Raw genomic sequence first — 144,179 nt, 5'->3', positions numbered from 1 at the left:
GCCATTCCAATTGAGTGACTTGTTATTCTGCTGAAACCAACATTTCAAGAAAAAATGTTGGGTTGAATTTTACAGTTCTCTCCCACTGGTGGGATCTTCCAATCTCGTCAATATTAATTGAGTTGTGGATGGCTCATCACATTTTCCAGCTCCACCCCTGCCACAACGGTACCATAAAATCCTGCCCGTTATCTCATAGAGACACAAAAAAAACAAATAATTGAGAGCTGAATTCCTGATCCAAACAGTTGACACTAACATTAATATTTCACCCCCACAAAAACACACTGGTCCTTGCCCCTTCCCCACCATCCCTTCCTCCCCCTCCCACACTCTACCACCCCACAAGCTCACTGGAACTGCTCAAAATGACCAAGGGAACATGAAGCAGAGAAAAATCTACCAATCCTGCAGCCCCACTGCCATCGGTGGGGCTGTACCAGATCCAATCATCAGTCACCATGGCAACTGCAACGCCCAGTGTCTACGCTCATTTCCACAATCTCAACCGCATAGAAATACAAGCAGAAGGTGGGAGCAGAAATAGACAGCAAGATTCCTTAAGTACATGAGGAAAATCCCTTCCTATCATCTGATAGTACCGGGGCAAGGAGAGACAATTTTAAGATTTTGTGAAAGATGCAGGGGGGGGTATGAATGGTAATGAACTGGAACTCACTGCCCTCAAGGATGGTGAATACAGAGACAATCAATGATTTCAAAAGGAAACTGGATAGACATTTGAAGGGAATAATAGACTGAGGGACAGACAGACTGACTGGATTGCTCCTCAAGGAGCAAGCATGTACTCAATGGGCGAATGGCCTCCCTTGTGCTGTAAATTGCTCTTTATGGCTTTAATCTTCATTTAGAACTACCCCTCCTAGGGCATCATCACTGAAAGTGAGAAGGTGTGGGGTCACTGCACTGGCTAAAACTCACCATCTTGTTTCAGCTCCTACTGGAAATATGTATATGCCATGTGCAAACTCTGTCATGAGTAATCAGGACCCAGTCTTTCACTAAAAGACTTAAAGACTTGTTCCAGCTTTGTGATTTCAGCATTATGCAAGCAATTGATTCATAGCTGTACCAGTTTACGATGTAGTGAGACACGGAGGATTAAAATGCCAATATCCAATAATTAAGATGGAAAATTGACAGCTCACATCCCAACAACTCCAGGAGCCAAATTGTTCTGATAATCTCTTTGCCATGTTGTCACTCACAAGGCTTGAGTGCTCCTTACCTTTAATTAATATGGCAAAATATTTCTTATATAGAAATACCTTGAAAAATCAATAAAAATAACATGTTTGAATTGACTGTTAAGACAGAGTTTTGAATTCCTGATGTTAAATGGTCCTGCTGTTCAACATGTGGAGCCGATTCCCAATTTGTACATGGCCACTTGAAATTATAATATCACAAAATGCTCTCAGGTTAAGTAAACCCACAGTTCACACAAACAGGTCCTACAGAACAGCAGAGACCTGGGTATAAGGCTACTCACCAGTTCCTGAGTTGAAGTGTGAAAGCCTGGCATACACCATTGTGAGCAGACTTTGTGGTCTTTTCCCAGTGTCCCCTTTGCAGAAAAGCAGGGGCATTGTCCCCAGGGTCTTGGTAAGTATTTACCCCCTCAGTGTATACTGAGGAAAACATAGATATTCTTATTTAAATTGTGTAAATTGGCTGCTGCTGTTTCCTGCATTACAACAGTGACTACATCCCAGAAAATACCTGATTGGTTGTAAAGCACTTTGGGATGTCCTGAAATTGTGAAAGGTTCTAAATAGCAACAATAACGCCTTATTTTTATGTGGCACCTGTACAGCATAAAACATTTCAAGGAGTTCCATAAGAGCATTATAAAACAAAAGTATGACCCCATGAGTCACTTAGAGAGATGTTGGGTAGGTGATCACAAGATGGGTTTTAATAAGTGTCTGAATGGAGGAAAGACAGGTGGAGAGGTTTAGAGAGGGAATTCCAGAGCTTGGGACAAAGAAATGAAAACGCCAAAGGTGGAGTGATTATGATCAGGAATGCTGGCTCAGAGTTAGGAATGCTGCCCACTGAAGCACGAGATACTTGGATGATAATAGCAATAGAGTTGGATTAGTTGAAGAAAGGATAACAAGAGAAGCACAGAAACCTCAAAGGGTAGAGTGGAGATCATAAAGTTAGGGAGAAGCAAGGCCATTGGAGGGAGTTGAAAACAAAGAGAATTGGTAAAAACAAGACTCTGCTTAACCGGGAACCAGTGTAAGTCAGCAAGCGCAGGGCTGATAGGTAAACAGGACTTTGTGTGTTGAAATATGGGCGGCAGAGTTTTGGATGACCTCAGGGTAACAAAGTAAAATGTGGGAGAGCAGCCAGGGATGCACTGAAATAAGCAAGTCGGTAAATGCAATCACCTTCTTCCATCTGCCTGAATTCTTCCTCAGCATTCCAATACAGTCTGCCCTAGATTGTGATAATCAATCAGAAAAGCAGCAAGATAAAATCTCTGTAAAATGCCAAATAGAATTCCCAATACATTCTGATTACTTTCATGTAAATTTTTTGCACCATTAGTGAGCTTGATTAAAGTTCAATCAAACATACATCAATAACATATGACAGCCATTCATTTGTTAAAAGTTAGATCAGCCATTTTATTCCATTGACTTTAAAGCAGAGGTTATATCTATAGACCAGTGAAAGCTTAACACTGGGATCCTTCTGTGCACAGATTCAGCAGTGGTGCACGAACCTGCAACATGTACTCAGTGGAGTTCAATGAACCAACGACTTTCATTTACAAACACCGAACTGCTTTAGCTGATGCTTTCATAGGATTTACTAGTAATTAATTTTCCATGAAGATATTGCACTGACACAAGCCACCAACCTGTGGTTGGCATAGAGCCCAGCCTGCCCTCTACTAACTACCCATCTCTCTATTGGTTGAGCATCTCTATCTCGATATCTCATTTTCAGTCTACCTTACCTGTACAATGTGAACCAGGTCACCCTACTTTTCCCTCTCCTGAGAAAAGATCCAAGAAAGTCACTCAGGTTAGGAATTTTCACTCACTCTCTGCTAATCCCTCAAGTGAAGAGGACACTAGACACAGAGTACAGCCCATGGCAAGATTCTGTGCATGGAGTCATTTAACTGTTGCACTGCAGCTAACATAGATTCTGGCTGACTAGGAAAGGCTTCTGATCACACCTGCCATCAGATGCATTGAAAAAATTTACTGATTGATAACTGATCTGTAGGACATCTAATGAACACATCTTCCATGGCCATCAGGTCCTGGTGTGGGACTCGAGCCCACAGTCTCCTGCCTCAGAGTTAGGGATGCTGCCCACTGAGGCACAAGATACTTGAATGATAATTGCAATAGAGTTGGATTAGTTGGGGAAAGGGTAACAAATAAAACATGTATCAGCTGAACACTCCTATTTACTGAAGTATAATCCCACTGCCTTCAGTACCTTGTCAATTGGCCACCATAATGTGGCCATAAGACTGTAGGGAATGGTGAACAGCAATACCAGCCAAGCCTCCATGTCTCCAGCAGGCTCACTTCCCCATGCCACACTCAGTCAAAAATTCCACTGTCCTTCAAAAATTGTTCCATTTAGCCTAAATTTTCTAATCTGATTTTTCATCAGCAAGCACACTTGGCTGACTGTTGTCAAGCCATCTGATTTCTGGCTACCAGTGGCTGTAATTGGAATCCAACAAGAAATCCCAAACAGAGATCTTCTTACTCTCTGAATCCACCAATTTCCTTTGTTTTCTTGCAGCCTAACACTAAATTGTCACCACATTTTGAAATAGATTCTGAAGCATTTTGTTGAAGTCTTAACTTTGGATCTCTATTTTTTTTCCAAGTCGATATATTTTTTATTGGCCAATTCTTGTGCCAATTCAGGCACAAGAATTGAATTTACCTCACCTTGTTTAAATTCAGAATCACCAGAAATTCGTCATTTTCCTGCCACACCAGAATTATGTTTTGGTGGGTGGACCCTTGACCGACCTTCCTGACCCCACCACCAATGGAGGTCCTTTAGTGGACAATCAATGGCCACTTAATGACTTCATTTCACCACTGATCTGTCCTCATACACACACATATGACCAGCTTGTCAGCTCCCAGGGAAGAGGTTGGGGGGGGGTGGTGGGGTCACTCGATCTAAGACACTCAGTGCCCGATTGAGTGAATCAATATTGGAAGGGTGAGGACTGTTGAGAGCCAGCCTTTTACTCTTGATGCTGAACCTTGTCCCTATTCCACTATCCCCACAACTAAATTCATAGAATCATAGAATTCCGAGAGTGCAGAAGCAGGCCATTTGGCCCATTGAGTGTGCACCAAACACAATCCCACCCAGGCCTTATCCCTGTAAACCCCACATATTTACCATTGCTAGTCCGCTGACACTAATGGGCAATTTAACTTGGACAATCAACCTAACCCACACATCTTCGGAGTGTGGGAAGAAGCCAGAGCACCCAGAGAAAACCCACACAGACACGGAGAGAACAAGCAAACCCCCCACAGTTACTCGAGGCCAGAATCGAACCTGGATCCCTGATGTTGTGAGACAGCAGTGCTAACCACTGTGCCACTGTATTTATCAATCCTAGGACTCTGGGATCTCTCATTACAATCTCTTCTACGATGGTACTGAGTACAAGAGGTGAAGGCCTCTGATTTTTCCAGCAACTTGATGGGTGAGACTTACATCCCTGGGGTCTTGATCCCAGAGAAGGCCTTTCTGGCTTCACCATTGCCAGACTCGCTCATGGTTCAGTAATCTTCCCAAAGCTAGGCAGCACGAGAGGTCACTTGCAAGCTCTGCAGCAAGACTCCAGGTGCCTCAATAAGATTACGGCGACATCTCTAAGAATAATTGACGTTCTTGCCTCACTAGCCAAGAATAAGGATACTTTACCTTTAAGTAGAAAACTTCTGTAATTTATTGCACGCTGATTCACTTCAACACAAGAGAATCTATTGACTTAGCATCAGATTTATCCATTGGAGCACTATTTTCCAGACTAGTGTGCATCCTTACAAATGCTATTGTTTTGCTTTTTAATTTCCAGTGTTCAGCCTTCACATGTCCTTTTTAATGATCAAGATAGGATATTGGTCCCGCTTCCCTGATCATTCATGCCTGGCGATTAGACCCAGCATTCACCTCACTTCCCCTCCAAATATTGGACCCCTCCACCCCAATAATCAGTGCCGGCAACCCTCCCCCACCGAACTTCAAACTACTTCCACTCAAATAGCCATCTTTAGCATCCCTATCTCCCATGTCTGCTCCTGGTCACCACCACGATAAATGAATTCTGTTCCACCTCTTACCACCACCCTCCCCCCGTCACCCCACAATGAGGCTCCCACTGCAGCCTGCCCTTAGCACTGCCTCAGCACAAGTTGACACTGCCATTTCAGCGCAATGCCCATGCCCCCCACTCCCCCACTGGGGGTTATATTTACCTTTACATCCTCCAGGGGATCCCAACAACAAGTTCATGTCTGGGTGAACCTATTGTAAACTGTGCTGGTGTGCTGACATGTCAGCACAGTTTGAAAATATGATGGGGACTCAATATCTGGTGTGAGGTCTTTAATCATATGGTAATGTATTAAAATACATGCAAATCAGCTTCTCACCTATTATGGACATGAACTTGATTACGTCTCTGACGAGATTCGCAACTTTAGGGATCCACCGGATGTTGCGCCCCTGCCGCTGATCCATACGTTGAACGAGGGCTCAAAATTCCTCCCAAAGACTTTCCCTGTCTACTTAAGATTTTTTCACTTCCCTTTTTGTCTCTCACTCTAGTTCTTCTTTTCTCTTTCAGAAATTCTCAGTTGAGTGTTTTCATTTTCTTTCTTTCTTGAAATTAAGTTGTTTAATTTGTAATTGAAGTCCAGCTAAATTGCTTAAGTGCTCTCCAGATCAACCTTTTCCCCCTCAAGGTTCGAATACCTAGCCAATACCTCAAAAATGTCAGCTTATTTAACCTCTGCTTTCAAGTTGATCTCTGATTTCTCTACCACAGACTTTGATATAAGCTCCTCTCTTACTAATGTCATTCTCTTACTAATGTCTCTTATTGATATCATTCTTTTAACAGTACTATGCAACCCCCTTTTCCTTTTGCCCTAGCCTTCCTACATGACAAATATCCTTGGATATTCAGTTCCTAATCTTGGTTGCCCTGTAGCCATGTCTCTGTAAAGCAATTAGCCCATACCCATTTACTACAATCTGTGCTTTTATATCACCCGTCTTGTTGTGAATGCTGTGCAAATTCAGGTAGAGTGCCCTTAATTTTGCCTTTTTATCATTTTTGGCTGGTCTCCAACATTCTACCCTTTGTAACCCTGTGGCATCCCAAACTCTGCTGCCAATATCTTAACTCACCAAGTCAGATTCCCCTATCACCTCTGTGCTTGTTGACCAACATTGGCTCTTGACCAACAGCATTTTGATTTTAACATTTTCATTGTTGTTTTCAAATCCCTGCATTGACCTCACCCCTCACCATCTCTGTCATCCCCTCCAGCCCCCTCAGATTTCTGTTCTTTTCTAATTCTAACCTCTTGGACACTCCCAGTTGGAATTGCTCCACTATTGGTGGCTGTTACTTGAGCCCCAAGCAGTGGAATTTCCTTCTTCTACCTCTCTATCTCCATAATTCTCCACCTCTACAGCTCTCTATCCCTCCACCTCTTGTTAGGGACCAGATCAGAATCTCCAATCTATGTTATGATGTTAGCCTGGACCCTAACTTTTACTTTTGAGTGAGCATAAGGTATTTCGTTCCAAGCATAATTCAAATGACCCACTAGGAAGCTTCTATCAAAATAAATTTTATTTAAAAACACAGTTAGGATATAACAAAAACAATTAGCATAACTTATCAATTTAAATACTTAAATATGACAAGCTATGATTCTTAACATCTAGCTATCACCATAGTTACAACTGTAAGCAGTATAGATATAAATCCCTTCTGCAGAACCAGTTTGCACCAAAAACCAATATTCTCAGATTGATGGTTAGATTTCCAGCCATTTTAACACCTCTGGACGGAGGTCTGGACAGGCACTCTCATACAGCAGGATCTCAGAGAAAGATTCACTCCCAAACAGCAGAACATCCAACAATGAGACTTATTTCCTGGCAGACTCCAGTCTCCTTTTTCCCAGAGAGGAGAAAAAGAGGCACTGCTCTCTACCAACTCCAAGCAGCATCTAAACTTGAGTTCTCTCCAAATCCCTAGGGAAAATCACAAACATCAGCAGACCAGCATTAGTTCAAATTAAAACAAATATTCTAACAATTAGAAGCAATTATGCTGCTGCAGTAACAATAGAGGATGCCAGTTATAGACCCAATGGCACCAGTTAGAAGAAAATGTCAAAAAAAATCCTGCACAAGATACATGACTCAAATATATTTCTTAAACACACAGTATCGCCACACTCTCCAACTCTCTACCTCCTTATTTCTTCACCTCTCCATCTCTTCCCCTCCACCTCAGCACATCTCCTTCTCTACACCTCTCAATGTCCTTATTTCTACATTTCTTGACCTCTCCAGTTCTCTATCTCTCCCCCTCTATATGGAGGGGGGGTGGATTAACTAACACTCTCCACCTCCATATCCCTTCACCGGCTGCAAAATAGGCGAGAGGGAAACTCAGTGCTCCAGACATTCAAAATAGATTCAGTGATGTGGCGAGGTGGAATAGTCCTTCAATTGACTGTGTACCTAGTTAGTCTTTTTGCTTTGGACATTGAGAACTTTTGTATCTTATTGTCATGGTGTCAGTTTTCAGATCTGCTCAGACTCAGGTGGTTATCAATTCAAATCCCACTCAAGAATACTATACAAAGAACAACACTGCACGGGAAACAGGCCCTTAGGCCCAACAAGCCCACACCGCCATTTTAACATTGTGAGTGCCCTCTTCTAACTATGACCTTTGTCTACCCCTATTGGACTCCACAATAAAGGAATTATAACCAGATTGAGGGACTACTTAGGCTGACATTCCCAATGCGGTATTGAATCCAAATTGGGGGTAGAGTAATACAGATGAGCTGTTGGGCCAAGGCTGCCCTCTCAAATACCCAGCTGCAAATGTTTTGTGGGATCTTGCTGTACAGAAATTCCCTCCCATGTCTCCATTATAGGGGAACTGCACTTCAAAAGGAGTTCATTGGCTGCAAAGCACTTTGGGACATCCTGAGGTTGTGAGAGGTACTACATCAATGCAATTCTTTATTTTTCTCTGAACAGCTCCAGACACCTATTTATATTAATGCTATTAACATCCAACTTTGCTTTGGTGATGACTCAAAATATGCTGCTTGACTAGAATCTGTCATTTGCCTCGGTGTGGCTGCTGGGGTTTAGGCTGACATCTTCCTGCTTCTGTTGCTCCTGGTTTCACATACATTATGAAATAGGCAGGCATTCAGCAATACAGGGCCAAAATTTCCCAATTTCTAACAACAATTAACAGCCTGCTAGAACATATAAACAGGATCCTATGTTCTGTTACTGTGTGCAAGCACCATGAACATTTCAAACAACATTTTCAGTATCTGTACCTTTATTTATTTAAATCAGGATTTTCATTTGCACGAGACATCAACATGTTGGTAGCACTTCACCTCTGAATCCGAAGTCTATTGGGGTCAAGTCCCAATCCAGAGGTTTAAGCACCTAATCTAGGCTGACATTCCCAGTGTAGGACTGTCAGAGGGGCAACAATCAGCTAATATTAAATTAAGCTGTGTCTACCCTCACAGGTAAACATAAAGAAAGCCCTGTAGCATTATTCTCAGAACAAGAGTTCTCCCTAGGCCAATGGCACTGAAAAAAAAGAGCCATGTTTGACTTGAAAAGTTAACTCTCTCCACAGATGCTGCCAGACCTGCTGAGTTTTTCCAGAACTTTGTTTCCATTACCTTTTTCCTTCCATGGGATAATGGTGTGGCTGCAAGGCCAGGATTTGTTGTCCATCCCTAATTGCCCTTGAACTAGATGGCATATTACAACATATCATGGATAGTTAAGAGTCAACCACACTGCTGTGGGTCTGGAGTCACATGTAGGCCAGACCAGGCGTGGACTGTAGGTTTCCTTTCCTAAAGGACATTAGTGAGCTAGATAGGATTTTACAACAATTGACAATGGTCCTATGATCAATATTACTGAGACTAGCTTTCAATTTAAAGTGTTTTAAATTGAATTAGAATTCCACCAACTGCTGTGATGGGATTTGAACCCATATCCTCAGAGCATTAGCCTGGGATTACCAGTTCAGTAACATGATTACTATGCCACCATCTCCCCCATCGCTAAAACAAGATGGAGGTTTCAGTTGAGGGATAACTACACAGCTAGGAGTGTTATTTTTCAGATGCAGCTGTGAAAGATGTGTTCATGTTGCATCTTTCACAACTCCATCTGAAACATAAGTGAACATGAGTTCTCCTTTCTTTGTATTTTTATCTTGTGTCTTAACTGTTTACCAACAATATGTAAACTGTTACCCTGCCTGATTGAAAAGTGTACTTGGAGAGGGGGAGGAGATGCAGGATGAAAGGCAAATTAAGTAAAGACCAACCTTGCTGAATTTCCCTCCAACATCCATCATTCACAAACATTCACAGGAACAAAGCTGGGACTGTGGGACGGGATTGCAAATTGCCTCTGAATGCAAACCTATAAAGATTGAAGTTGGGAAAATATTTGCATGAGCAGTACAGAGTTCACCTTGACTTTCAGCCACGTCAGCAATTTTCATGCTGAGGAACAGGGAGCATCATTTAGCAGAAGGTTCTTTGATCTACTGCAGTTTTGCTGCATTGGGCTCCCAGCCCGAGTTAATTTTTTTAACCTATCAGTATGCTTGCAGCCTTCAATCACATACTCAATTTTTCAATCTGTTAGCAATCTAAAGACCTGTGTCAAATATTCCTGTCCTCCTGGTTCTTGCCTCCTCCCTCTTATCCAAATACTGCAGCTGAACCCACTGCAGGTCAGTTCGGCTGGTTACTGCTCAGATACTTTAAACAGTCACTATAGTAACACAAGAGGAGCAGCCAGTGGCTTGTACAGACAAGTGGGGCTTGGAGGCACTAATAGAATAGTGCAGGGAAATGCTTGACCTCAAGACATCAATAAATGTCAGAGTTCCCCATTGCATCTTAACTGAAGTTGGCTCTACTTATGCACATTTTATATTATTTACAGTAAATTGTCCTACAACACCAGGTTAAAGTCCAACAGGTTTATTTGATAGCACGAGCTTCTGGAGCACTGCCCCTTCATCAGGTGAGTGCAGGATTTGCTTCACAAACAAGGCGTATATAGACACAAACTCAATCACATGATAATGGTTGGAATGCGATTCTTAACAGGTAATCAAGGCTTTACAGGTGCAGACAATGTGAGTGGAGAGAGGATTAAGCACAGGTTAAAGAGGTGTCAATTGTCTCCAGCCAGGACAATTAGTGAGATTTTGCGAGCCCAGGCAAGCCGTGGGGGTTACAGGTAGTGTGACATGTCCCCAAGATCCCAGTTGAGGCTGTCCTCTTGTGTGTGGAACTTGGCTATCAGTTTCTGCTCAGCGACTCTGCACTGTCATGTGTCATGAAGGCCGCTTTGGAGAATGCTTACCCAAAGATCAGAGGCTGAATGCTTTTGACTGCTGAAATGTTCCCCGACAGGAAGGGAATTCTCCTGCATGGTGATTGTCGAGCAGTGTCCATTCACCCGTTGTCGTAGCTTCTGCATGGTCTCACCAATGTACCATGCCTTGGGACATCCTTTCCTGCAGTGCATCAGGTAGACAATGTTGGCCAAGTCACAAGGGTATGTACCGTGTACCTGGTGGATGGTGTTCTCACATGAGATGATGGCATCCATGTTGATGATCTGGCACATCTTGCAGAGGTTTCTGTGGTTAGGTTGTGTGGTATCGTCATCACTGTTCTCTTGAAGGCTGGGTAGTTTGCTGTATACAATGGTCAGTTTGAGGTTACATGGCTGTTTGAAGGCAAGTAGTGGGGGTGTGGGAATGGCCTCGGCGAGATGTTCATCTTCATCAATGACATGCTCCACTCTGGGGAAATACTGGACAACGAAAGGTATTCTGTCTGCTGTGACCCGTGTTTGTCTTCTGAGGAGGTCTGTTCGGTTTTTCACTGTGGTGCATCCAACTGTCAATCGATGAGTTGAACATCATATCCTGTCCTGATGAGAGTGCCTTTCAGTGTCTGTCACGATCCTCCTCATCTAAGCAGATCCTGTGTATACAGAGAGCTTATCCATTGGGAATGGCTTCTTTTACATGTTTTGGGTGAAAGCTGGAGAAGTGGAGCATCGTGAGGTTATCCGTGGATTTGTAGTACAGTGGAGCGCTGAGGTGACTTTCCTTGATAACAATGCATGTGTTTAAGAATACAACCAGTTCTGGAGAGTAATCCATGGTGAGTCTGGTGGGATGAATTTGATGTCATCGTGTAGTTGTTTCAGTGATTGTTCGCCATGAGTCCAAAGGAAGAAAATGTCGTCAATGTATCTAGTGCATAGGGTTATTATTTAATAATACAGCCTAGAAGGAGGCCATCTGGCCCTCTAAATTTGTGTCAGCTCTTTGAAAGAGCTAACTACACTTTTTCCATGTTTACAATTAGCTCCTTTACAAGAATTTATCAAAATCCCCCTTGAAAATTACCATTGTATCTGCTTCCACTAAACATTTAAGCAATGTACTCAGTGACAACAGCCCACTGTGTAAAAGAAAACTCTCCACATCGCTCCTCTGCTTCTTTGTCAATTATTTTCATTCCTCACAGGACAAGTATTGCTTGTATAGTCTTTGGGAAGGTGGGGTTAATATTTGGTGATGCGCATCCTGCACATTCCTCACATTCTTTTTCTCCATCCAAATCAACAAGTTGCACTGATCTAAGTTGTTAATAAAGAGCAGGCTAAGATGTTCACTGGAGGCCAGGGAAGATACTGGGAAAAAAACTGATGAATTCAGAACAAAGGATTGGATAGGATTTGACAGAAGAAAATGGGAGAGAAGACATAGATCTTAGAAACATCAAGAATCAATTACCTGGCCAGATGCTGAGGTAACAAGGTCATTAGACACATCTTTTTACGGAAAACTTTGGAGATGTGTGTCAAGTAATTTCAATTACTATAACTTCAAAAACTAAACATATCGACCAGTTAACATAAAATATGTAGGTAGAGAGGACACAGGTCCATTAGTAAGGGTACGGAAGAAAAGAACCTAGGTGAAAAGACTTGACTATCCACTAAAGTATTCAAATTTATACCAGATTTTATCACATCTCTCAGAAATATCTCCAACGGTCTCACCTACAACACATTTACAACTCATAAAACACACACACATGATGATATGTATACAACATCTTTACAACTTTACATATGACACATACACAATACACAACATACAGCGCATATACAACTCAACGACAGCCCATGCATAACTCAGATACAGCTCATACACAACTTAGAGACAACTCAGCTACAACACATGGACAACCTATGTGCAACTTAACTACAACTCACAACTCATATACGCCTCAGATAGTACACATAACGAAAATATAGTATAAATGCAACATGTATACAATGCATGTACAAATCAACTCACACATGACTCAGATACAACACTTATAAATCACATTAAAAATTCATTCATGGGACATGGGCATCGCTGGCTGGCCAGCATTTATTGCCCATCACTAGTTGCCCTTGAGAAAGTGATGATGAGTCGCCTTCTTGAATTGCTGCCGTCCCTGTGGTGTGGGTTGACCCACGATGATGTTCGGGAGGCAATGCCAGGACTTTGAACCAGTGATTGCGAAGGAAGGGCGATATATTTCCAAGTCAGGATGGCTTGGAGGGGAATTTGCAGGTGGTGGTACTCCCATGTATCTGCTGCCCTTGCCCTTCTAGATGGAAGTGGTCATGGGTTTGGAAAGTGCTGTTTAAAGGACCTTTGCCGAATCACTGCAGTGCGTCTTGTAGCTAGTACACACTGCTGCTACTGAGCATTGGTAGTGGAGGAAGTGGAGTTTGTAGATGTGGTGCCATCAAACAGGCTGCTTTGTCCTGGATGGTGTCAAGCGTCTTGTTGTTGGAGCTTCACACATCTAAGCAAGTAGGGAGTATTCCATCACACTCCTGACTTGGGTCTTGTAGATGGTGAATAGACTTTGGGGAGTCAGAAGATGAGTTACTCGCCACAGTATTCCTAGCCTCTGACCTGCTTTTGTAGCCAGTGTGTTTATGTGGTGAGTCCAGTTGAATTTCTGTTCAATGATAACCCCAAGGATGTTGACAGTAGGGGATTAAGTGAGGTAATACCATTGAATGTCAAGGGCGGTGATTAGAGTGTCTCTGGCATTTGTGTGGTGCGAATGTTACTTGTTATTTGGCAGGCCAAGCTTGGCCATTGTCCAGATTTTCCTGCATTTGAACATGGACTGCTTCAGTATCTGAGGTGACCTAAGTGGTGCTGAACATTGTGCAATCATTGGCGAACATCCCCACTTCTGAGCTTATAAAGGAAAATCACTGATGAAGCAGCTGAAGATGATTGGATATAGGACCTACCCTGATGGACTCCTGTAGAGATGTCCTGGAGCTGAGATAACTGATCTTCCACTACCACAACCAGCTTCCTATGTACCAAATATGACTCCAACCAGCGGAGAGTTTGCCCCCTGATACCCACTGATTCCAGTTTTGCTAGGGCTCCTCGATGCCACACTCAATTGTGTGGGGCCTGGATGTCAAGGGCTGCCACTCTCACCTCATCTCTGGAATTCAGCTCTTTGGCTCATGTTTGAACTAAGGCTGTGAAGATGTCAGGAGCTGAAAGATCCAGGTGAAACCCAAACTAGGTGTCACTGAGCAGGTACTGCTTGATAGCACTATTGATGAACTCTTCCATCACTTTACTGATGATCGAGAGTAGACTGATTGGGCGGTAATTGGCCAGGTTGGATTTGTCCTGCTTTTTCTGTGCAGGACGTACATGGGCAATCTTCCACATTGTCAGGTAGATGCCAGTGTTGTAGCTGTACTGGAAGATCTTAGCTAGGGGAGTGGCAAGTTCTTCAGTACTATTACCAGAATGTTATCAGGGCCCATTGGCTTTGCAGCACCCAGTGCCTCCACCCGTTTCTTGATCTTGTGTGGAGTGAATTGAATTGGCTGGAAACTGACACCTGAGATGTAGGGAACCACTGGAGGAGGCTGAGATGGATCATCTACTTGGTACTTCTAGCTGAAGATTGCTGCAAATTCTTTAGCCTCATCTTTTGCACTGATAAGCTGGGTTCCTCCATCATAGAGGATGGGGGTATCTGTCGAGCCTCCTCCTCCAGTGAGTTGTTTAATTGTCCACCATCATTCACGACTGGATGTGGTAGGACTGCAGAGCTCAGATCTGATCCATTGGTTGTGGGATCGCTTAGCTGTGTCTATCACTTGTTGTTTATGCTGTTTGGCATGTAAATAGTCCTGTTTGGTAGCTTCACCAGGTTGACACTTATTTTTAAGTATGCCTAGTGTTGCTCCTGGCTTGTCCTCCTGCACTCTTCATTGAACCAGGCTTGATGGTAATGGTTGAGTGCAGGACCATGGGGTTGCAGATTGTGCTGGAGTACAGTTCCATTGCTGTTGATGGCCTCATAGATGCCCAGCCTCGAGTTGCTAGATCTGTTCAAAGTGTGTCCCATTTAGCACAGTGATAGTGCAACACAACACAATGACAGTTATTCTCAAGGTGAAGGTGGGACTTTGTCTACACAAGGACTGTGCGGTGGTCACTCTTACTGATACTGTCATGGACAGATGCATCTGCAGCTGGCAGATTGGTAAGGATGAGGTCAAGTATGTTTTTTCCTCTTGTTGATTTCTTTACCGTCTGATGCAGGCCCAGTCTCGTGGTCATATCCTTTAGGACCCAACCAGCTCGATTGTAATACTGCCGAGCCACTCTTGATGGTGGACATTGAAATCTCCCACCCAGAGTACATTTTGTGCCCTTGTAACCCTTCGTGCTTCCTCCAAGTTTTGTTCAACATGGAGGAATACTGATTCATCAGCCAAAAGAAGACCAGTAAGTAAGCAGTAACCAGAAATGTGGGAACCAGTAAGAAGTTTCCTTACCCATGAGACTTCATGGGGTCCAAAGTTGATGTTAAGGACTCCTAGGGCAACGCCCACCCGACTGTATACCACTGTGCCGCCAACTCTGCTGGGTCAGTCCTGCTGGTGAGACAGGACACATCCATGGATGGTAATGGTGTTGTCGGGGGTGTTATCTGTAAGGTATGATTCTGTGACAATGACGATGTTGGGCTGTTGCTTGACTAGTTTGTGAGATAACTCCCCCAGGTGTTAGTAGGGAGGACTTTGCAGGTCAACAGGGCTATTTATTTTGCCATTGTCTTTTCGGTGCTTGGGTCAATCCATCCAGTTTCATTTCTTTGTTGAAACTCTATAGCAATTGGTAGAACTGAATGGCTTGCTATACCATTTTAGAGGGCAGTTGAGAGTCAATTACATTGCTGTGGCTTTGGAGTCACATGTTGGCCAGGCCAGGTAAGGATGGCAGATTTCCTTCCCTAAAGGACATTAGTGAACCAGATGGGTTATTTCAACAATCAACTATGGTTTCATGGTTATCACTGAACTTTTAATTTTAGTTTTTTTTAAATCAAATTCAAATTCCACCAGCTGCCATGGTGGGATTCAAACCTTGATTCCCAGAACGTTAGCTGAGTTTCTGGATCAATAGTCTAGTGATAATACCACTAGGTCACTGTCTTCCCTTGACATATACAACACATATATAACTCAGGTACAATACATATAGAACACCTGTACAAGAACTATACATCATATATGCAACACATATACAACTCAGATAGACACAGATACAATCATGTACAACACATATACAACTCAAACAACTCATATACAAGTCAGAAACACGCAATATACAATTCAGACACAACATACGTACAACATATATATAACTCATCCTTAATTTAAGTGCAACATATATATATCCTTAGACAATCATAGCACATATACAACTCATACAACCCGGATGCAACACATATACAACTTACACAATTCATAGAGAATACAATATGGAAGTTCTTGTTAACCAGACAAATGCAGAATTCATTTTGCACAAAGCAAAATTCCCTAAAATAGCACAGAGAAGAATGGGTCTTCACGTTGATCTTGGTCGGGGATGAACTATTGATCATGCCACCAGCAGAGCCCCCTGCTTTTTTTTATTTCAGGGATGTCTCCACAAATTCTGAGATTCTATTTGAGAGCTGCACTCATTGGAGAATCGGGATGCAATGACGCCTTCTCTCCCACCTATACTTCATGTGAGCATGGCTTCTTTTGGGAGTGTGGAAAACAGATTTACATCAAAGATGCCATGGAATTTAGTAACTAGAACAGGCAGAATTAGACCGCAATTGAACATTTTGTTAGAAGTGTGATTCCTCAGACAATGCAGCACTGACTCAGCACAGCAGCCAATTCTCAACCTTTAGATTATCTAAATGGCATAAACCATAACCAGCTTAAGTGTGCATGCTGGCATCCAGCAATCATTGCAAAACTTTCATCGGCCAGGTTCTCAAAGTGTTGGGGATAGTCACCATGGGTGAGATCATATTTGGAACATAGCATAAAACTTGGGAAAATCCGATTGGATTAATTATATTTAAAAAGCTTTTCCAATGAAGATAAATTAGGAGCATAATCCAGTCAAATGCTGTGAGTAATGGGAAGGTTATTTAATTTTTTTGTTTATTTATTAGTGTCACAAGTAGGCTTACATTAACATTGCAATGAAGTTACTGTGAAACTCCCCTAGTCACCACACTCCGCCGCCTGTTTGGGTACAAGGAGGGAGAATTTAGCATGGCGAAAACACCTAACCAGCACAAATGTTGGACTGCGAGAGGAAACTGGAGCACTCGGAGGAAACACATGTAGGAACTGGGAGAACATGCAGACTGCACACCGACAGTGACCCAAGGCAGGAATTGAACTCGGGTCCCTGGCGCTGTGAGGTAGTAGTGCTAACCATTGTGCCACCCCACTGAGAGTAGAGCTGAAGAATGGGGTGGGAGGGAGGGGGGTGTATTTTCCAATCAGTGAAAACAAATTTAAGTAAATAACAATACCATCATTAAAACATCAATAGGAAAGCATAACTCTGAATCTAACATTAACAGCTTCAAGCAAGACAAGGTGAGAAGCATCTCCATGCAAGTGGTGGATACATAAAATAAACTGTCCATAGGTTAGCAATGAACTTTTCCAGAAATTAAATAGATTGAGGAATTGGGGTCCTGTGAAATTCTACATTGAATCTTCTATTTCCTTGGTTATTGGAAAAATACAACAAAGGAAATATAAGAGAGGAAATAAAACAGACATTGTAGCTTTTCACTTGATTTGAGCAAAGGACATGGGAGGGGAAATGTTCCTAAATCTTCCTGGGTGGGTTGGATAACGTTCATTGCCAACGGTCTGTATTTGACAGTCAATTGACTTCTTTTTCCATCCATTCACTGTCCCACATTCTAGACACAGTCCTTTTAAGGACTGCTGCCTGATTAGATTCCCTGCAGCCAATCAGAAGCTGCCCTGCACTGCAGGAAATGCCAGAGCAACAGATGATAAAAAATATAGTGAGCTGGATTTGTAATGTCCAGTAAGACCAATGGTGCCCATGGTTAGAGTAAACCACAGGCCGCACACAACCCTAGTGACACTTCAGGTAGCCTCACAAAAGGCGGTTTTTAAAAGTTTTGCATCTGGTAAGGAAAAGTCAGAGAAGAGCAATTAGATTAGGTAGCATTTGATGACAGGCAGGTCCAGACATAGACCCCATGACAAAATGGTCTCTTTCTATGCAATAAACACATTTGACCTCCAGGACTACCATGTCGTCCAAATTAAAGCCCAAGGTTTCAGTGCAATGGCTACTGAGTCCAATATTTGAGCCAGGGGACCCTCTGAAATGGAAGCCTATGACTGTGCACTAACATTGGCAGGCCTCAGAAAACAGGTGCAAATGACTGGCTCATCCCAAGGCCACATTTTCACACAAGACTCATATGGTCTGCCTTGAAAAAGTAGATCAGTTTGAGTTTCAGACCAAAGATCCCTGTGAAAGAGTGAAAGGCAGAAAACATGAAGAAAGGCAAGTGCAATATAATTTGGCCTGGTAGTATTTAATATTTCTTTACTTGCTCCCCAGAGGAGGCAATGAATGAAATATTGACCATGGAAAATGATGAGCTGGGAATAATTATTGGAACAGAGGCAGTGCAGTTCCTGACCTCACTTCAATCCACTCCTATTGACAACCTGTCATCTCTTGGCCTTGTAAACAAGGATTCTTTATTTTCTAAACATTTTGATTATGCAGGCTCCCACACAAAGCAAATCATATATTAGCTTACCAGGTGTAGTACAGCCTAACTCCTTTACTTCTAATTGCTGATCTCAGCATCTTGGATTTCCTGATCTCAGATGCACATCCTTACTCTGTCCCACTGCAAACCTCCCCCCGCCAGCCACCCAGCCATCCTTCACCAGCCAGAAAGAAGAAACAAAGGTCGGGTGAAACTAACCAGAAATTAGAATGCAGCAGAACAAATGCTGATTCACACCCTGTGCAATTTTTCACCTTTCTTTCCTGGACCTGTCACCCACTGGTTTAATAGTTTACATATGTTAGGTATGATCCAACAACATTAATGCAATTTACCAGCATAATCAATATGCATCGCTACATTGAGAACAGGAGGAGGCCACTCTGCCTCTCCGAAATAGTTCATCATTGTGTCAGATCATGGCTGATTTGTACCTTAATTTAATTTTCCTGCTTTTGCTCCATATCCTTTGGATAGCCTCACTGAATTCAGTTCTAAAATATTACAGTTCAGCAGGGGTGAAATGGTGAGTGGCAGAAGTGTAAAATTGGGCACCATGGTAGTGGCACTACACGTACCACCTACCCTCCCCTGTGCTTCACTACTAGTGGCTGGGAGCGGGGGTACTGTGCAATTGTGCAGATTGTTCACTTGTGGGCCAATTGCTAATTAACGGCCAGGTAAGGGTCTCCTCCCATCACTGTTGGAATTTTTAACTGTGACGGGTGAGGCCAGCACCAAGTACCTAGCCCACTGAATGGAGCCTGGTAGTCTGGTAACTGGGCTGGGATGGGTGCCTCCTATTCTAGTCTCCCATGCCTAAAGGCATTCTCTCCCCTCTCCACCCCAGCCCCATATTCCACTCGCTGGTTCCTGGTAGCCTGGCCCAGATCTGCCACTCCAGCCTAGTCTTACCGCAAAGTCCAGGCTCCATCGTAGCTAAATCCCACTGGGGTTGCCTAGTGTCACCGCAGCTCCCATAGGCATTGCTAGGACCACAGAGCTGTCAGCTATTTTATTGGCTGTAGCATGGCTATGGGGCAAGCTGATCAAATAGAGATGGTCTTACCCTCCCTCCACACCCCTGGGGTTGGGGCCCTCATGTTCAGTTTGAAATTCAGCACCAAATGTTCCACAACATCTGTGTTTTGCTGCAGAGAACTCCAGGTTTGCAGTCTCCTGTGATTACATGCCTCCCTATTTCACTCCTGAACAGCCTGGCTCTAAGTTTCAGAATTAGTCTTCTTTCCTAGCTTTCCTCACTGAGGAGATTGTTTTCCTTTTTCACTCCATCAAATCCTTTTGATGCTTTAAATGCCTATGTCAGATTAACCCTCCCTCTTATAGCTAAGGGAATTCAGTCCATTATGCAATCTGCCCTGATTGTTTAACCCTCTGAAGTCTAGGAGTCATTCTGGTGAATCTACATCTCACCCCTTCCCTTTTCAATATATTCTTCCAGGGTTGTAGTGCCTAGAAGTGAAAGCAATATTTTAAATGTGCTGTGACCATTCCTTTCAAATCTAAAGCTATTTCTTTTCACCTCCATAACATTTTGACTTCACCCTGTCTCAGCTGAAACCATGACCTTGGTACATCTAGACTCAACCAATCCAACACACTCCAACCATATTCTAGCCTCTGTCAACTTGAGGTCATCCAAATTCTGCTAAATTCACAGCAAGTTCTGTTCTCTTCTCATTCTTGTATTTGCTAACTGACTCTATTGACTCCCAGTCAGGCAACATCCTGATTTTAAAATTCTCATTCTTGTTTTCAAATTACTCCTTGGCCTCATCTTCCCTATCTCAGTAATCTTCTCCAGCCCCACAATCCACCAAGACTCTCTATAATTCTGGACACGTACATTCAGTTAAAATGACTTTACCATTGGCAGCTGTGCCTTTGGAACCCTGGGCCCCAAGCTTTGGAAATCTCTTTCCAAACCTCTCGAGCTTCTTTCCTACTTGAAAACACTTCTTACAACCTACCCCTTTGACCAAGCTTTTGGTCATCTGACCTAATATCCCCATGTGATCTGGTGTTTTACTTTGCTTTGTTCTTTTAAACCTTTTGATTGCTCTTTGTAACTGTCTACGAGTTTTCAACAATTTCCATATATGACTTCCCAATTATATTGTTCTACCATGTGTCTGGTACCATTTCAAAAATAGCTCCAATTCATTTTTCCTGAGTTCAAAGTGGATGACCTCACACTTTCCTACTTTGATTCCTATCTGCAGTTTTATCCATTTATTTACTCTGCCTATCTCCCTTCACAATTTACAACTCTCATCTGCACTACTTACTGTTCCTCCTAACATGGCATCATCTATAAATTTACATATACAACTTCCTATTTATCCAAGTTTAATCATTAATGGGCATCTACTGCTGTTAAACCCTGAGCTATTAAAATGAAAAACCTTTGAAGGAACGCTGTCTGAAATCTACCAGGAAAATGTGCACTTTCTAGGCTAAAAATTCAACAAGGCCACATTGCAGACTGCAAGTTGCTGTATATGTTCCACAGAATGCCACTTTGTAGCATGCTTGTGAAACACTGAAATACACAAGGCTTAATCCTGTGGACCAAAGACTGCTGCATGTGTTAAGGGTTCAACTTTTTTTATTGGTAGCAATAATTGGTAAGCTTGCATATTCAACATGCAGAAAAATCTTTAACCTTTCCAGTCAATGGAATTTCGATGGAACTGGTAAAACTTAGAGATATAACACAATCTCACAAATGCAAAATTACAGGTTCAGGTGGGGGGGGGGGGAAACTGGACAAGGGAACAAAATGGAGTGTCAGAAAGGAGAAAATCTGTTCTGTGAGAAAAGACTAGATTGGAGGAATGGGTGTGCAATCACCTTGCACCCGATAAAGGCGATGCAGACAGAAAACAAATGTCCTGCAAGTCATCAGGATTACAATGCACAGTCAGAGCCAAACACACTGTTAACTGACTGCAAAGCAAGGGGCCCAGACTCATGCATGGCTCTCACAAGTGACTAGCACCAGTTAAAGCAGTTTCATCTCTTAATGGGGGTGTGCATTCTGGCTGCAAAAGAAAAATGCTTCTGACAAGGTACATCACTGGAGTAGCAGGCCAGACAGACAATTCCTAGGTTCTCCGATGTGGTGCTGGAGGCTACAATGCTGGAGGTTGAAAGGACAAGAGTGGTCTTGTTATTACAGGGGTCCAGAGACTCGCCAGGCACACAGTGCCAAGATAAGTAATCATAAATATCAATCCAAGGAGACAGGTCTCGGGATTCTGGATGTGGTGCCACAAGATATTCAATGACTTCACATGAATGGTTAAGATCAGTGAATGCATCTTCAAATGCCATCTCCTATCCACCTCACCATCTCAAGGTAACATCATTAGCCATCTGCAATTGCTAACAAATGCCGAACTTTCATATGCTTCACTCCATTCTCACACACATCAATGCTGCAAGCCTCATATCCACATCTTGTAACTTCCATATTTCCAGCTATTCAGATAAGGTAGGCATATCACCCGAACACATTTTAACACAATCACTGACACGCATCCCTCCCCTGCAAGGTAACACAGCGCAGAATGCAGCAGAGCACAGAACCAATGGAGCCCCTTTGAAGAGATGGTATTGCGAATAATTGGTGCGGCTGTGACTGAGGCTTTTGCAGTTTGTGTCACCGAGAAAATCCAGTGGAATGGTGTTTCCTGCATCTTGACAAATCCTATGTCTCCCACATCCCACAATTTGGTATGAGATATAAGTTGTAGAGTGTGTGACCATGAAATTATTGCATTCAGCCAAACCTGTTACCGCACCCTACATCACTCATTGCAGTCCCATCCTTTGTCACTGCTCCTGCAGACCCACCCACCATTATTCCCATTGCAGACCGATCCACCATTATTCCCATTGCAGTCCCACCCTCCATTACACCCATTGCTGCTCCATCCTCTGACTTTTGCATTACAGTCCCACTCTCCACTACTCCCAAGGGAGTCCCAGGCTCCCCACTGCAGTTCCACCCTCCGACACCCCCACAGCAGTGCCACCAAGGAGGATGTAAATGATTAAGGGCAGCACGGTAGCACAGTGGCAAGCACAGCTGCTTTACAGCTCCAGGAACCTGGGTTCGATTCCCAGGTTGGGTCACTGCCTGTGTGGAGTTTGCACATTCTCCCCATGTCTGCATGGGTTTCCTCCAGGTGCTTCACAGTCCAAAGATGTGTGGGTTAGGTTGATTGGCTATGCTAAATTGACGTTGGTGTCAGGGAGTTAGTAGGGTAAATAAGGTAGGTTATGGAAGTAGAGACTGGTGGGATTGTGGTCGGTGCAGATTCGATGGGCCAAATGGCCTCCTTCTGGACTGTAGGGATTCTACAATTCTAGGTCCCAATTCTGTGACTCCACCAGCGCTTTTGCTGATGCCTGCCAGCCAGCCAAGATATCTGTCATCCAGGTATCTGCCACCCAAGCATCCCCTACCCAGGTATCTGCCATCCAGCTGTTATTAAGATCAATACCAGAAGTGCAATAGATCCCAACCCTGTGTTCTTTATTTCATATCATACTCACTGGTGCATCTGCGACAGCCATTGGGCATATACCATTTCTACCCAATCCTCAAACACCACAATAGACTTTCTAATGGCAATTCTCTTGTACAATGAAGGAAGAAGATGATCAAAGGGATACCAGGCAGGTACTCTGGACCAGTGATAATGCACTACCTCAGCATTAACCCCCCAGCCACCTATACAAACTAAAGTGCAGAAACCTCCAACAGTCAGAGAAACAATGGTCTATCAACAGTCCCAACAATGCCACCAGCCAATAGGTCCCAATAATTTTAGCATTTCTTTCTCCTGAATATGCCAAGGTGCCATTGGCCCCATAATTCACATTAGTCAACTGGTTATCTATAGATGCGTAAAGGAAGTGAATGATGTCTAGTTTGTTCAATCACACAATATCATCCCAGTCCCCATGGACATCTAACAACAAGGTAAGAATACTTTGCAATTTTGCCAAAAGCAGTTTCCAAAGCTGCAGGGAGTCACTGAATGCATTATTGTGAGCCAAGTATGGTCCAGAGCACAATACTAAAATCTACATGCATCAAAAAGGTTTCTAGTCTTTCTAAATGTTTAGTTCATTTGCAACCATCGGAACAACTTTCCGCATGCCAATTCCTACTCCCTGGGCAGCTGCCATGACGTGGACATTAAGGCACTCCAGGTGACAGTTATTAGATTTACAAAAGCAAGTTTCAAAGTGACTATACTTGGAGTTATAGTCCAGGATACCTGGGTGGTTTCCCAGGACCCAGCCATGTATATCTGAAATGAATTCGTCATCCAACAGCATAATCAGTCTGACAATCTGGAACGCGCTGCCTGGGAGAGTGGTAAAGGTGAGTTGCCTCACATCCTTTAAAAAGTATCTGGATGAACACTTGGCTCATCATAATATTCAGGGCTATGGGCCAAATGCTGGCAGATGGGATTAGATGAGAGTTTAGGTGTTTCTAATATGTTGGTGCAGGCTTCATGGGCCAAAGGGCCTCTATGATTCGATGATAATCACCGGCTCGTCACGTGCATGTCCAAGCAAACCTTCTGATCCATGAACAGATCTTGGGCACTCGGCAACATAGCAGTAGCGAAGGTTTCAAGGATTATGATAATGTTTTGACTTACAGGAGAAAGTTCTGTGATGAGATGTCATCATAGCAGGAAGGACCCAAAAAAGAACAAAGGAACTCCAAGAGTTAAAAAAACAAACATTCTTACTTGCACAACATTCTTTCAAAATCCTCAGAACATCCCTGAACGCTTTACAGCCAATTTAATCTTTCTGATATATCCTCACTTTTGTAATGTGAAAACGTGGCAGCCAATTTACATCCAGCAACTTCCACTAACAACAATGAGATAATAATCAGTTCTGGTGATGCTGGTTGAAGGATCAATACTAGTCTTCAATCCTCTATAAACTGTCGCTGTGTCAAAATCCTGGAGTTCCCTCCCTAACAGAACTGAGAGTGTACCTACACCTCAGGACTGCAGCAGCACAAGAAGGCAGCTCACCACCACCTTCTCAAGAGCATTTAGGGATGAGTAATGAACATTGGCCTCGCCAGCAATGTACACATCCCATAAACTAATAAGTTAACTGATCTCTTACATCCACCTGAGAGAGCCAGTGAGGCATTTGTTTAAATTCTTATCAAAAGGCATCACCTCCAACAGTACAGAACCCCTTCAATTATGCATCGACCTGGTAAGCACAAATCTCTGGAGTGAAGTTTAAATTCAAGAATTTCTGCCTCAGAGATGAGAGTGTTACCAAACTCCATGATGAGCAGATGCTGAGCTACCAACTTGCGTTTGTGGGCAATTTCTGGAAGGTCTAATTCACTAGGTTCATACAGAAGGAGCTCCAGAATTACAGCTTTCCTCATTCTTGTTCCCTGTTTTCTTCTAAACTTGTTCCCTCCTCACTTGTTCAGTCTTTCATCCAGTACTCTCTCCTGTGACTTGAAATAATTTATTTCTCCTAGTCGATCTTGATGTGTCCTAATTTATTCCCTGTCATTTCCTATACATGATGTGTGTCTCGTGCCATCTAATCTCCTACTTTTTAATCAATGCCAACTCAGTGGGAGCTGGTTGGCTGTTCAATCTCACACTTGGGTTGGCATTGGTCCTCTCACACTTTCTCCAGGAGATATCTCTGCTACCCATAGGAATAACCTAATGTGCCATTCAATTAGATCTTGGCTGATAATTCCATCCATCTGCCTTTGTTCCATAACCCTTATCCCTTTCCTTAACAAAGGTCTATCGATTTTCAGTTGATTCCCACCCAGTTCTGCGGGAGACAGATTTTCAACACTTTTTGTCGGAATGACTGCTTCCTGACTTCAGTTGCGAATGGTCCAGTCGTGTAATTCCACATTATTGATGGAGTTCAATCCGAGTTTACAATACTGCTTGGATCTCCTCTCTTCCTGACTCAGAAATGGTTATTTGAAGCTTCGGGGTGTGTGGTTGGGCAGCGCAGAGTTGCATTTCCCTGAGAGATCTTTTTCTCAGTTGTGCTCCTGTTTTTGGCTACAGATAAACTTCAGGTTGTTTTCCACAGTGAACTGCAGGTCTGCAAATTGGTTGAATACCATTGCACGACCCTCTAGAAATAAATAATTGTGCTTGCAACAAAAAAAATCTTTCAACACCTTTGTTTACTAATTACTAAAATATTGGGAAATGGGGGAGAAAATGCTGTATGACAGTCAGGAATTATCCAGTGGCATAAGGAAGAGTGTGTTTCAGAATTGGTGTGGGAACACAACTCTGGACATGCTGTTGAGCAATAGTGGGAGTGAATGTATTATGAGGCCAGAGGCTGGAGGTCATGTGATGACCCCCCCAGTAATATGGCTGACCAGAGCTGGTGACCTTACATTGAACAGACATGGTTAGTGGATTCTATTACACTAAGTGAAGTACTTCACACACTCCTAAAACACACTATGAATTGCTGGTGCTCAGAAAGCAACATTTTTTGGTATATAGGCATGAATCCAAGAATTTGCCATCCGTCGGTAGCTCTGAGCTCTTCCCCTGCTCAGTTTGCGGTCAGAGGAACATGACCTCATTCGTTAGTGTTCATCAGGCAGAATTTTATAGCCTTTCCCAACAGTGGGATCTTCCAGTCCCACCAAAGTCAATGGAGTTTTGAATGGCTTGCCACATTTTCCTGCCTGACCTCTGCTGTGACAGGAATGGAAAATTCTGCCCCATATTTAATTTGTTGACATTTTCCCAAATCTGCAGGAGCAAACTTACTTGACCAAGTGCCCACAGTAGGTGTCGTGATCTGCAACATGGTCAGTTCCATGAGGAGTGGAGTGGTGGAGGTGATGGCATCCACTGCTGGCCCCTGGTGGCCAGTTCAATATATAAAAGGCACAAGTGTTACAATGGAATGGCCAAGACATTCATTATAACAACCTGTGTTGGGGACAGATGATATTTGTGATTAACAGTATACCTGCGTGTATAAGTGATTCTGGATAGGTAGAATAAACAAATGTTGATACTGGGTGCCTGCCTCCAAACTCACAATACTACCCTGCATGACCCTTACTAATTGTCTCTACACCGTCCAACTCAACTCACTGCACTCCTTAATATACTCCCTGTATAATCCCACTCTTCCCCTCACTCCCTGCACCATTTAATATTGCATATAGTCCAAGCCCACTTTCACCCTCACTCCCCACACCAATTAATATCACACCCTGTCTAATCCCACTCTCCCACTCCCTCCCCTCCCTTTGATATCCCACCCAATTTAATCTCACTCTCCCCTCACTCCCCACATCTTTAATATCCCATACAGTTTAAACCCAGCCTTCCTCTCACTCCCTGCACACTATAATCTCACCATCTATAATTCCACTGTCCCGTTCACTCCCCACATCCTTCGGTATCCCACCCAGTCTACTGTCACTCTCCCCCTTCCCCTAATTCCCCACAGCCTTTAATATCCCACTGAGTCTAATATCACTCTACCCCTTACTCCCCACACCCATTAATAACCCACAAAATCCAATCCCACTCTCCCCCTTACTCTCCAGGTCCATTACTATCCCTCCCAGTCTAATCTCATTCTCCCTCTCCCCCTCAGTCCCCATGCCCTTTAGTATCCCAGCCAAATTGCAGTAACATGGCCCCTTTAAGATCCTTTGCGGACCCACATTATTGGCTGGACTCTGTGGCAGGATGCCGAGCCAATCAGGAATGAGGGATATCCTGGGATGTAAATATCAAACACAGATGCACTCAGCTGTCTCCCTCTGCCACAGATAGTATCATCACCATCTACACCACAAGTAGCATTGGCATTATACTTGCTAGAGACATTGCCGGTCTCAGCAACTCATAAAAGACCGGAGCAAGAGGAACCCTGTGCTATCAGAAGTTAAGAGGATAGCGTTACAAGGTTTGCACTATGACAAGTCAGAGCAGATCAGATTCTACGTACAGTATAGGATGGAGATAGTATGTGTTATTGTGGGGGGCTTGTGTTATAGTGCCACCGCTGGGGCAATGGCATTTACTACAGGAGTTGCCTGATGTAAGCCCAAAAGCTATGTCTGGTGGCTGGGCATCAACTAAGAGATGAAAGAATGGTCAGCCAGCGCCCGAGTTGTGAAATCCAGCATCACTGCCACCATCAAATATGCATCCATGGGAGTGGCGGGTCAGCAGTGGCAGCAATTGCACATAGACTTTGCAGGACCATTCATAGGATATATGTTCCTCATCCTGGTTGATGCACATTCAAAGTAGCCAGATGTCCAGTTAATGAAGTCTACAATGGCCATAGCCACCATTTACAAGTTGTGGCAGATTTTGGCCATTCCTGAAGCCTCAATGTCTGATAACGACACAACATTTACAGTTGAGGAGTTTCAAATATTTGTCTAGTTAAATGGCATACACCACATTTGGTCAACCCTTTACCAACCAATCTTGAATGGCTTAGCAGAACAAACTTTACAAACGTTTAAAGATTCTATGAAAAAGCAAGTCCAGGAGCCATTGCCTTTGTGCTTGGTAAGTTTTTTGTTGTCATATTATACTTCACTGAATCCCACCACAGGGGTTATACCAACTGAATTATTACTGAAGTGTCTCCTACAAACTCATTTAGATTTGATATTTCCAGATTTGTCAGGGAGGGTGGAGGGTAGGCAAGCCTCCCCAGAAAGATCACCATGACAAGAAAAAAAAAGGGTAAACACAGTAAGAAGTCTCACAACACCAGGTTAAAGTCCAACATGTTTATTTGGTAGCAAAATCCACTAGCTTTTGGAGCGCTCATGCTCCTTCATCAGGTGAGTGGTACTTCTGTTTACAAACAGGGCATATAAAGGCACAAACTCAATTTACAAAATAATGGTTGGAATGCGAGTCTTTACAGGTAATCAAGTTTTAACTTGGTATTGTGAGACGTCTTACTGTGTTTACCTCAGTCCAATGCTAGCGTCTCCATATCAAGAAAAAAGGGAACAGAGTGTTCCAGGTTGATGATGTAGTTATGGCTAGAAACTTTGGTGGTGAACCAAGTTTAGTGAAAAGAAGAATTGTAGAAAGAATGGGACTAATCTCATATGTCTTAGGTCATTGTGTGAAAAACACGTGGATCATTTGAGGAAAAATATTAGGCCTCATCCAGGGGACCAACATGTGTGTCCTGCAATGGACTTGCATATGCCAGCCACTGATCCAGAGATACTCCGGCCTTTGTGGAGCTAGGCAGTCTGTGGCTTCTGAAGCTGAGGGAGAAGCTACTAGGGAAAATGTCAACTCTGGATTCATGAGTTTGCCTTTTGCATCTGTTGGCCCAGATTTTTTGCTTGCTGAAGGATGCAATGTTGAGTTGTGACATTCTGAAAGAGTGCAGAAACCTCCAGACTGCTTGACTTTGTGAATGGACCCTCCTTTGGTGTCCCACTTGTGATATTGTGCTTTTATGCTTATGCATAATGATGTTTCCTTTTTGTTTTCATTCAAAGGTGGACTCAAGAGTTGGGGGAGGGAGATGGGTGATCCTTTGTGGGTCACATGATCAAGCTGGACTATCTGAAGCAGAGCACAGGAAGCTGAGACATTTGGGAGCAAACATGTGCATCCTGAGACAGTTGGAGCCAGGGAGGGGAGGAGAGTAGACCTGTGTATTTGTTCAGTCAGCCCCTTATCTTGTATATATGTTATATACAACGAGCCACAACAAGTTGCCTCTCAATCTATTGCACAAACTATTCTTTTTCCTACTCGCTGCACGTACATTGTTATATTCTATTTTAAGCAAAAATTTAATTTCTTGTCTCAAAATTGATAGATTTTTTCAGTAATAATTTGTTACAGAGAACTGCACATTCTAACCAATTCTGCATAGAAGTATGGCAGTGACTCCTTTAATGCCTTTCAAACTCTGAAAATCTAATCGCTTCTCTTATGGACCAGTGGATACAATATTTATCTATCCAACCTTTCACATTCTTGATGATCTCTATCAATTTAGCCACCAGTCATCTTACGATGCATTTCTTACCTTCACTGTTACAACCTCTCAATTTTGGTATTCCCGAGTCAATCTCTGCTGCTTCTTTTCCACTGCTTTTGACTCATCTGCTACTGGAATTATCGAAAACCAAGGAAAGTAATAATGCAAAGTACCATCTCTTCAATCTGAACTCAATCCCCCTGTCTAAATTTTGTCACTTATTTTCTTGCCAACTTCTTTGAAGATAGAAAGTAATCAGAAGATCTAAAAGAATAAACAAAGGAAACTGATGGTCAGCCTCTGCCATTGATCTGAATGAATTTATATTTCTATGCATTGCACAAGCTGTAATTTTGTTTTACTGTTAAACTTTAGGGACTTCTATTCAACACTGGCAAAGTCTGACTGTTACTTCCCAGCAGCTTGAATTATTTGGATATTTTTTGATGGACAAGAGACTTCAGAAAAGTGAAAACACTAAAGAAACTGCAGCCATCATCCTTAAAGCAGCCGGTGCAGACTTGGTGGGCCAAATAGAATCCCGACAGTGCAGATAGAAGCTGTGAAAACGAGGACCGTGTTTTGATTGAGTAAATAAGGAGAAACTGTTTCCAGTGGCAGAAATGTCACTAACCTGTGATCACCGAAGGTGGGGGGGCGGTGGATTCTCTGGCCTCCCCTTGGGGTGCTTCTCGTCATGGGAAGAACTGTGTCGTTCGCCAGCGGCTAATCTTCTGGTCCTGCCACAATCAATGGGATCAGAAGATCCCACCAGTATGAACAGCTGGAAAATTCTAGCCAGAGTTAAGATAATGGGAAAATTCACCTGAATAAAAAGGAAAAATGTTTTTTTTAAAACCACAAAGAAATGTTTATTTTAACCTAAGAAATAATAAAATCCTTGAAAGGGCTATATATAATAAATCTGCCCTGCTGCCAGGAGGACTTGTCAACTTATTCATTAATGAGCTGTACAGATGGCTGAAGGCAACAAATGCAGAAATCTAAAATCTGAACTTAGAGTTAAAATAGTTGGAGGAGTAGCAGATGACACTGTCTCAGACAAGCTGCAAGTGGAGAAAGATGTAACACTCGCGGAAACTATCCAGATTGTTAGGCAGTCTGAACCCCGTATGCAGCACAAGTCCATTTTGAGTGCATAAAGTAAACCATTGTACAGTTAGTGAAACAGCACAGAAACAGAGACTATCCAGGCCAAGGAAAGCAATACCCTAACCAACCAGTGGAGCAACCCATGTCAGGTTTGTGAAACAAAGTGCCTCCATTAGGTGAGGTCAATGCCCTGCAATTTCAGCCCAATGCTTTCAATGCAATAGATTTGGACACTTTAACAAGCCATGCAAGGCCAAAACATCTGGATGCACAGAAGACCCAAAGATGATTCACGAGGTCAAGACTGCATGCCAAGAGGGCCTGTTTATTGAGCGAGGTCAAATATCCTGGATTTTTGTTTTGGAATGGCCATCTTACAAAATTTAAGTTGGATGCAGGAACCAGTATTATAGTCCTATTGCTTAAAGAACCAGGGCTGAGGGACCTCTGGCTTCAAACAGGTCCCAGAGGAATCAACTTCTGGTTAAAGACATGATTCTGGAACCAATGAAGTTTGGCAGCAAACAAATGTTAAAGCTGATCGACATTATCCATAACCAGTTTTTCTCTCTCCTGAGCAGAGATGTCTGTGTAGCCCTGAATCTCCTCAAAGCTGTCATGATGTGGAGATGCCGGCGTTGGACTGGGGTAAACACATTCACCTGACAAAGGGGCAAACCCTGAAAGCTTGTGAGTTTACTATCAAATAAATTGGTTGGACTTAAACCTGGTGTTGTCAGACTTCTTACTGTGTTCTCCTCAAAGCAGCAGAAGATATCAAGGCAACCATTGTTGCTAATTATACAGAACTGTATGTTCCTGAGAGGTCAAACAAGAAAGTGCATCCTGACTCGGACTGTAGTTTGAAATGCTTTCTCTCTTTGCAGAACCAGTTTGTTCATTTTTATTATAGGTACTGGAAAGCCCTCATTGGTCATACCAGCCAATCACTCAAATAGTTACAATGATGTCTCCAGTGGAAAATAGACAAGACAGCAATCAACAACCAGAAGAATCTCAACTTCGACTGCAGCAACGGTTGCTAAGGTTAGAACCGTAGAATCCCTACAGTGCAGGAGGCCATTCGGCCTATCGTGTCTGCACCAATTCTGCAAAAGAGCAAGGGAAACACCCAACTATTATCACAGCTGCAAAATCCACAAAGAACTGTTTAATCACAAGGAATGGGAAAAGAGGATGAAAAGATACTCAGATGCCAGAACTACCTCCAAATCAACAATTTACCTGGAACAATAGAGCATCCCAGTCCTTCAACAGTACTGTGAATGTGTTATGAAGGGTTATAAGGCCTTCAAACCACTTGAACCTATGAACTCAGAGCCTTAAAGGAGAAAGTCCATAATAATAATGTGGTAATAAATACATGAGTTAAACTAGAATAACTTGAAATATATTGGATATAGACTTGAAGGAAGGTGCAGTGTAAGGGTCTGGCACAAACAGAGTTGATGTGGGATTGAGTACAGTACTGCCCACACAGTGATCTAAGGGAACACATGACCCACACCTAGGAGTCAGTCTAGACTTGCACAGAGCACAAGCTTGAACCCTGTAGCGTATATCTGTATCCAGTTTTTGTAATTAATAAATACAGGAAGATAACCTACTTAAAACTACAAACACTTCATTAAGACCTACTGAACAGTATTTAACGCTCAACAACATATACCAAGATCAAAGGGTCCTCTTTAAATATGCAGATAAGTTCCTGGTAGTGTAATCAGGAGTGTAACTTTAACCCAAGGCCTAAGCAAAGCAACAGTACGAAGCCGCACAACACCAGGTTAAAGTCCAACAGGGGATTTATTTGGTAGCACTAGCTACTAGCTTTCGGAGCACTGCTCCTTCATCAGTAAGTGGGAGTTCTGTTCACAAACAGGGCATATAAAGACACAAACTCAATTTACAAAATAATGACTGGAATGCGAGTCTTTATAGATAATCAAGTCTTAAAGATACAGACAATGTGAGTGGAGAGAGGGTTAAGCGCAGGTTAAAGAGATGTGTCTTGTCTCCAGATAGGACAGTTAGTGAGATTCTGCAAGCCCAGGCAAGTTGTGGGGGTTACAGATAGTGTGACATGAACCTACGATCCCGGTTGAGGCCATCCTCACATTTGTGGAACTTGGCTATCAGTCTCTGCTCAGTGACTCTGCGCTGTCGTGTGTCGTGAAGACTGCTTTTGGAGAACACTTACCCGAAGATCAGAGGCCAAATGCCCGTGGCCACTGAAGTGTTCGCCAACAGGAAGAGAACAGTCTTGCCTGGTGATTATCAAGATGTTCATTCATCCGTTGTCATAGCATCTGCATGGTCTCCCCAATGTATCATGCCTTTCCTGCAGCGTATCAGGTAGACAATGTTGGCCGAGTTGCAAGAGTATGTCTGGCGTACCTGGTGGATGTTGTTCTCAAGTGTGATGATGGTATCCATGTCAATGATCCGACATGTCTTGCAGAGGTTGCTGTGACAGTTGTGTGGTGTCGTGATCACTGTTCCCCTGAAGGCTGGGTAGTTTGCTGTGGACAATGGTCTGTTTGAGGTTGTGCGGTTGTTTGAAGGCAAGAAGTGGGGGTGTGGGGATGGCCTTGGTGAGATGTTCATCTTCATCAATGATACGTTGAAAGCACCGGAGAAGATGTCATAGCTTCTCCACTCCGGGGAAGTACTGGACAACGAAGGGTACTCTGTCCATCGTGTCCCGTGTTTCCCTTCTGAGGCGGTTTTTCACTGTGGCGCGTTGGAACTGTCAATTGATTAGTCCAGTACCATATCCTGCTCTTATGAGGGCATCTTTCGGCATCTGGAGGTGTCTGTTGCGATCCTTCTCATCTGAGCAGATCCTGTGTATATGGAGGGCTTGTCCGTAGGGATGGCTTCTTTAACGTGTTCAGGGTGAAAGCTGGAGAAGTGGAGCATCATGAGGTTCTCCACGGGCTTGCGGTACAGTGAGGTGCTGAGGTGACCATCCATAATGGAGATGCGTGTGTCCAAGAATGTAACTGATTCCGGAGAGTAGTCCGTGGTGAGTCTGATGGTGGGATGGAACTTGCTGATGTCATCATATAGTTTGTGATTGTTCCCCACGAGTCCAAAGGAAGAAAATGTCATCGACATATCTAGTGTATAGCATCAGTTGAAGACCCTGTGCAGTGAAGAGATCTTGTTTGAACCTGTGCATGAAGATGTTAGAACAAAGAACAACCCAGCACGGGAAACAGGCCCTTCGGCCCAATGAGCCCGCGCTGCCGCATCACCCTACACCTATTCTACCCTGCATGTCTACGAATGGAACCCTACTCAGTTAGATTCAGAGAAGAAATAGTGTCAATTTGGTAAAAACCGATTAGCCTAAGAGCACATCTTGGGGTGTGGGAGGAAACCGGAGCGCCCGGAGGAAACCCACGCAACCACAGGGAGAATGCGCAAACTCCCACAGACACAGGCCCAAATCCATGTATCTGCACAGCTAGCAGTGCTAGTCACCGAGCTGTTGCGGCGCCCGTCTACCGGTCCAGGATCAAGCACACACACCAACATGAAGTACTAGGCCACTCCTGGACTTCCAAGAGCAGCCCACGCACGACCCGCCGTGTGCATGCCTCTCGCTTGACACGAGGTGGACCTCCACCTGTGGAATAAAGACAAAAATATTAATCTTACAGCCTGCCCTTCCGGTGTCTCCCGAGGTTTAACCCTATTTAACAGCCTCTACCATATCCCTCCATTCTCGTTTCACTCATGTGCCTATCTAACTGCATCTTAAACGAGTCCAACGTTCCTGCCTCCACCACCCTCCTCGGTAGCGCGTTCCAGACCCCCACAACTCTCTGCGTAAAGAACCTTCCTCTCACTTCCAAATTATACCTCTCCCCCCTCACCCTTAAATGATGACCTCTCGTGTTCGTACCCAGTCTAGGGAGCAGTCTCTCGCTATTAACTCTATCTATTCCCTTCAGTATCATATACCTCTATCATGTCCCCTCTCAATCTCCGTCTTTCCAAGGAGAATAGTCCCAGTTTCTTCAATCTCTCCTCGTAACCCAGCCCCTCCATGCCAGGCAACATCCTGGTAAACCTCCTCTGCACCCTTTCCAGAGACTCCACGTCCTTCCGGTAGTAAGGTGACCAGAACTGGACGCAGTACTCCAAATGCGGTCTAACCAATGTCCTGTACAACTGAAGCATTAGACGGCAGCTTTTATACTCTATACCCCTTCCTATAAAGGCTAACATCCCATAAGCCTTCCTAACAACCTTCTCCACTTGTGACGCAACCTTCATGGATTTGTGAACCTGCACTCCCAGGTCCCTCTGTATGTCTATACTCCTAATCGGCCTACCTTTTATCACATAGCTCCTCTCTGCATTATTCCGTCCAAAATGCATCACCTCGCATTTGTCAGGATTAAATGCCATCTGCCACCTAACTGCCCACTGCACCAACCTATCTATATCCTGTTGTATCACCTGACAATCCAGTTCCGTACCCGCCAACCCTGCCATCTTGGTGTCATCAGCAAACTTGCTGATCACACCACCTACGCCCTCTTCCAAGTCATTTATGTAGACTACAAAGAGGAGAGGTCCCAGTACTGAGCCCTGGTATACTGAGGTGCAAATTTGGCCCCCATGGCTGTTCTGTGTGTCTGGATGGGGAACTGGTTGTTGAAGGTGAAGACATTGTGGTCCAACATGAGGCAGATGAGTTGTAAAATTGCATCTAGAGATTGGCAGTTGTCGGCATTGAGTACTGAGGCAGTTGCAGCAATGCCATTGTCATAGGGGATGCTGGTGTAGAGAGTCGAGACATCCATTGTGATGAGGGGTGCTCCTGGTTCAACTGCTCCACGTGTGCTGAGTTTCCGTAGGAAGTCCATGGTGTCACGACAAAAGCTGCGGGTTCTGCAGCAGGCGACGGTGCAGAGGGACCTCGGAGTCCTTGTGCATGAGTCGCAAAAACCCAGCCTGCAGGTGCAGCAGGTGGTCAGGAAGGCGAATGGGATGCTGGCCTTCATAGCGAGGGGGATTGAATATAAAAGTAGGGAGGTCTTGCTGCAGCTGTATAGGGCATTGGTGAGGCCGCAGCTGGAGTACTGTGTGCAGTTTTGGGCGCCGCACCTGCGCAAGGATATTTTGGCCTTGGAGGGAGTGCAGAGGAGGTTTACTAGGCTGATACCGGAGTTGAGGGGGTTGAGCTATGAGGAGAGGCTGAATAAACTAGGCTTGTACTCGTTAGAGTTTAGAAGAATGAGGGGAGATCTCATTGAGACGTATAAGATGATGAATGGGATGGATAGGATAGAGGTGGAAAGACTCTTCCCGCTCAAAAAAGACAGTAGGACTAGGGGGCACAGCCTCAAGATAAAGGGGGGGCAGTTCAGAACGGAGTTGAGGAGGAACTTCTTCACTCAAAGGGTGGTGAATCTCTGGAATTCTCTGCCCGTTGAAGTGGTGGAGGCTGCCTCGCTAAATATTTTTAAGAAGCGGGTTGATGGGTTTTTGATAAGAGAGGGGATTAAGGGTTATGGGGAGAGGGCGGGAAAGTGGAACTGAGCCACGACAGATCAGCCATGATCTTATTGAATGGCGGGGCAGGCTCGAAGGGCCAGATGGCCTACTCCTGCTCCTATTTCTTATGTTCTTATGTTCTTATGTTCTTATGTTCTTTGTACAATGGGTTTCAGGATGTCCCCGATGTAGATGGAGAAGTTCTTGCACAGGGTCCCATTGCCCAATACGATGGGACAGCTGGGTGTGTTTGCCTTGTGTATCTTCGGGTGACAGTAGAGATCTCCAACGCGGGGAGTATGTGGGATGAGAGCATGGAGGGTGCTCTGAAGGTCCGGATCAAAGGTCTTGATCAGTCTATTGAGTCGACGGGTGTGTTCTTTGGTCGGATCTGCAGGTAACTGTCTGTAGTGTTATTTGTTGTTCAGCTGTCGGTACACTTCTTTGCATTAATCTGTTCTGCTCAGTATGACGATGGCCCCTCCTTTGTCTGCTGGTTTGATGACAACTTTGCAGTTGGCCTTGGGAGAGAAGATGGTGCTGCTTTGTGCTTGGGGCTGTCCTGAGTGCAGCTGATGAATCTGATGTTGACACACCTCCTGACGGCTTGGGCATACATGTCAAGTCGAGGGCAGCAGCCTTCTGGAGGAGTCCAGTTTGACTCTTTCCTCTTTGATTGCTGCAATGCAGATCTCTGCTGGCTGTTCCGGTTCATTGGCTGTCTCATTGTGTTTGCTGTTGGCCTCTTTGGGTTTGTGGAAGAACTCCCACAGCCCCATTCGCCTGATGAATTCCTCGGTGTCTGCTGAGACTGATGGGGTCTATTTTAGTGGCGGGACAGAAATTGAGCCCACGATTGAGAACTTCAATTTCATCTGGTTGAAGTATGTGGTCCGACAATGAACTTCCCTGCAGTGATACTGTTTTCTACTGTAGTACACAGCGAAAAACCACAGCGACCTCCTCAGAAGACAACACAGGACACAGCGGACAGAGTACCCTTCATCGTCCAGTACTTCCCCACAGCGAAGAAGCTACAACATCTTCTCCGGAGCTTTCAACGTGTCATTGATGAAGATGAACACCTCACCATCCCCACATCTCCACTTCTTGCCTTCAAACAACTGCATAATCTCAAACAGACCATTGTCCACAGCAAACTACCCAGCCTTCATGAGAACAGTGACCATGACACCACACAACCCTGCCACAGCAGTCTCTGCAAGATGTGCCAGATCATCGACACGGATGCCATCATCTCAAATGAGAACAACATCCACCAGGTACACGATACATACACTTGCAACTTGGCCAATGTTGTCTACCTGACTCGCTGCAGGAAAGGATATCCTGAGCACAATACATTGGGGAGATCATGCAGACACTACAACAATGGATGAATGAACATCTCTCGACAATCACCAGGCAAGATTGTTCTCTTCCTATTGGGGAACACTTCAGCGGTCACAGGCATTTGGCCTCTGATCTTTGGGTAAGCGTTCTCCAAGGTGGAATGCATGACAACACGACAACACAGAGAGGCTGAGCAGAGACTGATAGCCAAGTTCCGCAAACATGAGGATGGCCTCAACCGGGATCTTGGGTTCATGTCATACTATCTGTAACCCCCATGACTTGCCCAGGCTTGCAAAATCTCACTGCCCTGTCCTGTCTGGAGACAATACACATCTCTTTAACCTATGCTTAACCCTCTCTCCACTCACATTGTCTTTACCTTTAAGATTTGATTACCTGTAAAGATGTGCATTTCAACCATTATTTTGTAAATTGAGTTTGTGTCTTTATGTGCCCTGTTTGTGAACAGAACTCCCACTCACCTGATGAAGGAGCAGCGCACCAAAAGCTAGTGATTTGTGCCTCCAAAGAAACCTGTTGGACTTTAACCTGGTGTTGTGAGCCTTGTTACTGTGTTTACCCCAGTCCAATGCCAACATCTCTACATCAAAGCAGCAAGTGACAGCTTTCCCAACGGAAAAACATCTGTCAGGAAAAGCAGTCAGGGCTAGATGAGGACCAGTAAAATAGGCTTTGCATTTTATTTGAGGTTCCTTGTGACCAAGAAGAGCAGGTATGCAGCCCATAAGCAAATTGTTAGGTTTTTCCTGACTGCGCCTTCTCCTCCATCCCTGACTGAGATTCTACACAGTAAGAAGTCTCACAACACCAGGTTAACTTTAACCTGGTGTTGTGAGACTTCTTACTGTGCTTACCCCAGTCCAACTCCAGCATCTCCAATCAGAGATTCTACACCAAGGCATTTACCCAGTTGTGCCAGGGACCATATCCCTGGGCTCTGACAGAGATCATCAGTTGCTTAACATTATCTTGCCTAGGAAGAAGTTGCCAAGTGGCATGAAAGAAAAACACCAAATTGTGTCCAGAAATATTGCAATTTAAACAAGACTAAATGAATTTTTAAAAATGGGCTTATGAGCCAAAGTATGGTTGAGGATGTAAAGTCAGTCACTTGCTGAATTACTAGGGATGATCCTCTGAGATAGGATGGAACCATCCTATCTCCAAAGGTAATTCTAAATTATGCAGAGACTAATTGCAATCTCTGGTGGAGATAATGGGACAAAATGGGAGGTGAGTATTATCTGCTTTTGCTTTTCAGGATAAGACGCTTAGGGGTGTTGGGGGGTGGGGGGGGGGGTGCGGAGCAGGTGTATGTGTGTCCTACATATCTCTTTCTCCCTGACTGTTGAAGTAAGCCAAGTCAGCAAAGACCGCAGTTGACTGGAAGCGTAGAAGCTTCTTCACTAAACTGCAAAACATCTGAATCTCAGAACTGACTATTCACCTGTTGAAGTCATCACCATTGGAATCTTGAATCGCAATGGCCACAATGCTTAATCATCTACTCCTCACAAGTCAAGGACTGTTTTGTATATTTTTTCAAAACTTACTTTGGACTTAAATCTCACTTCTAATCTGCATGAATACATAGGCATGTGTTTTACCATTTTCTTGCCTTTAGTAGCTCAAACTTCCTCTATTTTTAAGAAATCCTGGTTAAACTGATTCCTTTTAAACCATAAATATTGAGACTGGGAAAAGTTATCTGCAAAGGGAGGGATCCTTTTATTAGATTAATCTTATTGCAACCAGGAGAAGGGGTTGAATAAAGAAAGGGCCAGTTCATCCTTCCACACCCGAGGCATTTTTTTTATTCATTCATTTGTAGGGCATGGGCATCGCTGGCTGGCCAACATTTAATGCCCACCCCTAGTTGCCCTTGAAACTGAGTGGCTTGCAATAGGCCACTTCAAAGGACAGTTGAGAATCAACCACATTGACTCCAGCCCCTCAGCACGTGTAAGCCAGACCTGGTAAGAACAGCAAAATTCCTTCCCTAAAAGGACATTAATGAACAAGATGGATTTTTCTGACAATTTGCAATGGTTTCATGGTCATCAGTAGATATTTAATTCCAGATTTTTTAAAAAATGAATTCAAATTCCACCAACCACCCATGGCAGAATTCAAACCCAGGTCCCAGGACACTAGCTGAGTTCCTGGATTAATAGTCTAGCAATAATACCACTAGGCCATCACATAAGAATTGGGAGGTAACCCAGCCAGGTGGCATCAAATTGTGGGATTAACTCAGGTTAACAGATTTGGGGAACTTCACCTGGGGACTAATCATAACAATACTCCCGCCTGGAAGTTAAAATCAAATTTTAAATGTCCCAAGAGAACTTAAATTCACAGGGGTAATTTTGTCCAAATCAATGTTAGAGTCAAGAAATATAAATCCAATATATTCATGAAAAATAGTTTCAGAAATGTTTAACTTCAACTCAATACAAATATTCATTTGTTCTAAATGAAAGTGTATTATTATAATGAGATCATTTATAGATGTTCCTTTGCTTCAGTGTCATTGGCGGATGAACATTAGCATTTATAATTTGGAGATATTTCCGTACTGATGTATGTGATAACGTACCGATGAGATAAACAACTTGATTCGGAGCATTCTGGAGAAGGGGGTTGAGATAGAGTTTTGTAAGCAAATATAAAGTTGTTTTGAAATTATAAAGGTAAGGTTGCCACTATCCTAGAGGCTGCTTTCCCCCTCAAACCTCAGGATCACCACACCTCAGGCAAGGAGCAAAATTGAGAAGACAGGGCCTTCATGAATAACCTCTGCCAATATGGGACTTGAACATTTGCTGTTAGTGTCACTCTGCATCACAAACCAACTGTTCAGCCAACTTGAGCTAACCAACTAAACATATTGGCCAGGATCCTCCTGGAAAAATTCAGCGGACAGCCCTAAGTGAGGTTGTCAGTCACGAGTCTCCCGAGTGCTTTCTTTCAAGCTCAATCAGCTCAGTGTCGGAAATTGGCGTGGAGCTGATTATCATAAGGAAACTTGAATTTCCATATGATTAGGGTGAACCAGGATGACATTCACCGTGACCGCTAGCATCTCCACCCCCCCCACCCCGTCCCTCGCAATCCCCCACATCCCCACTGGGAGTGGTTCCCTCCAGCAGGATTTAAAACTGCTCCCCACCATTGGGAAGGCCAACAATCAGGGAGTTTGCTAGGGAGGCCAGCGATCAGAGTCCAGCATATCGGGAGGCCTGCATTGAGGGGGCAGCGGGGTCCAGTGTGCATGAGCTGATCTCTGCACTGACAGATCGGCGCATGCATAGTGACCCACTTGGTGCTATGCTGCTGGCCTCTCTGGCAGGAATAGGCCGCGTCCCCTACTTCCCAGAAAGAATCACACTGAGGCACTCTGCAAAGCACAGTGTCAACGATTTGTTCTGGTAAGCCTGTCCAAAAAATGGGTGGGAAATACTCCTGTTTTCCCGCCCATTGGGCACTTAGTTTTGTTTTGAGAGAATCCTGGCCATTATGCTTTAAGGAAAGCATAATGGAAGTTTACAAAATGTTGAGAGGAATAGATAGGGTGGACTCTCAGAGGCTATTTCCCCGGGTTGAAATGGTTGCTACGAGAGGACAGATTTAAGGTGCAAGGAGGGAAGTTCAGAAGTGATGTTAGGGGTAAGTTTTTCACTCAGAGGGTGGTGAGTGAATGGAATCGGCTGCCGTCAGTGGTGGTGGAGGCGAACTCGCTGGGGTCTTTTAAAAGACTTCTGGATGAGTATATGGGGTTTAATGAGATTGAGGGTTATAGATAGGTCTGTAGGTTGGTAGGTGTTGATGTGATCGGCGCAACTCGTGGGCCGAAGGGCCTGTTTGTGCTGTAGTGTTCTATGTTCTATGTTCTATGAAACTAAAATAAGAACATTGCTCAATTCAGTTCAAGGTTGATCCTGGACTGTTTTTCAATTTTTTAAAAAATGTTTGTTCATGGAATGTGACCTTCACTGACTAAATCAGCAGTTATCACCCATCCCTAGTTGGCCTTAAAGTGGTGGCAAGCTACCTTCCTGACAGCTGCAGTACATGAAGTATAGGTACAGGTCCTGCTGTCACGCAGGGAGTTTTGACCCCATGACAGTGAAGGAACGGCAGCAATATAGTTCCAAGTCAGGATGGTGAGTGACTTAGAGGCAAACTTGCAAATGCTGGTGTTCTCATGTATCTGCTGCCCACGTCCTTCTAGATGCTTTTAATCGTGGATTTGGAAGATGCTGCCTAGTACAACTAGGACATGGAAATTTTAGTTCTGTTGATGACGGTGACAAATACAGCAATTTAATGAGGTAATTGAAAGTGCAATGATATTGCAAACAGCAAGGGACCTGTTGCTAATTTCATATATTCCACCAAGGGCTGTGGGACCACAATTGATGGGATTTACCTTTGGGGAGCGGAGAGCACCGGACCTGAGAGAGACAGACGCTCTTCTGGGAGCGGAGGATAAAGGGAGTGCGAGGCTTGAGGACCTGCGGAAGGAGGACACTCTCTGACAGCGCAGGATAAAAAGAATATGAGGCTCCGGGACCTGTGGAGGTGCAGCCACCAAACTGCGAACTCAGTTTGAAAAATCTGAGTGACGTCACAAAAAAGTGGTAAGCTGGTTGTTTGCTGTGTAACTGATATTAGGGATCATCTTTACATAGCTGAAACTTAAATAACTTAACAAGGTAACAAATAGGGAACAAAGCCAGGAGGATAAAGAAGAAATAAAAGGTGAATCTAAGAGCAAAACTACATGGTTAAAAGATTGAAAGAAAGAACGGAGTGCAAGTTTACATTTCCTAAAGATACACAGGCCATTCTAGGTTGGACCTTATGCAATGAGAGAGGATTAATTAGCAACCTGGTGGTGCTAGATCCTTTGGGGAAGAGAGTTAAGTCTGGGACTACAGTCCTGAATTTAGGGAAAGCTAACTTTGATGGTATGAGATGTGCATTGGATTGGATAAGCTGGCAAAGGATACTTAAGTGGTATAGTGGGTAGGCAATGGCAGACATCTCAAGAAGACATGGAGGAACTTCAACAACTGTACACCCCTCTCTGGCATAAGAGTAAAACAGGAAAGATGGCTCAACCATGGCTAACAAGGGAAATCAGGGATTGAGTTAAAGCCAAAAAAGGGGCACATACATTAGCCAGAAAAAGCAGCCAACCTGAGGCTTGAGAGAAATGTAAAATCCAGCAAAGGTTTAATTCAGAAGGGGAAAATAGAATATAGGATTAAGCTTGCAAAAAACATAAAAATTGACTGTTAAAACTTCTATAGGTGTGTGAAGAGAAAAAGACTGGTGAAGACTAACTTAGGTCCCTCACAGTTAGAATCAGATGAATTCATAATGGGCAATAAAGAGATCGCAGACCAGCTGAACAAATACTTTATATCTGTCTTCACTAAGGACACAAATAACCTTCCAGAAATACTAGGGGGCAGAGGATCTAGAATGAAGGAGGAACTGAAGGAAATCCTTATTAGAGAAGAAATTATACTGGGGAAATTGCTGGGTTTAAAACCCGACAAGTCCCCATGGCCTAATGGTCTGCATCCCAGAGTACTTAGGGGAGTTACCCAAGAAATAGTGGATGCATTGGTGATCATTTTCCAGCATTCTATAGACTCTGGAAGAGTTCCAATGGATAATGTAACCCCACTTTAAAAAGGGGGGCGAGAAAACGGGGAACTTTTGTGTCAGCAGTGGCTGTCGGAATGAGCAATTGCCCCTAGCTCCATTCCCCCACTTTCTCCCCATAACCCTGCATATTTTTGCTTTTCAGATAATAGTCAAAGTCCTTTTGAATGCTTCAGTTGTTGCTGCTTGCGCCAAATTCTCAGGGAACGCATTCAAACTATTCGTTCTATAAAAATGTTCTTCTTCATATCACTTTTGCTTATTTTACTAATTACTTTAAACCTGTGCCTGATACCAGTGGTGGGAAATGCTGGAGTCAATTATCAAGCATGTAATAACTGAGCATTTGGAAAGTGGTGACACGATTGGTCTAAGTCAGCATGGATTCACGAAAGGGAAATCGTGTTTGACAAATCTGGAATTTTTTGAGGATGTGACCAGCAGAGTGGATAAAAGTGAACCAGTGATGTTCTGTATCTGGATTTTCAAAAGACTTTTGGCAAGGTCCCACACAAGATATTATTGAGGAAAATTAAAGCTCATGGTATTAGGGGGTAAGTAGATAGAGAACTGGTTAGCAGACAGACAGCAGAGAGTGGGAATAAATGGTTCCTTTTCAGAGTGGCAGGCAGTGACTAGTGGGGTACCGCAGGGTTCAGTGCTGGGACCCCAACTATTCACAATATACATTAGTGATTTGGACAAAGAAATTGAATGCAATATCTCCAAATTTCCAGATAGCTGAGTGGCAGTGTGTGCTGTGAGGAGGATGCTAAGAGGTTGCAGGGTGACTTGGACAGGCTGGTTGAGTGGACAAATACAATACAATATGAATAAATATGAGGTTATCCTTTGGTGGAAAAAAACAGGAAGGAAGTTCATTATCTGAATGGTAGTTTAGGAAAAGAAGAAGTGCAACATGACCTGGGTGTCATGGTGGAACAGTTGCTGAAGATTGGCATGCAGATATAGCGGGCAGTGAGGAAAGCTAAAGCTTGCTAGCCTTCATAGCAAGAAGATTTGAATAGGAGTAAGGATGCCTTGTTGCAGCCCTGGTGAGGCTACACCTTGAATATTGTGTGTAGTTTTGATCTCCTAATCTGAGGAAGGGCATTCTTGCTATTGAGGGACTTCAGCAAACGTTCATTGGACTGATTCCCAGAGTGGCAGGACTGATAGATGCAGAAAGACTGGATTAACTGGGCTTGTACTCACTGGAACTTAGAAGAGTGAGGGGGAATATCAGAAATATATGAAGTCCTGGTGGGGTAGATGTGGGAAGAATGTCCCCAATGTTGGGGAAGTCCAGAACTAGGGGCACAGTCTAAGAATAAGGGGTGAGCTATTCAGGACAGAGATGAGGAAAAACTTCAGAAAGTTGTGAACCTGTGAAATTCTCTACCACAGAAAGCTGTTGGAGCCAGTTTTTTTAGAAAGGGGGCTGGATCCCTTGTGGCTAAAGAGATCAAAGGATATGGGGAGAAAGTGGAAATGGGATACTGAAAGTGCATGATCAGCCATGATCATATTGAATGGTGGTGCAGGCTCAAAGGGCCAAATGGCCAATTCCTGCACCTATTTTCGATGTTTCTATGGAATTTAACCCGCTGTTTGGGAGCAGGTACAGTTGGTTAGATACTTAATACTACTTTTGGTTATAATGGTTAAGGTATCATTCTGTGATTCATTGCTTGTAAGAAATATATTCAATAATAACAAAGAGCGGAGAAGAAGGACCCTAGTTGATATTGTTTGATAGTAAAACTTAAATGGCTAATACATGGCATGAGAGCTCCAAACGGTGGTCTGCTCTTCTTTTTCTATGTGGAAGACCCAGAAGATTTCCCATGTGGGACCAGCACATGTGCAGGAAGTGTCTCCAGCTGCAGCTCCTAAAAGCCTGAGTTTCAGAGCTGGAATGGAGTCAGTGGACACTGTGGAGTATCTGTGAGGTGGAAAGTGTCGTGTGTAGCACATGTAGTGAAGTGGTCACACTGCAGGCTCAGGCTCCACTGGCAGGAAGGGAATGGGTGACAACCAGAAAGACCAAGAGGACTAGGCAAAAAGTGCAGGAATCTCCTGTGGCCATTCTCCTACAAAACAGATATACCATTTTGGATATTGTTGGGGAGAATGGCCTCTCAGGAGATAACAGAAGCTGCCAAATTCATAGGACCAAAGAGGAGGAGCAAAAGACATAGAAATGAAATAGTCATAGGAAATTTAATTGTGAGGGGGATAGAATGTGTTTCTGTAGCCACAAAAGAGACTCCAGGATGGTATGTTGCCTCTCTGATCCTAGGAGTCGAGAATGTCTCAGAATGGTTGCAGGACGTTTTGAAGGGAGCAGGTGAACAGCTAGTTGTTGTGGTACACATTAGTTAAAATGACGTAGGTTTAAAAAAAAAGAATGAGGTCCTAAAAGCAGAATATAGAGAGCTAGGAAGTAAACTGAAAAGTGGGACTTCAAAGGTAGTGATCTCAGGATTACTATCAATGCTATGTGCTAGTCAGAGTAGAAACAACAGGATATATAGGATGAATACATGGCTGAAAAGATTGTGTGAGGAGGGGGGTTTCAGGTTTCTAGGGCATTTGGACCAGTTATGGGGGAGGTAGGAGCTGTACAAACTGAACAGGTTACATCTGGTCAGGACCAGGGGACTGATTTTTTTTGGGAGGGGCACAAGGGTACTTGCTAGAGTGGTTAGGGATAATTTAAAACAATACGGCAGTAGAATGGGAACCTATGTAAAGATTCAGAGCAGGAGCAATCAAGAACAGGAAGAAAAGAATAAAAAAGACAGAATAAGGAAAGTGATAGCAGAATAATCAAGGGCCTGAATCAGATAAGGACTCAGTGAAAAAACGTAGGAGTGGAACAAGGAACAATAAAAGGACTAGCCTCAAGGTTTTGTTCCTGAATGCTCTGAGCATTCGAAACAAAATGCATGTATTAGTTACATAGATGTAAAGGAATATGATATAGTTGGCATTATGGAGACATGGTTCCAAGGTGACCGAGGATGGGAACTAAACATTGAGAGCTACTCACTGTTTAGAAAGGGCAGACAGAAAGGAAAAGGTAGAGGATTGGCATTATGGGCAGCACAGTAACACAGTGGTTAGCACTGCTGCTTCGCAGCTCCAGGGACCTGGGTTCGAATCCTGGCTTGGGTCACTGTCTGTTTGACGTTTACACATTCTCCCTGTGTCTGCGTGGGTTTCCTCCAGGTGCTCCAGTTTCCTCCCACAGTCCAAAGATGTGCGGGCTAAGTTGATTGGCCATTCTAAATTGCCCCTTTATGTCCCGGGATGTATAGGTTAGAGGGATTGGTGGGTAAATACTTAGGGATATGGGGATAGGGCCTGGCTGGGATTGTGGTTGGTGCAGATTCGACGGGCTGAATGGCCTCTTTCTGCACTGTAGGATTCTTTGAGTCTATGTTTCTATTTTGATTAAAGAAGATATTGATACGATGTTGACGGATGATATGACGGATGATATGACATCTGTATGGGTCTCATTAAGAAATACCAAGGGGCAAAAAACATTATTGGGGTGGTATATAAACCACCAAACTGTAGTGGTAATATTGGGAATAGCATTAGACAGAAAATCAGGGATGCAAGTGATAAAAGAATGTCTATGATTAGGGGTGACTTTAATCTGCATATAAATTGGGTAAGTCAAATTCGTCACAGTAAAATAAAAGAGAAACTTCTGGAGTGAATAAGGGATGGTTTTCTGGACTAATACATTATGGAACCAATAAGGGAACAAGCCATCTTAGACTGGGTACTAAACAATGAGAAAGGATTAGTTGACAGTCTAGTTGTACAAAAACCTTGGGGTTTTAATATGATAGAGTTCTTTATCAAGGTGCATAGTGATGTAATTGATTCTGAGACTAGAATCCTGAATCTCAATAAAGGTAACTATGATGATATGAGGCATGAGTTGACAATGGTGGACTGGGAAACATTACTGAAAGGAAGGACAATGGACAGGCAATGGTGGGCATTCAAGAAACGAATAGGTTACATCCACAAGTTGTTTATTCCTATTTAGCACAAGAATGGAAACAGAACTGTGGCTAAACCATGGCTTACAGATAAATTAGAGATGGTATTAGATTCAAAGAAACATACAAATTGGCAAGTAAAAGCAATAGACCTGAGGATTGGAAGCAATTCAAAATTCAGCAAAGGTGGGAAAATAGTTGAGGCCAAAGCAGTGTGAGATTTCAAGAAATTAGATATAGCTCTTGGAGCTAAAGGGATCAAGGGATATAAGAGGAAGACAGGATCAGGACATTGAATTTGAAGATCAGCTTTCGATTGGATTATTATCACATGTATTAGTATACTCTGAAAAACATTGTTTCTTATGCGCTTATACAAAGAATACCATTCATAGAGAAGGAAACAAGAGAGTGCAGAATGTAGTGTTACAGTCAAAGCTAGGGTGTAGAGAAAGATCAACTTAATGCAAGATAGGTTCCATTCAAAAGTCTGAAGAAGCTGTTCTTGAGTCGGTTGGTACGTGACCTAAGACTTCTGTACCTTTTTCCCACGAAGATAATCATGGGAAAAAGCACAGCAGCACAGTGGTTAGCACTGCTTCTTCACAGTCCAGGGTCCTGGGTTCGATTCCCGGCTCGGGTCACTGTCTGTGTGGAGTTTGCACATTCTCCTTGTGTCTGCGTGGGTTTCCTCCGAGTACTCCGGTTTCCTCCCACAGACCAAAGATGTGCAGGTTAGGTTGATTGGCCATGCTAAGAAATTGCCCCTTAGTGTGCAGGGATGTGTAGGTTAGAGGGATTAGTGGGTATAATATGTAGGGATATGGGGATAGGGCCTGGGTGGGATTGTGTTTGGTGCAGACTCGATGGGCCAAAGGCCTCTTTCTGCACTGTAGGGTTCTATGAAATCTATTCTATAATGAATGGTAAAGCAAGCTCGTAGGGATGAATGGCCTACTTCAGCTTCTATTTTCTACGTATGTTCCTATTCATGAAAACAATGCCATTTAATTATAACACAAGGAAACAAGGCATGTCCTCTGGTGGGGGAACAGTAAATGGAATCATTTGGCCAATTATTCACGCTACTCCGCATTGGGCACCTCACAAAAATTCTGAGTCAACTTCCAGCAACTTACTTAACTCCAGCGCAGCCCTTTATTGGGGCATCTTCCACACCTAATTACACCTGGATAGAAACTTAGATGAAAGGGTAAAAGCCCACACTGGAGCACACTAAGGCCACAAAGAGCAAGAGAGAGTGTCAGGTGAAGAGTTAACCAAGAACTTGGGTTTGTGGATTTTCGGAGGGAAGCAAAACTGCGGGAGGTCAGGGGCAGAATTTACCACACTGGTTACTCCTGCACATAAAATACAAGGGGTGATCAGCCCACCACCTTCTTGCCCACTTCTGAACTGTCCCCCCAGAATACAGAGGTGGGTAGACACTATAATCCTCAGTTCATTCACCACATATAAATAATTAAGTTTGTTAACAAGGCAGTTGACACCAATTGTGTTGGAAAATCATTTTTTGAGCCAGGAGGATGATGTGTGGTGGCAAACAGCAGGATAATGGCCATCAGTACTGTTTTATTGAAGTGCAAAAAAAAGCAACATACAATACCATTAATAAGAACATAAGAAATAGGAGCAGGAGTAGGCCATCTAGCCCTTCGAGCCTGCCCCGCCATTCAATAAGATCATGGCTGATCTGTTGTGGCTCAGTTCCACTTTCCCGCCCTCTCCCCATAACCCTTAATCCCCTCTCTTATCAAGAACCCATCAACCCGCTTCTTAAAAATATTTAGCGAGGCAGCCTCCACCACTTCAACGGGCAGAGAATTCCAGAGATTCACCACCCTTTGAGTGAAGAAGTTCCTCCTCAACTCCGTTCTAAACCGCCTCCCCTTTATCTTGAGGCTGTGCCCCCTAGTCCTACTGTCTTTTTTGAGCGGGAAGAGTCTCTCCACCTCTATCCTATCCATCCCATTCATCATCTTATACGTCTCAATGAGATCTCCCCTCATTCTTCTAAACTCTAACGAGTACAAGCCTAGTTTATTCAGCCTCTCCTCATAGCTCAATCCCCTCAACTCCGGTATCAGCCTAGTAAACCTCCTCTGCACTCCCTCCAGGGCCAAAATATCCTTGCGCAGGTGCGGCGCCCAAAACTGCACACAGTACTCCAGCTGCGGTCTCACCAATGCCCTATACAGCTGCAGCAAGACCTCCCTACTTTTATATTCAATCCCCCTCGCTATGAAGGCCAGCATCCCATTCGCCTTCCTGACCACCTGCTGCACCTGCAAGCTGGGTTTTTGCGACTCATGCACAAGGACCCCGAGGTCCCTCTGCACCGTCGCCTGCTGCAGTTTTTCGCCACGTAAGTAATAGTCCTTCCTACCATTCTTCCTACCAAAGTGGACCACCTCACACTTGCCAACATTAAATTCCATTTGCCATTTCCTGGCCCATTCGCCCAGCCTCTCTAGATCCTTCTGCAGACTCTCCACACCCTCCGCACAATTTGCCTTTCCCCCAATCTTGGTGTCATCAGCAAATTTCGACACCCTGCACTCGGTTCCCTCCTCCAGATCATCTATATAAATGGTAAATAGCTGAGGCCCCAGCACCGACCCCTGGGGCACCCCACTAGTCACCAACCGCCAATCCGAATAGCACCCATTGACCCCCACTCTCTGCCTCCTACTTGACAACCAATCCTCTATCCACGCTAACACCCTACCCCCAACTCCATGTCCCCTGACCTTCTGCAATAACCTCTTGTGAGGTACCTTGTCAAACGCCTTCTGAAAATCCAGAAAGACCACATCCACCGGCTCTCCTCTATCCACTGCCCTAGACACATCCTCATAGAACTCCAGTAAATTTGTCAGACACGACTTCCCTTTAATGAAACCGTGTTGCGTCCGCCCTATCAAGCAATTCCCTTCAAGATGCCTCGCAATATCCTCCTTAATGACGGATTCTAACATTTTACCTACCACAGACGTTAAACTAACCGGCCTATAATTCCCCGCCTTTTGCCTGGCACCCTTCTTAAACAACGGCGTAACATTAGCCGTTTTCCAATCTTCCGGCACTTCCCCGGAATCCAGCGACGTCTGGAAAATAACCACCAAGGCATCCACTATAACCTCCGCCATTTCTTTCAGAACCCTCGGATGCATTCCATCCGGTCCTGGGGACTTGTCTACAATCAGCCCCTCCAGTCTGTCGAGCACCACCTCTCTAGTAACAGTAATGTCATTAAGACCCTCCATTCCTACCACCTTTCCATCTCTAACACCCGGCAAATTATTCACGTCCTCCTCCGTGAAGACAGAAACAAAAAAGTTATTCAAGACCTTAGCCATATCCCCATCCCCTACCACTAGCTCCCCTTTCTCATCCTCTAAAGGACCAACATTCACCCTAGCCAGCCTCTTCCTTTTTATATATTTATAAAAACTCTTGCTATCCTTTTTTATATTAAGTGCTAGCCCAGCCTCATAGCTTCTCCTACCCTCCTTTATCAACTTCTTTGTCAATCTTTGTTGACATTTAAACCTTTCCCAATCCTCTTCTCGCCCACTGCTCTTAGCTACTCTAAATTCCTCCGCTTTTAATTTAACACTTTCCTTCACCTCCTTCGTTATCCACGGCTTATTACCTCTCTTCCTACAGTCCTTTTTAACCATCGGAATAAATTTCTGCTGAGCACCAAGAAAGATCTCCTTAAAGATCCTCCATTGCTCCTCAACAGACCTACCTTCCAACGCACTCCCCCAGTCCACATTTGCCAATTCTTCTCTCATCCTACCATACTCCCCTCTATTCAAACAAAGGACGCGTGTCCGGGAACCCACTTTCTCCTCCTCCATCTGCACCAGAAACTCCACCATACAATGATCACTCTCTCCAAGAGGATCCTTCACCGCAAGGTCCCTAATTCTACCCGCCTCATTACATAGCACCAGATCCAAGATAGCTCGCTCCCTCGTCGGCTCCAACACACACTGTTCAAGGAAATTATCCCGGCAGCATTCCAAGAACTCCTCCTCGAGCCCACCTCGTCCAACATGGGTCGACCAATCAATATGCAGATTGAAATCTCCCATAACTACTGCCGTCCCATTCCTGCACGCCGCACTTATTTGCATGTTAACAGCCCGCCCCACCTCCAGATCATTATTCGGGGGCCTATAGACGACACCCACCAGCGTCTTCCTCCCTTTGCTGTTCCTAATCTCCACCCACAACGATTCCACGTTCTGCTCTTTGGCTCCGATATCATCCCTTGCTACCACCTTGATACTATCCTTAATCAGCAGAGCTACGCCACCCCCTCTTTCCTCCTGCCTATCCTTCCTAAACACTTGATAGCCCTGTACATTCATCTCCCAGTCCCTGTCACCTTGCAGCCACGTCTCTGTAATGGCCACCAGATCGTATCCATTTGTGTCGATCTGCGCCACCAGCTCATCCACTTTATTCCGAATGCTTCATGCATTCAGATAAAGCGCTTTCATCCCAGCCTTCACCTGGACCCTATTTGCCGTAACGCCACCAATTGGGACATCCTCGGCCTCTTCCCTTACCTGTACCCTATCCTTAACTTTAGACCTCGTAGCGTCACCTACCCTCGCACCCTCCCCCCCCCCTAATTAGTTTAAAGCCCTGTCTACAGTCCTCTTTACTCGATTCGCCAACACTCTGGTCCCAGCACGATTCAGACCAACCCCATCCCGCCCGAACAAGTCCCACCTACCCCAATACTGGTGCCAATGCCCCATAAATTCGAACCCATTCCTCCCACACCAATCCCTGAGCCACCCATTCACTTCCTTTATCCTGTCAACCCTACGCCCGTCTGCACTCAGTTCAGGCAGTAGCCCAGAGACGACCACCTTGTCGGTTCTACTTTTTAATTCCATTCCCAGCTTCTCATACTCCCTCCCCAGATCCTCAGTCCGCACTTTGCCTACGTCGCCGGCACCCACATGTACTACAACGACCGGGTTCTCACCCTCCCCCTCCAGGTTCCTCTGCAGCCCAGCTGCAACATCCTGTACCCGAGCACCAGGCAGACAACACACCCTTCTGTGCACTTTGTCACTGTGACAAAGGACAGTGTCAATACTCTTCACCCCACTATCTCCAATCACTACTACGTTCCTTTTCCCCTTCTCTTTGCCTATGTCCTGCTGCATCACTGTACCGTGTGCAGTTTGCTCACCAACCTCACCTGCCTCGTCCTCTTCCAGACTGGAAGCAAGAACCTCAAACCTGTTATGCAGATTAAGAGGCTGAGGCCTCCGCTCCTCACCCCCCTTCCTCCTCCTCCCAGCAGCCCCCTTTTGTCCCTGACCCTTAGATTTAGCCAGTCTAGGGGCACCCTCTCTCCCCCTGATGAGCCTCAGTGTCTGTAGCTCAGAGGCCAGCTCATCTACCTTGAGCTGGAGCTCCTCCAGCAACCTGCACTTACTGCAGACATGGTCACTGGGAAGGACCCTGGGGTCCGCCAGTTCCCACATCATACAGAAACCACACATCACATGCCCCTCCATTATTCACTGTAATTTTTTATGGGGAAAAAAATTTTTTCCTTGTTTCTTGCTGTAGTAGTTTTGAAAAATTTTTTTTCCTTGTTTTTTTTTCAAACAAACTCACCTGGCCTTTTTCCCGTCAAGCCCTTTTTGATATTAAGCCCTATTAACTCACTCTGCTTCCCACTCACTCCGCTGCCCGCTGTCTACACCAGGCCTCCTTTTAAACCTGGCGCTGATTTAAAGCAGGCTGGTCCACAAATGCCTTTTCACCACACCCTCAGAATTCTTAAAGCAGTAAATACAATAAATAAATGCTTTAAACAGTTCTACAAAGAGTAAAGTGCTTTAAACTTATTTTAAACAGGTTTTTAACAGGTAAAATCTTAGCTCTCTCTCTCTCAGCTCCAGCAAACAATGGAAGGCTTCACCGTGTGGCCCCTTGATAATTAAAGCAGGCTGGTCCACAAATGCCTTTTCACCACACCCTCAGAATTCTTAAAGCAGTAAATACAATAAATAAATGCTTTAAACAATTAATATTGTCTCAAAGCATCAAAACAATATAAAACAGCAGCATAATAATCAAAAACAGCAACATTGATACAAATTTTAATTTCTGGTTAGATTGTTCCTTGTCAGAATAAAACATTAAAACGCCCTGTTAAGTTGAAATATTTTACAATTTCTAAATTCCTATAAATATGAAATAACTTAAAATATAATATGTTAAATTATAAAAAGTTGCTAAAGCAGCTTCCCACTTACTCCCATTCACAGAATCACCAGCAGGCCAACTCTCTCCCTTTTGCTGCTTGCCTGTCTGATGTAAAAATGGGGACCTTCAATGTTTCAGAACTGTATAGAACACTCGTGGATCTAATTAGCACATTTTATCCTTTCTCTCTCTCTCTGGAAAAACGCATAAACAATTGTGAGGAGCCAGGGACCAAGACAAGTTAGAGATCAAGGTCATAAAAATTGCACTCTTTGCACTGAAGTCACTAGACTCTAAAACATTCCTAAACCAATAGCAGAAAGCCTTCTGGTGTACTCCAGTGACCTCTAGCTAGGAAGACAAACAGGAAGGTGGTAACCACCCTGACATCCTGGCTATCTGTCCTGTATCCATTGGAAGGGTTTGAACAGGTGATTGGCACTGGGTAAGCTACCAGCCCCTAGAACGAATTAATGGGTTCTTGTCAGGTCACTGCCTCATCAGGCAAGGTACTTGGAAACAATTGACATTAATTTAAAATGCTGTGAGTTTCTATGCTGAACAAAGATAAACATAAAGCTATGGGGTGACAATATGATGTTAAGTCTAAATTAAATGTACTTTTACAACTGTGAGGTGAAGATGCCGGCATTGGACCGGGGTGGTCATGGTCCTTCATCAGGGGAGTGATTCCAAATTAACCTGATGGACTTTAACTTGGTGTTGTGAGACTTCTTACTTTTACAACTGTGAAAAGGCACCACAGTTTATTCTCAAAATATAAAGATCAGCCTTGAAGAGGTTTTGCAGAAATCTAACATGAATTTTTCAAAACATTTGTACCAGAGATAAAGAAGAACAGTTAAAAATCAAATTAAAGACACATTTTAGGGACTGTTCCTTCCAAATTTGGTTAAGAAACAAATATTGGAAAGAAGAAACACAAGCTGAATAGGAAGGATTCTGCTTCTTTCCAACAGTTATTTTGTTGTAGTTGTCTTTTGAGGCAGCTGATGTCCTTTTTAACTCTGTTCTCAGAATCCTGTCGTACCAAAAGAACCTTGGGTGAGAAACATTTTACAAAAGGTTAGAAATGAATCGAAATTTGGGCAAAGTTGAACAAAAGGTTTATTTTAAAAGCAGAGTTTAAAATTGAGTTTGTTTTTTTTAATTGGGGAAATTCTTAAAAATTACATAAAGTGACGCAACTGCTGCCACATCTTCTCTCCGGAGTACTGAGACAGGCCTTTCCGGGAGAAAGTTCTGGAACACCAAGACAGGCCTTCCCAGGAGAAATTTCTTGAACTCTGAGACAGGTCTTTCCAGAAAATTGTTCCGGAGCACTAAGACAGGCCTTTCTGGGAGAAAATTCTGCAACATCGAGACAGGCCTTTCAAGGAAATTGTTCTGGAGCACTGTGACGGGCCTTTCCAGGAGAAAGTTCTGGAGCACTAAGACGGGCCTTTTGAGGAGAAAGTTCCAGATCACTGAAATGGGTCTTTCTGAGACACCTAACCCCTTGACTCCATCTTGTTTCAAGATAAATTGTCCATTTTCCATTCTGTTTTTTTTAAATAAAGTGTCCACCTTTTCATACATTCCTGTGTATAACTACATGGGCATGATAGTTTTTAACTCACTACTTATGATTCATGTACAAGGACACCGTCTTTACTGCAGCTTTTAGTAGCCTCTGTTCAGTTAAATAATATTCTGCTTTGGTTTTGCTTCCCAAAGTGGATAAGCTCACATTTACCCACATTATACTCCATCCTTCAAATTTTTGCCATTCACTTAACCTATTAGTGTCCTTGTGTCATCTCCTTGTATCATCCTCACAACTTACTTTCCTACCTATCTTTATATTATCAGCACATTTGTCTACACAACATTGAGTCCCTTCATTTAAGTCATCAATATATATTGTAAATACTTGAGGCTCCAGCACTGATCCCTGTGACACACCAGTCACTTTGAAAATGAAAACTTAGCTTGACTCTCTGTTTCCTGTTATTTAGCCAATCTCTATCCATGCCAATATAGTATTCCCAAAACTCCACCATCACTATGAGTTCTTACCTTGTGTAGTAACTTTTTATGTGGTATTTTATCAGATATCTTTTGGAAATCCGAATATACCACAACATTTGGTTTGCCATTATTCACCCTGCATCGTACATTCTGAAAGAACTCTAATATATTTATCATACCTGATTTCGTTGTCACAAAACCTTGTTGACTCTTTTATATTATGAATTTATATTATGAATTTTCTAAGTACTCTACTTCCTTAATAAAAGATTCTAGTATTTTCTCCAATAATAGATGTTAGGCTAAATGGCCAACAATTCCCTCCTTTCTTTAATAGAGGGTTGGGAGTGATTCTCTCAGCCCGCTGTGCTGCTCTAGCAGTGCATCAGGCCGGGAGACATCAGCAGAGGCCTTTCAGCTGGCTTCCCGCTGGGCAACATGGCCTCCACATGTCTCCGGCTCCATGTTTTTTGGAGTCATTAGCTCCACACCAGAAAGCAGCGCAGAGCAAATTACAATATTTAAATCTGAATTTAAATATCATTAGTGGGCTGAGGACTGAAGTCTCCGGGCCCACTAGTATCTCCCCTACCACTGGGGGTAGTTCACTCCAGCGGAATTTACACCTGCTCGCCACTAACAGGGAACAGGTGGCTGACCCTACTGGAGGGAACAGAGACCATGGAGGCGCCCCCAGGAGGTTGGGAGTAAGGGGGTACTTCCTAGGATGTGCCAGCCTCCCCCCAGACACTGCCCATGCAGCAAACTAGCAATGCTTCAGGGGCACCTTGGCACTCCCCACGAGGCATTGGGCAGTATAGGGGCCTACAGGGTGAGTGGGGCCAAAAGGGGGCTGAGGAGGCTCACTGGGGTAGGGAGGCCCCGCAGCCACTCTGCATACAGATTGGTGGCAGAGGGAGGGAAAGCGGTGATCGGGCTGACCCATCTGGGTGGGGGATGGGGCTGGTGTTGCCAGGAGCAGGGGGAGTTAGCAAGATCAGGGCTGAGAGGAGGGAGGAGGCCAGCAATCAGTGAGTGAGGTGGCCTGAAGGCCAGTAATGGGGAGGCTGGCAGTGTGGGCACTCTGCAGTGCCCAATGTGTGTGAGATTCATTCTGAAAATTATAGAATCAAACAATCCTTACAGTGCAGCAGGAGGCCTTTCAGCCCATCAAGGCTGCACTGATAATAATTCCACCCAGGCCCTGCCCCCATAGCGCCACACATTTACCCTGCTAATCCCCCTGACACTAAGGAGAAATTTAACACAGCCAATCCATTTAACCTGTATATCGTTGGACTGTGGGAAAAAATCGGAGCACCCGGAGAAAACCCACGCAGACACTAAGAATGTGCAGACTTCACACACACAGTGACCCAAGTCTGATGCTGTGAGACAAAATCACCCAAAAACAAAATCAGTGCAAGTTATTCCAGTTTTCACAAGATTTTGGCACTTACAATTTTTTGGGAGAATCACCCCCATTATATTTGAGGTTTTCCATTCCACTGTGACATTTTCAAAATCTGGGGAGCTTTGGAAGATTACATCCAATGCATCAATTATCGCCATAGCCACCTCTTCCAAGACCCAAAGATGCAGGCCATCAATTCCAGGGACTCATAATCTACAGTCCCATTAGCTTTCCTATTACATTTTCTCTACTGATTATCACGGTTTTACTTTCCTCCCTCTCTTTTACCTCTCGGTATTTTTTCTGTCTTCTACAGCAAAGAAAGATGGAAATCGTTAATTCAAAGTCAGTCTGCCATTTCCTTTTTTTCCTGTTGAAAATACTTGTCAAACCATTTACTGTTGTTACTCACAAGTGGAAGAATCAATCCAGACCTGTCTGTTAGATTTAAGCTGGTTTATTGTAAGACACTATCCCAGTGCTACTAACCTGCAAGAAGTTCTCCCCGCAGTGTTCCAGCTGTCTCATTTATAAGATAATCATTGTCACATGTTTAACTAACAATTCTCTTCACTATCACTGGGTCAAATTCTTGAAATTCCCTCCCTAACAGCACTGTGGGTATATCTACAACACAGAGACTGCATCGGTTCAGGAAGGCAGCTCATCATCACCTTTTAAAAGGCAACAAGGGATGGACAATAAATGCTGGCCAACCAGCAACACCCACATCCTGTAAATGAATAATTAAAAATGTGATAATGTTATAAGTATGTAACAGATTCTTAGTTCTGAGTTTGAAACTCCTCCCTAGCTTAAAGAGCAAAACTAAAGCCACGATAATAATCACAGCAAAATCCTATATCTGCTGGAAATCTGAAAAAAAACAGAAAATGCCGGAGAAATTCAACAAGTCAGCTGCATCTATGAAAATAGAAACAGAGTTAACAATTTGAATCCAATAAGACTGTTCTTCAGAACGAAATAAAACTGCAATACTTGAGATTCAACCCCCTACTTGCAGTCTGGTGGCATCATTCACTGATTAGTTGTTGATTTCAAGACTTGACTCCAAAATCCTTGTTCCCACTACTCCCCTCATTTTCCCACGACTCTCCATCACACCCCCCCCCCACTCCCCTCACACCCCCACCACTCTCTCTCCACACCCCCCCCCCCCACTCCCCTCACCCCCACCACTCTCCTCACTCAGGTTACATGCTCCCCCGTGTGGATATTATGGGCTGTTCAAATTCAGTATGAATTTTCTCCAGTTTGAACATTCTTTCCCTTGACTGGCTCATTTTGTCTACTTGACACAAAGTCAAATAAATGTGAAGTTGACTAGAAAGCTGAGAGCAAAATGAGATGTGAAAGAATGCTCAGCTATATTTGCCCAGTGAGGACAGAATGTGATGCTGCTCAGAAACAACTCCACTCCCCACCACCCCCCCCCCCCCCCCCCACTTACAAATCATGATACATTCTGCTGACAAATGGAGATTGACAGACAGGCTAGTGCGCAGGCAAAAAGCAACAGTGTTCAGTGGAAGGGGGAGAGCAAACAGTCCCGGTATGTCAATATGACTTTGGAAGGAATTATATTGAACTCACCCTGAAACCGAGTGTGAGCATCATGGTGTGTGATTACCCTGTATCTGTGTAAAGAAAGGAGACAGGAAGCTGGTTTCACACTGCAGGCTAATTGTAATGCTCATGGTGTGCAGGCCAGAAGTGAATGCTGAATAGGCTGCACGCTTCAGCAGACCATCCAGATGTGTGCAAGGTGAGCAGCACTGAAAGGAAAGGGCCCTTTCGACAACTGGAGCAGCTTAAAGGAGAGTGCAAGACCTGGGAGAAGCTACAGAAATGGTAGAACAAATCAGAAATTGTACCCCAAGGTTGTTGGACATCGTTCTGGATGCCTTGAACGAGAGAAGCCCTCCTTTCTCCAGGAACCCAGGAGGCTCCACAAACACAAACTGAGAAGGCAGTGGAACCAGGTAGTTGTGGTGGTCAATGCAAGCCTGCCCCAAGGACCTGACTGCAGTGACACAGGAAATTCAATTACCTCACATGAGTAGTCGAGGTCAGTGAATGCATCCTCAAATATCATATCCAACCCCAACCTCGCAGACTGACCCAGTCATCACACCTCCTCCACTCAACCACCAACAATCTCTAACCATAACTCAGAACTTAAGCCTTGTGCTTCACCTCACTATCACACAGTTAGCACTGCAATAGCAGTTAGCACTGTAAGATGGCAAGGTAGCACAGTGGTTAGCATTGCTGCCTCACAGTGCCAGGGATCTGGGTTTGATTCCCAGCTTGGGTCACTGTCTGTGTGGAGTTTGCACATTCTCCTCATGTCTGCATGGGTTTACTCTGGGTGCTCCAGTTTTCTCCCACAGTTCAAAGATGTGTGGATTAGGTGGATTGGCCATGCTAAATTGTCCCTTAGTGTCAGCAGGACTAGCTAGGGTTAATGCATGGGGTTATGGGGATAGGGCTCGGGTGGGATTGTGGTCAGTGCAGACTTGATGGGCTGAATGGCCTCCTGCATTGTAGGATCCTATGATAAGTCTCACACTCAAAGAACAAAGAACAACACAGCACGGGAAACAGGCCCTTCGGCCCAACGAGCCCGTGCCGCCATTTTAACATTGTGCTTTTCCTCTTCCACCCTTGACCCATGTCTATGCTTGTGGCACCCACATTGGAAACCAGATTGAGGGGAGAATAATTTAGGGACAATTTGTTACACCAATCAGCCTAAGAGCACACCTTTGGGGTGTGGGAGGAAACCGGAGCACCCGGAGGAAACCCATGCAACCACAGGGAGAATGCGCAAACTCCCACAGTTACTGGCCCAAATCCATGTATCTGCACAGCAAACAGTAATAGTCGCTGAGCTGTCATGGTGCCCATCTGCTGGTCCAGTTTAAGCGTACACAAACGATGCAAAGTACTAGGCTACTCTCAAAACATCCAGGAGCAGCCCACGCACGACCCACCACGTGTATGCCCCTCATTAGACAACAAGGTGGACCGACGCACCTGTGGAATAAAAGAGAAAAACATCAACACATGTAACAGTTGATTTCCAGGAACGTCCCGAGGCTCTGATCCTTATTTAAAACAGTCTCCTATATCCTTCCATCCCTATTTCGCTCATGTGTCTATCTAAGTAAACCTTAAACAAGTCCAGCGTGCCTGCCTCCACCACCTTACTTGGCAGTGCATTCCATACCTCCACAACCCTCTGTGTGAAAAACCTCCCTCTAGCATCCAAATTACATCTTGCACACACTGCCATCTATTTAACTGTAGCAGGCACATCATGCAAACACATCGCATCACACTCAATGGCACACTTCCCTCTTGCAGGACAATGTGGCTCATGATAGGCAGCAGCACCAGGTGACCAGTGAAGGATTGACTCAGCTACATCACCTCATCATCATGAGAGTAAACAAAACTGCCATCACTGAGAGCAGGGCTTAACCATTGAGTATTGATGGTGTAATAAAAGCAAAATATTGTGGATACTGGATATCTGAAATAAAACAGAAAAATATTAGAACAACTCAGCCACTCTGGCAGCATCTGTGGAGAGAGACACAAAGTTATGGTTATGAGTCTGAATGACTCTTCCTCAGAGCTGAGGAGAGGTACAAATGTGATGGATTACATATTTGGAGAGGGGGCTGGAGAAGGTGGAGCGGATAGGTCAAAACAATGGAGAGTTTGACAGAGATGCCATGGATGCAAGGCAAAGGATGTGTTAATGGTAGTGTTAAGACTAAAGGCTAATAGTGGCATAAAAGTAAGACAGCAGAATGTGTTAATAGCAGAACAAGAGGGAGGAGATGGGTATAAAACACCAAAATGGAGGTGAGAGTTCATGGTTTTAAGTTGTTGAACTTGAGTCTAGAAGTATGTATAGTGCTGTATCAGAAGATGAGGTGATGTTAATCCAGTTTGCATTCAGTTTCACTAAATGAAAATGTGGGCACAGAAGTAAGATGTTGAGTTAAAATGGCAGCAGGAAGGTTGGAGTGATGCTTCCAGAAGGAGTAAAGGCATTCAATTATTATCCATTTGTTTTTATTAGCACCTTCTTTAGTCTTTAACACTGCCATTAACACTTCATTTGTCTGTTACCATGACATCTTTATATATCTCGGCTCCAACCTGTCCCTGAAAATATGTTCCTTTCTGGCCCACTCTATCGATCATTATGATTCATAAGTTGTAAATGGTGCATTGGGATGGACTGGTGGTACAGTGGGGAGAATCTCAGCACTTGTGCCAGAAGATCTCGGTTTGAATCCCACCCCGACGCTTGATGGCCAAGGAAGGAGCATTCATAATGTGGACAAACGGGTTGGTTGTCAGCCTATAAAATCTTCCAAAACACACATCAATAGTGGGCACTAAGATTGGGAGAGATTTCCGGTCAGCCATGTGATGGAAAGGAAATTTGAGCCTCCACCATCACTATCCACAGCTCCAGGCAATGACACACATGAGAGTGAATGTTGCCACAGCACCTCAGACACTTTGAGGAGGTTGGGCTGCTGAACAGCTGGTTTGAATCAGATTGGTGCCCACCATTCAGGGTTCGATCCCCGTTCCAGCCGAGCTGGATTAGGTGCTGGCCTCCTTGTCCAACCCTTCGTGGAGACTGTGGCACTATGGATCAGACCTACCCTTGGGCAAAGAATTCAAAGAGAAGAAATGTTGTAAACATCGCAACTCTTCTTTCCCACCCACGTCAGCCCAATGCTGCCTTTGTGCTTTCATAAATTGAAGAACTGCCAAGTGGTGTGAATGGCTGAGGGCCTTGAGGAGGAACAAACTGAGGAGGAAGATGCAGCATAACTGGTGTGCGCGCCATAACCATTAAATGGGAAGGGAGTGGCATTGTGCTATTGTCACGGGACTAGTAATCCAGAGATCCAGGATAATGCTCTGAGGACCTGGGTTTAAATCCCACCATAGCAGATGGTGAAATTTGAATTCAATAAATAAGGAATTAAAAGTTTAATGATGACCATGGAACTATTGTCAATTGTCGTAAAAATCCAACTAGTTCACCAATGTACTTTAGGGAAGGAAATCTACCTGGTCTGGCCTGCATGTGACTCCAGAGCCTTAGCAATGTGGTTGACTCTCAAATATCCTCTGAAATGGGTATAGTAAGCCATTCAGTTCAAGGACGATTAGGGATAGGCTGTAAATGCTGGCCCAGCCAGTGAGCCCACACCCCATGAATTAATTTTAAAAAACTCAATCACAGTTCAGATCCTGGGTGAACGATTCAGATCCTGGAAATATCAAAATGGACCTGCACGGGGGGAAAATCATCTAGCATGAAGGGGGGTGGAGTCTGGAGGGTTAAGGGAGATTGTGCCGGTGTCAAATCTCTGGAGGGTAAGGTCGTACATCAATTCAGCTGCAGAGGACTGAGAAGAAGACTTGATTAGAATGTAAATGGGAAAAGACTGATGGCCACGCACAGAGAGATGAATTGACAGAGCTGCCAGAGATACTGTTGTCACTCTAAGGGTGTCTGAGTCCAAATTGGCACATGGCATTGTGAAGAGCTTACAGCACTTCTTTTCCTGTATGGATGTGGTGGCCAAGACCGTGAGGACTTGAAGCCAGCCATGATTCAGTGTCTGAAGGCCTCAGGTCTCAGATTGCAATGCAGCCAGTCAATGTCTAGATGCTCAGAGTGAGATTATGAAATCTCAGCTTGTTGCCAGACAAGCCCAGCTCGTTGCCCTCTTGGCTGCAGACAACAGTGTTAAAAGCGGGTTTTTATCGTTTCATGGAATGTACGTGTCACCGGCAAGACCAACATTTGTTGAACATTCCTCTTTATCATTGAACTGAATGGCTTCCTCGATCATTTCAGAGGGCAGTTAATCATTGAATACATTGCTGTGGGTCTGGAGTTACATAAGGCGAGACCAGGTAAGGACAGCCGATTTCCTCCCTTAAAGCACATTAGTGAACCAGATGATTTTTTTTTCAAAAAAATCAATAATAGTTGTCATGGTCACCATTACTGAGACTAATTTTATAATCCAGATTTATTTAAATTCAACCACTGTGGGATTTGAACTCACGTTTCCAGAGCGTTAGTCTGTGCCTCTGGAATGTTAAGTTAGTTAAATGACTATTTCACATTGTCAGAGCTGTCGAGCAATGTGTCCTCCAATAAATTACTCACACCGCTGAGGTTTCGCTCCAGGAGATTGCCAGTGGCTCCATGGAGCAGGAACCCGCTGCCCTCTCTCAGGATGACAGCATTTGTTCTCTCATGCTTGCCACTTTGCCAATACCTTTACTGTTGCCTCTTAGCCAGACAGCACAGACTACATTAGCTCCCAAGCCAATCCTAACCGGGCCTTCTAAATGCAGAGCTTTTTGAGGTTGTCCTACAAGACCACCTGCAGTATCTCCCACTGAAGATCAACAGTCTCCCACCACTTGTCCTGCACAGAACAGGAATGTTCAGACAGGTAAAGACACTCACAAGACAGGAGCTAAAAGGCAATCCACAAAGGTGATTAGCTGAATGTTGTCCATAATTTTGGATACTTTGTTGAAGAAAGTTAGTACGGATTTGTAGTGATTTTGTTTTAGGATTGTGGCTGAGGACACTAAGCGAGGGACTACTGAACCATAAGGTTCTGAGTTTTATTTACAATCTGCTCATAGGCTGCCGGCCAGAATATTGGAACGCCAGCTACCTCCACCATTGCACCTCCTCTTTTGATGATGCTCAGCGCTTGCTTGAAGTAAGACCATGTCCAGATAATAGCTGGAATGTGAAGAGTATAACAAACCCCCACAAGTTCGTCCCTTCAGTGCCCTGATTGCTTGTTCATAAGAACATAAGAAATAGGAGCAGGAGTAGGCCATCCAGCCCTTCGAGCCTGCCCCGCCATTCAATAAGATCATGGCACCCACATGTACCACAACGACCGGATTCTCACCCTCCCACTCCAGGTTCCGCTGCAGCCCAGATGCGACATTCCGTACCCCAATCACTACTACGTTCCTTTTCACCTTCTCTTTGCCTATGTCCTGCTGCATCACTGTACCGTGTGCAGTTTGCTCACCAATGTTTGTTCAATGACATCCCTGTGGCAGAATGGCTCTCACTATTAGCAATACTATTACGTGTGGTTAGGTTATGGAGTGGGTCCTCAGCCAGGTGTAAAGTGGGTAGTCTTTGTCACCAAGCAGCTGAAAGATTGAGGGGACAGCGAGCGGACTGATGCAAATATAAATGCTGCATCATGACTGCTCCTAGGATAGTGAGCATTTACCAGTATGCTTCACTGGGCATGACTACGCAATAACTGTTTATTATGTGGCAGCCTCCATAGGCTCAGTGCACCTCACCATTAAGATGCTGTAAAGTCAAGTTATGTTTGTAGTCAGAGGCATCTTACGCCAGAGGAGTCATGCTATCCTGGCAAAGCCAAGTGCCCACTGCTCCTAGTTCTGTCTGTTCAGAGAGGAGACAATAGAATCTCCTCCTCTGCTGTAATGGGCCTCTATCATCTCCTGGATGCACTGATGGAAGGTGAACTGCACAACGTTCACTGTGTAAGCTGGTCCGACCTTGTCCAGTTCACTTGCAAAAGTAAAATTCAGGCCCATGGCCAGCTTCATGGGCACTGGCAGTGCCCTCCTGGCACAGCTGAGCACTGCAGATCACTGCACTTCCAAGAAACTCTGTGACCACCCCCGGGGGTTATTACAGCCACTAAACAAACACACTGCCCCAGGCTTAGTGGGATGTGAGTGAAGAACAGTTTGAAGATTCTATAGGCAAGATGCCTTTGCTGTTTCTCCTCCTCTTTCTTCCACAAACAGATTAATTGTTGCCTCTGCTCCATCTCCCTCTGATGCTGCAGCCTACGGACTCTGCTATTGAACCCCTCCCCCGTCTCCCCGTGACTAGGAGTAAAATGGTCCATTTAGAGCCTATAACAACTATAGCAGCAGCAGCAGTAAATCCCCATAGACTTCACTGAATATTACCAATGTCTCAAAATCCACAACTCAAATGGAGACATGAATCAGCAACAAACCTGCAAATTGTTGGGGATCCTTTTCAATGTTGCAGGGGTCCCTCACACTGCTAAACACATGCCCGTGTTAAAAAATGAGTGTTAGGGGCAAGGTCAACAATTAATGTGCCCTCAAATCAGCATTAAACTCCACACAAAATGCGCAAGTCTTACAGCATGGAAGGAGACCCTTCAGCCCATTATTTCTGCACTGGCAATCAAGCACCTATCATTCTAATCCTATTTTCCAGCACTTGGTTGTCTGCCTTGTATGCTATGGCATTTCAAGTACTCATCTAAATGGTTCCTAAATGCTGTGAATGTTCCTGCCTTTACCATCCTCTCAGACAGTGAGTTCCAGATTCTTACCACCATCTGGGTGAAGAAGGTTTTTCTCAAATCCCTTCTAAATCTCCTGCCCCTTACCATAAATCCAAGCTCCCTGGTCATTGACCCCTCTACTAAGGGAAAAAGCTTCTTCCTATCTAACTTATCTATGGCCCTCATCATTTTTTACACACATAATTTTGCATGTTTTCACTGCATAAATGCACCTCAACATGGCATTCAACGTGAGTGAAACCTGAAATGGGCAGACATGTTGGGTGGTGACGCTTTTCCAGTGCTTGCAGTGCCAAAACATCAATATCCATCTGAATACACATTTTGCTAGCTTGCACCAAAGCCTCAGCTTGCATATATGGGTCTTCATTCATTGTTTTCAAAAGAAGTTGCTAAAATGTTGTTTGTGAAATGTGTCACATGTCACATCCAGCCTAGACTCCAAACAGAGCTCGCCCACAGGGTGAGCCACAGCTCAGCAGATTGGGAACCGGTCAACTCCCCACCGAGAACTGGAATAATAAAAGTAAAATACCACGGGTGCTTGAATAAAATAAAAACAGAAGTGTTGGAAAATCTCTTCTGGCAGCAACCGTGCAGAGAGAAAGAGAGTTAATGGTTCGAATCGAATGTAATTCTTCTTCAGAGCTGGAGAGAGAGAGAGAATGTGCACGATAGGTTTAATGTTACTAATAGAAGGGGCAGGAACAAGCGAAGCAAATGGGAAGGTCAGGGCTAGGCTAAAAGTTAAAAATGTGGAGTTTTAGGAAACATTCCTAAAACATTTCTAATAGGGAAATGGAAAACAATGACGGTGAGCAGGGTGAAAGAGACAAATGGGAATCTTGCCAGACAGCAGAGCAAAACTTCTTCAAGATAGGCATTCCTGGCAGTGAATTAAACACTCAAATAAAAGCAGCAGTTCAGGCAGCACCTGTGCAGAGAGAAGCAGAGCTAACGGTTGGAGTCCAGGAGAGAATTGAGAAGCAGACAGTCTGTGCACACTGAAACAGGATGGACTGTGTGTGAGAGCAGCACCTTTCTGAAAGGGCGGTCGAGGGGACTACAATTCCCAGCTCATTGCTACTGAAGGCAGAGCGGCCTCTGCAGGCCTGGGCTAGGACTGCGGCTCCGAAGAGATAAAAAGCCTGCGCCCAGGCGGAGGTACTCAGCATTTCAAAGAGGGACCTTAACACGGGCAGTGTGGGGACAGGATGGCTAACAAACAGCAACCACCTTACCTGAATCTAGCTGAACTCACCGCCTCCCAGTTCCTGGAAATCTGGAAACATTATGATGCAGATGGTAAGTTCTATATACATATGTTAAAAAATTAAAAATGCATTAAAAAACTATTGTATTCTAATATTTATTTGGGAAATTAGGGAAAACGGGAGCACTTTAATATTGTCTAGCTTCTCCATATCTCACAGCCCTCCTATGATTGAAGGGCAATCTATGTGTTAGCTTAGAGAGTAAAGAGTTTAATTTCGATGTGAGTGCGTTTAGGAAACAGATTGCTGCGGTGCGGCGTCTCGAACCCCTATCTCCAACAGCCCAACAATGAGTGAGTAGATATAACGGGCTTGTGCTACCTGCCCAGCAATTGGCTGTTTGATTTAAAAATGTAATAACACTTCAATAACGAGACTGCTATTTTGTTTTTTTAAAAACAATAAGTTTAGAGTAACTTTGCAAGTGTGTTTTGCCTCACTGGAGTTGTTGAGATGGGAGGGTTCTGAACCCAAGGTGGGAAGAGAGACGGGCTGCTACCAAGACATTGAGGGGTGCTTGACTGTACTTTGAGTTGTAGATCCTTCATTTCAGCAAGTTATTGTCAGGGGTGAATCGGTTTTCCAGAGGGTGGGGGTGTAAATTCTACGTTGCTGTCGAGGTCTCTGGAATTGTGGAGATGTCAAAGAACCTTTGTACCCAGGGTGTAACCATTCTGCGGCGGGCTTTAATATTAAAAGGCTAAATCGAGCTTCTGACGTGGCCGCTTTCGGGACCCCCAGTTGTTTGGATATGTTGGGGATTGCTTGGCTAACCGCACATTGTTTGCTTGTCTCACCTTCAGGTAACGGTTACATTGAAGGGAAAGAATTGGAAAACTTCATCCGGGAGCTACAGCGAGTGAGGAGAGGAACTGGTGTGGTGAGCAAAGCTACTCAGAGTTACTGGGAGGAGGGGTAATCCCGGAGCTGGAAATATTTAACAGATCCATCCGCACAGCAGCTCCCTCTCTGAAAGATGAGACTGAGGGAGGCCGGCTGAGACATCCAAATAAACCTGATGCTGATTAGACTGAGGGACAGGACACTCTGCTTTCTGACGCAGAGAAGAATCTGAGTGATGGGCTGACGCAGGGAGAGGTTGTGGTAATTAGAAACTTGAGGCAGCGGGACAGACACACAAGAATGGATAGAGCTGGAAATGCAGATAGAGCACTCAGGTAGGGAGAGAAACTGGGCTAAAGAACGCAAGCAAGGAGGGATGGGACAGAGCTAGATTGAGACACGGACAGGGAAAAGCCCATACAGGAAGAAAAATGAATAATGTTTGGAATTGTAAAGAGAAACAGAGAATATGGACGGAGAGGAACAGACCGACAGAGGGAAATAAATTCAAACAAGAGATAGAAAGAGAGAAGGCAAAACGTGGAAAGAGGGAGATATAGTGACAGAAAGACAGAACCGAGATACTGAGAGGGAGATTGACCGATAGTGAGTGAGAAAACAGACACAGAGAGACACCTGAACAGCAGAGAGAAAAACATATAGAGACAGGCTGTGAAGTGGAAAGTGAGAGAATCGGTGAAAAGGACAGAGGGAGAGAGAGGCATCCCAGCAGATTGATAAATAGATAGTTAGAGACAGAGATTGAGACTGTCAGAGAGGGAGGGTTAGCCACATTGAGAAAAAGGAAGATACTGACCTCTAGCCAGCTTCTTCAGAAATCGATGAGATTTGATGTGAAAGAATCTTGTTGTGACAGCAGATATTAATAAAAATCTAAAACAAAAATGGATAATGGGAGAAATGAGAGATACAAATTAACAATGGATTTATTGATGTGTTGAGGAAAAGGTCATTCAGAACTCCCGACTAGAGCAGCTGCAGTTATTGCTGTTTGGGTGTTGGGGGAAGGTTGGGGGTGGGGAGAGATGGAGCTCCTAAACACATACACATCCATTCAATGGTGAGGAATATTTCACATATCAGATTCCGAGGGGGCTGGATAGAGTGGATATTCATGTTTCCTCATGTGAGGGAAAATAGAACCCCCTGACATATTTTAAGAATTCAGAGAATTTTTTTTTCTCAGGTGGCCATTACAGTTTGGAATTTTCTTCCCTAGAAGGTAGTGGAGGCAGTGTCTTTAAATATATTCAAGGCTGAGATAGAAAAGTTTTGATCAGACAAGGGAGTCGAGGATTATGAGGCACAGACAGGAAAATGGAGTTGAGATCATAACCAGACCAGCCATGACCTTAGCGAATGGTGGAACAGTCTCAAAGAGCCCAATGGTCTACTCCTGCTCCTAATTCATTATCCTATAAGTACGTAAGCACGATTCACCCCACGATCAAAAGACTCTACCCCAGCAGGAGAGCTCCACCTCCTTGGTCACCAGGTCCCATCCTCCTCAATTAGCCAGATGAATCCACTCAGTCTGCAGGCTCACCTGCTTCCTCTCCATCTGGACTGGTGCTCAGTGGATTACCCAGATAAAATGAAACTAAGTTTCAAAATCATTCTCAAATTGACTAATAGTAACAGAATCTCTGCAAGTTGCCCTGGTGGCTCAGTTGGTAAAAACTTGTTTCCGCTGGTGGTTGAATTGGCCTCAGTGTGCCTGAACTGTGCTGGGGATTAGGGTTGGAGAGGTGGGGGGGGGGGGGGGGGGGGCATCTCAGGGCATAAATCATTCAATCTAGTGACACACCTGTCAGAAATGGAGTGTGCTTGTGTTTCAATGCACTCCATGGCTGAATGGCCACCAGCATTCAATGCCTGAGTTGAAATGGGAGGAACAATGATTAGGAAAGATATGGAAGGATCAGAGTCAACATATATGGCCAGTTTTACCTAACAGTGTCAAAAGGAAAGTTCCAAGCTTCTCAGATTCTTTCCACTCAATTATCCCAGATTTTTCACCTGTTCCAGGAGATCTGGGCTTGTGTGGGGGGCAAGGGATGGTGCAGAGAGTGTGCACTCCCTAAATTTGTACATCCAGTTCTGTGGAACCAGCTGAATGGAGCAGATGGCCTTTTCCTGTTTTTTATCACTTGTACGTTTCACATTCCCCTACAAAAAATATTGTGTACTCAGAAGACAGATCCTGGCCACAACCTTCCATCCTTAGCCACCAACTCCAGCCTTTTACGGAACAGCTGTCTGATTTTGAACCAGACAGTTCACAATCCGTTGACATATTTGACACCACGCTCTGTACTTCTGACTTCATATTTGTGCCATTGCTGAGAGGCCGCCTATTTCCATGTCCGTAACATCACCAGACTTTACCTCTGTGTCATCTCATCTGCTGCTGCTCCCACCCTTTGTACAGAGAAGTATTTCCTACCTTCCTCCTCAATGCCTTGACTTTGGTATTGTTTGATCTCCTCTCAATCTAATCTCTGGAGCACTGGTAGCATTCTGGTGAATCTGCACTGCACTCTGGCCAATGACTATATCTTTTCTACATAATGTATGTATTTAGGTCGGCACGGTAGCACAGTGGTTAGCACCGCTGTTTCACAGCTCCAGGGGTCTAGGTTTGAATCCTGGCTTGGGTCACTATCTGTGTGGAGTTTGCACATTCTCCTTGTGCCTGCGTGGGTTTCCTCCAGGTGTTTCGGTTTCCTCCAAAGATGTGTGGGTTAGGTTGATTTGCCATGCTAAATTGACCATAGATGCATAGGTTAGAGAGAATTAGCGGGTAAAATACGTACGGATTGTGGGTAGGGCCTGGGTGGGATTGTGGTCGGTGCAGACTCAATGGGCTGAAGGGCCTCTTACTTTACTGTAGGATTTCTATGATTCTATGGTTTAACAGGGGTGTTGTATTTTTGTTAGCAACAATCAAAGCCTTGAACTCAAGCCATTATTCTGTCCTCTATTCTGCCCCTTTGTTTTCTGCAGAACATCTTTCTTGCCTCTTGATTTAACCATTCCAGTGCACTCCTAGCCAGTCTCCTACATTCTACCCTCTGTAAACCTGAGGTTCCCCAAATTCTATTGCCGATGTCCCAATTCACACCAGATCACTATTCATTCATCACCTCTGTGTTCACTAACCTACACTGATACCCTGTCAAGCAACATTTTGATTTTAAATTTCTTGTCCTTATTTTCAGATCCCTCCAGAGTCTCTCCCCTCCCTAGCTCTGCAATCTCCTCCAGCCCAATGTCCTCCAAGATATCTGCATTCGTCCAAATCGGGTTTCTTGATTTTAATCACTCCATTGTTAGTGACCATGTCTTCAGTTGCCATGGCCTAATGCTGTGCAATTCCCTCTCTAAGCCTCTATACCTCTCTGCCCTCTTTTAAGACAGCCTTAAACCTACATCTCATCAAGGGTTTTGATCAGCTGCCCTAATATCTCCTTGACAAATTTTGATTTGTAATAGTGCCCCTGTCCATTTTGTACATTAAAGATTCTGGGAGCGATTCTCCTAAAAAAAAGTTCTAAGTGCTGAATTCACAGGAAAACTAGTGTAAATCATGATTGTTTTTTCAGTGGGAGCTCGGAATTGAATCTCCCACACTCCGTGCAATGCAAAGGTCACAATCGGGAATATCATTAAAAGCTTATGGGGCGGGGCCTATTCACGCCGGAGTCTGACAGTTCTGGAACTCTGCGCATGCGCAGTGGCCCAGAACTAACAGCCTGCACTTTGCTGGCCAGCTCAATCATTGGCTAGTACAGGATCCCAGCAGTGCTGCCCCTCCACCCTGCCCCATGGCCCGATTGCAGCCCCCACAAGCATTCCTGGACCCCTTCCCGTCCCGGAGCACCCCAAACTCCAGACCCCACCCCCCCCCCCGCCCAAACAGGAGGCTGACACCCCTGGGAGGCAGACCCCTCCACAGGAGGCAGACCTCCATGGCAGACCACTGTCCCAAGCCTGTCCCCATCACTGGCCTCCCTCTAGTCTCAACTGATCCCAATGCAAAGTGGCAGCGGGACTCCCCCACACTCTCCAATGGCAGCCCCTCGCCCCACTCCTAGCTGGCCATGCCCCTTGGCATTGCCCAATGCCAGGTGGTGCCAGTACCAAGGTATCACTGGGCATGGGCATTTTATCTCTTGGGCAGTCTGGGGGCACAGGCTGGCACTGCCATGATGCTCATGCCCGGGCGCTCAACTCCCCATCACCCTACCCACCGGACGGGTTCACCCCCATCACCAAACCTCCTGGGGCCCCAATTGTCCCCCTTCACTCCAGCGGAATCCCCAAAAGTGGGGAGCTATTCTGAACTCCACCAGAGTGAAATTGTACTGGGCTGGGAGATGGTAGCGGGCTGGGAGACTTCAGTCCCGAGCCTGATAATGATATTTAAATAACATTAAAGTAAGATAAAAATGACTTTACTGCTGGTTTCCAGATATCCGGCACTCGGAGGTGTGAGCACGTCGGAAATGCATTGCCAAATCCCACTTGCGATTCTACCAGCCGGCCATGCTAAAATATTACCGGGTTGGGATGGGAGAATCACCCCCTCTATATCATTACAAGCTTTTGCTGTTGTTAAGAATCATTGTGTTCAAGAGAGAAGTGAGAAAAAACGGATTGTGTGATTGTCAGGATACTGACTGAGCCTTGACACTAATAGGATTCAGTGTGTCTCCCCTTTGCATCGTGACGTACTTGAACAACATTACAGACAGAAGGAGCATGGCCACGTAGTGAGCCTTTTCTCAACTAAACAAAAGTTTGAGGGATTGCTATCCCCTGGTTCATTCCCGATGGCAATGCCTTGACCAATCAGAATTTAGCCAAAAGCTTAGCGTGGCAAAACATCTACTCATCAGAGTCTACTTGCAAACCAATCAGCACTCTCTACTCATGCAGTATGAATTGTTGTTCCCTTTACAATTGGTATTCTTGCAAATCTGTCCTGATGTGAGCAAGATGAAAAGCTTTGACAGCATGTGTCTTTTCTTCAGGAATATTGCCCTGCCATATAATCTGCAATGAGCTGGAAAATTCTGCGTCCCTCTAATTGCACAAAACTTTTTGATGTCCGCTTTTGAATCTGTGGCAGGAGAATGGGGCCGTGAAGTGCTTTATGTTTTACTTCCCACAGCACCTTTGTCAAGTTCAATTGCAATCTGAGGATGGAGAGAGCAAGGCTTCCTCCCTGTCACCTGATGGGCTGATTAGTAACTAGAGGTGGCAGAGAGGTAATGATTAGTCAGTATACTAGCATTAGAGGAGTTGAGCAGAATTTAAAGTTTATTCATTAGTGTCACAAGTAGGCTGACATTAACACTGCACTGAAGTTACTGTGAAAATTCTCTAGTCGCCACGCTCCTGTGCCTGTTCAGGTGCACCTGAGGGAGCGTTTAGCATGGCTCATGCACCTAACCAGCACATTTTTCAAACTGTGGGAGGAAACCCACGTAGACACGTGGCCAACGTGCAGACTCTACACAAACAGTGACCCAAGCTGGGAATGGAACCCAGTCCCTGGTGCTGTAAGGCAGAAGTGCTAACCACTGTGCCACCCTCGGTTTCCACCTTCTACAGGGAGTAAGAGGGCAGAATAGAGGATGGGGATTGCATTTGAGGCATGTGTTGCTACCAATGAAAATATAAACATGGTTAGGCCTCATCTAGAATAACGTGCACATTTTTGGACACCAGGACTTAAACTTTTGGACTATAAAAGCAGGGAGGTCTTGCTGCAATTGTACAAGGTACTGGTGAGGCTGCAACTAGAGTACTGTGTGCAATTTTGGTCCCCTTATTTGCAAAAGGACATATTGGCCTTGGAGGGAGTACGGAGAAGTTTCACCAGGTTGATTCCAGAGATGAGGGGGTTAGCTTATGAGGAGAGATTGAGTAGATTGGGCCTGTACTCGTTGGAGTTTAGAAGGCTGAGAGGAGATCTTATAAACACTTACAAGATAATGAAGGGGCTAGACAGAGTAGAAGCAGAGAGATTATTTCCACTTAGAAAGGAAACAAGAACTAGAGGGCACAGCCTCAAAATAAGGGGGAATCAATTTAGAACAGAGTTGAGGAGGAACTTCTTCTCTGAGGGTAGTGAATCTCTGGAACTCTCTGCCCGTTGAAACGGTGGAGGCTACCTCGTCAAATATGTTTAAGTCACAGGTAGATAGATTTCCGACCAATAAGGGAATTAAGGGTTATGGGGAGCAGGTGGGTAAGTGGAACTGAACCACTATCAGATCAGCCATGATCTTATTGAATGGTGGGGCAGGCTCGAGGGGCTGGATGGCCTACTCCTGCTCCTATTTCTTATGTTCCTGTGTTCTTATGTAAAAGATATATTGACATTGGGCAGGGATTCACCAGAATGATACCAAAAGCTTTTTGATAATACAGAACTGCAGAAAAAAAGAGACATGTTGAAGCTGTTTGTCAGGACAATTTGCAAGAATACCAATATAAGGGGAAAACAACAATTTATATTGTATGAAAAGAAAATGCTGATTGATCGAAGTGTTATCATGGAAAATGCACCCATTGATGCTGACTGACAGTTAACTGCCAAGCATTGTTTGACATTATTGGAATGGTATGTGTTCCAGCATTACTTTATGAGAGGAGATTAAATTATATCAGAACCAAACTATGGGGAGGAAGTTAGCAAATAATTTTTTGCATAAAGGGTGGGAAAAGTATGGAATTTACTCCCATAAGCAGCAGTAAATGCTGGAGCTGAATTAGTAATTTTAAATCTGAGAGATTTGTTAGTTAGAGGTATTATGGGATAGAAATCCAAGGTGGATGGATGGTGTCAAGGTACAGATCAGCCTTGATTCCACTGAATGTTTTCTTTTGCGGGGGGAGAGGAATAACCTACTCCTATACTTCTAATTTATTAACATTGGCCAAGAGGCCAAGTGGAAAATATTCTATTTAAAAATCTGATTCTTTTGGATTTCACATATCCTGCAACTGCAAGTATTCTCTCTCTGTGATGTCTCCACAGAACACACCATCCTTTTTCAACACTTCCAAGGTGTATCTCTCTGGGACGTAATTTCTCTGGCTTTACTTCCACCTCAACATAGTCAAAGTGTCCCCAGAGTGGCCTTTGAGCTCCCAGACGATCATTTGAGCATTGTCAAGGATCAACAATGGCCCCTTCCCTCTTAGTACCTGCTCTTCCTTTTCAAAGATATCATCAGCAAACACATCTGTTATCCTGGTGACAGCCTGTTTTACCCCATTACCATTCCCTTGACCTTGTGACCATTAGACAACCTTTCCACATGAAGTCACGGAAATGTCAAAATTTAATCCATTTGAACATCAGGAAGGTAGAACCCATGATTCCTCGCCAAAAGCTCCACATCCTTTGCCATTGACTCAGTCCTCTTGGTCAAGGTGAAACACTCCATTTACCACCTCAGCATTCTCTCATTCCAGAATGTATTCTAACCCTAATTTTCCATCTAATAATCCTATCGCTTTCCTCCACTCCTGCCTGTCTCCCAGCACTGCTGAAACCCTTATCAACACCTTGCTCACCTCTGAGATGAATCTTCCCAAACCTTTGCCCCTTTCTGCTTCCACCTCCATTTCCAAAATCTCTAAAACCCTAATTTTTCAATGAAGTGTCCAGTCACTTGTTCTCACTTTGCTTTCCTTCTCTGTGAAGTACCTAAAGATATTACTCCACATTGCTGTCGCTACTTAAAAGAAATTTGTTGTTGACAAACATTGCAGATAATTTCAGATTGGAAAATGAGGGAGAGAGAGAGAGAGACGGAGTCTAGGGGAATAATTAGGGATGACAAGCTCCAGTTTGACGGCAGTCAAGATTATAGAGGGAACAATTATTTTCGTTTCTCTTACTGTGAGGGTTAAATTCAGGTGAGGATGGTGCTCGTGACTTGGTTGAAATTTCAGTTTTGGCTAAGAGAAATCTAACGAGTTCTTGCTGAGAAATCTAACGAGTTCTTGCTGAGAAATCTAACCTGGTTTTGCTGTGAAAGGTCAAAGTGAACCCAGTAGTGGAAATGGACTGAACTGGGGAATGCCGGATTATACACTCTGTCCAAGTGCGCTCATGGTTGTAGTCAGCACGCTGTAATACTGAACAGGATGTCAAAACACGATTCACCTAATCCCGTCACTTTTCCAACTGGCTGATAATGCCCCCACCTGGTCCGTCCATATATCTCAGCTCCAGTATCTTGGGGGCTGAATTTTATCCCCTCTAGCAACCCCATCAAAACCAAAATTACACTGGTAGCCTCTGCCCTCCCTTGACCTATTAGAATGAATCTAATGCCCCCTAAAAAATGTAAATGAACTTGGTAGTCCAATCAAAAGATCAGAGGTGAGGTGACCTTGTTACATGGTCAAGTGAACTGAACGCCAGAAATGAGGTGAGAGTGACTGCCTTGACATCAAGGCAGCATTTGACCAAGTACAGCACCAAGGAGCCCGAGTAAAACTGGAGGTAATGGGAATTACCCTTCACTGTTTGGAGTCATAACTGGCTCAAATGAAGATGGTTGTGTTGGTCGAAAGTCAACCATCTCCATTTCAGGACATCGCTGCAAGAGTTCCTCAGGGTAGTGTTCTAGATCCAACTGTCTTAAGCTTCCTTCCATCATAAGGTCAGAAGTGGAGCTGTTTGCTGATGGTTACACAATGTTCAGTATCATTCATGATTCCTCAGGTACTGAATCAGTCCTTGTCCAAATGCAGCAAGACCTGGTCAATATCCAGGTTTGGGTTGACAAGTGGAAGTAACATTTGTGCCACATAAGTGCCAGGCAATGACCATCTCCAGCAAGAAAAATTCTAAGCACCTTCCCCTGATATTCAGTAGCATTATCATCACTGAATTCCCCCACTATCAACATCCTGGGAGTTACTATTGACCAGAAACTGAACTGGATTAGCCATATCAATACTGTGGCAACAAGATCAGGTCAGAGGCTAAGAATCCTGCAGTGAGTAACTCACCTCCCGACACTCCAAAGCCTACCCGTTATTTACAGGACACAAATCAAGAGTGTAATGAAATACTCTCCACTTGCCTGGATGAGTGCAGCTTCAACAATACACAAGAAACTCAACACTATCCAGGACAAAGCAGCCCACTTGATTGGCACCCCCTTCCAAAAATATTCACTCCCTCCACGCAGTAGCAGCAGTGTTTGTCATCTACAAGATATATTGCAGCAGCTCACCAAGACTGTTTCAATAGCTCTTTCAAAAGTCACAACCTCTACCACCTAGAAGGACAAGGGCAGAAGATACATCACCACCTTTAAGTTTCCCTTCATCCTGACTTGGAAATATTTTGTTGTTCTTTCACTGTCACTGGACCAAAATCCTGCAACTCCCTTCCCAATAGTATTGTGAGTGTATTTACAGCAGTCCAAGAAGGCAGCTCACTGCAATCTTCTCAAGGATAATTAGCAATGAGCAATAAATGTTGGTCTAGCCAGAGATGCCCAAGAAGGAAAATTAAAAAATGTAAAAAATTCCTTGCCCCCACAAATCAGATTCCCATCTCCACAATCCAATTGACAGTTGTTTTCCAGAAGGAAACTTACTTCTCCCCAAGGATTGGAAAGAAGCTTCTCTTTCCCGCTCCCACCCAGATTGCCCTCTGAGACGGGGAAAAGCTGTCCTTTTATAATCGGCACACACTTTTCAAGTTCCCAGCTAGCCCAACCCCCAAAGGACCAGTAGGCTTCCAAAAATAAGATTCCAGTGGCTTTCCTTCATCAAGAACCTGGTCTGTGACAAGAACACACTGCTCCCCCTCCCTCAAAACCCAGATTGATAATCCTCTCCCTCAACACCCAGAACAGATAAACCACCCCCCCAACACCTAGAACCGAAATTCCCCCTCCCCGACACCCAGAACAGAAAACCCCCCCTCCCCGACACCCAGAACAGAAAACCCCCCCTCCCCGACACCCAGAACAGAAAAACCCCCCCTCCCCGACATCCAAAACAGATAAAACCCCCCCTCCCCGACATCCAGAACAGAAAACCCCCCCTCCCCAACATCCGAAACAGATAAAACCCCCCCTCCCCGACACCCAGAACAGATAAAACCCCCCTCCCCGACACCCAGAACAGGAAAACCCCCCTCCGCGACACCCAGAACAGGAAACCCCCCCCCTCCCCTGACACTCAGACTGACAAACCCCCCTCCCTCAACACCTGGACTGACAATCGCCCCTCCCTCCACCTCTCCCCTCCCCTTACAAGAACGAAGACAGCTGCCTTGAGAGTTGCCAATTTCAGAGTGAGTGTGAGTCTGGTAAAGCTCTGTTGATCTCAAATTGAAGGCCATAGTGTGAAGTGCTGAAGCGTGAAGGAGAGGATTGTTTCTTGGTGCTGAAAGCGATGTCAGACATGTTGATTGGGTGCTGGTGGAACAGAATGGGAAAGGGAACATTGCCAGGTCATTTCAGGTTTGTTGGCAATGAATTAAACAGTACAAGGTTACACTGTACTCTGCTAAAATATCAAACAGTCCAGTATTACCTCTGAAAGTATTCTCGTCACAACTTAAACAAGAAGCAGCAGAGATAAGAGGAACAGTCTTGAATACTGGGAAGACACAGCAGCTCAATCAAAATCTGAAAGATAAAAGATTTATTCAAATTCTTTTTGTCAAAGGCACATACATTAATTACATTTTTCTCTGGCATAATGAGATGAAAAGGAAACAATGTCACCTTGTAGCCTGAACACTGGGGAGTTTATTTGCATCCACATATCGGGATGCTCACTCACACCCACCGCAACATCAAAAGGCTGGAAGTTGTCCATAAACCAAAAAATTAACCTCGAAGGAATTAAAGTACTGTTACAAACAACAGGCCAGCACACGTTCACAGCAAGCACAAAGTGACAACACACACACAATTCAGTGAATACACAAACACAGAGAGCAAACACACACACTCGCAATGCGCACACACACACACAGTGAATGCATGCAGTGAACACACACACTTGTGCAGTAAATACACACATGCAGTGAATACACAATGAACACACTCACAGTGAACACGTGCACGCGCACACAGAGTTGAGGACTGCCTGAGAGGACAGTGACTGGGGGGGTCCACTTTGGGCAGCATCACCCTGACACAGTCAGTCTGGCACAGTAGTAGTGCCCACCAGGAAGTGTAAAGGGGATGGGGCCAATTAAAGGGGTGGGCCAGTTGTGGCAGGCCATTCGATTTTGGGGAGGGAGAACATTGCGTACTCTGCAGTGCAGTGGGAGAAGGGGGGGAGTACCACAGCCGCTCTGCAGTCACAATCAATGTTGTAGGAGGGGGTGATGGCTGTTGCTGTGCAGTAGCTATTAACTGGGGGAGAAGGGGAGGGTCATGGTTGTTCCAGGTTGAGGGGGAGGAGTGGTGGTGGGGGTGGGGGGGCTGGGCGTTGGTGGTGATCAGCTGTGGAGTTCTGCTGTAGCCACGAAGGGGTGGAAGCTGGCTATAGCAACAGAGGCAGTGATAGGTCTGTGCTCTTAGAGCACAGAAACCTGCACATGTGCAATGGCACTACCTTGCTGCTATCAGCCAGCTTTTGGGTGAATTATCCTGCCCACCACGGAGTGAGCAAGGGGCAGACCATGGAAAGGTCCGTTGACCTCTGGCAGGATTTATGGTTTTGGGATGAGCATGGCCATAAAATCCTGCCCACTAAGTTTCTCAAGATTTTTTTTTGCCAGAGTCAGGTAAGATTCAATTTTTAAGTCACCCAAAAAACAACACGAATATCTCCCGTTTTCACACTCATTTAGCACTTTTTTGTAAAATCGGCCCCACAGTCTGTCTCTCTCTCTCTCTTTGTCTCACTCACACACACACACTCACAGTGAAAACACATTCACATACAGACACACTGTCCCACGTACAGGCATACTTAGTCCCTCAAACATGTACACATACATATGCATAAATAACGTGGTAACATATTGCATATATTACTGGGCAGGGATACAGACTAATAGGATGTAATTTTCTCAGCCCACTGTGCTGCTTAAGTAACACAGTGGATTGGGAAGTACCAGTGGGACAGCTGAAATGGAAGCCAATTGTGACCTTTCCAGGCTATTTTTTTGTGGCATATTCAGCCAAGTTTTGTCTGGGCTCGCTAATTTTTTCAATGCCGCTGGGGGAGGTTCCCACTAGCAGGGATTAAACTGGTTCCCAGCAATGAGGAACAGATGTGATGACCTCACTGGTGGGGGCAAAACCCAGTGGAGGTTGGTAGGGTGGGAGGGTGCACCCTGCTTGGCACCCTGGCAGTGCAATGCCAGGGTGCCAAACTGGAACTATGTCATGCAAACAGCAAAGCGACCGAGGAATAGTGAGGCCTTTTAGGGAGTAGAGTCAGATCAGGAATGGGCTGATTGGTGGGGAAGGAGTCCCCTCTGCACAGCAATTGGTGAGGGAGGGAGGGGGCCAATAGGGACTGGCCATGGGTGGTGGGGGGCAAAACCGGGATGGCCATCGGGCAGGGGGGTGTATCGAGGGGGGTCTGGGCTGGTGATGGAGTCACATACACCAATCTCCCTACTGTGAGAGCAGCGCATGCTCAGTGGCCCGCTCAGCGCACTGATGCCAGCCTCTCAGGCAGGTTGGGCACCCACGCCCCCCACCCACTACCAGCTGTATCCCTCGGTGGACTCTGTGAAGCACAGAGTGCCAGAAATCCAACCGACTAAGTTCACCCGAAAAAACAGGCGTGAAAATCTCCCATTTTCCCAGCCATTGGATACTTAGCTCTTTTGGGGGAAAATCGCCCCCACAATCTTTGAGATGAATGTCCAAATCCCATCATAGCAGTTTGTCAATTTGAATTGAGTTAATTAAATAACTGAATAATTGAATTACAAGTTGTACCTGTATTAGTGACAATGAAGTCCACAAATTGTCATGAAACCCATCTTGTTCATTAATGTCCTTTAGGGAATGTAACCTGCCATCCTTACCTGGTCTGGCCTGTATGTGACTTCAGATCCTCACCAACATTGTTGACTCTTAAATGCCCTCTGAAATGGCCTATAAAGCCACTCAGTTGTACAAAACCCCTACAAAAATGCATAATGACACTAAAACTGGATAGATCACCTGGCACTGCCTGGGATACTGAATTTGACATGTTAAAGGCACACCCTGCAAAGTCCTCCTCACTAACATGATGGGGTTGTGCTAACATGGAGAGAGCTGTCTCACAGATTAGTCAAGCAATAGCCTGACACGTCAGTCTTCCCATCGTTCATTTCTTCCAGCCAATGTCCAGTCACCACCATCACCATTCCTGGATATGTCCTGTCCTACCGCCAGGGCAGACCCAAGGGGATTGCCCTGGGAGTCCTCAACATCAACTCTAGACCCCATGAAGTTTCATGGCACCGGGTCAAACATGGGCAAGGAAATCTCCTGCTGATGTAATGTCCCCCTCAGCTGATGAATCAGTTCTCCTCCTTGTTAAACTCTATTTGGAGGAAGCATTGAGGGTGACAAGAGCGCAGAATGTATTCTGGGTGGAGGACTTCGATATCCATCATCAAGAGTGGTTTAGTGGTACCACCACAGACCAAACTGGGCAGGTCCTGAAAGATATAGCTGCTAGATTGCGACTGCAGCAGGTGGTGAGGGAACCAACAAGAGGGGAAAACATACTTGACCTCATTATCACAAATACATTTACCCATTGGAATGCCCATCACAAAATTATTGTGGCAATTAAGTTCTATTTTCACATTGAGGACATTGTGTTAAATGGTAGAGATTCAGAAGAGATCCAATAACTCAAGACTGGGCATCCATGAGCACTATGGGCCATTGGCAGCAGCAGAATTGTACTTAACCACAATTTATAACCTCATTGCCTGGTATATCCCCCACTCAACCACCAAGCTGGGGGAATCAACCCCAATTCAATGAAGAGTGCAGGAGGGCATGCCAGGAGCAACACCAGGCATACCTCAAAATGAGGTGTCAGCCTGTTGAAGCTACAAAAAGCACTACTTAAATGCCAAACAGCATAAGCAGCAAGTAATAGACAGAGCTAAGCGATCCCACAATCAATGTATCAGATCTCAGCTCTGCAGTCCTGCCATATCAACTTGTGAAAGATGATGGACAACTAACCAACTCATTGGAGGAGTAGGCTCCACAAATCTCCCTGTCCTCAATGATGAAAGAGCCCAACACATCAGTGCGATAGATTAGGCTGAAGCATTTGCAACAGAAGTGCCAAGTCAATGATTCATCTTGGCTTCCTCTGGAGGTCCCCAGCATCACAGAGGTCAGTTTTCAACCGATTTGATAAATTCCCTGTGATAGCAAGAAATATTTGTGTGGACCAGATACTGTAAAGATTTATGGGCTGCAACAACATCCCAAAGTAGTACTGAAGACTCGTGCTCCAGTTGCCATGTCCATAGTCAAGTTGTTCCAGTACAGCTACAACACTGGCATTTACCCAGCAATGTGGAAAATTGCCCAGGTATGTCCTGCACATTAGAAATGGGACAAATCCAATCCAACCAATTACTGCTCCCTAAGTCTACTCGCGATCATCAGTAAAGTCATAGAAGGGGTCTCAACAGTGCTGTCAAGTGGCACTTATTCAGTAATAACCTGCTCACTGACAGTCAGCTTGGGTGCTGCCAGGGTTACAGCTCCTGACCTCACTATAGCCTTGGCTCAAACATAGACAAAAGAGCTGAATTCCAGAGGTGAGGTGACAGTGACTGTCCTTGACATCAAGGCAGCATTTGACGAGTATGACATCAAGGAGCCCAAACTGGAGTCAATGGGAATCAGGGAAAAATTTTCCAAAGACTGGGTTATACTGAGCACAGAGAACGATGTTTATGGTGATTGGAGGTCAATCATCTCAGCTCTGAGACATCACTGCAGGATTTATTCAAGGTAGTGTCCTAGGCTCACTATCTTCCGCTGCTTCATCAATGATCTTTCCATTATAAGATCAGAAGTGGAGATTCTTGCTGCTGATTGCATAATATTCAGTACATGAAGCACCCCATGTCCAAATGAAGCAAGACCTGGACAATATTCAGGCTTTGGCTGATAAGTGGCAAGTAACATTTGAGCCACGAAAGTGCCAGACAATTACCATCTCCAGAGAGAGAGAGGATCTAACCATCTCACATTGACATTCTAAAGTGTTCAAGTTAAAGTTTATGTATTAGTGTTACAAGTTGAAACTTGCATTAACACTGTGAAATTACCCCTAGTTGTCACACTTCAGTGTCTGTTCAGGTACACTAAGGAAGAATTTAGCATAGCCAATGCACCTAACTTCAGATTGTGGGACGAAACCAGAGCACCTGAAGGAAACCCATACAGACACAGGGAGAATGTGCAAACTCCACACAGACAATGACCCAAGCTGGGAATTTAACCCAAGTCCCTGGTGCTGTGAGACAGCAGTACTAACCATTGTGTCACCATGCTGCCTCTAGTTGTTTTACCGTCACAGTCAATGTGTACATCAGATTCATTGGAGAGGTTTTGCCGTTCTGTGCTGGAGCTGCTTAACCCTGCTTGGTGACTTTCCTGCAGCTGACAGTCAACATCCTGGGAGATGCCACTGACCAGAAACTGGGCTGGACTAGCCATATAAATACCATGGCTACAAGAGCAGGTCAGAAGCTAGGATTCTGCAGCAAGTAACTCACCTCCTGACTTCCCAAAACCTGTCTACGTGCTACAAGGAACAAGTCAGGAGTGCGATGGAATACATTCCACTTGCCTGGATAAGTGCAATCCCAACAACACTCAAGAAGCTCAACACCATCCAGGACAAAGCAGCCCACTTGATTGGCAGCCGATCCATCACCTTAAATATTCACTTCCTCCATCACCAACAAACAATGGTAGCCATATGTACCATCTACAAGATGCATTGCATGAATTCACCAAGGCTTGTTTTGGGTAAACCAAGATGACCTGTAATGTCTCAACTTAGACAATGCACAATTCATGAGGCAGTTATCTCTGTATAAAGACACAATCATTTAATGAGTCATAGAATCCCTACAGCACAGAGGGAGGCCTTTTCGCCCATCAAGACTGCACCAATTACAATCCCACCAGGCCCTATCCCCACAAACCCATTATTTACACTGTTAATCCTTAGACATTAAGGGGCAATTTAGCATGGCCCTAAATGCTAACCTGCACATCTTTGGACTATGGGAGGAAACCGGAGCACCCGGAGAAAACCCACGTAGGCATGAGGAGAATGTGCAAAGTCCAGGCAATCACCCAAACCAGGAATTGAACCTGGGTCCCTGACGCTGTGATACAATAGTGCTAATCACTGTGCCACCATGGTAGCTGCAGGAAGGGTTAAGCAGCTCCAGCATTGAACAGCAAAACCTCTCTGATGAATGTGACGTGTGCATTCAGAAACAGATCAATTATAGCTTTCCTTATCAATTATTCCCACCTATGTTAGTTTAACATCAACTACATTTAGTACACATACATCAATATAAATCTGTTAACTCCCTCAGCCAACTGCAATCTGCCACCCAGCATAATGATATCTCATTCATCTATTCAAACCAGATGCCAACTCCCATCTTGGCTAAACTCACTTCCTTGTTGCTAGGTTACTGTAGACGCTCATCATAGAGGTAAAAGTGAACATTCCCACCAGATCATTGCCAAAACTGGATAGACACGTGATCCCTAGCCTAAGTACGTATCTACTCTATGTCTAGACAATGAATACCTCTATTCATAAAATCACAATATTTGTTCCTGCTGGAGAAACTTTCTAATTTTCATTCAGCTAACTAACAGGTTTGGAGACCTTCGGCTCTGAACTGTTAGCCTCTACCATCACACCTTGTGGCATCTTTGCTTTGGCTGAAGTGAACAATATTTAAAATACATTTAAAATGTATTTAATATATTAGCATGTAAGTGTTCAATTCTCTTACTGCATTCATATATGTGTAAACTATTCATTAGCATATTAACTTATTTTAAGAATCATCTAACTCTTTACTGATAGTATACATTAAAGGCATTGACCTGACTATCTGAAAACTTTATTAACTGGTTAGAAATCTTCCACATCAAGGCTGCTCAGGCAGCATCTTCCAAATCTACAACCACTGCCACCTAGAAAGACAAGAGCAACAGGCACATGGGAACACCACAGCCTGGAAGTTCCCCTCCAAATCGCTCACATCCTGACTTGGAAATATGGGCTGGATTTTCACCTTTGATGTGGATAACAGGAGTCAGAAACCACAAAGGAAATTTACACATGGAGGCTGGGGCATGGCTGAGTTATTAAATTATTACTTTGCACCTGTCTTTGCCAAAGAAGATGATGCTGCTCACGTCATGCTGAGAGACATCATGGTAATTCTGACACTGGAAGGGTTTAAAATTGATAAGGAGGAATTAGATAGGCTGTCTGAACTTAATGATGATAAGTCATTAGGCCCAAATGAGATGCATCAAAGGATTTTGAGGGAGGCGAGAGTAGAAATTGTGAGAAAGTGGCCATCATTTTCTAGTTTTCCTTAGATTCGGGTTGGTGCCTTAGAAAAGGGTGTAAAAATAAACCCAGCAACTACAGAGCCAGTCAGTTTGACTTCGGTGGTAGTGACATGGGTTCATGCAGGGAAGGTCATGTTTGACTAATTTGGTGGAATTCCTTGAGAACATTACATGTGCAGTGGACAGTGGGGAACCTGTGGATGTGGTGTTACCGGATTTCCAGAAGGCGTTTGACAAGGTGCCACACCAAAGACTGTTACATAAGATAAAAGTGCACAGTGTTATGGGTAATATATTAGCATGGATTCCGGATTGGTTGACTAATAAAAAGCAAAGAGTGGGGTTAAATGGGTATTTTTCTTGTTGGCGATCAGTGACTAGGGGTATGCCTCAGAGATCAGTGTTAGACTGCAATTGTTTACGATTTACATGGATGATTTGGAGTTGGGGACCAAGTTTAGTGTGTCAAAATTCGCAAATGACACTAAGATGAGTGGCAGAGCAAAGTATGCAGAGGATGCTGAAAGCCTGCAAATGGATATAGATAGTGTAAGTGAGTGGGCGAGTGTCTGTTCGATGGAGTACAATGATGGTAAATGTGAGGTCATCTATTTTGGTGGGAATAACAGCAAAATGGACTATTATTTAAATGGTAAAAAAATTACAGCGTGCTGCTGTGCAGAGGGACCCCGGTGTCCTAGTGCAAGAATCACAAAGGGTTGGTTTGCAGGTGCAGCAGACAATTAAGAAGGCAAATGGAGTTTTGTTCTTCATTGCTAAAGGGATGGTATTTAAAACAGCGAGGATATATTGCAGCTGTATAAGGTGCTGCTGAGGCCACACCTGGAGTACTGTGTACATTTTTGGTCTCCTTACTTGAGAAAAGAAATGCTGGCACAGGAGGGGTGCAGAGGAGATTGATTCCGGAGTTAAGAGGATTGGCTTATGAGGAGAGACTGAGTAGACTGGGGCTATACTCATTGGAATTCAGAAGAATGAGGGGAGATCTTATAGAAGCATATAAGATTATGAAGGGAATAGATAAGATAAAAGCAGGGAAGTTGTTTCCACTGGCGGGTGAAACTAGAACTACAGGGCATGGCCCCAAAATAAGGGGAAGCAGATTTAGGGCTGAGTTGAGGAAGAACTTCTTCACACAAAGTGTTGTGAATCTGTATAATTCCCTGCCCAGAGAAGCAACTGGGTCTACCTCATTGAATGTTTTTAAAGCAAGGATAAATAAACTTTTGAACAGTAAAGGAATTAAGAGTTATGGTGAGCAGGCGGGTAAATGGAGCTGCGTCCATGAAAAGGTCAGCCATGATCTTATTGAATGGCAGAGCAGGCTTGAGGGGTCAGATGGTCTACTCCTGCTGCTAGTTCTTACGTTTGAACCTCAGTGGCGGTGAAGTTTCTAGAAACAATAATGCAGGGCTAAATAAATAGTCACCTGGGTTCATGGAGGTCAATTAAGAAAAGTCAGCATGGATTTGCTAAGGGAAACTCATGTTTAACTAACTTGCTGGAGTTGTTTGATGAGATGACAGAGAGAGTGATGCATGTAACACTGTCGATGTAATGCACATGGACTTCCAAAAGGCATTTGATACAAGTGTGTGTGTGTGTGTGTGTGTGTGTGTGTGTGTGTGTGTGTGTGTGTGTGTGTGTGTGTGTGTGTGTGTGTGTGTGTGTGTATCTGTGCGCGAGTGGCTGTGACCGTGGGTGTGTGTGTCTGTGTCTGGGTGTTTATTTGTGTGTCAGTGAGTGTGTGGGCATGTCTGTCTATGTGGTTGGGTGTGTATGTGTGTGGGTGTCTGTGTAGGTGTGTATGAGGGCATGTGTATCTCTTATACACAAATTGCTTTGACACGATGGATGGCTGCTCCACAGGAGATGATGAAAGATAAATAAATAGCCTCACTTTAACAGACTTGCACCGATTGGATCATTTGTTTCCGTTCCCCCTGACAGTTAAATGTATTTAGAGCTTGTGTTTTGTTTCACAAATACAGGAAATACAGATGAAGGAATTTATGGAGAAATATGACAAGAATGCAGATGGCAGGATTGAGATTGCTGAGGTAAGTGTGTCTGTACCACTAAATACAGCCAAAGTCATATCAGCTCCCTCACCACCTACTCTCACCTTGGCTGCTTGTAGGAATGTGAAGTATGTGATCCTTGATGCTGCTCTAATACTGCGACACATCATTGGGAAGGCCAGCTGAGGGGGGAGAAATGATGTTGGAACAGCATTTGAATTGGGCTCAGCATCTTTGGAGGGGAAACAGGATTGAGGTCTGCCATGATGCCCCCATAGTCAAATAACCTACAAAACTCAGGATCAAATGTCACTCCATCAGGAGGCTGTGGGTGAAGTTGGAAGAAAGAAAATGGTCTGAATATCTTTGCTCTTTAAAAAACCACAGAGCAATTTGATGGAGCTCTGACTCATGGCAATTACCCCCAGGATACTCCTAGAGCTGAATATCTAGTCCCTGCCATGCTGGGCAGATCAAAACAATACGCACCCCATGTACTCTTGGCTGCACCCAAGATCAGCTGTGGAGTTATGCTGATGGAAGCCAGTGAAAATCCTTGCAGCTCTAATTCCTGATTGTTGTGTTGGGGCAGTGGGGGGGATGTTTAATGGAGGACTGCAGGAAGCTGTAGACCAGACAGAAATACTAACATTCGCTCTGCTCCCTTACAGCTGGCCCAGATACTTCCAACTGAAGAGAACTTCCTCCTGTGTTTCCGGCAATGTGTACGGTCCAGTGCAGAGTTCATGGAGGTAGGAAAAGTGAGGTGGAGACCTGCATCTGGAGTCCAGATCAAACTTGATAATCGTACTGAGACTGGGACAATGCCGGGATGGCTGTTAGTTGCACTAGGTCCAGTGAGAAGAACTTTCCATACTTCAGCATTTACGGACATTTATCAACTGACTGGTCACACATTCTGTTTGATCTTGGAGTTCATTTTAACAATACTGAATTTCATTTGATTTATTGTCACATGTAGTAACATACAGTGAAAAGTATTGTTACTTGCGTGCTATACAGACAAAACATACCATTCATAGAGAAGGAAATGAGAGAGTGCAAAATGTAGTGTTACAGTCATAGCTAGGGTGTAGAGAAAGATCACCTTAATGCAAGATAAGTCCATTCAAAAGTCTGACAGCAATAGGGAAGAAGCTGTTCTTGAGTCAGTTGATATGTGACCTCAGACTTTTGTATCTTTTTCCTGATGGAAGAAGGTGGAAGAGAGAATGTTGGGGTGTGCGGGGTCCTCAATTATGCTGGCTGCTTTGCTAAGGCAGCAGGAAGTGTAGACAGAGTCAATGAAGGGGAGGCTGGTTTGCGTGATGGATTGGGCTACATTCATGACTTTTTGTAGTTTCTTGTGGTCTTGGGCAGAGCAGGAGCCATACCAAGCTGTGATACAACCAGAAAGAATGCTTTCTATGGTGCATCTGTAAAAGTTGGTGAGAGTTGTAGCTGACATGCCAAATTTCTTTAGTCTTCTGAGAAAGTAGATGGTGGGCTTTCTTAACTATAGTGTTAAGAGAGCAGGACAGGTTGTTGGTGATCTGGGCACCTAAAACTTGAAGTTCTCGATCCTTTCTACTTTGTCCCTATTGATGTAGATAGGGGCATGTTCTCCTTTACACTTCCTGAAGTCGATGACAATCTTCTTTGTTTTATTGACATTGAGGGAGAGATTATTGTTGCTTCACCAGTTCACCAGATTGTCCATCTCATTCCTGTACTCTGTCCCTGCAACAATCACCATCTAGAAGGACAAGCTTCAAGCTGGTTTATTGTAAGACACTTTCTTAGTGCTACTAACCTACAAGAAGCTCTGCCTTCAAAGTGTGCCAGCTGCCTCTATTTATAGTACAATCAATGTCACATGTTTAACAAGATAATTGCCATAAATTGTGATTGAGTACATTGACATCACACACCATCCTGACTTAGACATATATCACTGTTCCTTCACTGGGTCACAATCCTGAAACTCTCTCCCGAACAACACTGTGGGTGTACCTATGTCACATACAGACAAACATATGAATTATGAGCGGGAATAGGCCAGCCAGCCCTCCGAGCCTTCTCCGTTGTTCAATAAGATCATGGCTGATCTGATTGTAACCTCAACCCAACATTCCTGTTGACTTCCCTCCCAACAATGTGCCCTGTAGTGTTTTCAGGCAGCTCATCGCTACTTTTGCAAAGTCATTTAGAGATGGGCATTAAGTGTCAGGATAGTCTTTCTATCCTGAGACTTAAGAAGTTAAATTTTCCACTCCAATTGGGGATCTTTTTTATGAGGAGGGTTCTTTTTCACAGGAGGGATGAACCTTGAAACACTTAAGTTTATTTATTAGTCACAAGTAAGGCTTTCAGAATGTGGGAGGAAACTGGAACACCCAGAGGAAACCCACGCAGACACAGGGAGAACATGCAAACTCCACACAGACAGTGACCCATGCCGGGAATCGAACCTGGGTCCCGGCACTGTGAAGCAGCAGTGCTAATCACTGTGCTACCATGCTGCACAGGCAGTGATGGTTTAACTTGCTTGCAGGAGAGCAATAGGCACAGGCTTGGAATCTTTGTCCCCTTGGAGATTCCAGTTGGCCTATTGCATTGCCCAAAATGGAGGAGGTACTTCCTCAGTCTTTACTATCGGTGTGGACTTTGCACATTCTCCCCATGTCTCCCACAGTCTAAAGATGTGTAGGTTAGGTGGACTAGCCATGGTAAATGTGTAGGGTTACAGGGATAGGTTGGGGGATGAGATGCTCTTTTGGAGAGTTGGTGCAGACTTGATGGACTGAATGGCCTCCTTCTGCACTGTACGAATTCTATAATAATATTCTGGGAAACCACCAAGGCCATTTCTGCTGGGGATAGATAGATCAATCCTCTTCTCCTCTAAGAAATATAGAATTGGGATGTGATCCAGAGGATTGGAGCCAGGGAAAAGGGAACTGGAACCCCAACACAATCATTACCAATCAGTGAGCAATTAGGCAACTTGTAGAGACCAGAGGTGAACTGAGCAATTTATAGAATGGGAGATCTCCTGATACCCCAGAGTAAAACATTACAAACTGTGGGGATCTATGCAGGGAAACTGATGGTGTACACATTGTAACAGTGCTCAACAGCTTCCTGTTTCTCATGAAAATCAAGATCAAAAAACAGTTTATTGAACTGCCAAGCCTTGCTGTAACCCCCACCTCCCCAGAATCCCAAAACATTTCCCTAACAAATAGTCAGCTACCAACTTTACCCTTTCCCAACTTTCACAAAACAGAACTGCTCGACTCCTCAGTCTCAGCCAAAGTGACAATAACAATTCTCCTCGCATGAAAAAGCTCCTGGTTCGACCAGGCAATTAAATTTACAAAAGTTTACTCAGAACCAGAAAGCGGAGCAAGAGGCAAAGGTGAAAAATAGAGGGAGGATAGAAAAATATCAGAAAATTAAAAAAGAGAAATAGAAATTTGAGACAGATAATTAGACAAACACTGAGAGAGAGGGAGTGGGATGGGAAAAGAGAGAGAGATGGTAGAGAGAGAAGGAAAGAGAGATGGGCAGAAAGATAAGGAGAGAGATAGATCGGGAGAAGAGAGAGTCAGTCAGACAGAGAGGGCGAGAGAGACAGAGAGTGATGAGAAGAGAGAGATGGGGAGAAAGAGAGAGAGAGAGATGAAAATCAGAAAGACAGAGGGAGGGAGAAAGAAAGAAAGGGAAGGAAATAGTGAGAGAGAGAGACCGAGGGATAGACAGAGAGAGAGCAAGAAACAGCGAGATGGTGACCAGAAAGGGACCAGACAAAGGTAGGGAACAAAAATATGGTTTCTATTTTGAATACTATTTGGATTTCTCTTGGGGACTGTGTGGCTCGATGAGTAATTTAAGTCTAATTCAATAGGTTTCTTCAAAACCCTGTCTTTACAGTCGAGATGATATGGAGATGCCGGTTTTGGACGTAGAAATTTGATGTCTCTGTTGATATGAGCGATCTTCTTGGAGATGCTCTCCACTTGGAGCTGGCAGTCTGTGGTGTCAATGATAACTATGATGTGGAGATGCCGGCATCCCCACATCATGACTACCATCAACACCGCAAAGTGCCGGCTCCAAGTGGAGAGGATCTCCAAGAAGATCACGTATATCAACACAGACATCAAATTTCTATATGGACTTTAACCTGGTGTTGAGACTTCTTACTGTGTTCACGGTAGAGAACATACTGAGCTCTCTCGTATCTAGACTGTTCCATTGTCTCTTCTCAGTCACATGGGTTGCTGATGTCACTGTTACATGCTCCCCAATCTGAAATGTTTTTTTAAAGTATTGACGTGCCCACCATCTTCCCAGCAAAATCTGAACTTCACACATTTAATCATACGGCATTTTTACAGGTTCCTGGCCATGCTCTTGTCATCGAGGGTTCTGATTTTTAATTAGTTCACTTACTGGCCCAATATTCTGTAAGGTGATTGATGTTGCCTTTGTTTCATCATCTCAAAGCTTGTGATATTCAAATTTGTTTGTTCTTGCAGCCTTTAATAATATTCGAGTGTTTCTGTCTCTCCTGAATGTTCCAAGGGGAGTTTGAATGAGATGGGAAGGTAGTTGGCCTGTTTGTTGAAGGATTCATAACATGCACCAGTATCTCATTACCATAACTATTAACCCATTATCCTACAGTGAAGGGTAGCAAATAGAGAGGAGCCAGAAAAGCAGATGGAGAGGGAGAAAAAAATAGAAAAAGGATTAATAAGTTACAGAAATAAGAATGAGAGAGAGAACATGGGATGAAGAAGATATCCAGGAATGAGGAGAACAGGACAATAAAGAGATGAATTGAGAGAGAAACTGGAAAAAGGAGGGACAGAGCTAGGACCATGGAAGGGAGGGAGAAGGGAGCAAGTAGAACCAGAAAATAAGGCAGAGAATGCAAGGGAACCAAAATAAAAGACCAAATCAAAATAAAGAGAATAAATCCAGAAAATGGAAGCGGTAAGAAGACATACAGGAATGAACAAGAAAATTACAGGGAGAAATACCAGAAAAGGGAGAGATTGTGTGAACGAGAGAAAAGGGGGATTGTGTTAGTTACAAAAAAGAGGGAAGTGGAATGGAAGGAAGACAGAAGAGTTGAGAGTGAGAAGGGAATTAACAAAAAGCAAAAGAATACAGAGAGAGGATGTTAAAAAATGATTATACACGAGTGGGTTTCACAATGGCAACTCTGCCCTCCATGGTGTTTGGAAGAAGATTCACAGAGAGATGCTGGGTGGGAAAGGTTGTACTGCCACTGATATCCGAACACTCGTCTGTAGAGACAGGAATAGATCTGACTGACAATGAGTGCAGAAGTTCCAAAGGAAACTGAAGCTGTTGGCAGCATTGGACTGCAGTAGGGGAATGCTGGAGTAAACCTGATCTTTCCTCATGGCTTTAGCAGAATAATGTTATAATAAAATTTCAGTTGCACTCCATAAACAGGACAGAGAGATCAACTGCCAGTGTATTCATGGCAATGAGAAACACCCCCAGCAGCAATCGCTGGAAACAGTCTTCACAGTTTTTCATGGTCATCAGTGAGGCAGGTACTGCGCTGAGGCATCGAGCTGGCACTTATAGTGACAGGAATGCTGCAATATTGGCCCATGGTCTGGCTGCCATTTTGCGACCCATTGGGTAAGTCTCCTTGCAGCAGTCTAGCTCAGTAACAGCCCCATAGCAGTAACCACTCAACAGACGTGGTTATTTTCCCTTAGTGTTTCCTGTTGTGCCCAGTGTGCCTCACTGCAAAGGCTGCTTCTCACATTTATAAACCACACTCCTAACAAAATATCTAGCTTTGGAATACTGGCTCAATCTGGTGAAAAGGCAATTTAGGGCAGAAATCAGGAGAAAGCTATAAATGAATAATGCTCCAAGTTCCGAGTAGTTTCTTTGGTTAAATTATGCAGGTTAAAAAATTTTGGGCAAAGTTCTCCAGTCTCACACAGCCCGCTGCTGCTGCCAGAGAGAACGGAGAATTTGGCATTCAGCTAATCCATTCACTGCAGTGGGATCGGAGCTGCTGGCAAGGACAGGGAAACCCAGCCAGATTCATCCATTCCACAACCAGAATGTAATCACATAAAGAACACTGCTGACCTCTAGTGGAAAGAGAAATGATTGCTCCATAGAATTTAAGAACTTGTCTTTTTAAAATGTATGCATAGTCTTTCTCCTCTCTTCTAATCAATAATCTGATTGCTCTATTCAGTGAATGACATTATCTAACAACCAGCTTTGGTCCATTGGATTTACGTACTGAATACTCACATAAACCTTCATTCTTTTCAATTTGATATTCACAGTTTTATTGAAATTTCCACATTTTATTTATTCTTTCATGGGGATGTGAGCTTCACTGGCAAGACCGGCATTTGTTGCCCATCATTAATTGTCCTTGAACTGAGTTCCTTGCTTGGCCATTTCAGGGGGCAATTAAGAGTCAACCACATTATTGTGGTCTGGAGTCACATGTAGGCCAGACATGTGGATGGCAGATTTTGTTCCCTAAAGGATATTAGTGAACCAGATGAGTTTGTATTACAATATTGTTTCATTATCATCATTACTGAGACCAGCTTTCAATTCCTGATCAATTAATTGAATTTAAATTCCTTGGTGGAATTTGAAGCTATGACCCCAGTTTGGATCTTAGGATTACTACATTACCACTGTCTCCCCTTTAGCCATCCTAATGTTTTCTTTTCCCTTCATTTGCTTCCCAACCTACCCTCAGTGTTACACTTGGCTTGACCTTTCACTTTCAGGTATTGCAGACCGAAGCCTGTGCCCAGTGACATGCTTTGCTGTTCACACCCTGACCTCAAATACTCCTACAGGTGACCCCTGTCCTCTATTCTCTTTAAAGGCCGGATCAATGTGCAGTCCAGCCAGAATTCACCTAGGACCCAGGTCTCTGCCTCAGTACTGAAAATGAGTGGAAGTCCTATAGCAACATCCCCACATCCAGCATTAGACATGGTGACAGAAAAACAAAGAATTCTGCAAATACTCAGTAGGTCAGGCAGTGTCTGTGGAGAGGAACATTTCAGGACAAGTGACCTTAATCAGTGACCCCAACATCCCATGAATGAGTGAGAGACACACATTGACTCTAATTGATAGGGATTTTGCCACAGAGAATGCACCAGTTGACTGATGACTGACAGTTAACTGCCACGCTTTGGTTAAATTCAAACCAGGCAAGTTGACTCTGATTGGTGAAGGTATTGCTCTTTTTTCAGCAATGCTCAAGATCCCATTTTAATACATATTGTCCTAATTTTTATATTGTCATCATAAATTCCATATATATAATAGAAACTTCTTAACTAACTTTGTCACACTGTATTAACACTTTCCCTCCAGTAGTGGCATTGCAGCACCTCCACTGAGGGAGCAATGCAATTATAGTATGACAGGGTTCCTTTTCCAGGTATCAGGCAGTAAATATTTTGCCCAGAACTATGAAACTCTGAGTTGAATTTGGATTGGTCATGATTACTCTTGGTAAAGTACTGCAGTGGTTTGCCATTGCCCTGTGCTGTATGGCCGACCAGGATGCTTTCCTGTTCTTACCACCTGAAGGATTTATAGGCTGATAATCAACCTGTCAACCTATGAATGCTCCTTCCTTGGCCATCAAGTCCTGAAGTTCAAGTTGAATCCAGAGGTAGGAACAATAGCTCTGTGCCACGGGACCTCCCTCCATGACAAGCGACATGAACCCAAGATCCCGGTTGAGGCCGTCCTCGTGTGCGGAACTTGGCTATCAATCTCTGCTCAGCGACTCTGTACTGTCGTGTGTCGTGAAGGCCGCCTTGGAGAACATTTACCTGAAGATCAGAGGCTGAATGCCCGTGACCACTGAAGTGTTCACCAACAGGAAGGGAACAGTCTTGCCTGGTGATTGTCGAGCGATGTTCATTCATCCGTTGTCGCACTATCTGTAACCCCCGTGACTTGCCTGGGTTTGCAAAATCTCACTTACTGTACTGTCTGGAGACAATACACATCTCTTTAACCTAATGCTGTCTCCACTCACATTGTCTGCATCTTTAAAACTTGAATAGCAGGTTAGCTGTAAAGACTCACATTCTAATCAGTATTCTGTAAACTGTGTGTGCTGCTATGTGCTCTGTCTGAGATCAGAACTCTCCACTCACCTGACAAAGGGGCAAACCCCGAAAGCTTGTGGGTTTACTATCAAATAAACCTGTTGGACTTTAACCTGGTGTTGTGAGACTTCTAACTGTGTTTACCCTAGTCCAACACCGGCATCTCCATATCATGCTTTAGCTATAAAGGACATTGGTAAGACCACATCTTGAACAGTGTGTGCAGCTTTGGTCTCCTTATATAAGGAAGGATGTAAATGCGTTGGAGGTGGCTCAGAGGAGGTTTTCTAGATTGACACCTGGAATGAGCAGGTTTTCTTTTGAGAAGAGCTTGGACAGACAGGGTTTATTTCCACTTGGTCCCAGAGGTCCCAGAGGATTGGCGCATTGCAAATGTAGTACCGTTGTTTAAGAAGGGTCAGAGGGATAACCCAGGGAATTATAGGCCGGTGAGCTTGACTTCAGTTATAGGCAAGCTAATGGAGAGGATCCTCAAGGATAGGATGTATGAACATCTGGAGCGCTGCAATCTGATCAGGGATACGCAGCATGGCTTCGTTACAGGGAGGTCGTGCCTTACGAATCTAGTGGAATTTTTTGAAGAGGTGACAAAAACGGTTGACGAAGGACAAGCCGTTGATGTTGTCTATATGGATTTCAGTAAGGCGTTTGACAAGGTCCCTCATGGTAGGCTGATAGAAAAGGTGAAGGCTCATGGGATACAAGGCCAGGTATGTAGATGGGTGGAGAACTGGCTTGGGAGGAGGAGACAGCGAGTAGTAGTGGAAGGCTCCTTTTCCAATTGGAGGCCTGTCACCAGTGGTGTGCCGCAGGGCTCAGTACTTGGACCTCTTCTATTTGTGGTATATATTAATGACTTGGAAGAGGGGGTAGGTGGTGTGATCAGCAAATTTGCTGATGACACCAAGATGGTTGGATTGGCGGGTACTGAGGAGCAGTGCCTGGCAATGCAACAGGACATAGACAGGCTGGTAGATTGGGCAGATAGATGGCAAATGGAATTTAATCCGGAGAAATGCGAGGTGATGCACTTTGGCCGGAATAATGTGGAGGGGAGTTATACGATAAAAGGTAGAACTATCCGGAGTATAGATACGCAGAGAGACCTGGGGGTGCAAGTGCACAAGTCCCTGAAGGTGTCGGTACAGGTGCAGAATGTGATGAGGAAAGCGTATGGTATGTTAGCCTTCATAGGAAGAGGTATAGAATATAAGAGTAGGAGTCTGATGTTGCAGTTGTATAGAACGTTGGTTAGGCCTCACTTAGAGTACTGCGTCCAGTTCTGGTCGCCGTACTACCGGAAGGATGTAGAGATCCTGGAGAGAGTGCAGAGGAGATTTACCAGGATGTTGCCTGGTATGGAAGGGCTGTCTTACGAGGAAAGATTGAATGAACTTGGGCTGTTTTCCCTTGAGAGACGTCGGCTGAGGGGGGATCTAATAGAGGTTTATAAGATTATGAAGGGGATAGATAGAGTAAATGGTGGTAAGCTTTTTCCGCTACAAGAAATGGATAGAACGAGGGGTCACGGGCTTAGGGTGAGGGGGGCTAGGTATAAGACAAATATTAGAGGGCAGTTTTTCACGCAAAGGGTAGTGGGGGTGTGGAATGCACTGCCGAGTAAGGTGGTGGAAGCAGGCACGCTAGGGTTGTTTAAGAGTCACTTAGACAGCCATATGAGCGGGCTACATATAGGGGGATATAGTAGGCCTTACTGAACATTGTAGGCTTGGGAATACGTTTTGCCTCAGGAATGTTAGTCTTTGCCTGTTTAATAATGAATTTTTTTGTCTCCACAGGCATTTAAGTCCAGCAAGGGGCATGCAGGCGGCAGGTTGTAGTGGGCTGCTCTTGGATGTTGCTTCGGGAGTTGCCTATTGCTTCATGTCGTTAGTGTGCTTAAACTGGACCATCTCGAGGGCAACATGACAGCTCAGAGACTATCTCTGTTGCTGTGCGGACACATGGATTTGGGCCTGTGTCTGTGGGAGTTTGCACGTTCTCCCCGTGGTTGCGTGGGTTTCCTCCGGGTGCTCCGGTTTCCTCCCACATCCCCCAAAGATGTGCTTTTAGGCTGATTGATTGGGTACTAAATTGTCCCTAAATTGGACCTCCCTGATCCTCGCACGTTAGGTGTAGACTAAAATCATGAATAGGTCACTGAGATAGTAGGACGGCGGCGCGGGCTCGTTGGGCCGAAGGGCCTGTTTCCCGTGCTGTGTTGTTCTTCTTTGTTCTTTGAGTTTAGAAGACTAAGGGGTCAGTTGATTGAAGATTATAAAATTCTGAATGGTGTTGACAAGGTGGATGTGGAAAAGATATTTTCTCTTGTGAGTGAGTCCAGAATTAGGGTGCCGTGTTTTAAAATTAGAAGTCGCCCCTTTAGGACAGAAATGAGGAGAATTTTTTTTCTCTGAATGTGTGAGACTCTGGAACTCTGTCTCAGAGGCAGTGGAAACAGGGTCACTGAATCTTTTGAAGGTGGAAGTACATTAAGCAAGGAAATCAAAGATTATCAGGGTGGATTGAAAATGTAGAACTTGAAACATAAACCGATCAACCACAATCGTATTGAATGATGATGGAGCAGGCTTGAGGGGCCAAATGGCCTATCTGTTCTCCTATTTCATTGAGAAAATCTCAACATCAAGCTGATAGGCCAAAACAACTGGAATTAATTTGCTGAAATGCTCCATAATCCTCTGATTAAATAAGTCAAATCAGCACAGTTTTCAATGATCCCTAACCATATCTTTTTGTTTTACAGACCTGGAGAAAATATGACGCAGACTGCAGTGGATACATTGAGGCAAACGAACTGAAGGTGCCCCCAATTCTATATTGTAATGCTGTAGTAAATCCAATCGTAGAGCATGCCTTTACTCACATCAGGCTTAATATAAAAATCTATAATCTGTTTCTCTTGCAATATTCATATTCTGAAGTTCAAATTCTCATTCAATATTCAAGAGCACCTATTGATTAGGAATGAATGACTTGCTATTATTTCACAATGTTCCAGATCCCAGACACAACTCCAAGTGTTTCAGATTCAAAAGGGTAGATTTTCACTTTCTGAGTGGTAGGTTTTATAGCACATTAATCACCTTCCTGTTACAGATCCCAACCAATTGTCATTCCATCATTTTAGAATCGATTATAATGTGGACTGCTTCATCCCTACAGCGTTCTGCCTATCATTGATTTTGTTTGTTGTAGTCTGATTAAACAGTTAACATTGTGGGTTCAAATTCAATCACAACAACTTGTGTTGCATAAAACTGGTTGTGTCTTTTTGTGCTGGATAAAGGAAACAATCATAGAACTTGGCAAAAAGTCCTAAAAACACAGCTGTAATACATGTCCTTCAGTGAGTGTTTCCTGTCACCCTTTCCAATTGGCACAACGGTGGCAATAAATGATATAGTTGACTCTCAAGTGTCCTCAGTAATGGCCTAGTAAACTCAAAACAAGAGGAAAACTCTGCAGCAGACTTCTGCCCAAAATAAAAGAGTGAATTCAGTTCATTTTCCACACAAGACTATCCAACTTTGTGAAACTGAACTGGCAAATCACAGGCCCCCTTTGATACCATAGTGAGGCAAGGTATGTGTCAATATTGAAAAGAAAATGTGTATTGTGAGCTGAATGGATATTGTGCTGGTATGGTATCTGTTTGGATATCTTAGCAAAATGGTCTCTGACTGGATATTTTGCTGAATTGGTCCTTGATTGGATAGTTTGGTGAGATAGTGTCAGATTGGTGAGCTAATCTATGATTGGAAAGTTCAGTGAGATTGTCTCTGATTGGATACCTTGGTGAGATGGCCCTTTCTGGTCCACAAGTTGTGTGTGGAATTAAGATGGCAGATGTTAAATACATATTTGATTAGGACTGGAGGTTTGCTCATTTCTAATAATATACAATACCATGACTTAGATGATTTCAGAGTTGGAATTGAGACATTCAGCTTCATTACAATGTTGTCAATACAGTTGCTGGAGCTGCACTAATCCAGGCAAGTGGACAGTATTCCATCAAATGCCTTGTAGATTGTGGACAGGCTTTGTGGAGTCAGGGGGTGAGTTACTCACCACAGAACTCCCAGCCTCTGCCCTGCTCTGGTACCCCCGGTATTTATATATGGCTTGTCTGCTAAAGCTTCTTCTGAACCATGAACCCATAAGATGTCAGTGGAGGGTTTAGTGATGGTAATGCCTTTGAATGTGAAGGGGAGATTGTTAGGCTCTCTCTTTGGAGATGGTCATTACCAGGCAATCATTTGGCCTGAATGTTACTTGTCACTTGCCTGGTACATAGCCTGGATGTTGTCAAGATTTGTACATTGTGCAGTGTAAGTGCACTAAAAAGGAATAACATTATGGCCTATGCTCAACTTACAACCAGAAATTCAACCAGTGTTGGCAACTTCAATACTATCACAGCGCACAATCCCTCTCACAGGGCTGGCAGTGTTGTGCAACATCAAATAACAATGATCTTGTACCCAGTGTCCGTGTTTAATGAACTCTTCATACTGGTGGGGAGATGTTAAATTGACTGTGCAATTTTATCATTTCCAAGAATCTGTGAATTTTCTTGCTTTGATAGAGATCTTCCAGGTTGAGATGAGGCAACTAGTGATAGATTATTTCCATTGTTGGTGACCTGTTAGATGAGGACAGAAATTTAAGAGCATTGCAGACAGAATTGAAGGAAAGCTTATAAAACGGCATTAATTTAAATTGTTTTTTAACAATGCCATGATTTTTCTCCTGGGGATTTTTTGCAGTAGTGTCTGGAAGATTAATCTTTAATTCCTGGAACCGTCAAGATGATGAGGGAGAGTTAACAATCTTAATTACTACATTATAACAGTGAGTGTACTGTGCAAATACTCAGTTGACCGTAAGATACTTTAGGATGTCCGAGGTCTGTGTAAGGCACTGCATAAATATAAGATTTTTTTGCTTTCTGCTGTCATCAAACGGTCCTGTTTCAATGGGTGTTCTACATGATTCCTACCCCAGAAAATCAGTCCTGAAGTAGGGATTGGATTGCCAACTGTGACTAAATGTATTCCTGGAAGTTTGTCACGTGACTTGGCAGTCAGCAGGGAAATGGGTTGCACGGTGGTCACCAAACAAGTTGCAAGCCTCCCAGACCAAGCTGCTGGCCCTGATTGGGTTCCCAGGACGTGATGCATATTCAAATGCACAATTTTAAATATAACTAGCAGGCTTGAAGCCCAATTCAAATAGCTTTCACTATTCACCCACCTCTGCGCTGTACCGGCTTTTGTACAGGCATAAGCACTTTTTTTGAGGGAGGGGGCCCTGTCTCCGAACAGTCGGTATCAGAACAGCGGGGCTGGCTACCAGGTTTTCTATTGGCGCAGGCACTTAGACCCAAGTCAGGAGAATCGTGGCCATAAAGTTCCATTATGATTCAGGGCAGAAAAAAAGGCATACTTGTTTTTCCATCATGCATTTCAGTCTTGAGACATTCCAAAGCATGTTATAATGAAATCCTTCTTTTAAAGTATAGCCCCCAATGAAATGAAAGAAATGACAAATGTCCCTTTATTCCTACATCACAAGAATGAGTGGACTTCAAAAATTGCTATAAAGCACATTGGCATGTTCTGAGGCTGAGAAAGGTGCAATATAAATGAATGTCTTTATTGTTCTTTATGACAATCATTTAAACAATCCACAGGTTGCTACTTTGCTTTAGGTGTGCTTCTGGATAATTGTTGTGAAGTTAGGTAGAGTAATTGGAGATTGGGAAGTAGGAAGTTAGAATTTGGTGCTTGTAAAATTGTTAAAATGTGATGCATTTCTTGTGCTTAGAAATTTTAAATGCAAGAATATAAAAAGCCCAAACTGAAATATTTGTATCAGAAGGCCAAACAGCAGTTTTACTAAGACAATAGGCTTTTGAATTTTTTGAATTTAGCCAATCAATTTGAGTCAGACACTTAGATATCAAAAACCTATTAAATTTAAATCTGATGGTTTTGACAACCAATCCTATTGTGGGAAATACTGATATTTCATCACAGGTCTAAAAGGAGGCGGTGGAACAAAGAGTAGAGCTACTGCCACCTGCCAGAGTTAACAGATCACAACTCATAGCTCTCAACTCTTGAAGACAGAGAATTGCTGGCTGTCATAGCTTCATCGATGTCTTAGAGAAAGCACCATCTAGATAGCAAAAGTACTAGATAGCAAAAGAAGTTCCAGGCAGAAGAATCAAGAGATCAAACCCAGAATATCCTGCAAGACACAAAACCTGGTTGTATTTTAGAGAGTGAATATGTTCTATTTTGTTAATGAGTGGGAATTGTATTTATTTGACCAGCATACCATTAGAATCTTGTTTTATTCGGGAATAGTTAGAAGGGATTTGTTCAGTTTGTTAATAGTTTAATTAATTTGTTCACTGCTAGTTGAATAAATAAACTTTGTGTTGATTTTAGAGTGTCAGGGATTTAATTTTATTTAACCATGAGAAGTTGCTGAATAGCAAGTCGCACCACTTCTCGCACACTTTTTACAGATTAGAAGGTGAGGTACTCCTCTTTGGGTGTTTCAGTGTTAATTCTCAGAGGGTGGATCACCTCTGTTTTATAATAATATAAAACCAACCAGACAGAGTGCCAACATAATGAGTGACACAACAGATCACTAGGCCAAAATTTTAGGGTCCCACCCAATACAGGAATCGTTGCTGGTGGGACAATAATTGTGAGACCGAAAAATCCTGCTTATAGTTATCTATTTTTGCCTGCAACACTAAGGGGGAGAGAACTGGTTCTTCATGGAGAGAGGGAAATGAGCTGACAACACTCATAACCATGCAATAATGTGTAATGGAGAGGTTGGAGACCTCTGTCACCAAGGGATCAGAAGCTTTGGTGGCTCGAGAATATATCATTGGGCTCCGTGACCATGCTGATCGGCACTGCACCAAACCCACCGGGCTGATGGGTTTGGTTTTGGCTCCGAAAGATCCATTTTACAGCCGCCTGGCCCTACACTCCATTGTTCATAATGTAAAATCACATTGGAAGTATAACAGGGAGTCAGGGACATAGGGGTAGGAGACAGCCCATTGAACCTGTTCCACCATTCAATATGTTAGATTGACCCAACTGCCCTCACTCCCACTGGGCCAGTTCAGTTACAGTTTTTATACAGGTCTAGGAATTGTTAGGCAGAAACAGTAGGCTTGTTCTAGAAATCCATGGATACAGCACTTCTTCAGGCAGAGCTCATGGTGCAAACCTGGAACTCTCTGACTCCCATAAAAGCTCCAAGACTCAGGATTAAATGAACATTGCAAAACAGATTGAAAGATTTTTGTTGGGTGTGGTTATCAAGGATTATGGAATGAAGGCAGGTAGGAGGAGATAAAATACTAATTAACCACGATCCAATTGAGGGGTGCAACAAGCCTCAGGAGTTGAATGGCCTCTACTGTTCCTGTGTCCCTTCACATCTAATGGTATCTGCTCTGAATGTCACAACATCATAAAGTAACCATACTGAACTGTTTCTTTCCACAGAACTTCTTACTGGACTTGTTAAAGAAAGCAAACAGACACTACGACGAGAAGAAGCTGCAGGAATACACACAGACTATAGTGAGTAAAGGCTGACTGTGGTATTGATACCCCTTACACGTCCCCACCCCCAAGCCCCCAAATCCATTCAGGTGGCGTTGCTTCCTGCTCTGACCTCAGCAGGTCTAGCAGTATGAATGCCATTTTTTGGGCTCAGCATCCATCACAAGTGAGGGAGTCACTTCCTGCTCCTGATTAGTGACTCGTCTTTGTAAGATGCATGGGATGTACTACTGGGCACACCCAGTGGTACACACAAAATCCAACAGTTCTTTGACGTGTAGGTTCAGCATCAGGGCAGGGTGTCAGACTAGTGTTGAGCCCTCCACGGAGAGGCAGGGAATGGAAGGCCAGGCCATTCTCTCACACTTTACTTTCCAGCATCAGGAGTGGTCCGAGAAACTGTGTACCAGGTAATGTTGTTTCTCTTGAGAAGGCAACAAGAGGCACCAAACCACAGTGAACAGGACACCATGCTGGTTGAAAAGAAGAGGAAAAAGAATAGGAATAAGTAAGGAAGAATAGGGATTAGGTGACTCAGCCTGCAAAAAAAAGGGAATACTGAAGAAGGTGAGGATTTTCACAGTCTGGGAAAGAATGTGTAGGCAACAATGATGTTGAGTTGACATCATGGGGCAGTGAACCTGATATTTATCAGGAATGAAAGAACAATAATAAAGAGATGTCCAAGTAAAGAAAAAACTGCTAACAGCATTGAAGAATAGTGGTAGACTGATGCCAAATGCTACTTTGGCCCTTGGGTCTCCATGTACTAGTCTTCCATTGGTTACGTGTGACCTTGCCTCAAGTTTCCCCCGTACAGGCCTCAGCCTCCATCATTCACCTCAGATTCAAAGGTTGCCCAGGTCTGGGGCCTCCTGACACTCAACGATTCTTCCCCTCCTCTCCCACCTCCTACACCACCCTGCACTGGATAGCAAACCAAAATGATTCTAACTCCCATTTTCCTGTCCCTACAGCATCCTCATCTCACCCTGTGGGGAGAGGGGCTCAGGTGGAAATGGGCACTTTACTACAGGCTTTGTTTGCACCTGAATCAGAGGAGCAATACCCTGGGAGGGAAATCTGCTACGGCTCTTCAGGGGGTTTAAACTAATTTGTCGGGGGATGGGAAAATGAGCTGTAGTCCAGAAGCCAGTGTTGAGGATAGTGAGGTACTGAGGAAGGTATCAAGGTCGCAGGAATGTAGAGGCAGACAGGATGGTGGGTTGAAACGTATCTACTTCAATGCAAAGAGAATAAGATAGGTGAACTTGGAGTGTGGATTGGTACTTGGAACTACGATGTTGTGGCCATTATGGAGACTTGGTCAGAACAGGGACAGGAATGGTTGTTGGCAGTTCAGAGTAGGGAAGGTGGTAGAAGAGGTGGAGGAGTAGCATTGTTAATCAAGGATAATTTAACGGCTGCTGAAAGGTATTTCGAGGGCTATCTGCCTACTGAGGTAATATGGGCTGAAGTTAGAAATAGGAAAGGATCAGTCATGTTGTTAGGAGTTTTCTATAGGCCCCTAAATAGTAATAGAGATGAGGAGGAGGAAATGGCAAAGCAGATTATGGATAGATATGGAGGTCACAGGGTAGTTATCATGGATGACTTTAACTTTCCAAATGTTGATTGGAACCTTTATAGGTCGAATAGTTCAGATGGGACACTTTTTGCACAGTGTGTGCAGGAGGGATCCCTGACATAATATGTGGATAGGTCAACAAGAGGTGGGGTCACATTGGACTTGGTGCTGGGTAATGAACCGGGCCAAGTGTTAGATTTGTTTGTGGGAGAGTTCTTTGGAGATAGTGACCACAATTCAGTGTCTTTCATTATTGCAATAGAGAGGGATAGGGTCACACAGCAGGGCAAGGTTTATAATGGGGGCAGGGGTAATTATGATGCGATTAGGTAAGAATTAGGGAGCATTAGATGGGAACAGAAATTATCAGGTAATAGCACAAATGAAAAGTGGAGCTTGTTCAAGGAACAAAAACTGTATGTCCTTAATAGGTATGTCCCTGGCAGGCAGGAAGGAAATGGCCGAGTGAGGGAACCATGGTTCACAAAGGAGGTTGAATGTCTTGTCAAGAGGAAAAAGGAAGCATATGTAAGGATGAGAAAACAAGGTTCAGTTGGGTCGCTTGAGTGTTACAAGGTAGCTAGGAATGAGTTTAAAAAAGGCTTAGGAGAGCTAGGAGGGGGCGTGAGATGTCCTTAGTGGGTCGGATCAGGGAAAAACCCCAAAGACTTTGATCTTATGTGAGAAATAAAAGATTGACCAGGGTGAGGTTAGGGCCGGCCAAGGATAGTATTGGGAATTTGTACATGGAGTCAGAAGAGATAGGTGAGGTGTTGAATGAATACTTTTCTTCAGTGTTCACGAAGGAGAGGGGCCATGTTTTTGAGGATGAGTGTGATACAGGCTGATAGGATGGAGAAGATAGATGTTCTGAGGGAAGATGTATTAGCAATTTTGAAAAACCTGAGGATCGATAAGTCCCCTGGGCCAGATGGGATACATCCTAGGATACTTTGGGAGGCAAGGGATGAGATTGCGGAGACTTTAGCTTTGATCTTTGGGTCTGGGGACTGTGCCAGAGGACTGGAGGTTGGCAAATGTTGTTCCTCTCATCAAGAAAGGAAATAGGAATGACCCTGGTAACTATTGACCAGCTAGTCTTACTTCGGTGATTGGTAAGTTCATGGAAAAGGTCCTGAGGGATAGGATTTATGACCATTTGGAAAGATACAGTTTAATCCAGAATAGTTAGCACAGATTCATGAGGGTAAGTCTTGCCTCACAAATTTGATTGAATTCTTTGAGGAGGTAACTAAGCATGTAGATGAAGGTAGAGCAGTTGGTGTTGTATTCGTGGATTTTAGTAAGGCATTTGGTAAGGTTCCCCATGGTAGGCTCATGAAGAAAGTAAGGAGGTGTGGGATAGAACATAAGAACATAAGAAATAGGAGCAGGAGTAGGCCATCTAGCCCTTCGAGCCTGCCCAGCCATTCAATAAGATCATGGCTGATCTGAAGTGGCTCAGTTCCATTTTCCCGCTTACTCCCCATAACCCTTAATTCCCTTGTCTGTCAAAAACCTATCTACCCGTGACTTAAATATATTTAGCGAGATAGCCTCCACCACTTCAACGGGCAGAAAATTCCAGAGATTCACCACCCTTTGAGTGAAGAAGTTCCTCCTCAACTCCGTTCTAAACTGCCCCCCCCTTATCTTGAGGCTATGCCTCAAGAAGGAAATTTGGCCCATTGGATAAGTAACTGGCTATCTCATAGACAGAGGATGGTGGTAGATGGAAAATTTTCAGATTGGAGGCCCGTTACTAGTAGTGTACCACAGGGGTCAGTGCTGGGTCCTCTGCTATTTGTGATTTTTATTAATGACTTGAAAGGGGGGGCTGAAGGATGGGTTAGTAAATTTGCTGATGACACCAAGATTGGTGGAGTGGTGGATGAGGTGCAAGGCTCTTATAGGCTGCAAAGAGAGCTGGGCCGAAAAGTGCAGATGGCGTTTAACCCTGTTAAGTGCAAGGTGATTCATTTTGGTAGGACAAACTTGAATGTGGATTACCGGGTCAATGGCAGGGTTCTGAGGAATGTGGAGGAACAGAGAGGTCTTGGGGTTCATATCCACAGATCTCTGAAGGTTGCCACTCAAGTGGAAAGAGCCAAGAAGAAGGTGTTAGTGTTTATTAACAGGCGGTTTGAGATTAAGAGCTGTGGGGTTATGCTGCAACTATACAGGAACTTGGTGAGACCACATTTGGAATATTGTGTGCTGTTCTGGTCACCTCACTATCAGAAGGATGTGGAAGCATTGGAGAGAGTGCAGAGGAGATTTATCAGGATGCTGCCTGGTTTGGAGGGTAGGTCCTATGAGGAAAGATTGAGGGAGCTGGGGCTTTTCTCTTTAGAGCAGAGGAGGATGAGAGGCAACTTAATAGAGGTTTATAAGATGAGGAGAGGGATTGATAGAGTGGATGTGCAGAGACTATTTCCTCGTGTGGATGTAGCTGTTATTAGGGGGCATAACTATAAGGTTCATGGTGGGAGATATAGGAGGGATGTCCAAGGTAGATTCTTCACTCAGAGTGGTTGGTGTGTGGAATGTACTTCCTGCTGTGATAGTGGAGTTGGACATCTTACGAACTTTCAAGCGGTTATTGGATAGGCACAAGGAACACACCAGAATGATATGGAGTGGGATAGCTTGATCTTGGGTTCGGATATAGCTCGGCACAACACTGCGGGCTGAAGGGCCTGTACTGTGCTGTAATGATCTATGCTCTATGAGCCATTTGGACATTACCAAAGATGCAACACATTGTTACTGTGATGCATGTGACATGTTCCAATAAAGAAACGAACTGATTACGGGAAGATTTTATAGAAACACTGTGAACATCAGGAATCATTGGAATCTCATGTGATTAATACCTTTCTTTTCAGCTGAAAATGTTTGATGCAAATGGAGATGGGAAGCTGGGCCTTTCTGAAATGGCACGGTAAGTTCACTTCAGGAGATTATCAGACTGGGAAGAGGTGGGTGGTGTCAAGGTAATGTCATTGGACTAGTAATCCAGGCTAATGCTCTTTGGACATGGGTTCAAAACCAACTATGACAGCTGATGGAATTTAAATCCTTTCATAAAATCTGGAATTAAAAACTGGGTGGGATTTTCCCATTGAATGCATCCCATGAAACTTGCAGTAGGGATGTGCCGTCAGTGGGAAAAGAAGATCCCACTGGCATGAACAGCTAGAAAGTTCCAGCCCTAGTCTTGGTAATAATGACAATTGTTGATTGTCGTAAAAATCCATCTGGTTTACTAATGTCCTTTAGGGAAGGAAATCTGCCGTCCTTACCTGGTCTGGCCTACATGTGACTCCAGACACACAGCAATGTGGTCAACTCTTAACTGCCCCTCTGAAATGGCCTAGCAAGTCAGTCAGTGACGCTGACGCCACCAGTGACATCTATATCCCATAAAAGAATAAAAACAAATAGAAGATGGGAGGAGAAAATATTAATCAGGAAGCCCCAGATATTGTGATGAGCACCAGGCTAGTGTCAGCTGTGGCTCTGAATCACAGTGCCAGATTCAAAGCCCACACCATAACTGGAATGCATAAAATCAAAGCTGACACTCCAGTGCAATACTGAGGGAGCACTCTGTTGCATCCATCTTTCAGATGAGATGTTAAACCTTGAACCCAGGCCGTATTTTCCAGCCCTGAAATTCCTGCCCAAAGTCAATGGAATTTTTGGCTGCTCTCCAAATTTTCCAGTCCTGCCCACAATTCCCAACATTGCTGGGAACAGAAAATCCATGTGGCAAATTAAGTTTCAAATTGGCAAACTGTGGTGTATTGTGTGCACAGGCTCAGGAAATATTTGGAAAGGGGCCAGGAGTAATTTGTCACTTCCATTACCTGGACAACGTCTCAGGGTATTTACATAGGAATGCTGTTAAAAGTCTGAACGGCAAAGTACAAGGCTGCAGTGGTGCTGGAGTGTGAAGATTGCAGCAGCATTAATAATTATGATTCTGGTTACCATGCTACCTGCATTAGAGAGGGTCACCATGTGTTACAGAGCAGCAAAACTAACCCAGAATGTATACACAATCAGAGAGGGTAATGAAGCTTGGGGACTATGAAATAAGGAATGACCTTCAGTCAGGTTTTTGTAACTAGAACATCTTGACCCCACCCAAATCTCAGAGCAGCAGCAAACGTATCCATCCTCCATTTTCTTATAGAATCCCTACAGTTCAAGAGGAGGCCATTCAGACCATCAAGTCTGTACTGATTCTCTGAAGGAGCATCTAAACTCAGGCCCGTCCCCCTGTCTTATCCCAATAAGCCCATGCATTTACCATGGCCAATCCAGCTAACCCAGTGTGTGAGTTTATCACATCATGGTCACTGTTATAAAATAGGCTGTGTTTGTCCAAGCTCATTTCATGTAGAACCCTCACATCAAACAAAGAGAACTTAGGACAGCACAGTGACACAGTGGTTAGCGTGCTGCCTCACAAAATCAGGGACCCGGTCCAATTCTGGCCTGTGGCCACTGTCTGTGTGGAGTTTGTACACTTTCCCCCTGTCTGCATGGGTTTATTCTGGGTGCTCCAATTTCCTCCCACAGTCCAAAGATGTATGCGTCAGTTGGATTGGCTGAGTTAAATTGCCCCTTAGTGTCAGGGGGACTAGCTAAAGTAAATGCATGGGACTGTGGGGATAGGGCCTTGGTGGAATTGTGGTTGGTGTGGACTTAATGGGCCGAATAGCCTCCTTCTGCACTGTATGATTCTATGAACTATTTAAACTGGATTTGAACCAGGACCTCATTGCTCACAAGAGTTTCTGAAAATTGAATTATTTATTGCAGGAGATAGCAGGACAGTCCTGGAAGATTTGTGACCCGAATGATCTTTACTTGTTGCCTCCATCTGAGATTGTGAATTCAGCAGCACAACTGCGAGGGCGCTCATTCAGCCAAGCATTTGATGGTGCTGTGTTTTACTAATGCTACAGACCACACCAATCTGTCATTTCAGTCTAGATGGGTGTGCCTGCCATACCAGCTCCAGACCGCACCAAGCCAAATTCAGGTGCTGCACCATGCCACCATCATCAATCAGGTCAGCACTGTACCACATCATTCCAGATCAATGGAGAAAACTCAGGTGGCACCTCATTCTGGAACTGCTTTTAAAAGTCCCGAGTGTTATGAATTTCAGTAAAAGCAAAATTCTCAGATGCTGTTGATCTGAAATAAAAACAGAAAATGCTGACGGAAATCAGCAGGTCTGGCAGCATCTGTGGAGAGAGAAATAAAGTTAATGTTTCACATCAAATATAATTTCTTCAGAACTTTTTCAGTCTTGAAGAAGAATCATATTGGGCTCAAAATGTTTCTCTCGCCACAGGTGCTGCCAAAGCTGCCGAGTTTATCCAACATTTTCTGTTTTCATTTTATGAATTTCAGTGTCCGTTAACTTAGGAACTATAATCATGGCCTTCCTCACCATTTGTATGTTTTCCAGGGATTTAATCAAATACAGCAAAGGTGTTAGAGGGAACTCCCAATATATATCACTCAGTCTTTATATTTGTGTTTGTTTTATTCTAGTATTTGCCCAATGCCATTTTCAGCATTGGCCTCAGTGGGAGCACTCTAACCTCTCTCTACATCAGAAAGTCATTCTCTAGAGACTTGAGCAAATAACCTGGTCAGTCCCTGCAGTGCAATGTTGAAGGAGTACTGCACAGTTGCAGGTACCATCTTGTGGATGAGCCATTAAACCAAGGTTCTGTATCTGCCTTCTTAGGTGCAAATAAATGATCCCATTTTGAAAAAGAGCAGGGGAGTTATCTCTCATGTCATAATGAATATTTATCTCTCAACTAACTCCACAAAACAGATTATTTGGTCATTATGGATTTACTGTTTGTGGAAGCTTGAGGTGTGAAAATTAGCTGCCATGTTTCCTACATTCCAACAGTGACAATACTCCTGTGAGTATTTCATTGACAGTAAAGTGCTTTGGGATGTGGAAAGGCTCTAAAATGCAATTTTCTTTTCTCTTAAATTGCAATATGTATTATATTTGCACATGTAACAGTAATTCCTTTTTTTTGTTTTTTTTTTAGTTTATTACCCGTTCAGGAAAACTTTTTGCTAAGATTCCAGGTGAGTGGATTTGTGCTTTTTTAATCCTGTTTTCATTCAACTTTCTTCCCTTCTCCCCTCAGGGTGCAGTGTCTTGCTCGGAGTGCAGTTCCAGGAACACTGCCTGCAATGTGGCACTTCACCTGAGTGCCCAATCTTCATATGTGAGCCTGGACTATGAATGCCTATTCAACTGCGTAGGGCACCATAACAAATGCCAACCCTGCTCGTTACCAGGGTCTAACACACTGCACTTTCCAACACTGGATAGTGATGAGGGGCAGCAACCCCAGCTGAGTTTCCCTTCTGTAGTCCAGTAGTATTCATTTTACCACCATCACAACACCTAGCTGATGTCAGCTAGCTGAAACACAAAGCTGGAGGTTTCATTTGGGACATTCATTCTTGGTTTGTACAATTCACCCTGAGTTACACCTACATTTTCCCCACTGAACCACAAGAGGGTGATCTCCTGTTTCCCTGTAATGGGCAGAAAGTGTATTTGTTACACCCATTGTCCCATTTGAAGTAATTATCCAATGGCTTTGTATCATTATTGTTATACGAAGCTTCCCTGAGAAGCTCTGATTTTCTCCCTGGTCCTTTGAACTGATTTACTATACCTCTCCCACCAACCTCTGCTCAGTCCATTTCACTGTCCACAACACAGAGTGCCTTGGTCCAACTTTGTGACTGTGATCATGCTACCTTATCCCTCCTTGTCCTTGTGGACCTCTTCATGGTCTGAGATATGTTGATCATTCTATTATCTTCTCGCACCAGTCCTCCATGGTTTTGCCTTCTGAATCTTATGATTCTTATATGTCCAATGTTAGTTAGCACATCTCCTGAAAAAGATTCTCCCTCTGCTTCTGTACCAAAGTCCTTGGCTCCCTTTTATTCCTTACCTACATGCAGTGTCTTAGCAAAGTAAGTCAGCTTCCTCACGCATCAGGTTCCCATTTTTACTCTCGTTATCAGCCTTGACTCCACCACATTCACTGAGATGTCTCACCAGCTGTTTAAAATCAGATCATGGGTTATCCATAATTTTCTCTAGCTTAATGTCAGAAAGATGGAAGCCACTGGGGGCAATTTTTCCATCCCATCCACGACAGGAATTGGGTGTCATTTTCCAGCCTCATTCACCCCGAAACCGGAAAACCCAGCTTGAGGTCAATAGCCCTTTCCATGGTCTGCCCCTCACCTGCTCCGATTCCCATGGTGGGTAAAATTCCCTCCTTTGTCTTTGGTTTCCAACAATAATTCTGCCTCCAGCTGGACTTCTCATTGAGATGTGCCCATCAGTGTATAACCTGTTTGATCCAGGTCAGCGTTTCAAACTCCACCATTCTAACATTCCCTCTCTGTCATGCCATTCTTCATCAAAACCTGTGCCCATTCTCCAACCACCTCCGCTTTCCCTAGTTCATTTCAATAACTTTGCCTTTATTTCAAAATCCTACCTATTGTCTCCAGCACTCTCTCTCGATTATACATGCCACTCATCTGACCTGAAGCTCCTCTGCCTCCCACCAAACTGCTGCTCCTACCATACCTTCAGCTACCATATTTCCACAATCTGTATGTCCACCTCATCAGCTCTGTTAACTCTTCAGCCCTCTGTCCTAACCCTCTTTACAAATCTCTGTTCAGTATCAGTTCCACTTTGATGCTTTTGTTATGTTAAAGATGCCTATGCAAGTGTTTATTATTGTTGCTCATCAGTGAAAAGCAGACTGTTTAACCTTGTTTGTTGTCACTTGTCTGTTCAATGTCTCTGCTACATTCAATATTTTTTAACAAGTTTTCTTTGTTTTACGTCCATCCAGAAAAGGATGTCAGTGCTGGAAATTGAAACTCTTTCCACATTGTGGCACAGGATAGGTGCTGACCTCTCTGTCAGCTTCCCATAAGTGTACTTAACCCTACACTCAGATGAATGTCTCCTAATAGAGTATTATGCATCTTTCTTAATAACCACCACCTTTAGAGTAACTCAGAGAGATTGCCAATCACACCCAGTTAGCACTAGGTTTAAATTGTGGATTTCAGGAACATGTTATGGTTAGCCCAAACCCACTTCACATAAACCAAAAAAACTTTCAGTCCATCAGTTAGGCTGGATTTAATCCAGGTGACAGAAGTGAAAGACCAGTGTCTAGACCTGGAGTGGGATTCTTGAACCTCATCCATTCCCACTCCATTGCCAGTGAGAATGGAAAATTTGGCACTCAGCCAAAACTCCATTCACTGGGATCGGAGAATCCCAGCCGCGGATGAGGTTGGAGGTTTCTGGCACTGGTCTCTGAAATCAATCTATAATGTTCCAAAACTCTCTTGATTCAAGAACCGTTCCTTAAGATTGGAAATTTCAACTTGTCACTCTGTTACTTGAGAAGGAGATATAGAAAAATCAAGGCCTGAATTTTAGGATGGTGGGGCTGAATGGCTGGTCAGAAGTCATCATGGATTTATATATGAAACGACAAGGCTGAAGAATCTGGTAATTTTTTTGACAGTAAAAAGTCTGACAACACCAGGTTTAAGTCCAACCGATTTATTTGATAGTAAATTCACTAGCTTTCGAGGTTACCTTTTCGTCAGGTGAATGGAGAGTTCTGGCCTCAGACAGAGCACATAAAGCACAGACAGTTTAGAGATTACTGATTAGAATGCGAATCTTTACACCTAACCTGCTGTTCAAGTCCTAAAGTGGCCGACAATGTGAGTGGAAGGAGCACTGATCACAGGTTAAAGAAGCTGCCTTCACGACACACGACAGCGCAGAGTCGCTGAGCAGAGACTGATAGCCAAGGACGGTCTCAACAGGGATTTTGGGTTCATGTCGCACTATCTGTAACCCCCGTGACTTGCCTGGGTTTGCAAAACATCACTTACTGTACTGTCTGGAGACAATACACATCTCTTTAACCTGTGATCAGCGCTCCTTCCACTCACATTGTCAGCCACTTTAGGACTTGAACAGCAGGTTAGGTGTAAAGATTCGCATTCTAATCAGTAATCTGTAAACTGTCTGTGCTTTATATGCTCTGTCTGAGGCCAGAACACTCCATTCACCTGACGAAGAGGGAAACCTCGAAAGCTAGTGAATTTACTATCAAATAAATCGGTTGGACTTAAACCTGGTGTTGTCAGACTTTTTACTGTGTTTACCCCAGTCCAACGCCGGCATATCCACATCAATTTTTTTTGAAGCCGGGGCTAAAGTAGAAATAGGAGAATCACAGTAGATATTTTTAATATGGACTTCCAGAAGGTACTTGATAAAATTCCTCATTGGAGACTGTTAGTTAAAGTTGAAGCCCATAGAATTGAAGACAAATTATTGTTGACCCTGGATAGATCAGTTGGATGTCAGAAGAGAAAGTAGGATTAATGGGCTGGTACTTTAATTGGCATTTACTTTAATGAGTACTTATGATCCACAATGGCAGCCGATGACTATTAGTGTACCTTCGGGGTCAGTGCTGGGACCACAGCTTTCCACAATGTGCATTAATGACTTGGAGGAAGGAAGTGAAGGCACTATTGCTAAGTTTGTAGATGACACAAAGGTATGTAGAGGGACAGATAGTATTGAGGAAGCAAAGGGGCTGTAGAAGGATTTGGACAGGTAGGAGAGAGGGCAAAGAAGTGGCAGACAATACAGTGTGGAAACGTGTGAGGTTATGTACTGTGGAAGGAGGAATGAATTTTCTACATGGGAAAATGCTTAGGAAATCAGAAACACAAAGGGACTTGGGAGTCATTGTTCAAGATTCTTGAGCAGCACAGTGGCACAGTGGTTAGTACTGCTGCCTCACAGCACCAGGATCCCAGTTCAATTCCAGCCTCGGGTCATTGTCTGTGTGGAGTCTGCACATTCTCCCTGTGTCTGCATGGGTTTCCTCCGAATGCTCCAGTTTCTTCCTACAGTCCAAAAATGTGTTGGTTAGGTTGATTGGCCATGCTAAATTGGGTAGGATTTTACAATCTCACCCGAGTAAGGTCGTAAAATTCTGCCCACACCTGATCTAGGAGTGCCTTTGCTGACAGCAGGCCCCTCAAATAAAAAATGTTTCATTCTCCAGCACAAACTCCTACACAAAACAAGGATCATGCTAACATTTAAAATAAATTATTAGCTGTTTGCAGCATGAAGGAGGGAGCTGTTTACAGGTAAAGCTTGATTTCAATGTGAAAGATTGATGAAGTTCTATTTTACTCTCAGGATGGCAGAGGAACAAAGGTAAGTGTCAGTATTAAGGTGATTCTGATTCCACTTTACAACATTCCACATTAATAACAGACGTTTCCTCAGTGTTACAGTGTTCATGTGTTGTTGTTTTGTCATTGTCTGTGTTTTACTGTCCATTCTCTGTAGATACACCTAGAAAAAGAAAATTGTTGACTGTTTTTTAAATAGCAAAAATATAGCTACAATATTAAAAAAAATTATGTGAAATCTGAAATAAAAACAGAAAGTGGTGGAAATATTCCACAGATCTGGCAGATCCATGGAGAGAAAAAGAGTTTTTTTTTTGAAGTTGATCTGTGATTTCCTCCCATCACTCATCTGTGGTCTGGGACTGGAAACATAGAAAATAGGAGCAGGGCTAGGCCATTCAGTGCTTCCAGACTGCTCTGCCATTCAATATGATCATAGTTCTATCTCAACGCCATACTCCCATGCTCTCCCCATACCCTTTGTCATTTTCAGAGATCTATTTCCTTCTTAAATATATTCGATCTCCATTGTCTTCTGTGGTAGACATTTCCACAAGTTCACCATTGTCTGAGCGAAGAGGTTTCTCCAAATCTCAGACCTAAATGGCTGACCCCAGATCCTAAAACTGTGATCCCCTATTTTAGGCATCCAGCCAAAGGAAATAACATCCCTACATCCAGTCTTTCCAGCCCTGTCAGAATTTTATACATTTCAATTAGATCCCCTCTTATTCTTCATAATTGCAGTAAACACAGGCTTGGTTGACCCTATCTCTCCTCATATAACAATCCTACTATCCCAGGAATCATCACTGTGCTCTCTCTCTATGGCAAGTAGAAAAGGAGGCCAAAACTGTATACAGTACAGGTGATGGTGCAAGATCTTAGGTGGGTGTTGTACCTCTGTAAAGAAGTCAGATGAAATGAGTGAATCAGTCTCACCGTCGTTTCCAGGCAATGGTCACAGGATGGCTGGTGAACAAAGAACAGTACAGCAAAGGATTAGGCCCTTCAGCCCACCAAGTCTGTGATGACACACATGCCTCGCTAATCTAATATTTTCTTGCCTCTACATAGTCCATATCCCTCTATTCCCTGCCTATTCATGTATCTAACAGAATGCCTCTTGAACATTGTTATAGAATCTGCTTCCACCACTTCCTCCGGCAGTGCGTTGCAGGCATTCACCACTGTCTGTCTGAAAAACTTGTCCCTTACATCTCTTTTAAAACTTTCCCCCTCTCACATTCAACCTATGCCTGAGTAATTGACCCTTTGACCCTGAGAAAATGACTGACTATCCAGTCTATCCAAGCCTGTCATAATCTTGTAAACCTCTACCAGGTCCCCCCTCATCCTCCAACATTCTAATGAAAACAATCCAAGTTTTTTCAACCTTTCTTCATAGTCCGTATCCTCCAAACCAGGCAACAACCTACACCCTTTTCTGCACCCTTTCCAATGCATCAACACCCTTCCGGTAGTGTAGTGACCAGAATTGTACACAGTACTCCAAATGTGGCCTAACTAAAGTCTTATACAGCTGCAACGTGATTTTCCAATTCTAATACTCAGTGCCTGGGCCACTGAAGGTTAGCATGCAATATGCCTTCTTGACCACCTTGTCCACCAATATTGCCACCTTCAGAGAACTGTGGATCTGTACGGCAAAACCTCTATACGCTAATATTTCTAAGGCCTCTACCATTCAATGTATATTTTCCTTCTGCAGAAGACCTTCCAAATCGCATCACCTCACATTTGTCCAGATTAAATTCCATCTGCCATCTTTCGGTCCAGGTCTCCAGCTGATTTATATCCTGCTGTATCTTCTGACAATCTTCCTCACTATCTGCTACTCCCCCAATTTTTGTATCATCTGCAAATTTACTAATCAGACCACCTACATTTTCCTCCTAGTCATTTATATATATATTACAAACAACAGAGGCCCCAGGACTGATCCTTGTGGAACATTGCTTGTCACAGACCTCCAGTTAGAAAAGTACCTTTTTACTGCCACTGCTTTTGGTGCCCAGCTTTGGAACCTTTCCATATCAGCCTGCCATGAGGAATCTTATTGAAGGTTTTACTCAAGTCCATGTAACAATATCCACTGCCCTGCCTTAATCAATTTTTTTTGTCACTTCCTCACAGAACTCAATCAAGTTTGTGAGACACAACCTCACTTTCACAAAATCATGCTGCCTATCACTAATAAGCCTATTCTCTTCCAGATGTGAGTACATACCATCCCTAAGGATCTTTTCCAATATTTTCCCCACCACTGATGTGAGGCCTGTAATTTTTTAGATTGTCTTTTCTGCCCATTTTAAACAGAGGAACAATGTTAGCTACTCTCCAATCCCTGTGATACCTCGCCTGTGGCTAAGGAGGATACAAAGATTTTGGCCAAGGTCTTAGCAATTTCTTCCCTCGCCTCTCTCATAGATAGACGCTATCTAACCTGGGGGACTTGACATGAATCCACAATCTAGTAACTCAGGAGTCAAGTGTGTTAGCATTGAACCATGGCTGCAGTGAAACTCAGTGCAGGCCTAACAGGGAACAAGTTAGATTTCTCCATTAGGTATGAAATACAGATGTGTTGACAACTTCAAAATGTTCAGAATGGAGAGCATTCTGTCTTAAGTTACAAAAAAAGATTTTGAGCTTGCTCTCTCAAAGCCGATCTTGAAAGTGACCTAGAAGACATTTACAAAATTAAGTGGCTTAAGTTGATCAAAACACATTGGGCCTTATTTTATCATTTTGATTCTAAGTGCTGGGTGGACTTGAAACTGGGAGTGTTTCAGATCTGACTTTTAGACCCATTCTCAGGCGCCCCCATGTGCATACTGCCTACAAAAGTATCAGTGATTCCCAATCGCGCTGGGGCTTAATGCACCTGAAACCCTGCAATACCAATCAGTGCCTTCAACTGCACATGCACAGAAAAGTAGTGATAGAATGCTACTCCTCTGCCACATACCTCCCGGGCCAGATAATGCCTCCCTGGCCCCCAGTCATTGTCCCACCCCCACAACATTACTGACCTCCTTATCAACCACCCCCCCCCCCCCCACCACCACCCAGACCGATTGCAGACCCCTCCCACTTTCCCCCCCACCAATCTCAGGCAGAGTGGCAGCAGACATCCTCTTCCCCCTCACTGATCTCAGGCAGAGTTGCAGCAGACCTCCTCTTCTCCCTGTCTAATCTCAGGCAGAGTGGCATGAGACCCTCCCCTTTCTCAGGCAGAGTGACAGTGGACCCTCCCTCACCAATCTCAAGCAGAGAGCCTGAGATTAGAGAGTGGAAAGGGGCGGGGGGGGCGTCCGCTGCAACTCTGCCTGAGATCAGTGAGGGGGAAGAGGATGTCTGCTGCCACTCTGCCTGAGATCGGTGGGGTGAAGGGGTGTCCGCTGAAGTTTGACATTCCCAACCTGTGTCTCTATTCCATTGCTAGGATTGGGGTGGGGATGGGAGAACAGAGCTTCATTATATTTAATTTTTATTTGTTGTATTTTTCAATTATTGATTCTTGGACTAAACTAAGTGAGAGTCAGTACTCAGCTGGAATACATTTCAAACTTCTACTCTCTGTCAGCTTTCAAACAGTATCAGGACAGATGCAGCAGGGGGTTAAATACAGAGTAAAACTCCTTTTACACTGTCCCCATCAAATACTCCCAAGATTAGATACAGAGTAAAAATTCCAATGTTTCCAATCCCAATCCTGCTTTACTTGTAATGCATTTTTCTATTTCCCATCAATTATTCTATGGTCTGTGTGTAAATTTGTTACTTGGCCCAGATTTTCACCACCAATATGGGTAGTTCAAGTCAAGAAATTGTGCTCCAATAAAAGGGCCTCTGAAAGATGCAATTTTCACTCCAGAAGAATGGATATGGGATGGAGTTGTGCCTGTTCTTCCCAGAAGCACAGGTAACCACAGAAGTAGCTGAGTGTCAAGGCAGCTGGTTAAAAGACCCATCTCAATTCTTCTTTGGATTTCATCCCAATTGTATGAAAGGCTGTTTGTTCTTCTAGCCCTTAACTTCCCCCACACAAGCCCATGGCCCCTTCTAGCCCCCATGCCACCTTAATGCCAACACATGTGAACCTAATGCCCTCTACCCATACCCCTTTTTTCTTACACCAGTTCAATGCCAACTCGCACCCTCCACCAATTCCCCATGTCTTCCTGTGGCCCCCATGCCAACTCATAGTGCATATTGTATTCATGCACCATGTACATAACCAATGAACTCTAAGTAAAGTCGCCGTAGTCCCAAATGATAATAGCCTGTGATAAGTGGTGATTTAACCTCAGGATCACTGCACCTTAGGCAAGGGGCAAGGTTGAGAAGATGGGATCTTCATGAATAACCTCAGCCTGGAATTCAGCCTGCTCTATATCACTTACTGGTTGTCCAGCTAACTGAGCTAAACTGACCCCAGTGAACTCTATAGTAAAAATGACATGTGTGGAAACACTCAGAAAACAAATACACACATTCACAACTTTTTTGAAAAAAAGACTGCTGTTCCTACAATCCTTTAAAAGGGTTTAAAGGGCTTAACATGCATTAAAATATCAATAACAGAGGCTTCAAACACTTCACTCCATTTAATCTTTTGCAAATAAATGTTCAGACATTGACAAAAGTGATCACAGAATGAACAATTTGTCATAAGCATTAGAGATGTCAATCAAGCAATGTCAACAGTCATCTCCAGCTGTCAACACAGAACCCTTGCTAAGAAAACCTTTCAAGAGCCTGGGCTTTCAGCTAAACATTCATAATGAGGCCATCCAGTTCTATTGAAAGAGTTATTGTACCTGTTCTTATTATGTGCACTTGGCCTGGTATTTAAATGGCAATCTTCCAACATGGATCAGTTACCCTGAAGCGGGAAATATGGCAAGAAAATAGGAATATCAACCAAAATGTTGTCTGAAACCTGCAAGCTGATGCATCTCTCTCAGACTGAGCAAGCCATAAGCAATATGGCTTCAGTCATTCTGCTCCCTATTTCTTTGGAAATACTTATTAGAGAAGTATTACAACCTCCCCACACCCAACTCCAGCCCAACCTTCTGACAATCCTGCAGCTCAATTCCCCTTTACCTCCCCCACCATTCCACCTAAAGGAAACATCAGTACAATAGCATCCCTACAGTACTCCTCACACAGAAGTTATTTAACAAAGTGGGGAAAGGCTAACACTAGGCAGGAAAAGGAAAGGTTTTTGCTTTGCTAGGGTGGTACTTGAAACAGAAAGTTGTGGTGTTGGATTTTAACTGGAGAGTTGCTGCCACAGTAACTGGGCTGAGCAGGAGTGGGCTCAGAACCTGAAGAGCAAAGGTGTGAGCAGGGAAAACTGCTTCAGTAGAGTGGGCCAAAAAGTTTAAAAGTGAAAGAAAGATCTTTACGTGCACTCAGTGAGACACAGGAAGCAGGTGGAGCTTCACAAGTTTGGAGGTGTTGGATGAGAGAGATCCTGCATGGAGTTCTAGATCAGACACTTCCACATCATCTCTCATTCACTCACAGAAATAGAGCAGGCAAGAAAGGAAACAAGAGGAGTACGAATCATATTTGTCATCATGATAGCTGCTCTTTACCTGGAGTCTCCGGCTAGACTTGCATCCCATTTACTGTTATCAGGACCAGAATAAATATAGAGCCCTGGGATGTCTCAGCCCCAAGACTCACCCATTGATATGCAACGGTGGGCTCAGGGAGACCAATGAATAATGAGAGAAGAAACACTTTTGAAGAAAGGACTTCACCCTTCAATAGAAAAGCTGAAGTCTGAAAACACATTGAAACACAACATGGATATTATGGTCTTCTTATAAACATACACTGCTTACTCGTGTTGCTAATTTAGATTTTTGTATTTGCAGGGTATGAAACTGAGCGCAGAAGAGTTCAATGCAATCTTCACTTTTTATGACAGGGTAAATATCACTTCAGTGTTAATATCACATCCTATTGAAGGAATTCACTTGGATCTGCATGGCCTATCACAGACATTTCATTTTAACAAATTAATTAAGATTTTGTTTCCTAATTTTCTCCTTTCCTGCTGAAGACTGGTGAGTTTTTCCAGATGTACAGCCGCATGGGCTCATACACATGAACATATGAATTATGAGCAGGAATAGGACACATTCAATAGGATCTTGACTAATCTGATTGTAACCTCAACCCCACATTCCTGCCGATTCCCGATAATCTTTCACCCACTGCTTAATCAGGAATCTATTTAGCTCTGCATTAAAAATATTCAAAAATTCTGCTTCCACTGTCTTTTGAGGAAGAAAATTTTAGAGAATCATGACATCTGAGAGAGAACTTTTCTTCTCACCTCTGTCTTAAATAAGATTTAAAAATTAAGATGTATTGATTAGCGTCACAAATAGGCTGACTTTAACACTGCAATGAAGTTACTGTGAAAGTCCCTTAGTTGCCACAGTCTGCCACCTGTTTGGGTACACTGAGGCAGAATTTAGCACACTGGTGCACCTAACTGGCACGTTTTTCACACTGTGGAAGGAAGCCGGAGTAATCGGAGGGCACCCACGTAGACGTGAACACGCAGACTCTGCACAGACAGTGACACAAGCTGGGAATTGTACCTGGGTCCCTGGCACTGTGAAGCAGCAGTGCTAATAACTGTGCCACTGTGCCGACCATGACCTCTTATATTTATCAGTGATCCTTGCTTTTAGATTCTCCCACAAGAGTCAATATCCCTCAAGATCTTAAAAGTTTCAATCAAGTCACCTCTTTTCCAAACTCTAGTGGACACAAACCGAACTCTTCCAACTTTATGTCACAAGATAACCCACCTATTCCCGGTATTAGTCTTGAAAATCTTCTCTGAATAGCTTCTAACATATTTCCTTAAATAAGGAAGCTAATATTGTACAGTACTCCAGGTGTGCTCTCACCAATGCTCTATACAACTGGAATATAATTTCCCCACTTTTGTAATCAATTCTCCTCACAATAAATTACAACATTCTACTTGCATACCTAATTACTTGCTGTAGCCAGGGAGACAGTGGCATAGTGGGATTGTCACTGGACTAGTAATCCGAAGACCTAGGGTATTGCCCTGGAGTCCAGGCTTTGAATCCAACTATGGCAGATGGTGAAATTTAAATCCAATAAAAAATCTGGAATGAAAAGTCTAATAAGGCCATTGTCAATTGTTGTAAACAAAAACCCATATGGTTCATTAATGTCCTTTAGGGAAAGAAATCTGCCATCTTCACCCAGTCTGACCTACGTGTAATTCCAGATCCACAACAGTATCGTTGATTCATAAATGTCATTTGAAATGGGCAAAATATGCTGGCCCATCCAGCAATACCTATACCCATGATTGAATTTTAAAAAAGCCTTTAATGATTCATGCACTAGGATATCCAGATCCCTCTGCACTTCAGAATTCTGCAATTTCTCATCATTTAAATAATAAGCATCTTTTTTATGCTTCCTGCCAAAATGGACAATTTCACATTTGCCCATATTACACTCTATTTGCCAGATTTTTGCCCACTCATCTAACCTATCTCTGTCCCATTGTAGCCTCCTTACGTGCTCTTCACAATTTACTTATTTATCTATCTTTGTGCCATCAGCAAATTTAGCAACCACACTCAGTCCCTTCATCCAAGTCATTATATGTCTCCATAATGAAGACAGATGCAAAATCCCTGTTTAATTTATCTGCCATAGCCCTATCTTCCATTATCAATTCTCCAGATGATTATTAACTCTATTTTAAATTTAAATATCTGTAAAACTCTTTATTATCCATCTTTATATTCCTGGCTAGCTTTCTCTTGTACTCTAGTTTTTCCCTCCTTATAAACCTTTTTGTCATTCTTTAAAGTTCTTTATATTCTTTCCAAAGTTCTGACCTGCCACATATCTTTGTGCAAATATATGCTTTTTCTTTAAGTTTTATACTGTCTTTAACTTTTTTAGTTCACCATGGATAACAGGCCCTCTCCTTAGAAATTTTCTTTCTCATTGGTATGTGTCTACTCTGTGTATTATGAAATATCATTTTAGATGTTTGGGATGGCTCAGTGGTTAGCACAGCGACTTCATAGCGCCAGGGAACTGGGTTCGATTCCCAGCTTGGGTCACTGTCAATGCAGAGTCTGCATGTTGTCCCCATGTCTCTGGGTTTCCACCATGTGCTCTGGTTTCCTCCAATCGTCCGAAAGACATGCTGGTTAGGTGCGTTGGCTGTACTAAATTCTTCCTCAGTGTATCTGGACAGGTGCTGAAGTGTGGTGATTAGGGGATTGTCACAGTAACTTCATTGTAGTGTTAATGTATGCCTACTTGTGACTAATAAATAAACTTAAACTTACTTGTCTTACTGAACCTCCATTGAGAGTATTTGCCAGTACAATTTAGCTATCTCCACTTTCATGCCCTCATAATTGTCCTTTTTTAAGTTTAAAAAGGACCTGGACCTAGTCTTCTTTCCCTTGAACTGTGTGAAATTCAATCATATTATTAGCACCACTAAGGCCTTAACTATGAGGTTATCCATGAATCCCATCTCATTATCCAATACTAGATCTATATAGTCTGCCCTCTGGCTGACACAGAATATGGGCTGCAATTCTCCCAAAAAAGTTCTAAGTGTCGAATGCGTGGGAAAACTGATGTAAATCATGCTGGGTTTTTTTCAGTGTGATTTCAGACAAGGATCTCCCACACTCTGTGCAACACAGAGGTCACAATCAGGAATATCATTAAGAGCTCAAGAGGTGGGGCCTATTTATGCCAGAGGCTGACAGTTCCAGACCTCTGTACATGCACAGTGGCCCCTATCTGTCAGCCTGCAGTTTGCAGGCCAGCTCGATCACTGGTTCGATCGCAGCCCCAAAGACCATTCCTGGGTTGGCCCCGAGCTCCTCCCATGCCGGAGCACCCCGATCTCCAGCCACCTGCCACCTCCCCCTCCCAGTCCCTCCCCAGCCACCTTAAACACTGGCCTCTCTCCTGCCCCATCGATCACAATGACAGAGTAGCAGCAAAACCCTCCACCCCCACAGATCAATCCCTTGGCAATGCCCCATCCCAGTGGGCAGTGCCAAGGTGCCCCCTGGGAATAGGCACTTTGCCCCTTGGGCAGTACCAGGGGTACAGGCTGGCACTGCCAGGGTGCCCATGCCCAGGGGCCATAACCGCCGACCCTCTGGGGAGTCCCAATTGCCCCCCTTCACTCCAGCAGAGCCGTCCCACTAGTTCTCCGAGAGTGGGGAGCTACTCTGAAATACTCCTGGCAGGGTGGGAGATGCTGGCAGGCCTGGAGAATTTAGTCCTGGGCCCGCTAATTACACTTAGATTGTATTTTAAAGGCTATTTAAGTACTAGCCCCGCGTTCCAGCTGATTTCTGACGCCACACGAATGCTGGCTGAAATCTGGGCCTGATAGTCACAATTAAGGCACGAACACTCGTGGGAATCCTGCGAATTGACCAACACACAATTCTCCCGGCCCTCTGTGCTAAGGGAGAGCTGGGACAGTCCCCATGCTGTCTAGAAACTATCTCATCTACACTACCTTTGCCCATTTGATTTTTTTCAATTTACATGTAGATTAAAATTCCCCATGATTATTGCCATGACTTTCTGACAAGCTCCCATTATCTCCTCGTTTATACTTTGTCCCACCATGTAGTTACAATTAGGGACCTGTAAACCAATCCCACAAGTGTCTGCTAGTCTTTCTCATTTCTCATCTCAACTCAAACTGCTTCTACATCCCAGTTTTCTGAACTTAGGTCATCCCTCTCAAATGTGCTACTACCATTAATTAACAAAGCCAGGTCATCACTTCTTTTAAACTTCTTGTCCTTCCAAAATGTCACATACCCATCATTATTCAGGTCCTAATTTATAACATCCTGTAGCTATGTCTCTGTAATAGCTATCAGATCATACTCATTCATTTCTATATGCAATATTAGCTCATCTGTTTTGTTTCTAAGCCTACGTGCATTTAGATAGTGAGCATTTGATTCTGTTCTTTCATTATTTTTGTAGCATCTCACTTTATCTGCTGATATATTCTGAGGGAACAATCATTGCTTAATTAGCAAGCTGTCCTAATTATTTATCTTGGGGGGTGGAATTAAATTGATTCCATTATTTTTCATTTGGATTTATTTGGTATGTTCTGTCTGCTTTCACAGGATGGAAATGGCTACATTGATAGTAATGAACTGGATGCGTTATTGAAAGATTTATATGAGAGAAATAAAAAGGTGGGTTCAGGAGTACATCATTCATAGATAGGGAATGTGGGACTTTCTGCTTGCTCATTAAAGTGAAGGCCATCAATATGGGGAAATCAAACAATTTTTGCACTTAATATTCCATCAAATATTTCCAGGGCAGGTACAGCACAGGTTAAATACTCAGTAAAGCTCCCTCTCCCACTGGCCCCATCGAAGATTCCCAGGAGAGTACAACACAGATTAGACGCAGAGTAAAGTTCCCTCTACACTGTCTTCATCAAACACTCACAGGACAAGTATAACACATGGTTAAGTAAAGATCCCTCTGCAATGTCCCCATAAAAAACTGCCAGGGCAAGTACAGCACAGGTTAAATACTGAGTAAAGCTCCCTCTCCCACTGTCCCCATTAAACACTCCCAGGAGGGTACAGCACAGGATTAGAGGCAAAGTTTCCTCTACAATGTCCCCATCAAACATTCACAGGTCAAGTACAGCACAGGGTTAGATACAGAGTAAATCTCCCTCTACATTTTCCCCATCAAACAATCCCAAGAGGGTACAGCACAGGGTCAGACACAGGGTAATGTTCCTCTGCGCTGTTCCATCAAACACTCCCAGGGCAGGTGGGGTTAGTAATAGAGTAAATCTCCCTCTACACTGTCCACGTCCAACACTCCCATGACAGGTATAGCACAGGTTAGATATGTAGTAAAACTCTCTACAGTGTCCATGAATCAATCAGTGCCAGGGCAGTTACTTATAGATTGGTCCCTAACTGCAGTGGTGTGACACTACAGCCTTTTAATTGCAAATGGCTCGAAATTGCCTAACACTATTGAACTCAGGAGCTGGATTGAAATCGCATGGACCAAAAACATGATGCATTCCTAAACAGAAATACATTAGGCACAAGGTGGCTGGTGTGGAAATGTGAAAACGTTACCCTGGTTTATAGCTGGCCTGGGAATGCTTGATGTTGATACTGGTTAACTAAAATTGGAAACGGCATAGTATCACAGTTTAGGCAGATGGTAGCACAGTTGTTAGCACTGCTGCTTCACAGCTCCAGGGACCTGGGTTTGATTCCTGGCTTGGGTCACTGTCTGTGTGGAGTTTGCACATTCTCCTCGTGTCTGTGTGGGTTTCCTCCGGGTACTGTGGTTTCCTCCCACAGTCCAAGGATGTGCAGGTTAAATTGATTGGCCATGCTAAAATTGCTCCTTAGCCTCCTGAGATGTGTAGGTTAGAGGGATTAGCGGGTGGATATGGGGGTAGGGCCTGAGTGGGATTGTGGTCGGTGCAAACTTGGTGGACCAAATGGCCTCTTTCTGCACTGTAGGGTTTCTATGATTCTAAGTGTTCCATTTCCCCAGCACTAATAGTCAAAGAGCTAATATGAAAGATAGATTACCAATGGCTAATTCCATCCATTTATTAATAAACTACAATTACTACCTTCTATTTAGGAAGGGCTAACATCCCACATCTTTGAGCTCAAAATTTAAAATTCAGTTACATTTGCAAAATACATCTCAAAAATGACCCACATCTAAATATTATTTATTATTTTTTCACCCTAGGAGATGGATATTAAGAAATTGACTGCATACAAGAAAAATATCTTGTCCCTGTCTCACGGTGGGAAGCTGTATCGAAGGGAGCTGGAGATGATTTTGTGCACAGAACCGCTGTAGGGAAGACCTCTTTAACAAAGAGTATATCACCCTACATCATCCAACTCACCCATCCACTCTCCCTCTCCTCCACCACACCCCTAACCAATGTCAACCTATCCCCGTGCATGTGCAGGGTGTCCTGAAACCACAAATGTGCTTGTATTGCAGATTAAGAAAATCCACAAGGGATGGACGTTGAAACTGTGTGGTGAAACTCACTCACAGTGACTGTCCATTATTTTCTATATATCTCCCCCGCTCAGCATTTTAATGCAACAGATAATATATTAGATACATAAATATATATATACTGTAATATATATAAAAGTCCTTTGAGCCTTGATAAACGCTGTTGTTTGCCAAAGGTAAGCCTGAGATTTGCAGCAGAATGTCAATTATCCAAAAGACAGTTAATTTAAGGGTTTTTTTTGAATCACTGTTTTTCACTCCGATTTCTGAAGATTCCAGAATTCATGTGGTGTTAAATATATAAGACAGAGCTGGATCTCGGAGCCCATGATGGAATCTATCCATCTGCTGCTGGACATCCCAGATCCCCTCTCATTCCCAATAAGAACATAATCTGGCTTGCTCCAGGCTGAACGTCCTCCCCACCATCCCCCCAATAAAGACCATGGTTGGGAAGGAAAACGAGGTCAAGTTTAAAAATCATCGAAGTAAATTGCTCAATGACGCAAAGGATTCAAATCCTAAGGGTGTCACATTTAAAGTGCAGTAAATTCAAAGGGACATTAGGTGGAACCTCATCGTCCAAAGGATAATAGAGTTGGGAATCAGTTACAGGGCGGAGCACCAAAGAGACAATTGCAAACGATTCTTCAGAGTAAACAGAGAGGTATAGTGAGAAAATGGCTTGGTGGGTTTGAGAAAAGTCAAAAAAGGCCAGACCTTTTCATGTAATGATCTGATCATCTTGTTGAACAAGGAAACAAACAGCTGATCTGCTTCTCTTCAACCACTATGTCAACAAGAATAAAGTACCTGGCAAACAGCAAGCCTCAACATTTAAAAATGGCACTCATGGAGGCATCTTTTGGTATGAACACGATGATTATTGGTGATGTAAAAATAATCATTATGGCCTGCATAAGATGCTCCTTCAGAGAGTCAGTGCAGATTCAATGGGCTGAATGGCCTCCTGCTGCACTGTAGGGATTTCTATGGTTTTGTCAGAGGCTAGTGATATAAACATAACTATTACATCTGTCAGGAGTCAATGATATAAATGTAACTATTACTGTCTGTTAAGAGTCAGTGAGATAAACATAACCATTACAGTCTGTCAGAAGTTGGTGATGCAAACATAATCATTCTGTTCTGACAAGGGTCAGTGATATAACCAATACACTCTGTGTGGGGGGATCAGTGATACAAATATAACCATTACAATCTAACAGAGGCCAGTAATATAAATATAACCATTTCAGTCTTGTCAGTAGTCAGTGATATAAATATAATCATTACAGTCTGTCAACAATCAGTGATGTAAATATAATCATTACAATCTGTCATGAGTTAGTGATATAACCATTACACTCAGTGTCAGTGATATAAATATACCTGTCATAGTCTGTCAGAGGCCTGTAATATAAATATAAATATTGCAGTTTTGTCAGTAATCAGTGATATACATATAATCATTACGACCTGCCATGGGTCAGTGATACAACCATTGCACTTCTTCAGTATCACTGATGTAAATGTAACCATTACAGTCCGACAGCATCCCATTGCTTGTTAAATTATTTGGGTAGCATGGTGGCATGGCGGTTAGCACTGCTGCCTCACATCGCCAGGGACCCAGATTCAATTCCTGGCTTGGGTCATTGTCTGTGTGGGATCTGCAAATTCTCCCTGTGCCTGCGTGGGTTTCCTTCTGGTACTCCAGTTTCCTCCCACAGGCCAAAAGATGTTTAATTAAGTGCATTGGCCATGCTTAATTCTCCTTCAGTATACCCAAACAGGCACCAGAATGTGGTGACGAGGAGATTTTCATGATAATTAATGTAAGCCTACTTGAGACACTAATAAATAAACTTATTTTACACTAGTCTATCAGCAGTCCACTCCAAATGTTGATCACTCATTGTGATGATAAACTGCTCCACAGCAATCCTAAATTTGCTATTTACTAATTTGAACTTATGTCCTCTGGTCATTCTCCCACTGTTCAACTTAGTTGCAGATAATTATCCCTTCTCGGACACCTCTTCTGAATTTTTTCAATCATTCCTTTAATGCCTCAATGTCTCTCCCTTGTGTTGTGGTGGCCAGAATTGGGTACAGTATTGAAGGTGTGGTCTGACCAGAACATTATGCTCCTTGATATTTTCCAGTATTTGTGAATTAACTGTCTTATCAGTAATGCAGTCATATGTATGGCACCTCCTAGTCAGAGCGTTAACCACATCATTTATCCACAACTCCCTGTTGCCAAATTGCACATTTAGCCAATGCTGACATAGTGGATATGAATAGGAAACTTTTCAGCTGGTGGTATTCTGGGGCTATCATTTTAAACTTGCAATTGATTTAGAAATATAAGCATGCCATAAACCTGTAACATTTGTTATGTGACTAGCTAATAATTGACAGATAGCTCAATGGGTAAAAACATCACCTGATGTCCTAACGAACCACAATCATTACAACAGTCTCAGCTTTTGTCCTATGTCTATGCTGTCTGCGGCCAGGGCAGTACTTGAGTAAATAATTTTGAGCTAGAGCTAAAAAATAAAAGGGCAAGGCTCCAACTCAGTGAATCCTTTAGAAAATGTTTGTGTTTGAATGTACGAACCGGGTCAGGTTTGGCTGGGATCTTGCTAATATGTAATGCTCCCATGTGGATGGGAAGCTAGAATATTAGCACCTGCAGCACCAATTCCACAGAAAGAGTCAATCCTTTCAATAAGGAGTAGGAAAAAACTCTCAAAGCCAAAATTGAATATCCAAATGACAGTTCTGTCCAAACTGGCAATCTGATAATTAACCTTCCGCTGGCCATGAAAGTCTTCTTTATTTGCATCATATGTGAGTTGTTTTTAGTTTCTTCCTCTCAGCCCACTTTTACGATTTTATAGAGAGTTGTGCAGCCTCCTGTTTAGATGATCTGTTACAATGCCCATTCTATCTGGTGAATTGTAACCTTTCTTATTCCGTGGCTATGAAGCTATGTTGCCGCAAATCAATTAAAAACCTTTTAATTGAACGATATTCTCTCAGCCTGAGTTTATTTTTATAAATCTGGGAACTCTATAGAAAATGGTATCTGGAAAGCTCCAGATAAACGCAGACACAAATGAGGCATTTTTTTTTTAAATTTATATATGGAATGTGGGTGTAACTGGCTGAGCCTGCATTTATTGCCCATCCCTAACTGCCATACATTTCAGAGGGCATTTGAGAGTCAACCACATTACTTTACAAAATAGGCATATAACCCAATCACCCGACTGTCTCTTATTTTGAGTTATTCTTCATGGGAAGTGGTCATCACTGGCAAGATCAGCATTTGTTGCCCATCCCTGATTGTTCTTGAACTGAGAGGCTTGCAAAGCCATTTTAGGGGGCAATTAACAACATTCCTGTAGAACTGGAGTCACATGTAGGCCAGGCTAGGTAAGAATGGCAGATTTCCTTCCCCAAAAGACTTACTGAACCAGATGGGTTTTTTTTAATGGCAATCAATGATAGTTTCATGGTCACCACGACTGAGGCTAGCTTTATATTCCAGATTTTATTCAATCGATTTAATTTCCACCAGCTGCTGTGGTGAGATTTGAACCATGCCCTGGAGCATTAGGCTAGACCTATGGATTACTAGTCCACTGACTAGTGGCACTACGCCACTGTGTTCAGATAAAACAAACACCCTTTGCAAATCATCCTCACTACATAATCCCAATAAACCAAACGCTCTTCAAGTTACTTCCAGAAAACAGAGTAGGGATAAATGGGTCATTCTCAGAATGGCAGGTTGTTACTAGTGGATCAGTGCAAGGATCAGTGCTGGGGCCATAGCTATTCACAATCTATATAAATGAATTGGTTGTGGGGACCAAATGTAATTTTTCCGAATTTGCTATGACACAGAACTAGATGGGAATGTAAATTGTGAGGAGGATGCAAATGAGACCTCAAAAGATTTAAACAATCTGAATGAGTGGGCAAGATCATGGTAGGTTGAATATAATGTGAACCAGTATGTTTTACTTTGGTGGAGAATTCATCCGGTATATAGAATCTCAACTGAACAAACCATTCACCCTCACAAAATAGAATTCTAAGGGTCAAATCCTTCCAGTTTAATTACACCAACTTCAAACAGACTAAATTATTTTAGTTTCATTTCCAATCCAAAGAAAGCAAGAAATTCTGATTTATGTATCAAATATTCCCCAATAAAGGTGGCTATGATTTTCTCATAATGTCAGTTGAAAGTTGGATTTATAAGTGTTAGTTGCTCTGAAAAGTAACAACTTTCTGCCAAGAGTCATTCAGCATCATTCGGCAGAAGTAATAACAGATGCGTTAGTAATTATTTATCAAAATTTGCTGGACTCTGGGGAAGTGCCGGCTGATTGGAAAACAGCTACTGTTACGCTGCTGTTTAAAAAAGGAAGTAGACAAAAGGCGGGTAACTACAGGCCAGTTAACTTAACGTCCGTAGCTGGGAAAATGCTGGAATCGTCATTAAAGAAGAAAAAGCAGGACACCTGGAAAAGAATGGTTCAATCAAGCAGACACAGCACGGATTCATGAAGGGGAAGTCGTGTTTGACGAACTTTATGAAGATGTGACGAGTGCAGTTGACAGAGGGGAACCGGTAGATGTGTTTTTAGATTTCCAGAAGGCATTAGATAAGGTGCCTCACAAAAGGTTGCTGCAGAAGATTAGGGTACATGGAGTTGGGGGTAAAGTGTTAGCGTGGATTGAGGATTGGCTATCTAACAGGAAGCAGAGAGTTGGAATAAAAGGATGCTTTTCTGGTTGGCAGTTGGTGACTAGTGGAGTGCCGCAGGGATCGGTGCTGGGGCCTTAACTGTTTACCATATACATAGACGATCTGGAGGAGGGGACTGAGTGTAGGGTAACAAAGTTTGCTGATGACGCAAAGATGAGTGGGAAAGCGACGTGCGTGGAGGACAGGGGAAGTCTATAGAGAGATTTGGATGGGCTGAGTGAGTGGACGAGGATCTGGCAGATGGAGTATAACGTTGGCAAATGTGAAGTTATCCACTTTGGAAGAAATAATAGTAAAATGGAATACTATTTAAATGGTGAAAAATTACAACATGCTACAGTGCAGAGGGACCTGGGGGTCCTTGTGCACGAATCACAAAAACCCAGTCTGCAGGTGCAGCAGGTGATCAAGAAGGCGAATGGAATGTTGACCTTTATAGCGAGGGGGATAGAATATAAAAGCAGGGAAGTTTTCCTGCAACTGTACAAGGTACTGGTGAGGCCGCAAGTAGGGTACTGTGTGCAATTTTGGTCCCCTTATTTGCAAAAGGATATATTGGTCTTGGAGGGAGTACTGAGAAGGTTCACTAGGTTGATACCGGAGATGAGGGGGTTAGCTTATGAGGAGAGGTTGAGTAGATTGGGCCTGTACTTGTTGGAGTTTAGAAGGCTGCGGGGTGATTTTATAGAGACATATAAGATAACGAAGGGGCTAGATAGGGTAGAGGTAGAGAGATTCTTTCCACTTAGAAAGGAAACCAGAACTAGAGGGCACAGCCTTAAAATAAGGGGGGGGTGGGTGGGTGGGGGGTCAGTTTAGAACAGAGTTGAGGAGGAACTTCTTCTCTCAGAGGGTAGTGAATCTCTGGAATTCTCTGCCCATTGAAGTGGTGGAGGCTACCTCGTCGAATACGTTTAAGTCACAGTTAGATTCCTGATCGATAAGGGAATTAAGCGTTATGGGGAGCAGGCGGGTAAGTGGAACTGATCCACTTCGGATCAGCCATGACCTTGTTGAATGGCAGGGCAGGCTCGAGGAGCTAGATGGCCTACTCCTGCTCCTATTTCTTATGTTCTGATCCACCTTTTCATTCTCCCCCTGAAAATATGTTTCATCACTCAATTAGTGATCTAAATCTTACAAAACCTGAGGTTTCATTTGCCCCCCTAATTCCATATCTCCTAATACCCTTGGCTTAAAAAAAAATCACATTTCAATTTTTCAATGGAAAGCTCGCCTCACCAGCTTTGTTGGAGAAAAGAGAGTTCCAGACCTCCAGTTTTTGTGAAGACATGCTCCCTGACATCATCTTTCTACAACCGAGCTTTCATTTTAAGATTCTGTCTCCTTCTTCTAGACCTCCACCAGAAATACAGAGTTTCTCTCTATCCTGTCAAAATCTTTAATCATCTTAAATACCTCAATAGGTACTTGGTGATTGCTTATCAGTGACCCACATTTCTCAAACCTCCCAAAACAGCATCTTCCAAATTTGTGATCTGTACTAGCTAGAAACATAAGGGCAGCAGAGGATATCACCACTTGCAAATTCTCCTCCAAGTCACACGCAACTTAACTTGGAATTTTTTTTTTAACTATTCCTCCAATGTTGCTGGACCAAATCCTAGAACTTCCTTCCTATAGCACTGTATAAGGATCTGACACATGTAGGGTTAACATAGGACTGAGTACAGTATAGCCCACATTGTGATATAAGAGAGCATATGATCCACATTCAGGGTAATTTAATGTTGGGTAGAGCAAGCCACGTGTACCAGCCAGGATATAGACAGTTCACTTCTGTTACCCTTTATTGGGCACAATTGTCCAAAAAAATGGCAAAAGCTCAGGTTCAGTTGGAAACTGGTGTGCAGGTTTCCTGATGAGATCTGCCCACATGTCGCCATTTTTTTCAAAAGCTGGGGGGTGGGTGCTTTACACCATTGTTGTAAAATGTAGAGCCTAGGCATGCTGGCAAGCCCAGCTTCACAGAGATCAAGAGCATCCCGATCTCACTGTGAAATTAAAGGGTCATGATGTGGAGATGCCAGCATTGGACTGGGGTAAACACATTAAGAAGCCTCACAATACCAGGTTAAAGTCCAACAGGTTTATTTGGGTTCATGTCACATCATTTGTAACTCCTATGACTAGCCTGGGCTTGCAACATCTTACTTACTGTCCTGTCTGGAAACAATACACATCTCTTTAACGTGTGCTTAATGCTATCTCCATTCACATTGTCTGCACCTTTAAGACTTGATTAGCTGTAAAGACTCGCATTCTAATCAGTATTCTGTAAACTGAGTGTGTGCCTTCATATGCTGTGTGATCAGAGCTCCCCACTCACCTGACGAAGGGGCAAAAAGCCCCAAAAGCTAGTGGTTTTTACTGCCAAATAAACCTGTTGACTTTAACTTGGTGTTGTGAGACTTCTTTCTGAAATTAAAGGGTGCCCGGGTCTGCCATGTTGCTGACCGCCTGGAGGCTACAATGGCCTTTGAACACAACTGTCCCCCTCCCCAATTTGCCATCAAGCTGACTTTGCATGTTGAAATCTATTTAAATAAATGGTAATAAGGTTCACTCCCTCATTGGACATGAACCCTGATTATATCTCCCAAAGAATCACCCCCACTGTATATTTGTACAGTTAACATATGTATGACTATGAAAAACTCATCAGGTTGACTGAACTGCAACCAGCACCGTACAACAGGGGGTAACTCCATCACATGGATGTTGGGTTTCATAATGGCTCACTATGTCATTCACGGGGCAATTCTGGGCAATAAATATAAGTCTTGCAGTAAGGTTTACAGCTCATGAACGAATAAATTTAAAAAACAGGGAAGTTTAATAGGGGCCAGTGAGCAACACGTATACTGGGCAGAATTTAATATTGATGGTGCAGGTGCCAGTGGTAGACCCAGAAGTGGGCAGTATTGCCATATGAAGCGAGAGCAGCCAGGTGAATACAATGATGTAGCGAATGACCAAAGGCACATCCAGTCAAATGCTGGAGAAGATGATCTTGGCTTCGGGTGATGAAAGCACAGCTGCTAGCACCATTTTCATGCAGCAGCCGAATCTCTGAGTAGTGTGGTATATCTTTCTGACTTGTTGTGCCTGCAGCTGTGAGGACCCACCACACAATGAACAGCAGTCTTCAGCTGCAAGGCTCAAAGCGTCTTAGTGAGATCTAGATCCATCACTAGTCACACCAACACCCTTTATCTCTAGTGGTTATAATTTTCAATGATGAAAGTGGAGTAGATGTCGGCAGGGGAATGGACTGGATGGACAGAGCGGAGCCTCAGAGTTCAGCCAAGCCTCTCTTCCAGGTTCTCTTTTAGGCAGGTCAGGAGGTATTTTCCCCAATGGATGTGAAGGAGAGTCCTCCTGTCTGACTGAGGCAGCCCAGATCGAAGGAACAGCAGAGGTAGCCAGCCATCAGCTCCAATAAAACTAGATCCAGTGTCAGATAAAAATCTTCAGGCATGATGTTGATTTCTTATGGAGTGGTACAATGGAATTTGGGAAACGTGCTAGTCATAAAACTGGGAGCCAGATTTGGGGGCTTTTAAATATATTGGTCTAGATTTGAAATATAGTAGATCTGGAGTACTTTGGATCAACAATACCATTTAGAGATTGATAGAAGAGTCAGATAGATTAACCTGATTGATAAAACAAAGAGATGATTGGTTTATTGAAAAATTATCATGGTTGCAGATACTGAATTACAATGATAATACAAATAAACCAAATAATATTCATGACATAATTACAGAATTATTAAAATAAAATTATAAGAGAACAGCACAACTATAATCATTCCAGTATATGAATAATCACAATATGTTGTAAAATGCAGCTCTCCTGAATTTACAAAATAGGAACAAAATCTCTATTGCATTCTGCATTTTGTATTAAACCCCATGGTTCACGTTGTCAGGTTGGATTATTATTGAATTCTTAGTTACTTTCATCCTGACTAACCATTCTAGGTCATCACAGAAAGATTATGTTCTTTCTAAAGGAGAAACAAAGCAACCGAGAGGCTTAATCAGTCAGTGGAACTGGGTGGGCAATGAGACGAGACCACATGCTAGTTTTGATATGTTGAAGTTAAATATCTGTGATGGAACACTCTGTAATATAGAATGTTTCAACAATAAATAAAACATTTAATAATAAATCTGGAGAAAGTTCCCATCCTTTCTCCATGTGAATCCATGTGACCCAAAGAGTATGAAGCTGGTCATATTTATTGATGCTAATCTTCCTGATGGGAATTCAGAATATTTCTGATGAATGAGAATTGGAAATGTTGACTTAAGGAGGTGACAATGCTACCAAGGAGATTCTGTACAATGGGCACATTGAAATTAGAATACTCGTTAAATGTTGTGTAGATAAATCGCTGAATGTGACATAATGAAGACAATTTGAAAGTGTGAGTGAGAAAAGGTTCTGGACAAAGTAAAGGGCCATGATGGGAAATGTTGCTTCAGCCCATATGCTCATCCATGCCTTTGTAGCCTTCAGATTCTGTGATTCCTATGCTCTCCTAACTGACCTCTCATGCTTCAAAAACTTGAGCTCATCCAAAATTCTGCTGCCAGGTACCTAACTACCAGTCTAGCAACAATTTTTGAGTTCAGATCAGTCCCTGGCCTCACCTCCGTCTCTAATCCCCTCTTTTCATCATCACACTGTTGACAGCCATATCTTAAGCTCTAGAATTGCCCCTGAAATCTTTCTCATTTCCTCTCTTCTATTAAGATGCTTGTTAAAAGCCCTCTAATTAACCAAGCCTTTGGTCTTTTACAGCTCCTTATGCGGTTTTGAGTCAAATTCTCTTTGATATTGCTCCTGTGAAGTACCTAACGACATTTTACTATGTTAAAGGCATTATTTAAATATAAATAGGTGTTGTGGCATTAGCTGGGAGTATATGTAAATACAAGTAATCTGGGATGTATTTTGGTTGTGGCAATGCACTAGAGGCCAGGAGATAGGTTGTTCCAACAGCAGATGGTGCCATAGCATCAGTGCAGATGAATCACCTTCCAGCTGGATGAATTTTAATTAAGTTTTTATTCTTTCTTGGGATTTTTAATGTAATACATCCATCCATAAATAGGACTAAGCGCACTCACAATCTAACAAAAGGATCCTGAAAACAGGACAGCAGACTTTTCAATGCTGAATAGGCAAGCAGACGAGGGCTGGGTAATCAGCAAGGCTCCAGTCACTGAATCCCTGGGACTACTGTAGGATCCTGGACCAGAACACCAAGTTACATCAGCAAGTCAGACTTGTCCCCAACAATTTTTCTATTTTGGCATAAATGTGAGGAAAGTATACTTCCTTTCAGGAAGGACTTCACTGACAAAAATCATAGAATCCCTACAGTACAGAAGGAGGCCATTTGGCCCTTCGCATCTGCATCGACCACAATCCCACCCAGGCCCTATCCCCATAACCCCGCATATTTACTCTGCAAATCCCCTGACACTAGCATCAATTTAGTATGGCCAATCAACTTAATCTACACATCTTTGGACTGTGGGAGAAAACTGGAGCACCTAGAGGAAACCCATGCACACATAGGGAGAATGTGCAAACTCCACACAGGCAGTGACCCAAGGCCAGAATTGAACCTGGGTCCCTGCCGCTGTGAAGCAGCAATGCTAACCACTGAGCTACTGTGCCATACAAAGTAACGATTCTTTATAGTGAAACAAACTTTACTTAATAATACAGTTTAAATATAACACTAACAAATGAAGCAACTTAATCATTAATAGTAAATTAATATTTAAAAATGAAAGGAAGTAACTTTACTTTCTAGTTTTTGACTGTTCCAGTTCCAAATAAGCCCCATTCAAACCACTTTCAAATTGTTAGCAAACCCAGATATACTTGCTTTAATATTTGTTAATAATCTTGGAGCTTTCAGAGAGAGAGAATTCCAGAAGTCTGCAAGATCCTTGTGACTTCAAACAGGCTTCAACTGCAACAGCTTTTTTTCTCTGTTACAGACCCAGCTCCGTCCATGAAACACATCATCACATGACCCTGTCAATCACTCTAACAGGAATCTCAAGGGAATTTAAGTAAACAAAAGTTCATTAATTCTGCTTAACATAAACACTAGCAAAGTTGAAATGAATATTCATTCTGCTCTCCAAAATCTGAGTTGCATTCCCTTTAACAGACCTGTAGCATAAAGCTGAATTTTTAAACATTCCCCTTAAACATAAAACATAAATATATATAAGTATATCCATATCAGTTGCACTGCAATCTTCATACTACCTACCTCACAAAACCATGTGAGAAATTTTCCTATTACACCCACCACAGGAATTGTAGTGAGTGGGGGGTGGACCATGCAAAGGTCTGTTGACCTCGGGCAGGATTTTCTGGTTTTGGGGTGAGCATGTCCAGAAAGGCCCATCCATGATTTACTTGACAGAATGTTTAGGGAGTAATTTTAAACTAACCTGCCAAGCAGGAAGGCAATGGGAACATGAGGATGGGGAAGGGGTGGAATTTCATGGAGGTGGGCCTTATAGCCAGGGACCTCATCATGGTGGAGGTGGGATGGTGCTTGACTCAACTCCAGCCAGCCCTCAAATATTGTTCTGACTATTAACCAACAGGCCATTTCTTAACATTAAGCAGGTATATGTTGTGGGAAATTACCACTTTGGAGTCAGACTGGGGGTGCAGCAATACAGTTTTATTTAACAAAGCTTTGTGGAGAAAAGGCACTGGCACTCCACAGTACTGGGCAGCTACCTTCCCTCAATAACACAATAAGAGTGGTTTATTTTTAAACCTTTCAGATGATGGATCTCTTTCTGTCGCCATGGTCCTGTGTTACCACTGTGGAATAGAACCCTCCCTCATTGCTACAATGGATATAGAAGTCCTTATTAGAATCGGGTAATCCTAGTCCAGGGGCTGATATTAATTCTGTTTTTAGTTTACTGTAAGCCTCTTCCTGCTCGGGTCCCCATTCGACAGGATCTAAAGCTGGTTTTCCCCCTTTGACTAATCTCTGTATGGTTCTGCTAGTTTTGTGAACCCTGGGATGAAACTCCGGCTCTAGTTGAATAAACCCAGCACCTTTCTGACCCCTCTTACGGTGACGGGTCGTGGCATTTATTGTATTGCCTTCTTTCAGTCCATTGGCATTTCTTTAAGTCCTTGGGATATAAGGTGTCCTAGGTATAGGACCTGGGTTTTACTGATTTGTGCCTTTTTGGGACTCCCTTTAACTTTTAAATCATTCAGTACTAAATATAAGTCTTCTTGATGTCCTGACTTGGACTCCGAAGCTATTAGGATGTCGTCTACATATTGTAGAAACATGCTACCCTCTGGCAGTTCTACCCTGTTCAGGACATCACTCATTACTCGATGGAAGATACCGGGGCTGTTGTGGAATCCCTGTGGTAAACGAGTCCAAGTGTACAGTTTGTCTCCTACTGTAAAGGCAAATTTGTCCTGGGATTTGGAATCCAACGGTAAGGACCAGAATCCGTTGGTTATGTCCAATACTGTGAATATTTTGTGCTCCTGTGACAGTCCATTCAGGATTGTCGAAGGGCTTGCTACTATGGGGTGCAACTTGGACGTGACTTTATTGAATCCGGTGTAATCTATCGTGAGCCTATAGCTCCAGTCAGACTTGCTCACTGGCCACGTTGGGGAGTTAGTGGTGCTTGTGGTTTCTCTCAGAATCCTCCTTTCCACTAACCCTTTAACTATCTCCACTACAGCTTTCTCTGCCTATGGTTTTATTGGGTATTTTCGGTGGGGCTTATGCTCCGGTCCCAAAATCTTTATTGGGTCCGTTTTAGTCAAACCGGTATCTAACTTTGTTTTAGCCTATATCCTGGGGATGGAAGCACAGATGGCTCCGAACCCTCCTGTCTCTAATTCCCAATTTCTGGTGGTGACTATGGCCACTTTAATGGTTTTGAGGTGACTTGTGAGTTTCCCTATTCTAGTTTTCCGACCATCCTGCCTTGGCCAGATTAATTCTCCCTTTCCACAGTCTATCAGAGTCTCATATTCTTTCATCAAATCATTTCCTATTATTGAACCCTCGTTATTCTTGCACACATAAAACTTCATTGGTATATGTATATAGATTATTTATCTCTACTAACACGACCTCACTCAGGTAGGTGATGTTTTGTTCCTTCCTATCCCGGTCAGGTAAATCATCTTATTTGTAGTGGGTAAGCATAAGTTGGTGACAGATATAGATGCTCCTGTGTCCACTAGCATCTCACATTGCCTAGCCCCTACTAATGCTGACACGTAAATCCTTCCCTCTTTCTTACCCTTGTGAATGGGGGCTGCAGACTGTCAATTTTGCTGATCCCGGAGATTCTGTGGTTCCTTCGGTTCTGTTGTGGTCATGGATCAGGTTGGAGGTCTCCCATACTTATTCCAACACACTGTTTCAGTGTGTCCATATTTATTAGTGGCTGTGATGTTTCCCACTGTTCCCAAATCTGGGTCCCGCAATCCCTTGCAAAGTGCACTTGCTGTCCATAATTGTGGCAAGTCAGTTTTAGACTTTGTTCCATTCCTGTTACTTAAGCTGCTACTCTTTCTAGCCTCGTTCTGGTCTGGGGTTTCTCTTCTTTCGGTATGACACTAGCCCACTCTACCAACTCATCGTAATCTTGGGACATAATCACTCCCATTTTTAGGATGGCTTGGTGAACGCTAGAGAGCCCATCCTTAAAAGCGTGGATGAATGCTCGATCTCCTCGAGCTGGGTTCCCTTGTCCTGAGCACTCGATATACCTGGAACAATCATTCCCCGTATTCAGAAGCTCCTTCCCCTTTTAACTGTTTTGTAGTTATTCTGCTCCAGTTAATGGGAGCATTCCCTAATATCCTCTGAATCTCTGCTTTAAACTGGGTGAAGGGTGACTATTGGATGTCTATCTCCGATGTTAGGGGGACTACATATGTCCACCATTCCCCATTATAATCCTGTGCTGGGGGAGCGGAGGGTCCATCTGCTACCTGCCTCCACTTATCTGCTGGACAGGCTGATGGTGTACGTCTCAGATGTAGTTGGTGTCCTACCCAGATTGTGTCTAATTTCTCCCAGAATTTACTGTTTGCGCTTCTAAGTTGTAATTTACCCAGGGAAGCCATTATCTGCTGTCTCTCACCTAGGGTAAAGGGTTTATAACTTGCCTTTGGCTGCACATCTGTTCCCCCTCGGGTCACTGGCGCTAAGTTGTGTTCTAGCGCTTCCCACTCCTCTGGAGGAGCAGTTGGTCCCTGTTGTGTGGACTCATAAGGAGGCAGAGGAACAGTTTCCCCTCTCCATTGCTTGTCTTCTAATACCTGGTTTTGTTTCTCCAGTTCCCTCACTCGGGATTCTAATTCTCTAATCTTTATTTTACCTTCACTCCACTTCTTAGTAGAGGCGACTACTTGCTCAATTAGACCAGCTAACTGATGTATTAACATTACTCCTATCTTCTTTGTCTTGTTTCTCATTTTTTTATCTATCCACTTTCGCTGCTGCTCTAAGGTCTGAGAAGTATCCCAGCCATCCTTTTGCATTCTCTTTATTAACTGTTGCCTGTCTGTCATGTAAACTTCAATGAGGGAACCTACAGATCCCCTTTTAACTTCATTATCTGCCATTTCACAGACTTCACTACCCCAGGTCACGATTCCTCCCTAGTGAAGTGTGCTCTCTACCGTAAGGACTTCACTATCTCCGGCCACTATTACTACTCTAGCACTGTGTTTCACTACCACCTCAGGGTTTCAATTTATTCTCACAGTTTCCACTATTACCACCTCGGCACTGTGCTTCTCCATTGGAGTCCGGTTTAGGTCAGAGTTGATCAAGCTCCTTTTCTGCCCCGCTTTCACAACATTGACAGTACAGTTCCCAACTTCACAAATTTTCATGCAATCAGATGGCAACTCTGCGTTTGTTTGTCACTACAGAGTCAGGTGTTAACTGATCTCTGCCACTTGTGCTTCACGATCCTAAGTGCCCTTGGTGTCTCTTTTCCCACTTCAATACCTGACCTCTTAACATCCAGTCTAAGGCGAGGTTCAGAGACAGGCACTACCTTGTCTTCTTGTCGGTCAGCACATGTCACAGTTACTTATCACCATCAGCAGTTAGTACTTACCACTGTATCATGTACAACAATACTCATTACTTACTCCAAATACCCCTTAAGTTTAACCCCTAAAGTTTAACCCCTTGCAAACCCCTTGAGCAACTATCACAGATTCAGTGATCTCTACCCCGGTTCCAATTGTGGCCAACTGACCTCACCCATAATAGGATCCTCGTCGACTACGTTGTGAGAAATTACCACTTCGGAGTCAGACTGGGGGTGCAACAATAGTTTTATTTAACGAAGCTTTGTGGAGAAAAGGCACTGGCACTCCACAGTACTGGGCAGCTAGCTTCCCTCAATAATACAATAGGAGCGGTTTATTTTTATACCTTTCCCACTTCAATACCTGACCTCTTAACATCCAGTCTAAGGCGAGGTTCAGAGACAGGCACTACCTTGTCTTCTTGTCGGTCAGCACATGGCAATGGATAGTCTGGACATTAGCCATTTAACACATCATTATAGTTGAGTAGTATCGATAATTTAACACATCGTTACAGACAGATACAGGTATGAGCATTTTAATTTGCATTGTTCCATGAATGGATGCATTTCCTCTTTATCAATGACTTAGTTTCAGTTTATTCATACAGTAATTGGTTTTCCTGCATTTATGTATTCCCATTCGTGGCTAATCTATCAGATCCCATTGTCCCAGGACTGTCTTTATCTTTAAAGTGCCTAGCTTTCTGCAGTATTTGTTCCCTGTATGTTTAATTTAAATAACTGTCTGTCCTACATGTTTAAATTTCAAGTAGTTGCATTAAAAGTCAGTGCCTGCTTAATGTCTTTTAACCCTTCACGTGCCAGGCAGCTATTTTATGCCAGGTATCCATCTTTATGATTTTTCTCCACCACATATACAAACAAAACTTACAAATATTATTATTCTTTACAAAAGTTTGTTTCAAAGGCATGATTGTTCATTTCCTATGGGACGAAACACTGCTATGGAGACTTAATTGTAATGTGGAGATGCCAGCGTTAGACAGGGGTAAACACAGTAAGAAGTCTCATAACACCAGGTTAAAGTCCAACAAGTTTATTTGGTAGCAAAAACCACTACCTTTTGGAGCACTGCCCCTTCACCAGGTAAGTGTGGGTTCTATTCACAAACAGGGCATATAAAGATACAAACTCAATTTACAAAACAGTGGTTGGAATGCAAATCTTTACAGGTAATCAAGTCTTAAATGTACAGACAATGTGAGTGGAGAGAGCACTAAGCCCAGGTTAAAGAGATGTGTATTGTCTTCTCCCAGGACAGTTAGTGAGATTTTGCAAGCCCAGGCAACTCATGGGGGTTACAGATAGTGTGATATGAACCCAAGATCCCGGTTGAGGCTGTCCTCATGTGTGCAGAACTTGGCTATCAGTCTCTGCTCAGCAACTCTGCAATGTCGTGTGTCGTGAAGGCCACCTTGGAGACTGCTCATCCGAAGATCAGAGGCCGAATGCCCATGACCGCTGGAGTGTTCCCCAACAGGAAGAGAACACTCTTGCCTGGTGATGATTGAGCGGTGTTCATTCATCCGTTGTCGTAGTGTCTGCACGGTCTCCCCAATGTACCATGCTTCAGGACATCCTTTCCTGCAGTGCATTAGGTAAGCAACATTGGCTGAGTTACAAGAGTACCTGGTAGATGATGGTGAGATAATGGCATCCGTGTCAATGATCTGGCACATCTTGCAGAGGTTGCTGTGGCAGGGTTGCGTGGTGTCGTGGTCACTGTTCTCCTGAAGGCTGGGTAGTTTGCTGTGGACAATGGTCTGTTTGAGGTTGTGTGGTTGTTTGAAGGCAAGAAGTGGGGATGTGGGGATGGCCTTGGCGAGATGTTCATCTTAAGATCATAAGAACATAAGAAATAGGAGCAGGAGTAGGCCATCTAGCCCTTCGAGCCTGCCCCGTCATTCAATAAGAAC

The 144,179-nt window shown here is 43.7% G+C and overlaps 1 protein-coding gene across 2 annotated transcripts; it reads left to right on the top strand.

The window, feature by feature from the left end:
* The first annotated feature begins 66,741 nt into the window (after nt 1–66,741).
* Nucleotides 66,742–130,283, top strand: calb2a (calbindin 2a). Of its 2 annotated transcripts, XM_080187269.1 has the most exons (12): nt 66,742–66,859; nt 67,632–67,708; nt 87,320–87,388; nt 88,021–88,101; nt 98,309–98,365; nt 103,113–103,190; nt 107,649–107,704; nt 110,859–110,898; nt 115,112–115,129; nt 121,026–121,079; nt 125,352–125,423; nt 126,979–130,283. In XM_080187269.1, the coding sequence occupies exons 1-12, from the start codon at nt 66,769–66,771 to the stop codon at nt 127,090–127,092; spliced, it is 807 nt and encodes a 268-aa protein (XP_080043395.1). In that variant the 5' UTR covers nt 66,742–66,768; the 3' UTR covers nt 127,093–130,283. The 2 variants fall into 2 exon arrangements, with proteins under 2 accessions (XP_080043395.1, XP_080043396.1); XM_080187270.1 differs by lacking the exon at nt 115,112–115,129.
* Nucleotides 130,284–144,179: the final 13,896 nt, after the last annotated feature.

Source organism: Carcharhinus amblyrhynchos, chromosome 4 (assembly GCF_965287045.1).
Source record: "Carcharhinus amblyrhynchos chromosome 4, sCarAmb.v2.hapA, whole genome shotgun sequence".
Taxonomy (NCBI): Eukaryota; Metazoa; Chordata; class Chondrichthyes; order Carcharhiniformes; family Carcharhinidae; genus Carcharhinus; species Carcharhinus amblyrhynchos.
Note: the sequence above shows the minus strand (reverse complement) of the source record. Positions and strands in the feature narration are given on the sequence as shown.

Bases quoted from the DNA above. Each gene is read 5' to 3' on its own strand.
- calb2a (XM_080187269.1), top strand. From the start codon at position 66,769: ATGGCTAACAAACAGCAACCACCTTACCTGAATCTAGCTGAACTCACC. The intron at 66,860-67,631 runs GTAAGTTCTATA...TCTCACCTTCAG, and splicing joins GAAACATTATGATGCAGATG to GTAACGGTTACATTGAAGGG. The intron at 103,191-107,648 runs GTGAGTAAAGGC...CTTTCTTTTCAG, and splicing joins AGGAATACACACAGACTATA to CTGAAAATGTTTGATGCAAA.